Raw genomic sequence first — 133,020 nt, 5'->3', positions numbered from 1 at the left:
CAAGGTATGTTCACATAACTTTGCCTTTTTTATTTGTTTTTCAAAATTTCAGACGTCGATATTTTTATTTAATCCGTCGTTTGTTTAAAACTTAGACGGCGGAATTTTTTTAAGACGTAATAAAATATTTAAACGACGGTTTTTGCACCGTCGTTTAAATGGTTTCAGACGACGCTTTATTCATAAAACCGTCGTCTTTATTGAATTACCACGACAGTTTTTTCACCGTCGTTTAAATACTTTTAAGACGACGTTTTATTACTTAAACCGTCGTCTTTATTGAATTACCACGTCATTTTTTTTATTTCTTTAAACAGGTTATTGAAGTTGGTGCTTATTCAAAAATGGAGGCGCCATCTTCTTTAAAAACCCTTTGTCGTTTTGTGGAAACGACACTCCTGCCTGAGGATAAGACAGTCCAATTTACAATTGATAAGGAGGTGTTTGGTGGTGAGCGCGATACCTTCCTCCTGCCTGAAGATATTACACAATTTGCAGGCATGGAAGAAATTGGAGCTACTGTATTGGCTGTATATATGAGGTTTGTACTTCTAAAATAATAACTCGTTGGTTTATATATTGCGTCGTCTTAACTAACTAACCACGTCGTCTTAACTAACAACCGTCGTGATAAATATATTATAACGTCCTCATCTATTTCAGTACGTCGTGTGAAATATTATAATACGTCGTTTTTTTATACATAACCGTCGTGTTTTGTGTGCTGACTTGTTTATATTATTTTATTTGTTTAGGTACTTACACGATGTTTTGAAAAAAGCCAATATGTGCAGTATGGTTGGCTTTATCGACCCTGCTACAGTTAGTGCCAACTCTGGCACAATAACTGAAAGATCACGACTCGTAGCAGCTCGACTTCAGAAGACAGACGGTGAACAGATTTTCATGATGCCTTACAATCCAGGGTTAGTCTCCTTAGGATTTTGTTTTTATGATTTTCAATAAATGACAGCTTATAAACTAACCACGTCGGTGTTTTATTTTATTTAGTCGTTTGAAACTACTAACCACGTCGGTATTTATTTATCGTCGTGATAAATATATAATGTCGTCGTTAGCTACTTTATTTCGTCGTGTGAAATACTATAATACGTCGTTTTTGTAAATAACCGTCGTTTTTATATTAATTTTGTGCAGCCGTCATTGGATTTTGCTGATTGTAAGAGCAAAGAGAGAAACCGTCTATTTTCTGGATCCTCTGCCAGGAAATCGTGTGGTCGATGAAGAGGCCAAAAACATCGTGAACAGTGCTTTAAAAATATATAATACCCACATAGCCCGAGCAGGACGTAAAAATGTAATTTGGAAAACTCTCTCAGGCACACCAAAGCAACCCAGCAATGTCGAATGCGGGTATTATGTAATGCGCTTCATGAGGGACATCATCATGGATCCTTCCTTGGGGTTTGAGAATAAGGTAAGAAGAAATTACCTTCATACATTTCACGTCGTTTTTTGTATTATCAACGACGGTCGTGTAAAATTAACGTCGTTGAATGGATATACTACGTCGGTTATGAAAAATATCGTCGTCTGTGATTGAATTTCTTTTTATTTATAAACCCTAATAGTCATTGTTTATGCAGTATGCCAAGGGAAACCAGGAAGCTTCATACCCCCAAGAAGCCATTGATGAAGTCCGGAATGAATGGGCAGAGTTTGTTTTCCAAATTATTAAACAGGGCAATTATTGAACACTTGATATTTATGTATAATGTACAAATTTTCTCTATAATATGTAATGTAAAAATTTGTTGAGGTTTTCTTAAATTAAAAAAAAAACAAACATACAAATTGCTTAACCGACGTGTAATACTTTTCCAACGACCTAATAAAGTCACAAACCGTCGTATTTTGTTGTTTCGTGTTTTAAACAATTACGACGTAAAAATATAGTTAGACGACGTTCTTTGAACAATTGAGTCGTTTATGGTTTACAACATCTTCAATTTCTTAAGGGTTCAGGGTATCATCGACGACGTTTATGTAACGACAGCGGTTAAGTCGTTGATATATATATTTTACGTCGTATAGTTAAATAGCCGCCATGGTTTCTCATTTTAACGACGTCATTTTAACGACTTAGTAGTCTATTACAATTTACAACGTCTACAATTTATTAACACCGACGTGGTTTGTTGTTGCGGTAAGAATATTTTATTATTTTTATATCAAAATATTCAAAATAAATTTAAAATAAATCAGAAAATTGAAAAGTCAACTCCTATGAAGTCATTGATATATTTTCTTCCACATAAACCTTGAAAAAATTCATTTTGAATAACAAAAATTTAAAATGACCATCCAAAACAAAATTGTTTTGATGAGTCATAAAATCACTTCTAGTTTAATGGTTTAGGGTTTAGAGTCTAGGGTTTAGAGATTAGTGTTGTTATTTATTGGGGTTTATTTTTAAAGTATAATTTTTGGGTAGTCTATGTTATATGTTAGGCTTTAAAACCATAAAACCTTTTATAAACTTAATTTTTTAAATTGTATAATTTAATTTTATGGGTTTAGTGTATTAATTTTTAACGACGGTGGTTGGGTCGTGGAATACATATTTTACGTCGTACAGTAAAACATACGACATGGTTTACGCTTTAAACGACGTTATTTTAATATGTAAGTCGGTTTATATAATTTACAACGTCTTTAATTTCTTAACACCGACGTGGTTTTTCAGTCGTCGTTATATAAAAAATTCAAAATAAATTTAAAATTAATCCGAAAAATGAACGGCCTTACGTTCTTAATCCGAAAAATGAAGTTTCCGTCGTGGAATATTAAATTTACGTCGGTACTTGTAGAACTTTCGCCTTGGTTTTTCTTTCGACGTTTTATAACGCGCGCGCTCTAAAAATTTTCGCGCGACCTAAATTTTTTTAGATTTGGCTCTTAGTCTTATACTTTGATCCCTGAAACCTAAAATTTCAGATTTCACGCGACATAACATTTCGCTCTCTCACTTCTGCTCTAATTAAAAGTTGCACTCTCCAGGCTCGTCGAATCTGTGAGCTCGTCCAACCTGTAAGTACAAACCCTATCTTCCCCTTGTAAATTCATTGAATGATATTAGGTTGTTTTGTTAAAGGGTTTTAGGTATATGCTTTGTGATCTGTTAATAATGTGCTTATAGGTATGGGTTCATGGATTTTCTGTTTAATGGGTTCATGACAAGATCAAATAAAGGTGTACTTTTGCTGGAAATCAACACAAAAAGACACATCACCAACTTCCAAATGATTTCCAGCAAAAGGACACCTTTATTTGATCTTGTCATTTTCCGCTCTGGAGAAGGTGCAAAGTGCACCAATGCTTATAGGTATGGGTTCATGGATTTTCTGTTTAATGGGTTCATGGATTACATTATCTGTTATGTTGAATTGGGAATGGATTTAATTTTGTCGTATCTTTTAATCACCCTATGTTATGTTGAATTGGGAATGGATTTATTGTTTTCATGCTTGGTTTCATGTATATGTTGGTTTCTTGCTTGGTTTCATATATATGTTGTGTTCTTAATGGGTTTTGTGTTCTTGAAAATAAACTGAGACACGACGAATTTTAAGGCGTACGACGACGATTACACGACGGTGTTTTTAAACTACCGTCGTTGTATTACTTATACACGACGGTTTTTTCATAAACCGTCGTTTGTATTACGTATAATAGACGACGTCTGTTGAAAATCCGTCGTCTATATATGCCAAATACGTCTGTTTTTGATTAAAACCCGTCGTCTCTGTTGTTTATTACTTGCGATTAGATCATTGTATAATCTGCTATAGTGATGGTCATTGCCTGTATTTTCACTTTATTATAGATAATAGGTTATAGTGTCGGAGATGGATAAGTCATGGATGCACTCGGATAGAAGATCGAAGGCATATGAGTTTGGGGTGGAAGCATTTTTGAACTTTGCTGTAGAAAATCTTCTAACTACAACACATATCCGTTGTCCATGTGTTAAATGTGTTAATTTGAAGTTGTTTGGGGTTGGAATTATAAGGGATCACTTATACTTTAATGGAATTGACCAAAGCTATAAGAATTGGACATTTCACGGAGAACCTTGGGAAGCAACTACTAATGCTAGCAGAAATGTTGAAGAAGATGATGGCCATAGTAGGTACAGTTTTGTGTCTGAAGAAATTGATATGGATGATAATGATTTTGGTGATTTTGGTTCGGATCCGTATGAGTTTGCCAATGTGATTGGGGATGGAGATCAACCAGTGTACCCTGGTTGTAGAAAGTACACGAAGTTATCGGCATTAGTGAAGTTGTATAATTTGAAGGCAAAACATGGGATGAGTGATGTCTGTTTTACAGAATTATTGATACTTCAAGGCGATTTGCTTCCAGAAGGAAATACAATACCAACCTCCATGTATGAGGCTAAAAAGACTTTGTGTGCATTGGGGCTGAGTTATGAGAAAATGCACGCATGCCCCAATGATTGCATCTTGTATAGGAAGGAGTATGAGGATTCAACTAATTGTCCTACTTGTGGTATCTCAAGGTGGAAGGAAGGCAAAGATGCAATCTTGAAAGAGGGTGTGCCAGCGAAGGTGGTGTGGTATTTTCCCCCAATTCCAAGGTTTGAAAGGATGTTTCAATCACATGAGACAGCTAAGAGTTTGACTTGGTGGCATGTTGCTAGAAAATCAATTGACGGTCAGATGTCTCATCCGGCGGATTCCCCGTCTTGGAAACTTCTTGATGATAAATGGCCTGAGTTTGGTAATGAGCCGAGAAACTTGAGATTGGCTCTTTCATCTGATGGATTCAATCCCCACAGTTCTCTAAGTAGCAGATATAGTTGTTGGCCGGTTATCTTAGTTACATATAATCTCCCTCCATGGCTGTGCATGAAACGAAAGTTCATGATGTTAACCTTATTGATTTCCGGTCCTAAACAACCCGGAAATGATATAGACGTCTACTTGGAGCCTTTGATTGATGATTTAAAATCCTTGTGGGTTGGGATTAGAGGAGTGTATGATGCACATAATGGAGAATACTTTACACTCAGAGCTGCATTAATGTGGACAATTAATGATTTCCCCGCCTATGGAAACTTATCTGGTTGTGTTGTTAAAGGATATAAAGCTTGTCCAATATGCGGCGATGATACACCTAGTCACAGGTTGAAAAATGGCCACAAAATTTGTTACATTGGGCATAGAAAATGGTTACCAATCAATCATCCATATAGGAGGCAACGTGCAGCTTTTAATGGGAAACCTGAATATGGCATACCTCCAGAGCCATTAACCGGAGAAGAAGTGCTGCATATGGTTGAAAATGGTGACAGAGTTTGTTGGAAGAAGAAATCAATATTCTTTGATCTCGAGTATTGGAAATACCTTCCTGTGAGGCATGCCCTAGATGTTATGCACATTGAGAAGAATGTTTGCGATAGTATCATTGGTACATTGCTGGAGATCCCTGGAAAAAATAAAGATGGGATTGCTGCTCGATTAGATTTATTGAACATGGGGGTCAAAACTGATTTGCAACCCGAGTATGGAGAAAGACGTACTCGTTTGCCTCCTGGGCCTTGGAATTTGTCAAGAGCAGAGAAGAGAGAGGTTTGCAATTCTTTCTATGGTATGAAGGTCCCTGAAGGTTATTCTTCAAATATTAAAAATCTTGTATCTGTACAAGATTCAAGACTTCTTGGCCTTAAATCACATGATTGTCATACCTTAATGCAACAATTGCTCCCTGTGGCAATTCGTTCTGTTTTGGAGAAGCCTGCAAGGTATGCAATAACTCGTTTGTGCTTCTTCTTCAATGCTATATGTGCAAAGACTGTTGATGTTTCCAAGCTAGATAAGTTGGAAGAAGATGTAGTAGTTACTCTGTGTTTGCTTGAGAAGTACTTTCCCCCTTCATTCTTTGATATCATGGTTCATCTAGTAGTACATCTTGTCAGAGAAGTTCGTCTATGTGGGCCAGTATATTTTAGGTGGATGTATCCGTTTGAAAGATATATGAAAGTGCTGAAGGGGTATGTTCAGAATCGTACTCGTCCCGAAGGTTGCATTGCTGAGCGGTATATAGCTGAAGAAGCGGTAGAGTTTTGTACTCAGCATTTATCTGATGTTAGTACAGTTGGAGTGCCTTCAAGCCAAAAGATGGGAGTTTCAAAGCCATTATCAGGTTGCACAGTGAGCGTAGTTGATCAGGACCTGTTGAATCAAGCACATCTATATGTCTTGGAGAATACGGAGGAAGTCCTACCTTATATCGAGTACGTATGAGTTTTATTCTTTAAGTTTCCATTTAAAATTATTTCTTATGTTTATCTTATATATTTGGGACCGTAATGCTTGAATTTTTCGTGTCATGTAGGCAACATATGATCCACATCAAGACTGCTTATCCAAAATTTAGAAAGAGAACAAAGTGGCTGCAGGATAAGCACAATAGCACTTTCATTCAATGGCTACGCTTCAAGGTATATGTTGTTGAATAACGTATTTCTCTTTTAATTTTCTTCTTATTTATATGTTAGGATGAATTAAGATATGATTAATTTGCAGGTTCAAAGTGAAGTTGAGGAAGACAATCATGGCGTATCAGAAAATTTAAGGTGGCTAGCAGCTGGTCCAAACATGTCAGTGCCATTATATAGGAGCTATCTTATTAAAGGTATTAAATTCAATATCAAGGCACAAGATGATGTGCGGACAACTCAAAATAGTGGAGTTTATTTACTTGCACATACCATGCAAGTTGCTAGTGCCAAGGATAAAAACCCAATTCTCTCAAATATGGGTTTCTATGGTGTCATTCAAGAAATTTGGGACCTTGACTACCAAAAGTTTACAATCCCAGTCTTTAGGTGTGATTGGATAGATAGTTCTGGTCTTGTAGTCGACGAACTTGGATTTACCCTTGTAGATTTGAGTAAAATTGGACATAGGAATGACCAATTTGTTTTGGCTTCTCAAGTCAAACAAATATTTTTTGTTGACGACCCGATGCATCGTGGTTGGTCGGTAGTGTTATCAATGCCTAGTAGAGAATATAATGATGTTATTGGTGATGAAGTATTAGGTGATGTGATAATTGAGTGTGAGCCATTTACTAGAGGGATGCCAAATGTTGACACATTTGATGAACTGGTAGGTGAGTTAGGCGGTCAAAATATTCGAGATGGGTGTGAAGATATATGGATTGAATGATGCTTATGTAATTGGCAGTGTATGACATTAATTTTGTAATATATTGTAATGTGATTTCTTCACTTTCTACGTTCAAATAAAACACGACGTTATTGTGAATCAGTTATTCAGCATATTTACCGACGTCTTAAAGCAACGTAACAATGAAGAACCACGACGCTATTGTGAAGCAATTATTCAGGATATCACGTCGGTGAAGGATAAAGAACCGCCATGTAATTCAAAATAACACGACTCCAATCCCATAATACCGACGTCTAAAAAACGAGATATGTAATCTGAACGTTAAAAAATACGACGTCATCATACATTTTCCACGTCGCAAGTTCTTTTATAAACGAAGAGGAACGAAATTAATTCCGACGGAAATTCATTATAACCGCCGTCTAATAACAATTAAACGACGTTATTTGTAATACGGCTCCCATCATAATCTACGCCGTCTATATGTTCTGTAATACGGCTCTCATTTATTTGGAACCGACGTTGTTTAGACGTTCAACGTCGTCTATATTATTAAGTGCGTCGTGAGTAATGAATACATATAAATACAACGTCGACTATATAAATATATACGTCGTAAATAATGACACTGACAACTATTTCCACGTCATCTTTTTTAGATAAAATCGAAGTGGAAAATTTATTTCACGACGGTTTTTTGTAAATAAGAGACGTTGTAGAACTTTAGCAGAATAAACACGTCTGTTTTTATTGTTTTCCGACGTTGTTGTATTTAACAACGTCTAATATTTATGGTCGTTGTTTGTTTCTGAAAATAGGACGTATAAATTTTTTAATACGACTCTCATATATTTGTAACTGACGTTGTTTAGTTTTTCAACGTCTACTATAGAAACACATACGTCGTAAATAATGACACTGACAACTATTTCCACGTCATCTTTTATCAAAAAATCGAAGTGGAAAATTAATTGTACGACGGTTGTGTTTATATGTGCGACGTAGTAGGTATCAATAACGTCGTCTTCTAATGTATTTAAAGACGTCATATTTTTTATTGTCGTGAAAATTATATTTAACGTCGGCGTATTTTTATTGTCGTCGTTGTATGTCTATCTTGCGGCCTTGTTCTCTTAATATGTGTCATATTTTCCCTTTTTAACGACGGTCTTTTTAGAGAATTGGTCGTCTATTATCATCATCGATTGCTTTTTTTAGATCTTTTTGCAGTACAAAGACGTCGTTTTGTATTTTTTGATGACGTTGTATTGTTTAACAACGACGGTTATTTAGCGTCGTGGTTTATGAGGGAAAAGATGACGGTGGATTCCACGACCATTGAAAAACCAAATACACGACGGTGATTTACCGTCGTCTTTTTGCTTTTTTGTAGTAGTGTCAAGAAACCCCTACCTCGATTCCAAAGCATTGCTCCAATTTAAAAAAATACAAGCTAAGCCCTATACCTCATGCAAGAATTTCCTCACTACTCTCTCCCTCTACGTTTTTCTCTCTTTGCATGAACTTTCATGCAAGGTTAAATGCTTTAAAAAACAAAGGAATTGTCCTATTTATAGTAATACTCATGAGGATTCAATTTGTTCTAATTGGTGGGGAGGTGATGAGCACGTGGGAACTTGGTCTCCAAGATTAGGATAGCTATCATCAAATTGCCAACACCTCATGCTAAATAAAGCTTAGTCACCTCAGTAGAATGACACTTGGAGTCTAAAGTGTGTTTGTAAAAAATATCTAAGCCATTCAACTGGGTTAGCAAGAAAACAAAGAGATAAAGTTGTTAAAAGCAATACATATAATTATTTTATAATATTACTACTATTTTTTAAATAACTAATAAGAAAATCTAAAAATATAGCACATACCAAAACAATTATATATATAAGTTATAAACTAAATATGTAACAAAATATTTAATGTCCTGAAATATAATATATATATTAAAAATACCGGGTTTCACAAGAGGCTCCCAAGCAACTCGGGACTTTCATTTCTCGGCCCATCAATGGGCCTCATGACAATTCATTACCGTTCATACCACAACCCACTCAAGCAAGCCCCGAGCATTCGCGTGGCTTGAGCCCACTTAAGCTTGTAGCGTGGCGTGTTGCTTATTTGCTTGACGTGACAAGTGCGCAAGTGTATATGATGAACTCTTGCGTATACAAGTTGAGTTTCTTCCCGAGTTAGGTGTCGTACTGAGCTATAAATATATTTGGGCCAAATCTTTGATTTTTTAGGCCTCAACAGGTACCAACCTTGTCGAGTTTAGTGGTTGGAGATGGCAGCGGTGGTGAGAAAACCGCTCGGACGAACAGTGCCGGGGGGCTGTTTGCACGAGAGAGAGAGAGAGAGATGAAGGAATTTCAGATTTTTAATAAACCCATTTCGAATTATTTACGATTTTGCCACTAAATTTCTTTTGATCGCAACTTCTTCGTTACAACTCCAATTTGAGTCCGCTACGTGTCTACGGACTCATCTCGGCACAATCTACATAATAGTACCACTTATTTCCCCAAAATCCTTTCGGATTATAAAGTGACCAAAATACCTCTACCCCCGAGGGCAAAATTGAAATTTCAAAATTTATTAAATTAATTAAATTATTGAATCCTTTAAATTTGTGTCGGGATGTTACTCATACGCCCTTGGCTCTCTCTACCACTCTGAAGGTCTGAATTTGGGTGGGAGGCAATAATTTGGATGTTGGTATGTGTGTGTCTCTCTCACCTCTTTGAAGGTCCAAAATATTGATGACACACACATCACCAACTTCCAAAATATTGTCTTTCTCATATTGTGGTTTGATTGTGATGAGGAACATAGCTCCCACAGGTAAGATTTCATATCTCTTGGGATCTCATTTGCATTTCTATGCCGATTTCCTTTAGTAAATAAGCCTAAAATTATATCCCAACGACAGTTTTCTATATAAACCGTCGTATTTTTACTCCATACTTGTCATTTTGTTGATCTACCGTCATAGACTACTAAAATTTAGAAAATAAATCTTAAAAAGCAATACAAATTGCAGACAACGGTAGTCACAGAACGACAGTTGTATAAAGGAAATAGAGACGACGGTAATTTTGCAATTAACGACGTGGATTCCTATAATATTATATGACGCTCATTGTGAAGAAACTGACCTGGTTAGGTACAAACAACCAACTCTATATTCTATAATAATCAAGTGATAAATTACATTTACCACGACCGTTTATTTATACAAACCGTCGTGGTGTACTAACTTAATGTCTTAAAATCGTAAAAATACAACGTGGATATTTTTACATTTAGACGTCGTTATCTACGCTACTAGTGTCGTGGTTTGCAATTACTCTATACGATAGTAATGTTATAAATACCGTCGTAGTACATGAGGACGTAAGACGTCAAGAAATTTATTTTTATCGTCATGGTATATGAAATTATACAACGCTAATTACGAAGAGTTTGTCGTGTTTAACTAGCAGTTAACACAGCGGCAGTTTTGGTAAAACGTCTTCTTTATTTTCTACGTCGGTAACTTCATACCTACTGTCGTTGTTTTTGGGGTTAAGAGTTTACATATGGAGAAAACATGTTTAATGAGACGACGTTTTGTAAGTTTGAGGCTTCGTGTTTTAAAAATACCCAAGCGGATCTCGAGCTGTTTAAGTTACTTATCCACGACGGTTTTCTATTACCGTCGTCTTTCTAAACACAATGACAGTATTTATTTATTCCGTCGTTATTTTCTGGTTGTCTTTTTCCATTTTTGTAGTAATGCGACCGCATATGGGTCCAAGTCCAACAACACTTTACAATTAATTGAGAGAATTTTAATAAAACCTAAGGGCCGTTTGATAATGATTTCAATTTTAGTTTTTAATAATTTTTATTTGTTGTGCTAAAGTGTAGAGAAACAAGGGGGAGAATGAAAGTGAGAATAAGAGTGGAGATGAGATTTAGAGGGAAGATGAAATAGTACGATGGGAGGGAGGAGTAACAAAAGTGAAAACAAAAACTAAGAACTTATATATATTTGAAGTTGTTTTCACTTTTAAGTTTTTGTTTTTACTTTTGTTACTCCTCCTCCATCCTCCTCTCTCAATCTCATACTCACTCTCATTTTTCTCTATACACTAGCACAAAAAATGAAAACCAAAAACTAAAAACTAAAAATTAAAATTGAAATGGTTATCAAACGGGCCCTAAGGACTTCAAAGAAATTTAAATGCAGGAAGAAATATATATAAAAAAATTATCAAACTGAGTGACACAGCAGAGAAGTACGGGGACACGGATCTCAAGCGGTCACCCTAAAGTAATAATGCCGTTATTGACAGGACCCGCCCCGGAATTTTCCCAAGACCGAGGCGGACCCCGTCTATGTTCCGACATCACCCCGATGTCGGGCCCACTTACTAGAAACCGAGACTCTCTACCAAAATTTTGGCAGTCTCCCATATGAATTGAACAACCCAACAAAATTCAACCTGCATAAAAATACAGAATAAACCCAACCAGCAGCATGCTTTGAAGCGAATAAACAGTTTACAACAAAATGGCCTCCGGCCTCACAATTCAAACCCTAACAGGGCGATAACAGAGCATGTCTAAGGACTTCAATTTCAACAAAACAGAGTACAAAGGAAATAACAGGAAGAAAGAGTCCTACGATGGCTCAAGGCTCGGAAGCTCACGATCCGGCTCTGCTGCGGAGCTCAGTCAACTACTGGCTGGGCGGCGCAAAACAGAAAATTGTGAGTGGACAAAAATAAATTCAGTTCAGCGTAAACCAACGTAATATAACCCCACCGTTTAGAAAACCATGCAAGAAATCCCATGCATCTCAAAACCGTCATACTCACGTATATATGTATATATATAATATATATAAAAACAAATCAATACCAAATGCCAAATCCAAAATCCATAAAGAACGCTTTACAAACCCACCATCCAAAAACTTATAAATCCCACAACCAAACTCTCGAAAGCGTACCCATTGGCACGACCGGCAAGGAAGTATCCACACCGAGAAACAAGAATGGATGAATAGATATAAATATATAATATAAGAGATATATATATATAGTATAAATATAACCATCACCTAGTTGTACCGAGGAAACAATCCAACCAGGGGATTGTTTGACTAGTCACCCTGGCAGAGTCCTCGTGATGAGTCCTCAATCCACCATGTGACTAGGGAACGAGCCGTCCAACTGGGGGACCAACTCTCAGCCAGAACGTACCGTCGATAACCTCAAAACCCGTACGTCTGTGAACAGTCCTACGCGCGCAGACTACACAATTAAGGGTCTACAGCAACATCCCGTCAAGAATGCCCCGGGTCCCGACAAATCCAAGTATCCCAAGTCTCCGTATCCAAGTTCCACATCAGGGGAGGTACATAGGGTAGTGCTTACCGCACACCAACTGACATTCTATACTCACCACTTTCCACAATCTCATATCAACAACCCAAGTACCTCACACATAGCCAAATATATATAGAAATCCCCAAAATCTATATATTCATACTCAAGATACTCAAATACGTCAAAACCCAAAATATATTTTCAGTGCCTCATAAAAATATCACTTTCAACAATTTCATAAATAATATATTCAAAATACCATTTAAAACATCATGCATAATATTTCCCAAAATCCATATATAAAATATACTTTCAATACCCAACTATACTAAACCCACAATATTTTACCAAAGCGCTTATAAAAACATCAAGCTCAACTCATGAATATAATATATTCAATAAATCATTAAAAACATTATACACAAATGTTTCATCAATAAAACCATGCATAAGATTTGAAAACAAGGTCTACTCACAAGTAGTCCCACGCTGCTTGACCCTGAGAGGGTCCCGCCTGCTGCGTATGCGTAGTCGGAGTACCTAATTCAGAATACGTATACGAGATTAATACGAAGCGTTTGGAACGAGTACTTTGAATTAAATATTCTAATTTCCCAGGTTTCTAGTAAACGTACTAGGAACGAGACGTTCTAAGGTCCAACTACTCAATTTGGACGATGGAACTGCTTCGGGAGACACTCGGTCAACCAGCGGTCAAACTTTCCAATTTGGGTCAACCGGGCCCACGGGACCCACGGGACCCACGACCTCCGTTTTACAATCCGAAAGTTCCTAAAGGTTTCACAAGGTCTAAGATACCCGTCTCGCAAGTTTGGTCCGAAACGGACGGTTAGATCGCTTACGATCGCACGATCGGACGGTTATTATAAAACACAAACTTTAAGTTATTGAATCGGAACATCCGGGGTTCCGATTCACGATCCGCGAATTCCTATACGATCCTAGGGATACCTAGAACAACATATTTTAATTCGGAAAGGATCTAACGGTCGGAACCTATCGAACCCAGATAACGCACAATATGCGAAAATCCGTTCGATAGCCAAACGACATCCGAATTGAGATCCGCGAAATCCTACGCGCTCGTGACAACCTAAGGATCTCTTCGGGTTAATTTACAGCCTCACCAGCCTCGCCCACGCGCCGCCGCACGCGCCGGCAGCGCGTGGGTGTGTAGAGAAATTCCGGCGACGGAAAAACTCCACACCCGAGCTCACCCTTTCGGCTACAGATTCTACTCGACGAGTGGAACACTTTATTCAACTACACCAAAGTCCAATTCGGACGGCAAGTGGCCGGAATCGGCGTCGGAAACTCACGGTTTAACCCGGAACTTCACGGCCTCGATCCGGCGACCACCGTCGATATCGTCATCGTGAAACCTAGGAAATAGCTAGAAGGGAAGGAGAGCTACCTGTTCCAAGTGACAGCGCAGCTCGCGACGGCCGGAAACGTCGCCGGTGACGTCGGCAATTTCGGCCGTTTTTCCCGTCGTTGCCACCGCCGTTCGCCGGGTTTTCGATCGGAGAAAAGGGGTGGGCTGGGTAGAGGAGGAAGAGAGGAAGCTTTTGCAAGAAACGGCGCCTGAAACGGTGGTCGGACGGCGAAGTTCTCGCTGTCTGAAGTTCCGGCGAAAAAATGAAAACGGGGAGGAGGGTTCAGCCGCGGGAGAGAGAGAGAGAGAGAGAGAGAGAGAGAGAGAGAAGTCAGATATTTTAAACTCAGACTTCGAAATATTTACGATTTTGCCACTATCGATGTTTTGCCCGTAACTTCTTCGTTACAACTCCGATTCAAGCCTACCGCATGTCTACGAATTCTTCTCGGTACCACCTACCCAAAAATACCAATCACTGCCCCAAACACTTTCCGGGCAAGAAAGTGACCAATTTACCCCTACCTTAAGGGTAAATTCGTAAATTCAGTTAAATAATTTAAAATAGGAATTAAATTTGGAGTCGGGGTGTTATAGTTATCCACGAGTGATCTGGAATCCACCAGAAAATCTCTAAATTTGATTAATAATAAGAATAAATTGACAAATGGAATGCCATGAGTTGGCCTAAATAAAACAAGAAAGAAACCCTAGATTCCAGAATATTCATGAACTTAGCTAACAAGAAAATAATAAAAATCCTAGCTAAAATCATGTTAGGAAATAATATTCTAATAGATAACTTCTACAAAAAGTGTTCCTCATATAAGCTTACTTGAGGGATCCCTCAACCGAAACTCATAGTATATATATATATATATATATATATATATATATATGGAGGCAAAGAAACGTAGATGAACGAAAAGAGGGAGAGGGGGGCAACAAATGGTAGAGGAATTGCAAACCTTGGGTACAGTCGTTTTCTTTCTTTTTCTTGAAATTGTGTTCAAAAGGGTAAAATTAAAACCCAATGTCTAGCTGGAAAAAAACATTTAAATTTCCTTTTTGAAAGACATGTTGCAATATCTGGGTGGAAACGTACCATTCTATAACACTAAACCTTGATCAATGGTGCAAAGTGAGCTACTTTAGTAAAGGCTTGTTTGGAGTGATTCTGGATATGCCACTAATCACTTTAAGTGGTTTTAAGTGAATTTATGGAGAAACACCTCCCATGTGCTTCTCCCCATAATCACTTAAAATCGCTTAAAATGATTATATAGAAAAGCACCTTTTGACCTATCTAGAATCACTAAAAAATGAGCACTAAATAAGCCTTAAAATGAGATGACTTTAGGCAGAGATCTGAGTTAACAGAAAGGCCTAGAAACAATATCACTTTTTCAATGCCTATTTCCATCAATGACAGGAGCTCCTGGGTTTGATCGGCGAAGGTAAGCTAAATGCGGCAAAAGACCAAACAGAGCCACCCACTTCAAACTACACGACCACGGCTCCTACAACGTCACAATATTGTATCGGTTCCCTTTGGACAATCTGGTTAATTTAGTACATATTGAAATTTATTGACAAACAATTAATTAAGATTAGATTTGTGGTTGTGTTTCAAATTGGTTCTCAAAGACAATGAGCCTTTCAACACTGTTTAATCAAATGGTTTAAAAAAAGTTATATATATAAATACGTTGCATTGCACGCAGGCTCCTCTAATGCCTCACAAATTGTCGAATTTCATCTCTACCTTTTTGCATTCCATAAGGATTGCTCTCGCTGAATCCATTTCGACTTCCTCCTATGCGCATCTTCTTCCGGAACTTTGATGCACTGCTGTTTAAGTTCAAATTCACCTTCGGGGGACAACAAAAGCAAAATGAAGCTGCGACCGCCTGTAGGTATAATAAATGCTGATACAGTTAAAAGGGCAAATCTTCATATTTTGACATCCCAACAACAACAGCAGAGATTAAAAGATAAATAATTTCCTTTCCAATATCAAGGAAAAGTTTGGGTACCTGCAGATCGAGACGGTGAACGTTAAAGATGTCCTTCATAGAGTGTGAATTATATGCTAATAGATAAGATTTATATGCTTCTTTTGCCGCTTGGCGCAGATAGTAGTTGCCCTCAACCATCTTCTCCTGCATCAGTCACGGCAATACATAAGTTTCCTCGGAACCAGTTATTGTGTCGTAATAGGTAACAACTGAAGCCTGAAAAAAGGAAATTACCAATTGAGACTGCACATTTTTCAGCTTATTCTTATTAATTTGTTGCTCTTCAACGGGGACCTTTTCAGCCTGAAAACAGAATAAAATAAAGAATTGAAATGGAGAACAAGCACCGCACGTAGAAACCTCAAGAAAAGCGATTAGCGCTTGCTTTAAATACAGACACCCTTCTGGAAAGAATGGCACTTTTGTTGTGTGTGCGCGTGTGCTGGGGTTTCGTTGCTCCTGTTTATTTTTTCTTCTTGACTACATCATACCGTCAAATAGCGAATAAACTGCATCTCTTCGGGAATGAGGAAAAGAAATGCCTTTCCTTTTCCACCTTCCCCTCGAGCTGTTCGACCGACCCTATGGATATATTCCTGCAAGCAGATATCCCAAAGCGTTTAAGAAAGGGAAAAAGAAACGGAACTCTGGAATGGATATATTCACCATGCTACAAAATGGATAAAGAAGAACTTTTTGTTACAAAAATTAAGTGAAATCTTTTAGTAAAGAAGGAATTAGACACCTTGGGATCATCTGGAGGATCAAACTGCACAATCACGTCCTACAAGCAAAGAAAAAACAAGCATTAGATTTACCACGAGCATTCGCTTATTGTGATTCTGCTAGAACGCGACAAATAAGTGTATTGGCATAACATGATGTTCAAAAAAAGTGTAGGGAAATTGCAAAAAGAAAGAGGAAGCATACCACAGCAGGAATATCTAGGCCACGAGCAGCAACATCAGTACAGAGTAAGATTCCTTTCTCTGCTTTGCAGAAGTCAAAAAACGTTTTGGTCCTCTTCTGTTGCTTTTGCTTTCCATGGATATCAAAGCAATCCACATTAACGTATCTAAGAAGGTCCGAGTGGAATTTGACTGAGTTACAAGAAGAGAAGAAGACCATCACTTTCTTAGACCGAGTCGCCACCAGAAATGAATATAGGAGAATAAATCTCTCCTCACTGGGCACAATAAAATAGCCTTGTTTCAGCCCTTCATTGGTGACCTGTATATATTGCACACAATGTCAGATTTTAGAGATTAGGGCTAAATCAAAACAAGAAGAAAAAACATATATTTAGTTACGAATACAAAGTAGATTTAATTTCAAAATAGACATGATGAACACAAAATAAATGTAAAAGGAGAAATACATCAAACCAGCTGAATTCCTACCTTAGTTCTCCCACCATCCACATCAATCAAGTGATATTCTTTCAACGACAATCTAACAAGATCTTGAACCTACAGGTTTAATGGGAAAAGTATTTTAAGAGCAAGGCAATCATGGGAACACACACAGGCGCTTAGACTCAAGGCATCAAAAGTTAATGAACTATTAACTCTGCGTAGCGTATCAATTTATGCTAAAAATATTTAAAAACAATGTAGAAAGCAAGAGATTGACTATAACAATAAGGATATATATAGAAATAGAAATATGATGCACAAACCTTTGTAGTTTGGGTTGCTGAAAATAAAGCTGTTTGCCTTTTCTGCACATCCATTAGCAACTCAATCAGCCAAAGGACATAACCACGTAAAATCCATTTGAAATTGCAACTAAAACCTAATAAAATTAATGTATCTTGGCAGAATGCCGATTATAATCGTACATAATTAACAAAACTCCAAGATATGTTGCGAGCTGGATGCATCTACTGTTCGCAGCCTAGAGTCTTTGTAACACAACATAGATTATTAACTCAAATACTGTACCTTGGGTAGAAGCTTAATAATCTGTTTCATTTCTTCCTCAAAGTTTGCTTCCATAATCCTGTCAGCTTCATCAATTATGAGGCACTGCAAGTCCAAGAGAACAATTAAGCTAAGGATCATCAAATGATAAATTTCGTCAAACAAAGAATATTCAGAGGATCGTCAAACAAGATAAATTTCGTCTCTAACACAACAATCGAAATTGCAAAAGGACTCCAGTATCTCGGCCAAAGGATCAATAACCACAAAGAATATTCAAATGTCTGAGAAACATTACGTAGAATTTTCTTTCAATAAGAAAATACAAATACTTTTGAAAAACTACAACAATATTGCCAAAGAATAGATGCGAATGACCTTCAAGTTCTTATATATGAATCCCTTGGTATTCTGGAGATGGTCAAGAAGTCGACCAGGGGTTGCAACCAATAGATTTACTCCTTTTACAAGACGTTCTGCTTCACCTCTCCTTGCTGCACCACCGATAACCAACTCAACAGTATGTGAGTGGTACTTCAGAAGGTTCTTTGCCACGGCATAGGTCTGAATTATTTGAAAGGAAAAGTAGTCAGGGTAGAAAGAAGGGGATCAAATGTAAATCTCAGAATACAACATAACAAGTAATAAAGCATAAATTTTTACACAAATATTTCCATTTTCGGCTTCATTCTTTCATAGTCATGTCAGCTTCATCAATTATTTAGAGAATTTCTTTCGTTCTTTTTCGAGAATTTGTATATATATTATTGAGAATTTGTCATATTTAAGCCCAGTAATAATGGGATCATTATTCGATGAGAAGTAGGCTTTAATGTTCAATGAAAAAAATAAAGTGCTCGCGAGTACTTTAGAAGGCAAAAATTAAATCCAATTTGTTTAGGCATCAAAACGATGCGTTCTTGAATCGGAGCGAGATCAATTTGAGAAGAATGACGAGAATATGTCAGTGTTTCACCTGAATTGCAAGTTCCCGTGTTGGACAAATAACAACAACACCCGTTCCATTACGAGGAGTAAACTTTATGTGATATAGCAACTCCACAGCTGGTATAAGAAAAGCAAGAGTCTTCCCGGATCCTGTCCTAGCAGCTCCCAGGACATCTTTTCCGATCAATAGTGATGGGATTGCTCTTGCTTGAATCTGCAGGTGTAAATCTTTTCCGATCAATACTATAAAAGGCCAAAGCCTTATTAATCAACTTATAACCAATCAAGTTCAGCCAGAAAATTTACCTCAGTCATATACTGAAAGTTTAGTTCCTGAATGGCCTTGAAAGTGTTGGCAGACAAATTCAATGAATCAAAAGAGTCTGTGCTCATAATCCCAGATCCTCCACCTCTCTTGACATTCTTCTTCCTCGTATTCTCCTCCTCCACCCCCTCTGCTTCGTCTTCTTTGTTTTCCTCGTTGGCCTCTTCCTTTCCCTTCAATATTTTCGTCTTCTTCTCCTTACTGTTATCATCACCTTCTCCTTTCTCTTCTTCTTCGTTTTGTTGGGCCTGATAAGGGTTTCGAGGCTCTGATTCTTCCGATGGTTTCTTCCCTCTCTTTCTCTTGCGCTTCTTGTTCTTCGTCTCGTCGTCCGTAGATGTGTGACGTATTGGGTCTGTCATGGCGACTAGTTCTCAGAAGAGCTCTCTCTCAGAAACTGTGAGAATGAAGTTTTAGGGTTTGGAGTTTTATGGTACTGGCATGATACAAGACGTCATCTTACCTTTTCTTCAATCTAAATATATAATGTCAAGTGGGCCGTGGCCCACATATCAGATATTAAACTGATAAGGAATTTGGGTGGAGAAACTGCAGAGAAAGAAAGAAGAACGAAAATAGAAAAGAAGAATAACGATTGCAGGAGTTAATTTCACGTTGTTATTCCATTAGGGCTTCTTCTTCTTTTTTTCCTTTTAAATTATTACGTTTGACAAAAAGAAAATAATAATTTAAGGATATTTTAGAAATAACAGTGGGTAAAAAGGTAAGATTGTGTTTTTTAAAATTTACATTGTGGGTGGGCAGATAAGGTGGATGGGGAAATAGGATAGGGTAGTGGAAATAGTAGCGCTCTTTGCGGGTTGCTTGATTAAGTTTCATAATTCTCTGTCTTTTGCTTTATATATATAGATCTATTAGGATATTATTTTCCTAAAATGATTTTACCTAGGATTTTTATTATTTTCTTGTTAGCTCAGTTTATGAATATTCTAGAAACTAGGGGTTCTTTGTTTTTTATTTTAGGCCAACTCATGGCATTGCATTTGTCAGTTTATTCCTATTATTAATCAAATTTAGAGATTTTCTTTATTTTCTGGTGGACTCCAGATCACTCGTGGATTCCGGCATTATTACTTTAGGGTAACCACTGACCACTTGAGATCCTTGTAGCCGTTTCTAGTCCCCCCCAAGGTGAATTTCAACTTAAAACAGCAGTGCATCAAAGTTCCGGAAGAAGATGCACAAACTAGGAGGAAGTGGAAATGGATTTAGCAAGAGCAAACCTTATGGAATGCAGAAAGGTAGAGATGAAATTCGACAATTTGTGAGGCATTATAGAGGAGCCTGCGTGTAGCATGTGTATATACTGCTTATTTTTTTTCTTCTCGTGTAATAGTTTCTTGTTTGTTCATTTACTGCTGAAGTTTTGTAGCCGAAGCACGAAACTGAGACTGTAAAACCAATTTAAAGAAATTTTTATTGATGGCTAAGGCTTAAATGCATGTCTCCTGCCTGGTTACTGCAGAAATTAAAGTTTTTATTTTTTTGGTAGCTTTATTTGAATCCAACTGTTTTATAAGTATACCCAACCTGTATGAAGGACACTCCTTCCTGCAAACTCTCCAAAAGAGTGAGCCAAATGTTGTCCTAAAATTAACGTTAAGTCGACTGTCCAACAGTTTCTCTTCCAGCGGGAAATAAGAAAGAACAAATCCATTTCTCTTAAATCCGATTATCACTTAGATAGCAGCAACCAACATGCCATGATTTGAGCATCACTCCTCCCTCGTGGCCGCTGTGTAACTGTGCCACGAGTTAAACATACAAAATTGGACTTTTTTTTTCATAACTTTGAATAGAAAAACTAACGAGAACCGTAACTTTCACAGAAAGAAAAATTCAACATTTGCTCAATGGACAAATTTGTTTTTTTTGTCAAATACAATAGCAAAAAATAAAATAAAAAATCTTTAGGGCAGGAGACATAGCCGAACCCAATTTCATCTCCATCTCTTCGCCTTTGCTCCAACTGAATCCATTTCGACTTCCTTCTACTTTGCTCTTCTTCTTCCTGAACTTTGATGTAAACACCAGCAGTTCATCTGAGTGTCTGGACCGATTGATTAAGTTGTTGATAGTCCTAGTACGTAAGAATTATAAAAAGAAATTTCCTACGGTAGAAAACCACAACGTTAGCTAGTTTGCAAATGAAAGGCATTCAATGCATGAGAACTATTTGACAATTCTATTACGGCAGCAAGTAAAACCGTGTTTAATGTATTCTATAACAGGAATACACAAACTCATGACAGTAGCAGCAATAGTTCCTAAGTCCATTTTTTTTTAGGACCTTTCCTATTGAAAGGGGCGATAGCATATTAAAGTCACACACACAACACGGATGCTAGAACTCGAACCCAGAACCTTGCCTGAAGAAGTAAATACTCCAAATCACTACACTAATGGTTCCTTTCCTAAGTCCACCATTTAAAGTCATATAAAGTGGATATTATACAAGTCACAATTCTACAAGCACCCCACAGCAGTTCGACATGCAATGCTCTCTGCAGTTTTTTAATGAATATAAAGAAATACCCACGGAAACTTAATAAACAAACGGGCACTTAATGAACGTAAAAATATCGTAAGCAATTGACAAGTAATGTCCTTGCCTCAGTGCTATAACATTACCTGTTCTTTCTCTTTGTTAGAAACTTTGTCCAGTAGGAGGAGACTCTCTGTGTAAGAGTCAACAACGCAATAGTCATATCCCGTAATTTCAGTACTTATATATTCTCTGCTCGCAGGGTCCAGTGAACCTAACTCGTTCGGGCTTCTGCCATCAACATGATTCCTTTCTCCACAGAGGGACAACAGTACTTCCCCACTCTTCCTAAATCCTAATGCCCTGGGCAAACGTCTCTCTGGACCTTGTGGACCGAGACGAATCAATCTGGTCCAAGACTCATATATGCCATAGTCTTTCATCACCCATATATCAAGAAAATAGTTTTCATAGTTTGCACACCTGTGATCCATCACGAACAGGGCAATTGATTTTCTGTCTCCTGAAACGGACAATTGCAATCCCAATGAAGTATGCCATTCAAAACTCTCTGGCATTGGCATCTCACGAAATAACTCACTGCCCAAGTCAAATGCCAATATAAAATAGCAAAGATCATCAACTGTCTTCCGAGGGATGGCAGGCCAGTGAAGAGCACCATTAACAGAAGCCTGGAATGCGGCTCCATCTATTTCACATTCAGGAGTGACAGGACGAGGACTGGTCCATGAGCCATTGGCTAGTGAATAAACCTCAGCTATGGTAGGACTCCCAACTTGATCCACAACGAGTCTCACAACCTTGTAGTCATTGGTGGTAGCATCAAAACCAAACCCAATAGTAGCATCATATCCGCCATTCTTCCTAAAGGTAACACCAGGGCTGGGAAGGGTCACTGACTTTCTAATGCATGGGTTCCATATGATGAAGGTGCTACCATAACGGAAGATATCATCTGCAAGGCATACCAGCCCATCACAAACGCCAACCACACGCAGAAAAGAATTGTGGAGTTTTTTCTTGTGGGAAATTGGAAATTCTATCGGGCAGTAGAGGCCTAAATCTTCGGCATCATAACGCACAGAGTAAACCTCTTCTGTCAGTTCTTTTACTAATGTTTTGTGGAGGACAGTCTTGCATTCCTCACCAGAAACAGTGTGGAGTAGAAGGAGGTCATTAGAGTTGAGTGCTCGGATGAGGTGTTTACGGATGAGGTCTTGGCTTTTGATTATTGGTATCCATGTCTTGCACACGGAGGTGCATCTGATCAAAGATTTAACGGGCAGCCTACTTAGTATATCTCGCAGGACGTCCCTATCTAAAGAGAGTAATCGAGCTACTGCAGGGAAAGCATCCCTTGTCTTGGCCACTTGATTTAGTTTCTCCATCTTGATAGGGTTCTCCTATTAAAGAAGGGGCTTGTGAGAAAAAAAGGGACACAAGGGGAGAACAAAAAATAAAGAGGAGCAGACACGCACGAATAGAGAAGAAGGAACCAACCGCCAGACACAGAAACAGAAAGAAACCAAACAAAAAAGAAAAAAAGAGAAGCCCAAAGCAAGGTAAGAGAATAGTTGCCTTTGAATGCACTCTTTATTCTGGTTAGAGTTTTGCTGTCTCAAAATCTTACAAGTTACAGAGGACGAGAGCCAAATAAGAGGGGCTATTTATACTGGATATGTGACAATTCCCATGGAGTGAAGGAAAGAAAAAGGGGAATGTTGTGTAACCGACTTGGACAAGGGACTTGATACAACTTACCCAAAATCTGCATCTCTCTCCTACACGTTCAAGGAACTCCAATTCGATTCAACCAAAAAAAAAAAAATCCAATTAAATAGGAACATGGGCCCCAGTTGCCCTTGACTTGTATGGAGTCGGCACTAGTTAACTCAATCCATCCCCATCAAATAAAATATTATTAAAGAAAAATAAGAGTCAACTCAATTCGTCTAAATTAAGTAACCAATCTAATTTGTTGAACGATGTGCTGATTAACTTGGCTTATTGGTCTTCTGCACTGAAGGAGAAGGTCGCAAAAGTATTTTATTATAGCCTTATTTTTGCTCCTGATTCGTGGGGGGTCGTGGAAGAATTGGGTTCTAATTTCTTGAAAAGGTTCTACTAGAACAATAAAATGGCGAGATGATATGTAGGAAGTTTCGCTTAATGGCATAAGGGTTATTGTAAACCTGGTCATGTGTACTTTGTTTTTGAACAACCTTAATGATTTTAAGATGGTTTTTTGTTCCATTAATTGTAAGTGGCATTCACTTGAGTCCTAAAACCATCAGAAAGGGTTTATTTAGTGTTTTCTAGTTAGTTTTATGTTCATTATCATTGCTGTTAAAAGCTTGAGACTGATCATATTCGTCATGACACAAATTATAGAAAAGGATCTTACGGGGAAAGTTGAATCATTAGGGTATTTCTATTTTAAAAATAATAATTGGTTCTATTGTTACAAAAGTTTAATTTGCAGGAAGGAGTGTCCTTCATGCATGTTGGGTATACTTAAAAAACAGCTGAATTCAAATAAAGCTAACCAAAATATATATCAAATTTAGCAGACATAGTCTTTGTCAAGTTGGCTAGAGCAGATGTAGACATGAACTTAGTCAAGTTGCCAAATTTACAAGTTTTCAATCTAAATACATCGTCTTTCGCTCTTTACCTTTTACATAAAAGGATTTAAGTTTACTTTGAGTTTTTAAATGTTTCATTGTTTTCGGTTTCTCCCGGGGGATAATTTTAATGATTTGTTACCACTTGCTCTTGGAGAACCTTTTCAACGGGGAATGCAAACACTTCTCCTTCGGTGATCAGTCACCGCCAGTGTAGAAGAGCAAGAACCATATAGTTCTTTAATAGTCCCCCAGCCTCTTTTTTCGCTGCATGCCCAGTTATCAATCAACATTCTCAAAGCTGCTTCAAACTTAGTGAAAATTACGTACTTGGAAAATTAATTTGTGATTTTTGCATTCATGTATATTCATTCTAATTCTGATTTCATAATCTTGTTTTTTATTATTTTTTATTATTTTTTATTGGAGAACTCCAGCTCTTTACAAGTGAAGGGGTTTGATATAGGACAAACTTACGAAGGAAAATAAAGAAAATGAGTTGGTTTGAAATTTGCAAGAGAGCCCGCAAGAAGGAAGAATCGCAGTCAAATATCAATTATGATGTTAAAAGTAGGAAAAAGTCACATACTACAGGAAAAACTACATAATAAAAAGTCACACTACATGAAAAGCTACAGTCATCATCTCAAAAACACCAGAACTTCAAGCATCTCAAACACTTCACTTCAGAAATCTCCTCAACTCGGTCACTTCAGGCATTTCCATGCAAAGACATTGCTGCACTACAATTCTGCAACATATAAGGGAGCAAATGAAAACAAAAGAAAACCGCTATGTTAGTTAATGAATACTATTCGAAAATTCTACTACAGAAGCAAGAAGACCGCGTTTAATATATTCTATAACATGAATACACAAACTCACTACAGTAGCAACAATAGTTCCTAACTCCACTATTTAAAGTCATACCAACAAGTCACGGTTCTACAAGCACTATGCAATGCTTTTGGCAGCCTCTTAGGGCTTGTTTGGGAGTAATTCTAGCCTGTCAAGAATCACCCTTAAACGAGTCCTTAATGAATATAAAGAAGTACACGCGGAAACTTAATAACCAAACAAGCTCTTAATGAACGTAAAAATCTCGCAAGCAATTAACAGCCCAGACAATATGCTCTCATAAAAAGAAAATCAATGTGCGGATCCGGAAATCATCATACACTACCTAAACTAGGCACCATTAAGTCATATGGAGCGTAAAAAGTTGAGATAAATACGTACCTAATAAACGGAGCAACCCACATTTTAGAATGTCAGAAACGACGTTTGCGATTCGACCGTACTCAACATCAGTAACATCCTCAGGCACCAAAAAGATTTTTGGTGGTTGTTCCAGTCCATACCCGTCCGGATACATGTGCAGGTCGTGGAATGACCGCACAATGATTTTATGAGCAGTGAGATACTTGTGCGATTCAACCTCGGCCAACCACTCGTCGATTTCGGTTTTCCAACCACGACGATTGCACACGAATTGACACCTTTGGTGCATCAGTTCGAAATCATCCTTGTTCTTGGCCACTTGAGCCATTTGATAGTGGCCAAGAACGTTAGCGAGCATCCTTCCCCACCGTGTGACACAGTACGTACGACGCCGGTTACGGATGAGGATTCTCGACCACACCGGTTACGGATGAGGATTCTCAACTTGCCCTTGCCACGGTAAGACCACATAAATCCTCGCCATTGAGCAGCAGATTTTATCCACTCCCTAATTCTCTTGTCAATGGTGCATGGGATGAGTACTTCAACTTTCACGTTGCTATGAGGTGGAGTCCTGATGAAGAATACATGTCTGACGGTTGTTGCTGTGTAACGGAGGATACCAGCATTCTTGAAACTCTTAACTTGCTTCTTCATCCTCTCCTTGACAAAGAAAAAAGAAAGGCGGGAACTTTTTAGTTTCTTTCTTTTAAAAGGAATGGCAAGGGCACGCCAGAAAAAAAGAAAGAAAAAAATAGACTGAGCAATAACCTTTTGTTTCTCTTACAAGTTACAGAGCACGAGAGACAAATAAGAGGGGCTATTTATACTGGATGTGACGATCCCCATGGAGTGAAAAAAAAAAAAAAGGAAAGGAATATTGTGTAACTGACTAGGACAAGGGACTTGATACAACTTACCCAAAATCTGCATCTCTCTCCTATACGTTCAAGGAACTCCAAAATTCAATAGAAACATGGCCCCAGTTGACCAAGCCCTTGACTTGTCTGGAGTTAGCACTAGTTAAAATTAGGGGTGGCATTTTAGATCGAAAAACCGCAAAAACTAACCGATAATTTACCGTAATGGAACCGCAATTGCGGAAAATCGAACCGCATTTGCGGTATGAAGAATCGAACCGCATTTGCAGTTGCGGTTACCACAAACCACGACTATATTTTTTTTAATAAAAAAATTTACATTTTGTAGATAGCATTGGTGTTCAAACAACACAACGTGGTCCTTCAAATCCACTCACCACCACCAACACTTGAGTTTGTAACTTTAATTTTTAACATTGGTGCATTGCATTTTCTTTTTAGTTTGTAACTTTAATTAACTTTGACTTGGATTTTTCCTTTGGGTTGTAACTTTAATTCATTTTGTATTGCATTTTCCTTTTGGTTTGTAACTTTAAAGGATTTGAAATTGGAATGCTTGAGAAGTTGATGTTGTGAATGCTTGAGAAGTTGAGGTTGTGAATGATTGAGAAGTTGAGGTTGTGAATTTATATTTTTTGGTTGAAGTATGCTTGAAATCAAAAGGCATCAAAATTCGGCCTAAAATGTGGAAGATTGGATTTTTGTAACACAAAAATCACTATATCGCAAATAGTCGGTCGGTTTGCGGTTTGGGTAAAAATTCACAGTTACCTAACCGCAACCACCCCTAGTTAAAACTAACTCAGTCCACCCCCATAAAATAAATACAAATTTAGTCATATACCTAATCTTAGACATAGTCTTATAAAGAAACACTATACCATTTAAAAACTATAAACACACCCAAAAAAAAACCCAAAAATCGACAACTGTATATTTTTTAATTTTATACATTTATTACACTTTTAACATAAAATTGGAATTCTAGTCTTTCATCTTCATCTTCATCTTCAACCCCAATTTTTCAGTTTTTGTTCTCCATTTCTTGTTTTGAAATCATATTTCTCTTTGGACTTTTTGGATTGTGCGGATGTCTATGCCTCCTCTCCTCTCCATTGATGGCTCTGACACTTTTTCAAGGGTCCAAGCCTTAGCTCGCCAAATCGGATTACCTCGATCTCAATCTTGATCTTGATCTCTCCAAGTTCGTTCTCCTATACTTTCTTCTTCATCTTTTTGTTTTTGCTTGTAGATTTGTGGACGAAGGTATTGAGATTATGGTGGAATTTAACAGTGATATCAAAGGAACCTCGATCTCCATCTCGACAAGTCGTCTGGGCGGAAACGATAGTCAAGGACTCGCCGGTTGTTCCAGAGTACTGCACAACGACAACGACTCGTCGTCTTCAGTTTGACATGTGTGTAGAGATTTTTCTTTTTATGTTTTTAATGCATTGTTTATGCATGTGTCAAACTGTGATTTGCAGGAAGTAGGAATGCCTCCTTACCAGAAAGGAGGGAAGCAGTGCCCAAATATTTATATATAAAAATTAAAATTAAAAAACAAGAGTCAACTCAATTCGACTGCATCTTTTGGTTCTTCCTTTAGCAGGATATAGTTTTGTTCACATTGGCAAATTGGTGGCCCTTTCTCCAATATAAAAAGAAGAGAATATAAAATGAGAATTAGAATGAATACACATGAATGCAAAAATCACAAATTAATTTTCAAATCACTAAATTTGAAGCAGTTTTGAGAAAGTTGATTGATAACAGGCATGCATGATAGCCGTTGCGTATACTTCTAATTCCTAAAAGAGTTGGATTCAAATGAAGCAGGAGATATGCAACTTTAATTTCCGCAGTAACTAGGCAGGAGATATGCATTTAAGCCTTAGCCATCAATAAAAATTGCTTTGGTTTTACAATCTCAATCTCTTGCTTCAGCTACAAGAATTCAGCAGTTAGTGTTCTCTCCACCTTTTTGCATTCCATAAGGATTGCTCTCGCTGAATCCGTTTCAACTTCCTCCCATGCGCATCTTCTTCCGGAGCTTTGATGCACTGCTGCTTAAGTTCAAATTCACCTTGTGGGGACTACAAAAGCAAAATGAAGCTGCGACCGCCTGTAGGTCCAAGTCCAACAACACTTTGCAATTAATTGAGAGAAATTTAATAAAACCTAAGGACTTGAGAGAAATTAAATGCTGGAAGAAATATATCAATTATCGAACTGAGAGATGCTATACACTGAAACACAAGTACCAAGTATTTTTCTAAGTCATTGCATCCCGTGATCCTAAAACACATTCCATGCTGATGTTCTCCCTTTTCTTTTTCGCACCAATTAGAAGAGAAAATGCTGTTCTGTTTCTCATAATATAATTCCTACATCACTTCTCATAGATGAAGATACAATTCAGAAACACATTCAGACATCAAGTTATATTCCGGGATCGGCTCCGCCGTAGCACGATATTGTCTGCTTTGGGCCCCCCTCTCTGCCCTCACGGTTTTGTTTTTGGGAACTCACGAGCAAATTCCCAGTGGGTTATCCATCCTGAGATTGCTCTAGTCCCAACTCCCTTAACTTCGGAGTTTCCATGACTCCAAAGCCAGTGAGCTCCCAAAAAGCCTCGTGCTAGATGGAGGCAAGCATATACATATAAGACACATCAACCCCTCTCCGTTAATCGATGTGGAATGTTACACATCAGGCTTACGCCTTCATTAAAATGCCAAACATTTAGATATCAGGATCGGCCACAATCCAAATTATTACAAATATCTTTTGCTATGTTCCCTACCGAAATATATCATATATTTCCAGACATGTCAGAGAATCGTCATCTCACAGTGAAACTAGGAAGGAAACTACATAACCATGATTTTGGCATACATAACCATGCTACGCTTAAATTTTCATATTTTTACCACAACAGCAAAGATTAAAATATAAATAATTTCCTTTGCAATATCAAGGAAAAGTTGGGTACCCGTAGATCGAGACGGTGAACGTTAAAGATGTCCTTCATAGAGTGTGAATTATATGCTAATAGATAAGATTTATATGCCTCTCTTGCTGATTGGTGCAGATAGTAGTTGCCCTCAACCATCTTCTCCTGCATCAGCACGGCAATACATAAGGTACTTGGAACCAGTTATTGTGTAGTAATAGGTAACAATTGAACAACAAACAGGAAATTACCAGTTTAGACTGCACATTTTTCAGCCTATTCTTCCTAATTTGTTGTTCTGCAACGGGGACTTTTTCTGCCTGAAAACAGAATATAATAAAGAGTTGAAATGGAGAACATGCACCGCACGTAGCAACCTAAACAAAAGCGATTGACACTTGCTTTAAATACAGACACCCTTCAAGAAAGCCTGACACTTGTTGTGTGTGTGTGCGCAAGTGGGGTTTGGTTGTTTCTGTTTTTTTCTTCTTCTTGACTAAATCCTACCGTCAAATAGTGAATAAATTGCATCTCTTCGGGAATGAGGAAAATAAATGCCTTTCCTTTTCCACCTTCCCCTCGAGCTGTTCGACCGACCCTGTGGATATATTCCTGCAAGCAGATATGCCATTGTTGTGAAAGCGTTTAAGAATGGGAAAAAGAAACGGAACTCAGGAATGGATATATTCATCATGGGCTGGAAAACCCAACGCCCATGAGACACCGTATTCAAAATGGTTAAAGAAGAATTAACTTGATACCAAAATTAATTGAAATATGTTAGTAAAGAAGGAAAATTAGACACCTTGGGATCATCTGGAGGATCAAACTGCACAATCACGTCCTACAAGCGAAGAAAAAACAAGCATTAGATTTATCACGAGCGTTTGCTTATTGTGATACTGCTAATGGGGCAAAGAAGCGTATTGGCATAACATGATGTTCAAACTGGATAAACTAACGTCAGGATAGTTATTAATGGATAAAATACTATTGAAAAAACCCTTTCGTTTTCAATTCAATGATACTATGCCTTCAAAAGAACAGATTTCTTACAAGAGGGTAGTAAAACATACAAAATTGGATTATTTTTTTAACAGACTCAGAACAAAAAAACTTATGAGCGTTTCTTCTTTAACAGACTTCCGACCAAAAAAAAAATTGAGAACAATAAATTTCAAAATTGTAGGCAAATCGCAAAAGGAAAAGGCAAATATATTACCACAGCAGGAATATCCAACCCACGCGCAGCAACATCAGTGCAAAGTAAGATTCCTTTCTCTGCTGTGCAGAAGTCAAGGAAAGTAGTTGTCCTCTGCTGCTGCTTTTGCCCTCCATGGATATCAAAGCAATCCACATTAACGCATCTAAGAAGGTCAGAGTAGAATTTGACTGACTTACAAGAAGAGTAGAAGACCACCACTTTCTTCGACTGATTCTTCATCAGAAAAGAATACAGGAGAATGAATCTCTTTTCACTAGGCACAATACAATAGCCATGTTGCAGCCCTGCATTGATGGCCTATAGTGCACACAATCTTGTCAGATTCTAAAGATGACGGCAAAATCATATGTATTTAGATACGAATACAGAGTAAATGATAGATATGAACATAAAACAAATGTAAAAGGAGGAACACATAAAACCAGCTGGACTCCTACCTTAGTTCTCCCATCATCCACATCAATAAAGATAGGTTCTCTCAATGACAAGCTAGCAAGATCTATAACCTGCAGGTTTAACGGGAAAAGAATTATCAGGACAAGGCACGAAATTGACTATTATGAGATATGGTTTTAAAGAACAAACCTCCTTAGGGTTTTGAAGCTCAGATTCTTTTGCACCAGTCGATTCCGATGGTGTCTTTCCTCTCTTTCTCTTGCGTTTCTTCTTCGTCTCGTCCTCGAAAGATGCGTAAGGGATTGCGTCTGTCATAGCAACTGGTTCTAAAGAATTGGCACTTTAGGGTTTCTGGAACGAGACGAGCACTCACACACAAACTGTGAGAATGCGATTCTTTAGGGTTTTTGGAACGAGACGAGCACTCACATACGAACTGTGAGAATGCGAAGGTAGGGTTTGGTCGTTAAGTAAGCGAAGGTAGTGTTTTTTTTTTTCGGTCGTTAAACTTCGGCAAAAATTTACTTTTGGCCACTGTCGTTTGTCAATATTACCACTTTTATGCTCAGAATTTTTTGAAATACTGCCAACTTTTCTCAATTCGCCCCTGAATTTTAAAATGACCACATACCCCCTGAATTTTTGTTTCGTCAACTATGTTACCATTTTGTTAACATGGTGTTCGGCAAGGGTTGAGTTAGGGCTGCTCGAAGGAGGGTAAGGCCATCTACAATCCATTAGGCCAAATCTAAAATATACTAAATTTTTGCCTCATTCCTCTCTCAATCCAGGAAAAGTAAGGGGCTAAAATTTGTGAAAACCCAAAGTTGGTCGGAATACGAGTTCAGCCATTGCCTGGATTGGAATTTTTGTGTGGAGCTCACTTAGCCATGATGCAGCCCATGTGCAAGGAGGAAACAATGGGGCCCGGGCTGCTGGTGTTGCAGCACTTTTTTTTAATATTTCAATAGTAACCAAAATCAACAATCCATATTAAATCCAAGTTATTTTAACTGTAAAAATAAATAATAAATAAAAAAAAGATTCAACGGCTAAAATTTAAATCCAACGGTTAAAATAATATTTTAAATTAATATAAATCATATCAAACCCCAAAACTCACTCCAAACTCTATAAATACCCACCTATTTCTCAAATAAATATATATTTATGAAATTTCAATTCTTTAAGGTCAAATTGTTCAAAAAATTAAATGAATTTATTTAAAAAGATTAAATGTTTTTTTTTTCTCAACAAGGACCTTAAAATCCAGAGGATGCTTTTCTAAGGGAGATGTGAGAATGGCCTATATCCATTGCAGTTTCGACCCCCTTCATCAATCCAGGCATTGGCGGCTTCCATAGGTTCTAGAGTTTCAGCACAAACTGTAACATCCCACATCAACTAACGGAGATGGGGTGATGTGCCTTATCTGTATATGCCCGCCTCCATCTAGCACAAGGCCATTTGGGAGCTCACTGGCTTCGGAGTAATGAGAACTCTGAAGTTAAACGAGTTGGTGCTAGAGCAATCACAGGATGGGTGACCTACTGGGAAGTTGCTTGTGAGTTTCCATAAACAAAACCATGAGGGCAGAAAGGGGGCCCAAAGCTGACAATATCGTGCTACGGCGGAATCAATCCTGGGATGTGACACCAAGACCCAAGAATGCAACTCCCCCTCCCATGGTCCTCTAACCTACAGTGTGTTAGATTTTCTCAATACAATTAGACAGATCAACCGCTTTTGCTTTAATTACTTTTTCAGAGCTACACCAACTCATTTCCCAAAATAAATCCCTAAAAACCAACACTAGAAATAGATACATACATTATACATACAATCTAAAATTCCCTCAATTATTTTTTCTCCACAGCCATTAAAAACTAGAGAAAAGAAAACAAAAATGCAGTCTATGTTAGAGCAACTCCACCCATTTGCCATGGCAAAGGGCAAGGGGGAGCTAGGGCAGTTACTATTCACGTGAATAGTGGCTACCCTTACAAAAAGCAATGTGTGTTCCACCCGTTGTCATGGTAAATGGCAAATACTATTTATTTTTCACTTTTTTTAACTTAAAATTTTAATTTGGATAATATTTTCGGATAAGATTTTTGGGTTCATACGTGTCAATATTTATTATAAATTCATATTTCATAATCGGATAATATTTTTAGTTTCAAAATTCGGATAAATTTCAAAATTCAGATAAATTTCAAATTTCATATGAATTTCAAATTTCAGATAAGATTTTCAGCCTCTAAAATTGCGCCACATGTCATCCCTATCTGCCTAAATTTTTCTATAAAACCAGAGGTTCAGTTCATACCTCTCACAGCAGATCTTCTCTATATTTTCATTTCTCTGATTTTAAAATTCATACTTCATTCTCAATGCCAGACATGAGGAGATCGAGAGGCAAGAGCGAGAAACTAATGAAAGAAGGCGTAGACGAGTTGAAGGCAAAAGGGTGTAAAGAGAACAAAATCAATAAGTTGCCATAGCAGTGGCTTTGCTTGATGAAGAAAACCAAGGTCGCCGCCATGGTTCACAAGTCAGCTGTGGCCCAAATATGGACAGACATAGGCATTCTCGAGGTAAGAATCTTTTCGAAGATTATTTTATCCCAACTTCTTTGTACTCTGATGTTGATTTCCAAAGGCGATATAAAATGCAACCTCATTTGTTCAATAAAGTCATGCATGATGTTTGCAATTATGGTGCATACTTTGTTACAAAGTGTGATGCTGCTGGGATTTTGGGACTTCTTCTGGAGCAAAAGCTTACAGCTGTTATACGAATGTTGGCGTATGATTCATCTGCTGATCAGGTGGATGAGATTGCCTGGATGGGGAAATCCACTACTTGGATTGCTTGGTAAGATTTTGTGACGTAGTCGAAACTCTGTACATCAATGACTACATGCGCAGACCTACGCCCAGGGACCTCCAACGGCTCCTACAAAAAGCCGAAGCTCCATGATTTTCAGGAATGATTGGTAGCATCGACTGTATGCACAAGCAGTGGAAAAATTGCCCAAATGCCTGGCAAGGATTATGAAAATAGGAAAGGGCAAAAAATTATCATCCTTGAAGTCGTTGCTCGATTCGATACATGGGTTTGGCATGCCTTCTTCGGAGTTTCCGGATCTCAAAACGACTTGAACTTGCTGGGTCAATCCCCGGTGTTCAACAATATTTTTCAGAGGTGTAGCCCCGAATATCACCTATGAAATCAACAATATCGTCTACCAGAATGGGTATTATCTAGCAGACGGCATCTACCTGAGGTGGACTACATTTGTGAAATCAATTCCACATCCCCGATCGGAGAAACAAACATTATTTGTTGCCTATCAAGAGGGTTATGGAAAATATGTGGAGAGGATTTTTGGTATCTTCCAAGCCCGGTTAGCTATTATTAGGGGTGCGGTGTGACTGTTTGATGAGAAGGTGCTGAGGAGCATAATGATGACTTGCATCATCCTCCATAACATGATTGTGGAGGATGAGTATGAATATGATTACGATACTGCAGACTTGTACAAACCAGATCGCGTGAACACGGCCTTTACAAGAATTTATGAAAAGCTCATGGGCCACATGGAGGACCATTGGAGCATGAACCGTTGGTTAGGGACGGTCGTGTCATGACCCGTATGATTAATTGATATACGAAGATGCAATCATCCTATATTCATGAGCGATGTCAAGTTGACTTGATGGAGCATTTATGGGCGGTAAAAGGCAATGACGATGAATGAAGTGAAGTCAAGAAGTTTTATTTTTAATTTTGCTTAGGTTATGTTTTATTTTTAGTTATGCTTTGGTTGTGGTTTTTTTTTTAATTTAGGCTTTGATTGTGGTTTTTTTAATTATGTTTTGTTTGATGTATAGAATTTTTTGAATAAAAGGTATTTTATTGAATCCTTTCTTTATTCACTCAAAGAAAACCAATACAAGTAATTAATAATTACTACTAATTAAATAAAATACATGAATTACAACTATTTTTTAAATCAAAACATTAAAATACCATAAAAGAAAAGGCAAGCAAACTAACTTAATGGTTTTGATCGTTTAACCAATCTGTGTTGCTAGGTCCATCATCACGGAAAAGTCTTCTTCTCATAATATCCCTTCGTTCTAACTTCCAAAATTGTTTTGGTTCATGGGACATATGGCTTCTATCCATGGCCATGGTTTTCCGATCTTTCTTGTCAATGTTTTCTTTGCGTACATACTCCATTTCTTTTGCATATTCTGCTTGAATTGCCCTCTCATCTTCTTGGATTTTGATGTCTATTTCAATTCTCATGGCGCTGTGCCATGCAATTTCCTCCAAAATTTTTGATGTATTATTGCTAGAATTACTCTCTCTCTCTTCACCTTCGGCTGCCTTTTGGCCAATAAGCCGCAGCTCGTTTTCAATGGGTGAGTCTTGACTCATCGGAGAATCCATAGGCGAATCCAATGCCAGTAAATCATGGAGTGGCGTCTCGTTCAACAGAACGGTCGCACCCGTTGGAATAAATCAGAATCTCAAACCATTCTTCACCACCTCCCAACATTGGTCATGGTTGAAAGTTTTTTTGCCTTGCCCAATAGCACCAAACCACATTTGTGCTTGCATAATCTTTTTTTTTAAAAAAAATTTAAAAATTATAAATGCAAGAAACATTTATAAAATTTTGAAAATGCAAGAAACATTAAAAAATATAGGAAATGCAAGAAATTTTAGCAAAATATTGGAAATGAAGAAATATTAACAAAATATTGAAAATACAAGAAACATTAAAAAAATTGAAAATGCAAGAAATATTAACAAAATATTGGAAATGCAATAAATATTAACAAAATGTTGTTTATGCAAGAAATATTAACAAAATATTGAAATGCAAGAAACATTTTTTTTAAAAAGCATATTAGGACATTAAAATTAATAAAATGAAAATTACAAATAATTTACCTCATTGCTAAAATTTTCCTTGCTTCTATGGTTGTCCCTCGCTTTTGTCAAGGCATCTCTCCATTTCCCTAACTCTTTATTGAGAATTTTTCACCTACTAGACAATGTCATTTCCGTACGAGTCGACCCTGATCTTTCAAAAAATTCGGCATGAATTTTTTTCCACATATGAGCGAATTTCATCTCATTGTCCGTGACGGGACAATGACTATTTTGGACCCAAGATTCACACAACAAAACAGCTTCCATGGTGCTCCATACCCCTCTGGTTTCGATAGAAGAAGCATAAGATGATAAATAAAAATATAATTTGAAAGTAAATAAAATGTTGAGTAGAAAGTGAATAATAGTATAAGTATAAGAAAATGTATGAGGATTTGGTGTTGAAAGTGAAGAGTATTGGTAGGTATTTATAGAAGAAAAAAAAATTCAGAATTTTTTGGTATTTTTAAAAAAAAATATCAAATTTTTTTCATAATTTTATTGCAAAAAAAAGGGCAGTTCTTGGATTGGAGGAGAAAATCCGATCGAAGCACCCAGACGACGTCAAGTGTCTTTTAGCCGTTGGCGGACAACAGGGCTAACGTCAGTGCACGGAAATTTAAAAGCGCGTGCAACAGTAAAAAAAATTTAAACTGCGTGTTGATGTCATGGCTAACATCAGCTCCCCCCTCGTCCTCGATTTGCCTTCGAGCCAGCTCGGCTTCATGGGACCCATACTTAGCCCAGGCAAAAAAGACCCTCTGAAACGCGCTTTTTGACTTGGGCTCCCCCCTTGCCCTGGAATGGGTCTTAAATCTCCATGGCACCTTTGGCCTTCCTCTGTGTGTTTCAGGGATAACCCATCATCATCTCACCTTCTCTAAGGAGTATATTTTCCTCTCTCTCTCTCTCTCTCTCTCTCTCTCTCTCTCTCTCTCTCTCTCTCTCTCTCTCTCATATGCGTTTTTGGTTTATATTCTTTTTCCTTTTTATGGGTTTTGTTTTAGGATGGCAGATCATGATCGCAAAAGGGAGGCCATGAAAAGGCAGAGATCACAAGCCAGAGCAGAGCTGCATACAAATCAAGAACTGGGTTTTGAGAGAAGCAGCGGAAGCGTGGGAGACAAGAACATGGAAGGTGGGGTTGATGAAGATCTAGCTAGTGTGCTACATGATATGTGTTGCAGTTATTTGGCTTGTACTGCAAAAGTTGCGTAGCTTAATTCGCTTAGCTTAGCTTATTAATTAATCAAGTCTTAAGTGCTACAGTGCCCTCTATAACATTAGTCAATTCTCACTAAATCCCTTTAAAGTTAAAGTGACTCATTTTACCCCATTGACCGATGTTTTATGTCTCACGTTTTATGTCTCACTTTGTCCCTCACCGTCAAGTCTGTTAAAAATTCCATTAAAAATGCTTACGTGGCACCAATGAGACTAAATGCCATGTGTGAAGAAAAAAAAAATCCAAGTGTGAGCTCCAAATCATCCAATCCCACCTCATGAATCTTCTCTCCAATCCACGACTTTACCTCTAGGATCTAACTGTCAGGCAAGTTTTGGTGAGCAACAACAGGCTTCACAAGATTGAAAGTGGTACAGGCTGGCATTGTTGACAAAGAATGAGCAAATCTCTGGAAGTAAACTTACTACCCAGAATCAACAGTGGAAGTATCAGACTCCTCACATTCAGGAATGGTAGCAGTTGGAAAATGGATTTGGTGACAGGTCGGGCTAGCTGGAGTAGAGATAGCATAAAACGGGTAATCGAAAGAGGCCATGGACTGTTTAGCAATGGAGTCCCAGTTTGGAATTGGGTTGGGGTTTCTGGAGGTTGGGGATGAGAGCAGTGGGGCTACAGGGACACTATTGGAAATTCACAGAGGAGAGAGAGACGAAGGAATTGCAGAGCGCAAATAGTGACTGGGATTGGATGAATTATGCTGGGATGGAAACGGCTTGGGCTTGGATAGGAAGACGACAAAGGACTGGCTTGGTAGGATGGGATTGGACTAGGATTTGGAGAAGAGTAAGGGCTGATCATGGTTGATGTACTTGGTGTATCAATTTGGGTTGGCTTCAATCCCTGTACAACAACACCACCATCACATTATTAGAATTCATCAGTAAATTAATTTTTAGGTGGATTTTTCCTTTGATCTGCGCTATGACAATTATGGAAAAATAATTCAAAATTAAAAAAAATTGAAGAATTAGGACAATTAAAGTGAATTGAAGAAGAGAAGGGAAGTGGGACCTTGCGATAGGTGGTGCTGTCGTCTTCGACTGTCAAGCCAACTTGGAGGCAGAGAGCTAAGAGCTTTCAACACCTCATTGTTGTCGCAATGCTTGGGCAAATTGAAGTTGCCCTGACCTCGGAGCCCTACGAATATCTTCGCAGCCATGGCTCTCTCTCCTCCGATTGTTCTCTCTCTCCCTCCACGACTGCTTCCTCAGCGCCACCGTCGCCGCAGATGTGGCTCCATCCGACGTCATTCTCCGATCAATTATCTTCCCTCTCTTTTCTCTCTCAGTATCAGGCGCTGTGCAATTAAGTTTTTTTATAGTATTATTAATTTTTTTAATAATTAAATTAAGTTTTTTAAAAGGCAATGTTTTTTTTTTTTTCACACATGCACATGGCATTTAATTTAACAAAATAGCGGGTTCCATTGGTGTCATGTCCGCATTTTTAACAGACTTGACGATGAGGAGCAAAGTTAAAACACAAAATATTAGTCAAGGGAGCAAAGTGGATCACTTTAACTTTAAGGGAGTTTAGTGAAAATTCACCAATACTTCAAGGAGCACTGTAACAATTAAGCCATTAATCAAATATTTATGTTTTTGGATCTAGCTAGACGTCAAATGTTTGCATTTCACTGTGAAACCATTATCATAGGACAAGCATAAAATCTATTAGTGTTATAAATCCATCTGAATTGGAGAGGAAATTGAGAAAGAGATAAGGGAATAGAAATCTGGTTTCTCATTGAATGTTTTCTTAATCTCATTGTGTATCTTACAAATAGAAGGGTGAGCCCTTATATAGACTAAGCTCCTATCATTGGAGGTGGGCTCCACCTTAATATTTACAACACTCTCCCTTGGAGACCACAAATGATACGGAATATGCCTCGTTAAAAACCTTGCCAGTAAAAACCCAGTGGGACAAAAACTGGTCAAAGGAAAAAAGAGTACATAATCATGTGTAACATAAAATTCTATGTATATTGACGCGCGTGCGACACTGCCTCGTTAAAACCTTGTCAGAAAAAACCCAGTGGGATAAAAACCTGGACGAAGGAAAAAGAGTACAGTGTTTGAAGATCTTTATTGATAGCGCGCTCCCCCTGATGTTTGGCAAAATATCTTTAAGTCATACTGTTGATCAGCTTTCTGAATATCGTAGTTGGCACTGCTTCTGTGAGTCAATCTTGAGCGACACTGCCTCGTTAAAACCTTACCAGGAAAAATCCAGTGGGATAAAAAACCTGGATGAAGGAAAAAGAGTACAGTGTATGAAGGTCTTTATTAAAACCATGCTCCCCCTGATGAATATCTCCCCCTGAAAAATTTAGGACTAGCTTTTGTCCAGTAAGCGACCATAAAATTTTTTCATAGTATACCCTAAACCCTAGAGCGACACTGCCTCGTTAAAACCTTACCAGGAAAAACCCAATGGGATAAAAACCTGGATGAAGGAAAAAGAGTTAGTGTGGAGCTGAGCTCTATCTGGCTAGTATACTTCCGGAAAAACATTTAAGGACCAACGGATAAGACTTTCTTAGTATAAGCAAGAATCTCGTTGGTATAATGCTCGATCGAGACAAATATTTCATGAATTCTGCAGAAGCTTTAATGTGTTGCAATCACATTATAATCAATGTACTCACTGAGGTAATTTATGCACATTAATATTGAGTACAAATTTTGTGCTTCAAGCACATGTCCTTTACGGACTTGCTTTATGCAATGTCAATCCTCTCAACGGATTTTGTTTAAAAGGGATTAAACTTTATGACACATTATATAGCTTTAACCCAGCTATTTATACATCTTTAGGAAATCGCTTCTGGCGATATGCTCCGTGCATTTAATAACCCTTAAAGATAATATGTTGGTCTCCATAATTGTGTAATAAGGGGGGGGGGGCACAATTGAATCTGTAAATATGGAGAAAACCCAACATTCCTTGTTTCTGCTAGAAACAGTGTGTCATACAAAGTAGGTATATTCCCTTTTATTCCGAACATCCAAGTATAAATTTCAGTATTAACATATCTTTTGGGGTTCGCACTGTGGGTTTGTTCATTCACGTTCATTCTCATCTATAATGGAATTACCTCGTTCCATTTTGGCCAATGATATTGTCGACATTTAATAATTGAACGTGGTTCCAATCAACACAGCCCATTGATGATTTGAGTAGCTACTCCAAAATCAAAAATTGTCATTCATCAATTCATAATCTCACAATTCTCATGTGCATGCGCATGCATCAATTATAAGCATTTCTTTGCTTTTGGGTACCCAAGCCACTTCAGGGGGCTTTTATTATGTGAGAATGTGGATTATAACCTCCAATGGAGCGTTATTTTACAATAGGGCGTGGATAATCTCTATTTAGAGAGTTGGAACATTTAGGACCAATATATCTGTCATGCTGCAGGCATGCCACAGATTAATACATACATGTCAATTAATTTCTGGGACTTTAACCCATATTATGGGACTTTAACCCATATAATTTGCTACGCATTAGGCGTGCATAATATCAATATTGACATGTCAAAGGATTGTCCTTTCGGGACTTCAATCCACATCATTTGCTACGCAACAGGCGTGCATCATATTGATCACTGCTATACCCATATTTTGTTCTTATGGGACTTTAATCTGTGCAGTGTATTATCAATATATCCAACTTGCAATCTGTAAAATTTGCGTTAATAATTCATGGATACATACAAGCCATTCTTTTGGAACGGACTTATCTCCCCATTTGGTTACCTTTCAAGATAAAATATCAAATAGGTATATAAGCATAAAATAACACAAGTATTGCTTACATCCTTAGGTGGGAGAAACTTTTCTCAAGTATCATTCAAGCTCGTATCGGCCCAGTAAATATAAAGTATCGCTTGATGATCTTGTTATATCCTGCAAGAGCAAAAATCACAATTCGTTTCTCTGTTAAAAACAAATAACTCTCAGAGTTAGGATCACTGCATGGATTCATTCTTCAGATGTTCATTCTAAAGAAATAAAATCTCTTATGAACAGAGAGTTATAAAAAGAGAAAAAATGCAAAAAGATAGTGATATTGATTGCAAGGTAAGGTAAGCAATCAAGGAAGGAAGCTGGTGGGAGCAAACAACAAGCTCTCATTTCTCCTAGTCTAGAAAGACCTCAGGAGATTGGAGCATAACGTCACCTTCACAGTTCCCTAATGCAGCGGAAACGTGATCAGGGATAGTCTCGCTTCCTGAATGGATGATCAGAGATAGTCTTGCTTCTCGGGCATATTGAGTGCTTACTGATAAGAAAAACAAGTAGATATCGCATCACTAGGTATGGAGTAAACTGGATGTCTTCTGCAAAGAAAATTTCGTTAGTAACACATTTATACACAAATACAATGAATAGGTAGAACCGGTGAATTTTAAGTTAACCATAGGAAAATTGCGAGATTCTCGGGATGCTTTTGAAAAAGTAGCTCCGTGAAATCCGTAAAGCAAGATCGGCTTTGAAAATAATACTTGAAAACGCCGAAAGTGCCGACAGGCATTATTAGAGGCCACGTGAAGTTTTGGACTCTGGGAAAGAAAAAGATAATATGGGGATTCGAGAAGATATTGGGGTCCTGAAAAACAGTAGCCATATTTCCTCCTATAGATATGGCCTTTGCAAAACTTGATTGGAGCAACTGCGTTTCAACTCAAATTTCTTCATTTTCTGAAACTTTAGTTTTCCTAAGACTTTCTTCGAAACCTTCTTAAAAATGGCTTCCTCTTCTTCCTGCCCAAATTATTTCAATTTAAATGATGCTCCCACAACTACCAATGATGCCCAAGTTTGGCGTCCATCCTTTGTATTCCAAAATCGCCATCTCACAGTTAATGATTCTGTGATGATGAGTGATGCTACTGCTGTCATAGTAGCTAGAAATTTCATTACTCCAATGGATGAAATGCTGTTAACAGGGAGGTCTGAGGAAGAGGCTATTGATGACTCAATGGCTTTTAGCATTCAGAGTGCTGCTTCTGTTTCTAACATGGCTGATCGTTTGCGTGCTAGAGCAAACGAGGTTGAGAAGCTGACAACTGAAAATTCGTCTCTTCAAAGAATGCTTCATGAGTCTCAACAGGAGGTTGAGAAACTTAAAGGAGAGAATAATTTCTTGTTGAAACTGGTGAGTTCGTACTCCGTTGATACACTGAGAAGGCTAGACATGCTGCAGGTCTCCAATGAAAGAATTTTGGGAGACCACGAGAAGCTCATGGCCAAGCTTAAGAGGCGCCGTCCTCTTCCTTCAGAGGCTTCCAGAACATAATGTAATTTTATAGATTTTACAGGGCCTGCACCTTCATTGCAGGTGGAAAAAATCTATCTGTTGTATGTTCCTGTAATAATAATTGCGCACATTCTTAAACTTGCACCTGTGGTTTTTACGTCTTTTCAAAATGACGGTTTGGAACCTTGTGCCTTATAGGTTCAAATAACCACATTGTCTCTCCCAAATTGCATGGTAGCCCGGAGCCTTTGGCCTGGGCACAAACTCAGAATTTATTTGCCCTTTTCAAATGGACATGAAATATGAATTGAGTAAAAGCCATGATAATATCGCAATATAGTAGTGAAGAGCATTAACTACTATGTACCCACAACTTCAAGTTCAGGATCTCTCATATATTTGGATCCATGGGCTTCCGGCCCAGATATAACAAAATATGTGGGGAGCCTCAATTCATTATTTGAGGTTTATATTAATATTATTCATTTCGCGGTGTATTCTTAACAACCGGAATTCACAAAATATATTTCTTCCTTGAGGTGTCGATTATAACAAAATCGAACTTTAAATTCATCATCTTCTTATACCAAAGAAATATGTGGCATACCACAATTTACAATAATACCTCAAGGGTTGTCCATTTAATTGTTGGAACTTCAGGTTCTCAACACTGTTAAATTTTGAACTTCAGGCCAAAGCCACATATTCTCATGGTATGGACATTTTTACAATTTTCTGTACACATTTCGGGACTTCAAGCCCTTACATAATTGTCCATATTTTGAGGAACTTCTGGCATCTCATTTAATTGCTCATCCATGAGTTTAAGGAACTGCAGGTTCCCTTTTTTATATAGTGACGGTTTACCCAAAATGGTTCATATTTATGCATACGTCACTTCATATGAATAGTACTATTCATCAAGTCATGAATACGTATCTATTCATCTGCCAGTACAGTTATCATCAATGTGTACGGCACTATGAACCAATACGGTACTGTTATATCATTAAGGAACTCTAGGTCCTTATTTATATGTCAGGGATCAAGGACCCTTAAGTCCGATCACATGTTTACAAATATAGTACCGGAGAGACTGCCAGCTCTCATATTAATATCATCATCAAGGATCTTCAAGTCCTGATGTAATTGTATGATGAGGATCAAGGAACTTCTGGTCCTGATCTGCATACTATAAAAAACTCATCATACAGCACAATTAATCCATAAAATAAATTACGGATAAATAAATTACTGGTATGGACGATAAACCCGCACCATACTTTAAATAAATGTAAATATGCGGTAAAATAAATTCATAAATTAAATTGCTTGCTGTATGGACGTTAATCCCGCACCATACCTTAAATAAAATTAAATGTGCGGTAAAGTAAACGTGCTTGTATGGGCACTAATTCTGCTCCATACATTTAAATAAAAGCAAAGGCGTGGACGATAAACCCGCACCACCCTTTAAATAAATATTGCCGTATTGGTAATAAACCTACACCATACCATAAATAATACTTTAAGTAAAAGTAAATTTGCGATAAAGTAAACGTGCTTGTATGGGCACTAATTCTGCTCCATACATTTAAATAAAAGCAAAGGCGTGGACGATAAACCCGCACCACCCTTTTAAATAAATACTATTGTATGGGTAATAAACCTACACCATACAGTAAATAAAATAAATATGGGGTTAAAACCACCACCGAATAAAATAAGAAAAATGTTAGTTTTAGTAACGGTCTCCCACTGATAATATGTTTAGTATTACCAAGGGTCTATTTTTGTTAAAGGTTAGTAAAAGAAAAGCAGATAAATATAATAGGAAATAATAGGGAAGATAAGGGAGCAGAGATCTTATCGCTTATTCTTTCGCTTATGCCCTTGCTGAGTGATCCTTTTTTTTTTTTTTTTAATTTTGCTTTCTTTCGGTGGGTTTTGTTTGGTGCAGACACAGCGTGCCAACATTCCCTTATTTTCAAACGACAGCATATTCTCTGCTTTTGTGAAGTGATTGGTACAGTCATCCACTACATCATCAAAGCTTTTGACATAGCCTTGCAGAGAGCTCGCTCATTTGGGTCTGTAGCTCCCTTGGAGGTGGAACAGCTGGAATTTCTTTACCAGGGCAAAAACACCAGCAGCAGCACCACGGCCTCTTCTACTACCACAAGGATGAAGACAGACCCATTGAAACCTCAGACTACCCTCAGTCTGGTGGTTATTCTGATGAAGGACGTACAGGCAGCGGCTACGGTGGTGGTGGTGGCTACGGTGAACTCCACTCCGTCGTAGTCATTGGGCTTCTTCGTCTGGCCCGTCGCGGCTCGCCATAGGCTCGCCATCGGACTTTGTCTCCCACTCGCAATTCGACGATATCACCAGGAAGATGACCAAGTGCGTCGAGAAAGGAATTGTTGTGAGATGGTGGAGACGACCCAGTCTTCATCTGAGCAATCCGAGGACCAGCAACAAGCTGGGGACGACCCAGTCTTCATCTGAGCAATCCGAGGACCAGCAACAAGCTGGGGTTCCTTCGGATTCAGATTCCCTTATACATCGGATTGGTCGGGACAACTCGATCAGCTGCCTGATTCGGTGCTCCAGGTCCGCTTATGGACTGATTGCCTGTTTGAACAAGAGCTTCCGCTCATTAGTTAGGACTGGGGAGCTCTATAAACTGAGGAGGCAGAATGATGTGATTGAGCACTGGATTTATTTTTCTTGCCACCTACTTGAATGGGAAGCCTTTGATCCCAATCAACGCCGGTGGATGCACTTGCCGAGAATGAACGTGAAATCAAGGAAATGGGTTTTATGAATTGTCTTCTTGACTGACCGACTCTGTTGTGCCTCTGAGATACAAAACAAAGAAGAAACAGAGAGAAGAAACCAGAAGCAGAGAGAAAAATCAGAGAATTCAGCTGGTATTTTTGAAAGCGAATTCGTGCTGATAACGTGTTATAAATCTATCTGAATTGGAGAGGAAATTGAGAGAGAGAGAGAAGGGAATAGAAATCTGGTTTCTCATTGAATGTTTTCTTAATCTCATTGTGTATCTTACAAATAGAAGGGTGAGCCCTTATATAGACTAAGCTCCTATCATTGGAGGTGGGCTCCACCTTAATATTTACAACAATTAGCTCCTTTTCCGGGATAATTCCAATGTCTATTCTCAAAAACAAAAGCAAATTGCTGCACTATCCTATTATTTCTTCCATTTCAATTTTCAGGCTAACGACTGAATCATTTACCCTCTTTTTTTTTCATATTATAAAATATTTTCCTTCTACGATATGGCAATGGCCTTCTAATAACCATAAGTGTCCACGATATAACAAGTTGCCCGTCTAGCTCAGTTGGTAGAGCGCAAGGCTCTTAACCTTGTGGTCGTGGGTTCGAGCCCCACGGTGGGCGCTAATGTTTCTCTTTTTAACTTTTGGGTATTCAAACTTCATCTTCAATCTTCAAAAGCTTTTCACAGCACTAAAAATTTTTTTTAAAGGAAAATTTACATAAATATTATCTGAACTTTTAGACATGTGTGCTATTATCACATAAATTTTTATTTTTTATTTTTAACCACCTGAACTTTATAAAGTGTTGCAATTTATCATCTATGTATGATGCACAATCCCCTTCATACAATCGTCGCTTATATTGAGGGATCTAAATAGGCAACTTCACACCAAAAGTAGTGAAATTGGGCACAATCAAGGAAATTAAAAAACGGGGGGTAGTGCAGTTTGATACAACGTGCCAACTACCAAGAACTTATTCTTGGCTGCTATGCAAGTGATGAGTTCCAAATTAAATTTGGGGACATGGACAATGTAGACCCGTTGAATGCTACTGATGTAGACGATGGGTTAATGATAAGGCAGCTCTCTCTCTCTCTCTCTCTCTCTCTCTCTCTCTCTCTCTTAATTCAGTTTTTTTATAATTAATTTTAGTTATAGTGAATTGACATAAATACCCTTACACTTAACGGATACTTTAACGGAGTTAGACATAGATGATGAATTGCAACACTTTCAAAATTCAGGTGGTTAAAATAAAAATAAAAAGATAAGATGGTACTTGTGCACATGCCTAAAAATTCAGATGATATTTATGCAAATTTTTCTTTTTTTAAAGTAAATTTTATCACAGAAAGACAATTAACCATTAACGAACACAGCCACAGGCACTGGCGGACCTGTGCAAGCGCAAGGAGGTGCACCTACACCTCCGGTCGTCAGAAATCTCCATTAAAGCTGTTGGAGTTGCACCTCTGCTCTGGCGGCTGTTACACTCCAACTGTTTGAAAAAAAGCTTAAGCAAACTTGCTGGGTTCCTTTCTTTTGCTACGTGCGTATCACAGCTACTATCCTTTCGTTTTTAAAGTTCTGAGCAAAACGACGTCATGTTCTACAAGGCCCAAAAAAAAAAAAAAGGAATAAACATGTGAGCGCGACTGCAATTCCTTCCTACATGCTTTTTAGTATATGATAAATCAATTGGGTCATTGGATGAAAAACAAATTGGGCCTTAAATAAGGATTATCCTTGCATAAATTTGTAAGGCTGCAATATTAATTATCTATAAAGTCTGCAATGTTAATATCGATCAAGTATGTATAAAATTGCATTATTTTAAAAAAAAAGAAACCAAGTTTGTATAAAATATTGTCATTTTTTTCATGATATGAAAGCTCGCGGTGAACAATTGTAACTTAATTGCAATGTTCTATTTTTTTTTCCTATGAATTACAAATGAGATTAGTATTGTTTAAATTCTAAGGGTTTTTTTTTTTGGATAGGAAATTCTAAGGTATTTGGTTGTCTATCTTTTTGGGGGAATTTTTTTTTTTTTTTTTAAGCTTTTAGCGTTTTAAAAATTACCCCTTCGTTGAAAATTTTTTGGGTCCGCCAGTGGCCACAGGGACAGACTACAAGGCATGCAATTAATTCAAAAAGCATCTACAGATCAATAAGGCTGTTCAAAAACACCATGACCAGGTAAGGGTACTAATGGAAAAGTAAGAAAAAATAATAATTTAATTTCAATTATTGTACAAACCAAATATTAAAATTAGAATAAAGTCTATTTCATGGTTACTATTTTCAAGCATTTCCAGGGAATTAAAATCATTTATTCTCATCCTCTAGGAGTGGGGACTCAATTAAGAAAATCATTCCGTGAACCAAATGGATCCTTAACAGTGCGTTTGAATGAGAAAATTTAAAAGTACAAAAGATTTCATAAATGACGGAATTTAAAATGACGGAAATTAATGTTCTAGAATTTGTAAAGTTTTTTGTTTGGGTGACGGATTTAAAATACGGAATTTAACCTTTATGTGTAAAGTTATATTTTTTAAAAACTCAATCTCTTTTAGAATTTTAGAAATAACGACTTTTAGATAGAATTTAAAGTTGGGATTTATGACCTGTTTTTTCCCATGCGGAATTTCTGAATTTCTATATTTTTTTATTTATCCAAACACAAGAATTGGTTCATGTCAATTTAGAAATTCTGAGTTTTGTCAAAATCTCAAGTTTATTTCCCTCATCCAAACGCACCGTAAGGGCATCTACAATTATAGTTAAAATTTAGCTAAAAATATATACTAAAAAAAACTATTTTAGGAGCTCTCTATAAAATTTTAACTTCAATCATACTCTCTAATTTATGAAGTCATAAATGATATATCTATTTTTTAATTGGTCCATCTCTCTCTTCTCAGATTTAGGAGCTCCTAGAAGTCTCCATATTTTAGAAGGTAGACAGGGAGCATGGTTAAAGTTGTATTTTTTCCATTTCTCTCTAAAATTTGTCTAACGAAGTTGCAAACTAAACTCACCGTTACTTTTCAGTTATAAATTTTTTGGCATCATCACCATCTGGGCTTTTAGGCTTAGAAACACACTTACTGGACTTGACTTGACATACAAGTTGGGCTTGGTTTAGACCCAAATGCATGAAGCAAATCTTATTGCCTTGTAATCAGACAGCAAGAAATGAGAGCCCATGTCCTTTCCCTTAACATGTGGCAAGCTTTCACAGTATGCATCTCTCCCATGGTCCTATAACCTAGTGTGTCAGATTTGCTCTCTATAGATAGATCAACCCCTTTTGCTTTAATTACCTTTTCAGAGCTTACACCAACTCATTTCCCAAAATAAATCCCCAAAAACCAACACTAGAAATAGATACATACATACAATCTAAAATTCCCTCAATTATTTTTTCCCCACAGCCATCAAAAACCAGAGAAAATAAAACAAAAAATGCAATCCATGTTAAACCTCCACGGCACCTTTGGCCTTCCTCTGTGTGTTTCAGGGATAACCCATCATCATCTCACCTTCTCTAAGGAGTATATTTTCATCTCTCTCTCTCTCTCTCTCTCTCTCTCTCTCTCTCTCTCTTGAATATGTGTTTTTGGTTTTTATTCTTTTTTCTTTTTGTGGGTGGTTTTGTTTTAGGATGGCAGATCATGATCGCAGAAGGGAGGCCATGAAAAGGCAGAGATCACAAGCCAGAGCAGAGCTGCATGCAAATCAAGAACTGGGTTTTGAGAGAAGCAGTGGAAGCGTGGGAGAAGAGATCAGGGAAGGCGGGTTTGATGAAGATCTAGCTAGTGTGCTACATGATCTGTGTTGCAGTTATTTGGCTTGTACTGCAAAAGCTGCATAGCTTAATTAGCTTCGCTTAGCTTATTAATTAATCAAATATTTATGTTTTTGGACCTACTTCTGCTTAATGTTTAATATTCTCTGTGGGGTTTGTTTTAATTTTTATGTTCATATCTTTTGAGTTTATCTTCGATCTGGTTTCCTCCGTGGCCGGATTGGCTTTTTTTTGCCTTTTTGTAGTTTTGTGATCTTGCTTTGATGTCATTGTTCTTGTTTTGGACTGTTTATCTGCACACATTGTTCAAGTTCAAATTCTTGTTCACAGACAAATGAAAGTTTCTAGGCAATTCATCCTAAAAAGAAAAAGAAAAAGAAAAAGAATCTCTTGAGGAAGAAAAGGAAACAGAATCTTTTGGGGAAGAAAAAGAAGCAGAAGACAGATCATTGAAATTACCTCAGTGCAGAAATTAGTAAAACAAGAAAACCAGCGAGTGGCATTATTATATGAATAATATATAAGCCACGTATTCTCTTCGTTGATGTCCTCTCCTCTCACAAGCCATGAGCTTTTCAACCTTTTATTAGCCACGCATTTTTTCCTTCCTCTTCACCTTCGACGTCCACTTCCATTTTACTTAGCCCCAACCCTAGAACTCATACATGTATAAACCTTTGGTTCGAGTTCAACCCTACATGCTTTTAAAAGGAAGAAAGGAAAATAAAGAAAAATTTATTTTCCATTGATAAGTTTGTTAAACTGAAATTGGTAGGCGATTCAATGTAGTGGTTGGAAGTTCATCCATTCGTCCAATGTGGTTCCTACAATTTTGAAAAGGAAAGTGTGAAAAAGGGCTGGAGCTGTGTTTCAATACTCTTTGATATTGTGTTCCATTGTGAGATATGTGCAGCACTCAAACAAGTGAGTTACCATAGAAGGTGGGCACCCACCCATGACTGCAGCATTAGTCTCTCAGTTTTCCAAGAGACGTAAGAAAATAGGAATGGTAGACGGGAATAGCGTCACTCTTTATTTAAAGGGTAAAACTGTAAGGGACTTGTAACTAAAGTGGTTAAAAGTATTTATCTATGCATTCGAGGTCCTAGGTTCGATTTTTCCTTTCCTAATATCGCTTGTATCCAAAAAAAAAAAGAAGTAAACTAAATAAAAGTGGCGGCGTTACTAGAATAAATGAAAGGGTTGGTCCGAACAAGCAAAATAAGGTGTATAGTGTAGTTAAATTTGGAGAAAGATGAAGTGATAATGTTGTGGTTTTCTTTCCTTTGGGTTTGGGTTGGAACAAACAGGTGGAAGACATGAGCAAAACATCACATTAAAAGCAGTGGGCATAAATGGTACGTATGATGAAACAACTGACACTGTTGATAAATAAATACAAACACCCATCTTTATCAATTTGCACACTTTTTTGGTCACGCCATAGTTGACATATCTCTATCTTTTGCTGTCGAATTAAGGCACCACTGATATGTACTCTTGTCCTGTCTTCGATGTCATGGACTGTAAACCAATTTTTACCATGGGGCAGCAATGATTGTGTCTCCGGCTAGAATTTGAATGGAGATTGTGATGCTGAGATTCACTGTTTAGATCAAGAAAAGAAGAACACAAGATTCACTGTAAGAGCCAATTTGTCACTGGCCCTTCGAGTAGGCTGAGAATTCTGCAGTCGCTGCCCCTAAATTTTTACATTTGAATATGATGTCGGCTTGTTATCGAGAGGTTCTTCATAGCGATGGTCATATTGTTGTATGGTGTTACTAAAGAGTCAAAATATAAATAAAAAGATTCACAATCACGCAAAAACACAAGTTATGAATATGTCAATGGTTTACCCAATGTTGGTTTTGTCCACAGAATTTGTATATATAGAGTGTTTTTACTAATAATCCGTGAGTTTAGCATTTGACGCATATACAGAAGTCATAAGAAAAAAGAAAAAAGAAAAAAAAAACCTTAATTTCTAAATGGAAGAGTGTTCCTTTTTACTGGGGGGACAGAGAGAGAGAGAGAGAGGGCATTGCCTCTGCCCTGCGTTGTTTCTTCAATATGGGACGAAAGAGTCCTTTTGTGGACCTCGCATGCGAAAGTTCCCTCCTTGTATCCATCTGAGATTCACATTTGTGATTCATCTAGTATTACAGAATATTTCAAACTTGCCTCAAAATTTGAATATAAGATTTTTGAAATGCACACAAATAGTAAATACTATGTCATACTCCACGGCAGCAACCAGAATGAAGACAGGTCCTCACAAAATCATAGAAGAAAAACCCATAAGAAGAATAAGATCTCCAATGTTTCTCATTCATGTAGTACTTTACGACCCGTCGGAAAGTACTTGAGTGTGATCGTCATACTACATTGTGGGTCATACTATCATTTTTATAATCAATACATGTGTAACGAGTTTATACTTTAGAATACTGTGTCAACATACAAAATACGTGTTATGACCGAGTGATCATCATACGATTATTTGTTATAATCAATATACGTGTGACGGGTTTATGTTTTAGAATACTGTGTCAACATACAAAATACGTGTTATAATATGAATATATTATAATACTAGAATATGAGAGTCATGCACATTCAAAAATTTCTGATTAACATAGGCTTTGTTGCCTCACGATTAGGGGTAGACACGGTACGGTATTGAGCCTGTACCGCTATCGATATCGGAAATTTAAATTGGTATGGTACGGTATGGGATTATGGTTTGTCAAATTGATATCGTACCGTGCCAAATCGGTATCAGTACGGTATCGGTACCATTTCGGTACCAAAATGATACAACTAAAAAATGAACCAATTTAATATTCAATATATTCATTCACCAAAATAAGTGATGCCTAAGTTACAAATTCAAAAATTCAACATATTCAATATCCATCAACATATTCAATATCAATCAACATATTCAATATCCAAATCAACTAAATCAATATTTATCCATCAACATATTCATCAAATTCAAATGGTTAAAACTCATGCCTTATGACTTACAAACCAAAATAGTTAAAATCCAAATGGTGAAGGAGAATTTTCGAGTCCTATGCAGCTCCATACCCAATAACATAGCTCAGTCAATTTTTATGATGCATACATGGAAATTTATGCTAATACAGTCAATGAAAGAAACCATATACATGAAACAGCTTTTAATTATCAAATGAATCAAAAATTATATTTCAATACTATTCGGTACGGTACGGTATTGACCGGTACCAAAATCTTGATACCACTACCATATTATATTCTATTGGTACGGTACGGTACCGAATATCTCCCCATACCAAATGAAACAATATAAAATCGGTATAGTACGATACGATTATGGTACGATTTCGATATTTCGGTTTAAGATGCCCACCCCTACTCACAATTACAAAAATGAATATAAGAGATGAATGCATATGCATACGTGATTAATCGAGGAGATGTGGGGACAAAATTGCTGCCAAAATGCGATGCGAGGAATAGGGTTTGGGTGGATCCCTATAAGCTATGTAGATTAGGTTATCTACTTTCAAAGTTTCAATTATCAGCATTGTCCCCCACACTTTGCTACCCTTTATTTAAATGTCGGTTCTGGATCAGATTACAACAAGTAAAAATGAGTATTTATGCTCTTCATTTAAGTCTTATTCAAAAACACATATGGTTGCTTAAGATTAACTTTTTTAATGTATTCCGATTTTCTTCCATTTACTAACACATTACTTCGGTTTTCATCTGTTTACTAACACATGAATATTGGAATTAATCGGAATCCAAATTTACCATGCTTTTACTAACCCGACTCCACAAGTCTAATCCTTTTTGTTAGGCAACACAGCACAAGTCCAATTCCACGATAAAACTAAACCAGTGTGAATAAACAAAGAACAAGAATGCCTCCGAAGGCCGAAAAGACAAATAACCCATATCCACCATACGCTGTAGAAAGATATCGCAGGATATGGGCAGGATATAAGATTTGGCATCAACAAACATGTTACATCAAAATTCATATACCACAACAGGACAAAGCACATGAGAGGAAATGTGAAATACCAAAGGGCTATAGAATCATTACGAAAATAAAACATAGTTTTTTTAATTAAAATCCAGAGTAGCAGAACCAACAACAAAAGTATTTAGCCGCCTTGGGTAAAATCCAAAGCACCTAGACTCAACACCGAACCGAAGTACAAGGACTCCGTATGCTGTAACGTCGCCACCGCCTGTCAAGCACCCAATTCTGGGACTGAATGCCTAACAATGATGACCAAAAACTATAACATATAAAACAGTATGACCAACAAACCATAGTAATAGTGACAATAGGTAAGTTTTTACTACTATTATTATATTTATATAAGATTTCCCCTGCGGAAATCTGATGAGCCAGTCCGGTTCACTTCTTCTTAGCAGCGGCCTTAGTGATCTTAGCACCAGTTGGATCCTTCTTCTCAACACTCTTGATGACACCAACAGCAACAGTCTGTCGCATGTCCCTCACAGCAAATCGTCCAAGTGGGGGGTACTCAGAGAAGGTCTCAACAACCATGGGCTTGGTGGGAATCATCTTCACAAATCCAGCATCACCATTCTTCAAGAACTTGGGCTCCTTTTCCAGTTCCTTACCAGATCGCCTGTCAATCTTTGTCAACATCTCAGCAAATTTAACAGCAATGTGGGAGGTGTGACAGTCAAGAACAGGAGCATATCCTTGTCCAATCTGGCCAGGGTGGTTCATGATGATGACCTGAGCGGTAAAGTTTGCTGCTTCCTTTGCAGGATCATCCTTGGAGTTGGAAGCAACATAACCACGCTTGAGATCCTTAACAGCAACATTCTTCACGTTGAATCCAACATTGTCACCTGGAAGGGCCTCTTGGAGAGATTCATGGTGCATCTCCACAGACTTAACTTCAGTAGTCAGCCCAGTGGGGGCAAAAGTCACAAGCATACCAGGCTTCAGGGTACCAGTCTCAACTCGTCCAACAGGGACGGTACCAATACCACCAATCTTGTACACATCCTGAAGTGGAAGTCGAAGGGGCTTGTCTGATGGTCTCTTGGGCTCACTGATCAAGTCAAGGGCCTCAAGAAGGGTGGGTCCCTTGTACCAGTCAAGGTTGGTGGACCTCTCAATCATGTTGTCACCCTCGAACCCAGAAATGGGCACAAAGGGGATCTTTTCTGGGTTGTACCCGACCTTCTTGAGATAGGATGAGACTTCCTTCACAATTTCATCGTACCTTGCCTTTGAGTACTTGGGAGTGGTGGCATCCATCTGTAAACAATAGTTGATGTCATGTGACAAGTTAGAACTGCCTCTGAATAACTACAACAATGGCTGATATCCAATACCAATTGAAATATAAAACATTAGGCTCACCTTGTTACAGCAGCAAATCATCTGCCTAACACCAAGAGTAAAAGCAAGTAAAGCATGCTCTCGGGTCTGACCATCCTTGGAAATGCCGGCTTCAAAACCACCAGTGGTGGAGTCAATAATGAGGATGGCACAGTCAGCCTGGGAGGTGCCAGTAATCATGTTCTTGATAAAGTCACGATGTCCAGGAGCATCAATAACAGTGCAGTAGTACTTGGTGGTCTCAAACTTCCACAAGGCAATATCAATTGTAATACCACGTTCACGCTCAGCCTTGAGCTTGTCCAGCACCCAGGCATACTTGAATGACCTCTTGTTCATCTCAGCAGCTTCCTTCTCAAACCTCTCGATAACACGCTTGTCGATACCACCAAGCTTGTAGATCAAGTGACCAGTGGTAGTCGACTTACCAGAGTCGACATGGCCAATGACCACAATGTTGATGTGGAACTTCTCTTTACCCATTACAGGATTTCAGAAAGATAACTGAAATCACAAACCGATTACCAAAACTCAATCAGCAAATTAGCTTGAATAGACTACAAGATCATCACAACATGGATATTCGTCAACAAACAATAAACACACTGCAGAGCCATGAGCATAACATAAGAACGAAAAAAACAACTAACTTTAAAGACTAATGAAAAAAACAGGGTGATGCATTACTATTACAGAACTCAGTCCCTTAGATGTTCATAAAGATTTGCAATCATGTCTGCAAATCATTACAGGTCTGTAGGATCATCACTGTTTCCAACAAATAACAACTCACAACTATAATCTCAAAAAGAAATCTCTCATTTTTGTAATCACAACAAAATACGTAATGGGAAAATATAGTTGCTCCTGAAATTCCCCAAATCAACATAATTTAAAAAATTTAAGGGATATTTTCAAAAAGCAACACCTATTACTATGGCTTCAAGGGAACGAGTCACATGGAACTGATCAAATCCACAAACCAGATAATGAAGCATAATAACAAAAGGGATTAATATTTTTCAAAAATATAGGGACAGAGTATATAAGAATACCAAACCATCATTCAGATATATGATTGTACTTCATCAAAATATAAACAAATATCAAAACAAAATATTTTCATTTTTCCGAATCCTAATTAAAGAGGCATGAGAACGGATTGAAAAGACCCCTAATCCAAAAACAAAATCAGATGGAAAAAAAAAAATCCCAAACATGATCAGAAAAACGAAACACCTAAAACCCACATGCAGTTTATACGAAAATCCTGATCTAATCACAAACACCAACAAAACCCAGTTCACAAATTCATCAGTTCAACAAACAACAAAAGGAGAATTTTTCAAAAGCTTTCGAGACATGAACATCTAAAAAGAATTAGAGCTAAATCGGAGAAATAGAATCGCAACTGAATTTATTAAATAAATAATAAACGCTGTAACAAAGAGACAAAGATTTGAACCTGAAGAAACGGAGGAGAAGAACTGGAAAAAGATTCAGAGGCCTCTCTCGCCGACTTTGGTGTGATGAGCGAGACAAAGCAGAGGATGAGAAAAGTGAGAGGAGCTTGTGAATTTTTAAATAGAAGCCAATCTGCGTCACTGTGGTTAGGGTTTCATTCGCCGCCCTTAGATCTTGGGGGATTTGATCTAACGGCTGTAGTGTTTACTTGCGAGTTAGGCTGCTGATGTCGTCATCCATGCACGTGTGACGTGTCATAATGCGCTGCGCTGGCATATTATACATTTCGGGTAATTCCATTTCGCTCTTTTTACTGCTAACCACATTCATTGAATATTATAATTTTTTAACTAATTCTTAACGGGAATCAAATATACAATCCGCCCAAAAATGACACTCGCAAATTTATTAAATGCTATAGAGAATAACATCCATCAAATATTGTAATTTATCACACTCGTTTTACTTTTCTTTATTTTCTGCCCAAAAATATCACTTTCAACAATTATAGAAATCTGTTAAAGGTTACGTAGAGAGCTTGTAGCTCAGGCGTTTAAAATATTACTTCTTTTTCTCTTGATATCATTTGTATTATAAACAAAACTATATATATTTGTAGTCTAATAGACTAAGTCAATGACAATTTGGCATCATAATGATTTTATTTTTGTTTTTGTTCTTCTTATCAATAAAATATTATCGAGGAAAAAAGCAACAACACTCTTTGCATTTTTTGTATTGCAGTGATATCTCACTCTCATTACTCTTTTGCACAAGTATAGTGATTTTCATACTCTTATCCTGCCTATTTGTTTTCATTCTCTTATTTTTGTTATTTGATTCTTATTATTTTATGGAGTAATTATTTGATTCTCATTCTAATTACTCAATAAAACACAAGATTATAAAAGGAATAAGTACAAATGAATAAAACGATAGTGTGAAACCGACACGTTACACAACAGTTACACCCACATATATCCAAATTAAAACCTCATTCCTAATTTTAAACCCTTCATTTCTAGACCATACTACATTTTCCCCACAATGCCATTTTAGAGTTTTTTTAATATGGGAAATGTTCAAATTTATTTTAATTCGTTATGCAATTATTTGAAATTTATTATGCAATTATTTGAAATTTATGAATTGGAGATAATTCTCTTTAACTCCATCTGTGTGAGTGAAAGCTTGCAAAACCAATGTGGTTGCAGCTATGTATTTATAATGATTGTATAGATAAGTACAAGTTTGAAAATCATAAACTGTTCCTACAAACCAGGATATATGCTATTAAGCGATAGAGTCATATGCAACACAAAGCTCCTCTTTCAAAAGAACCAGAGGATAAAGAACTGTCATTCAAACAAGATGAATTCAAATTCAAAAACTCAATAGACTTATCCATGTCAAAGGTCTAACAGCCCCCCTCAAGCTGAGTGGTCCTTGGAGAACAGAAAGCTTGAAAACAAGTGTCTTAAACTGAGAAGAATTGAGACCTTTAGTGAACAAATCAGTGACCTGATCTTGGGAGCAATTATAATTAACATTCAACTCACCACTAACCACTTTCTCCCAAACATAGTGGTAGTTGACTTCTAAATGCTTAGTTCGTGAATATAAAAAGGGATTGGAAGCAAAGAGCAATATAAGAAGTATTATCACACCATATGGGAGACGTAGTTAAGAAAATACATAGATCTTGTAACAAGAAGCGCAACCAAGATAACTCAGGAGCAGTATAAGCTAACTGCATGTACTCGACATCTGTACTAGAACGTGAAACAATCTTCTGCTTCTTTGAGCTTGAGGAAATTAAATTAGAACCAAAATAGACACAAAACCACTTGTAGAATGTCTTGTATTAGGATCCCCTACATAGTCAGCATCAGAATAAGCATTTAATTCAAGCTTGCCAGTTCGATACCGAAGCCCATGATCATACGAGACCTTCATATACCACATAATGCGTTTCACTGCATGCGAGTGCACTGTTGTAGTAGGTGAGTGCATGAATTGGCAGACTTGGTTCACAACATAAGACAAGTCCAGCTGAGTAATAGTGAGGTATTGTAAGGCAAATTATCAGAAATCGAATTCATTTTGTCCAAAATGTCAGAAATTGACATATCTCCCTTAATAATACGCAACAACTCATTTCACAAGTGTAAAATCCGATTATGGGAGGTGGACACATAACGACTCTCCAACGATTGCTAAGTTTGGCGAGAAGTGGGGGAAATATCGACAATAGCCAATATTGCCGGACTCAATGAGTTGTTGATCCAACTGAGAATGGTCTGATCTTGTTGCATCCAATTAAGATAAACAGGATTCAGTAGAGAAGTATTTGTTGCTGGGAGATGATTGGGTGGATATGGCACCGAGCCATCAACATAGCCAAAAAGGTCATGACTGCGAAGAATGAGACATATTTGAGCCAACCAAAGTGGATAATTGGTTATGTTGAGCTTGATGGTAACAATAGTGGAAATTGCTGATAGAGCAGCATGGGTGGGTGTGGCATAATTGTTGGTTGGAGGTGATGATGGGTTTGCATCATTGGTGTAAGCAGGAGCAGCACTTGAGTTGTTGATATGTATTCTAAGTGTGGGAGCATTGAGAAGGCACTTCTAGTTTTTGAGAAACTGCCTAAAAGGAATGTGATTACTTGGAATGCCATAATTAGTGGACTTGCTATGCATGGTCGAGTGGAAGATGCTCTAGATTATTTTAAAAAGATGGAACCGGCTGGTGTGGTGCCTAGTGATGTAACATATATTGGTATCTTGAGTGCTTGTAGCCATGCAGGTTTGGTGGAGCAGGGCAGATCATTCTTCAACCGCATGGTTAATGTAATTAGCTTAGAACCTAGAATTGAGCATTATGGGTGTATGGTTGATCTGTTAGGTCGTGCTGGACTGTTAGAAGAAGCTGAAGAGCTTATACTAAACATGCCAATTCAGCCGGATGATGTTACATGGAAGGCATTGCTCGGAGCTTGCAAGAAGCAAGGGAACATCGACATGGGCAAACGAGTGGCAGAGGTTTTGATGGACTTGGCTCCTCATGACAGTGGATCATACGTTGCTCTCTCAAACATGTATGCCTCTTTGGGAAATTGGGAGGCGGTTGCAAAGGTTAGATTGCAGATGAAGGATATGGACATTAGGAAAGACCCGGGAGGCAGTTCGATTGAGCTTGATGGAGTGATTCATGAGTTTGTGGTGGAAGACGAATCGCATCCCCGAGCCAGAGAAATCCATTCAATGTTAGAGGAAATCTCCAACCAGTTGAGCTTAGAAGGCCATAGGCCTGACACCACTCAAGTGTTGCTCAACATGGATGAAGAAGAAAAACAAAGTGTTTTGCATTATCACAGTGAGAAGATTGCAACTGCCTTTGGCTTAATCAGTACAGCCCCTCAAACCCCTCTTCGAATTGTTAAGAACCTGCGCATATGTGAAGATTGTCACTCTTCTCTAAAGTTGATTTCAAAAATTTATGAACGCATGATTATCGTCCGCGACCGCAAGCGCTTCCACCACTTCGAGCAGGGGTTATGCTCTTGCATGGACTACTGGTAATTTGTCAACCAGAAATGCAATTTGCAGTTATTTTTTGCAATTGTCTGTCAAAGAACCCTACATATAATCATTTCAACTGTATTTAGATTCTTCTCCTAAGCGAACCCTTGTTTGTGTTACTTGATGAAATGTACAAATGTGTGATGTGTGACATGAAGTTTTCCTCAGAATGGTGCACGCGTACTCATTGCCATGGACAATTTCCTAGAGTTTATGAGTGAACCTTTAATTTCCACACTTTGTCCAGAGCAAGACACATTTCATTAGCATAACATGAAAGTCAAAATCCCAAAATCTTCAGCCTAGTCGCATGCAAGCATAGACGAAAGGGGTTTTCAGAAAGCAGAATCATTAAACAGAATGATTAAGCAATTCAATTTGGGGAAACAAAAAAACTGAGAGTTTATGGTGATAATCTGGATTTACTTATGAATAGTCAAGGAACTCAATCTGCTGTGAACATTTAAATTTAAATTGGAGGAATGATTTCTGTATCTTTGCTTCATTGCATCATTAGGGTGCAACCGAAAAGAAGCAATCAGTGTGTCTCCACCATGCTGAACAAGTGGTCGACTGGGTAAGATAACAAAATCTCTTTTGATACTTTAAGTTTCATTGGCTGCCCACCACTTAACATACAACTTCCAATAAACTTAATTATCTTAGAAGAATCTAATTAAGAAAGGGATGGATGATAAAACCATGCCAGAAAATGAATGATTAATTTGGCATAAACTGGCGTGAGTTTGAACAGAAATGCCATGAAATTATTTCCTGAAATAAATGCATCATTTGACTAGAGGCTCTGGATACCATATAAGACTTCGAAATGGCATGAAAGCTTGCAAAACCAATATGGTACAGGTTTGAAAATCATAAAGTTGTTCCTACAAACCAAGATAACAGTTATTAAGCGATAATGGCCCATTTAAATTGGAGGCCATCTTGGTTTAATATTTACTCCATAAACATTTATCCACGTCAGACCTTGGTTTCATATTTACTCCATAAATATTTAACTTGAATAATGGCCCATTTAAACCAGGAATGAGTGACAAATAACCTTTTGTGACTAGCATGTGTTAACTTTATTTTTTTATACAAATAATATTATATTTTAATTTAATTTAAATTACGGATAGTGAGATTCAAATTCGGATGCAGAGTGGGAAACACATATACTCTAATCAACTTGGCTAAACCCATAAGGGCTCGTTTGGTACACAGGACTGTCTTGGCATGGACTATGCTTAGGGACTGGCTTGGCTTGGCTTGGCTTGGTCTAAGTTGGATAACACTTATCCTGCGTTTGGTGTATGCTTGGACTAGGACTATAATTTTTTTATTTTTTCAAAAATATCTATATATATGTATATATGTATTTTATAATATATATGTATATACATGTATATAAGTATATTATAATAATATTATATATTTTAAATAATATAAACGTACATACATATATATAAGTGTATATAGGTGTATATATGCATATTATAATATACATGGGTATAATACATATACATATATTTATATATATGTATGTATATTATAATATATAATATATATGGGTATGTTATAATAATAATAATAATAATAATAATATACATATATACGTGTATATATGTATATTATATATGTATGTATATATACATATATTATATATATTATAAAATACATATGTATATATAATATATGTATAATATATGTATATATATTATATATTATATTATAATATATATGTATATAGGTGTATCTATATATTATAATATATACATGGGTATAATACATATACATATACATATGTATATTATAATAGATAATATATATGGGTATGTTATAATAATAATATACATGTATATACGTGTATATATGTATATTATAATATATATATACATATAGTATAAATATATAATATATATGTCTATATACGTGTGTATATGTATATTATAATACATACATGGGTATAATATATACACATATATGTATATATACTTATATACATGTATTATAATAATATATATTACATATATACGTGTATATACGTAATATATATGTATTTATATATTATATATGTATATATGTGTTTATATATATACATGTATATACGTGTATATATGTACATTAATATATAATATAATATATATTACATATATACATGTATACATGTATGCTATTATTATAATATTAATATGTATGTGTATATGAGTATATTATAATAATAATATATGTGTATATATCTATATGTATTTATACTATATTATATATGTATATATGTGTATATATATATACTTGTATATGTGTATATACATGTATATATGTACATTATAGTATATGTGTATGTAATAATAATAATAATAGTAATATATGTTACTAGTATTACAATATAATATATGCATCTCATACATTGGTAAATATAGGACTAGCTAATCCTCCCTTTCTACATGGGATTAGTAGTCCCCTCCTAAGGAGGTGTTTTTGGTGGGCCCGGTATTAGCAATTCCATCTAAGACTAGAATTAAATTCAAATTCGGGTGCAGAGTGGGAAACACATATACTCTAATCAACTTGGCTAAACCCATAAATGTGCATGTGTTAACTCTTTGCACATGGTTAACTATTTTTAATAGAAGTTAACGGATGTTAACAATTTAATTGCCACCACTCATGATTTAAGAGTGACATCTTTTTCAAATTAAAGTTGAGTGCTTAAACATTGATTTACATATTCAAGTTAAGAGAGATTATTTTTAAGAAGAAAAAAAAATTAAGAGAGTTTATTCGTAATTTATCTTATAAATTCCAAATTTAGCAAAAATGCTCACCACAAGATTAAATACAATTTTTTTTATTTTAGCAAATTTAATTCAGGTTAATAAATATTTCCATAATTCAAGTTTGGTCGATGTACATTTTACTTTTCAACATAACTCCAATACATAAAAATTATTCTTTCTTCAATACACAAGAGGGAGCTTTTGCTAATTTTCAAATTTAGAGCTCGAGCTTCCTATCGCTCTTCTTCACGAACGCTCAAGTCGACCAGCCCCCCTTTCATTTTTCTGTTATAGCTCAGGTTCGTATCTCTCTGTTATGGCTTTTGTCATTAAAAAAAACACGCTATGTTCTTTATGTTTGATTCAGCTCTCAGCTTTCTCTATGTGTGGTTCTTTGGTTGAAAGCCCAACCTTTTGTTTGTTATTTGTCCGACTGAAATGAATTGATTTTGACACAATTTTCTCTGGGTTTCTGTATATATCGCCAATGGGTTTAGGTGTTCCTGTCAGTTCTCAGACGATGTTGGAGAAATTTGTTTTCTGGGTTTAGTTTTGAGATTTTGGATTCTGGGTCGGCTTGATTTTGTTCTCATGTTTACTTGGAGGCCATCTTTTATTAGTATCAATAAAATCAAAACGTGTACTTTGATGTATGTGATTTTTGGCTGATTGAATACAATCGCGTATGTGATTATAGAAAGAAAAAAAATAATAAAATGGTGCTTTGAATTTAATTTATGTTTCTTCTTTGTTTCAAAAATTAGGTGCTTTTGTTTTCATGCTTCGTTTTCTGGTCTTGATTGAATTAGTTTCATATGAGTCGTTCCCTTTAACCAATAGGAATAGGTGTTGCCCTTTGGAAATCACTCTGAAATTTTATTTTTCATATTTGATTTGGAAGATCATTGCAGGAGCAACTGTATATCTTTGTTGTTGTTTACTTATTTATTTATTTATGGTTGAGCTTCTGTCCATGCATTGTATTTATCTATCTGCTGATGAAACGGCCATGGTTTGATAATCTGAGAAAGTATGCCCTTTGTTGTGTATAAGTTTAATTATAATAAAACTAATTGTCTGATTGAGCTTTGATAATTTGTATGTTGTGATTTCAGTTTTCTTGGTGAAAGTCCATAATGGATTAGGAGGCTCAACCAAATTAACAAGTTCAGCAGTAAAAAATTGGTGCTTCCCATCTTTTGGTAATCATTCAGTAAAATGATTTCTGTTTGTAGATATGGCTTTAGAAATAGTTACATGAACGGAAACTTCAGTAGGCTCTGTTATGAACATTCGTTTCATCAATACTTGTCTAACCCGCAAAGGATGGCTGTTTCTCCATATAGTTCGAATCCAATTAATAGCACTTTGAGGCCTATACATTATTTGAGTCAAACCCAAATTGACCCAGTTCCCAAAATTGCTTCAAATGGATTTCTGGGTATATATGACCGGTTTTTGTTGTATAACTTTTACTCAACCAAGCCCCCTTCGCGATCTTTTAGAAGGAGAGAAAATAAAAGAGTCAAATCCAGTAAATCAACTCTTGATGAAGTCCAATTTCAAAGGGCCATATCCCAGTTGTTGCCTAGATTCACACCTGAAGAACTTTGCAATGTTATAACTCAGCAAGACGATCCTATTGTGTGTTTAGAGTTGTTCAATTGGGCATCACAACAGCCACGCTTCAAACATGATGTTTCTACTTATCACATTACGTAAAGAAACTTGGGGTAGCTAAATGTATGAAGAAATGGATGATGTTGTCAATCAAGTGCTTGCTATTTCCTACATTGGTTCTGAGGCACTTTACAATTCCATTATCTATTTTTTCACAGAAGCTCGGAAGTTGACTAGAGCTGTCAATATATTTAAACACATGCAGAATAGCAGAAACTTGAATTGCAGGCCTTCAATTAGGACGTATAATATTCTTTTTACGGCCTTTTTGAGTAGGGGATCTAATTCTTACATAAATCACATGTACATGGAGACCATTAGGTGCCTGTTTAGGCAAATGGTGGATGATGGGATTGAACCTGATATTTACTCTTTGAATTCTATGATTAAGGGGTATGTACTTTCCCTTCATGTCAATGATGCACTTAGAATATTCCATCAGATGGGTGTGGTCTATAATTGCTTGCCCAACTCATTTTCGTATGATTATCTCATCCATGGGTTATGTTCCCAAGGCCGAACAAACAATGCTAAGCAGCTGTGCAATGAAATGAAGAGTAAAGGGTTTATCCCAAGTAGTAAATCATACAACTCGCTTGTGAACGCTTTGGCTCTTAATGGAGAGGTTGAGGAGGCAGTGAAGTATTTGTGGGAGATGATTGAGAAGCAAAGATCAGCTGAATTCATTACTTATAGGACAGTGCTTGATGAAATCTGCAGACAAGGAAGGGTGGGAGAGGCAATGAGGTTGTTGAAGGAGTTCCAAGAGAAAGACCTTCTGAATGGGCATACTTACAGGAAGCTTCTATATGTGCTTGAAGATGACTATGGAGATTCGAATGCCCACTCTCAATTCAGGTAGTGTCATTGATCATTTGTAAGTACATCTTTCCGATTACTTTGATGTTATCTTCCACAAATCTACCGGACTGCCAGTATTGTTAGTGCGGGATAGTGCCTAAATTAGAGCCTATATGTGGTTGGCAGCTGGTGTGTGGCAAAATTTTCTGAATAGGTTGTTGATAAGTGGATCTGGTAATTTGGATATGAAGAAGCAATGGTATAAATTTTGAATTCTTTTCTATACCTGTCATATCAGTCACTTGTAGCCTAATTGGCTGTAAGATTTATACAATCTTTGTAACAAGTGTTTGGACGAAGGTTTTTATATACCTGTCATATCAATCACTTGTAGCCTAATTGGCTGTAAGATTTATACAATCTTTGTAACAAGTGTTTGGACGAAGCTTTTTGTATACCTGTCATATCAGTCACTTGTAATAAGTTTTATCTATTGGAACAGGTTGAGTCTCCATCTGTTTGAATTGGGAAGTATGTTATCTTGGAGTGATAGTTATTAGTTTGCAGCTTACTCAATTTGCGTAATTGGATGTGAATAAACTCTGATCCAGTGTTTCCTTCATTCTTGCAGATAAACTGAGTTCTAAAAGTAGCTCTTCTTTTACTGTTGAAGTTAAGCCGTTGCATCACTACATAGAGTTTGACAATCACGAAAAATGTTGCCATTTGGTTGAAAATCAGTTTAGGCAAGAATAACATTTTAGCTCACCTCCAACAGTGCTGTTAAGAAATCAGCACAACCCTCTCTACGAGAGCTTGCTGCCAAATGTATTCACTGGCATCTCTTCCACTGGCACATGCTCTCGTGGCATCCTCCTCCTCGTCCAGGATAAATCCAAGTGATCTGGAAGACTCTTTACTCCAATTGGTCCAAGAGCACCACCATGCCTCCCTCAGAATCCACAATCTCACTGGTTAGTCCCCCAACACTTGTTCTTGGGTTTTTTCCTTTATATTGCAAAAGTTCTTAACTATTGGAATGAATTAGTTACTAATTAATTAATTAAGCGTAATGTAAGTGATTGTGGCAGAGAAGGCACAGAATGAAGCCACTAAAAAGGCAGTGTGTGTGGCAGAGCTTCTGGTGGAAGCAGTGAACGGTGGGGTGAAAGAGTTGGTTATAAAGGAGAAACGAACTGAGCTTGAAATACGGGCATTGACTGCCACCATTTCCTCCTTTATCCAACAGACTGATCGGTGGCTCTCACTCACTTGTTCTATTAACACTGCCATTAAGGTTTGTTTAACTTTAAAAAAATAAAAAAGAACAATTAGCTTTTGAGAAATGTGGACTGGAGTCCCAACAGAATCCAGCTTGTGCATAACTTTCCAAAATAACCACATGTAATTTTCATGCATAGCATGTGTTGTTTTGATTTTCCTTTTCTCTTTTTAGCCAATAGCTGTGCCAAAATTTCTTGTCATAGCTGAGCCAAACTAATCCTTTGTCATGCTTTTTGGTCTTTTTATTCTGATGTTTACAAGAGTGGGATGTGCTTATAGTTTGACTCTTTTGTGGGTTTGTTTGTTGTGTCATAGGAAATCGGAGACTTTGAGAACTGGATGAAGATAATGGAATTTGATTCTAAAAGCATCAATGCAGCTATCCACAATATTCACCAAGCATAATCACACAGGTCGCAGCAAGTTGTTTCAACAGTCACCGTTCTATTTTTTGTTTCTCAGTGAAGTACCTTAATCATGGAGTAACTTAGTACTGCACTACATAGGCCGCCATCTCCCCCGCCCGTTTTAATGCCCAAATGTGTTTTACAGACACTGCACTTTGCCTTCACCAATCTCTACAACCAAGGGAAAAGGAAAAGGAGGGTTTAATAACAAGGCACTACTTGTGTTCGAGTTTTTATCACTGTGCACTTTTCCTCTAACTTGCTAATTTGTTGGACGTTGTCTTGTGGAGTCTCCACGTTTACCTATTGTTTTGAGTGAGTTTCCCTACAAACATGAGAAGGATTTTTTGCCATGTATTTTTAACTGCTTTATCTCATTAACAAGTTACTTGGAATACCATATCGAAAAATCAACTAGGAATTCGATGTAGTTTGATCTTGTCAAAAATTATTGTCTCTGCGTTGAATGGTAGTGCATATAATCCCCAAAAAAAAGAAAGAGAGAAAATTGATCAAAGCATATCATTAAACTTGACAGACTATGGCGTCCACAATCTAGGATTGCGAGTTGCGACTTCTCTTCTCCTCGATACCTGACTGAGAAAATCTACGTCGAAGAATGTCTAGAACCTCTTCCATTTTCACATCTTTAAGGGCCAGCAGAACCATGGCATGATAAAGCACATCAGCCATCTCTGAGGCAGCTCGTGGCTTATCTTCATTGTCCTCTAGTGTTCGGCATAGCTCATCTGCCTCTTCCCTGGAGCAGCAAAGAAAACCATGAACAAAGGTTTACTGGTGAAAATTAGGATAGTTCATTTACTAACAAAGTTCTCTAGTAAGGATAAAATGCATATGAGTTCTCCAGTTCCTTTTGGTACCTTTGATTTCTTGAGAAGTTATCACACAAGGTAAGAGAAACTTATATCATTACAACTCAAATCTGACACAATTTGAACATCATACCTTATTTTTGAACACAACAATTTCTCATCAAGTAGTAGTCGTCGGGTCCATGAGGGCTTTCCACTCTGTGGGACTTCTAATTCTCCTTTTCGCTGGGCAATTGTAGACTCCAATGAGTACAAAGTGGTCAACGCTAATTTATCTTCTTTGTCCTGCCACAAACTATCTGAATCACTTACAATTCACTGTAATTTGACTCATGAATGAATGATAAAAATATGTAAGCTCTTTTAGTTCATTAAATGCTGAAAACCTGTTGATTTTCTAACAAATCAAACACTGGGGTGTAATAGCAAGTCTCTGATCCTGTGTGGCAAGTAGGTCCATCAGGCTTCCCGAGGTAAATTATCTGAGAAATAAATCTGAGTTAAAGTAATTAAATCAAGCACATAAACATGGATTAAAAAATATATTCCAATTAAACTAGCAAGCAACATACAGAGTCTCGATCACAATCAAGGAAGATGTCATGGACATTAATGAAATTATTGGAGGTCTCTCCCTTTGTCCACAACATTGAACGTGAGCGACTGTAGAATGTTGCTTTCCGTGAGGAAACTGTTGTAGCCACTGCTTCCCTGTTCGCAAAGCCTTGCATCAAGATGGCTCCCGTGTCAACATTTTGAGCTATGGCAACCGCCAAACCTCTGTTATCCCATTTTACACTATCTAACACTGTTTCAACCTGAAATAATACTAACAGATATTACAGTCTCATCCATTTGCATATCCAAAATACTATCTTGATAATGGAGAAAAAGGAAAAACACGATGTACAGAATAAATTAAGACAAAACCTACAATATCTGTCACCAATATGAGATATGGCACTACAATATCTGTCACCACGCGCATAACTAATTTTACATGGAGCAGTTATGGCTGATAATCAGAAGACAAAACCTACGGGTTTAACAGAACTAAACAGCTGAATCAAACAAAGGTGGCAAGATAAAGTATATGCTAATATGGAAAAGATAAACCATACAAGTCTTATTGAAAGGTTCATTAAAGAGCAAGAATACAAAATATAATACAAGTGAAATTTAAAAACTTGGCATCTGTGGCAAATCAAACAGATGAAGTGGCATCTGGTTTTCGTCTAGTTGTTATACCTGTGTTTTAGCTTTCTTTTGTGGTCATTTTGACCACTGCTGTATTTTCTTGTTATATGCAATAAAATTTGTTTCTTAAAAATAAAAAAAATAAAAAAAAGAGTTCTTAGAAAATGATGAATTAAAAAATGTTTAAACAGTAGCCAGATGATCATGATGAAGTTCTTAAAAAGACAAGTATAAAAAATCAAGGATTACAAAGTTGAGACTGTTTGATTATCAGATAATCAATATGAAGAGCGAAAATAAATCCTTTTGGAATTATTGATAACACAACACTGGAATGATGAACACCGTTAAGACAAAAAACATTAGAGCAGCAGGAACACCGTTCTCAAGTTTTGTCCTATCTTTTGCCAATAGGTTTTATGGTCCTCCTATGCCCTATTTAATATATATTTAATATATGGTAGACACTTACCAGCGCTCTCCTAAGAATGCTTCGAAAATGTAAGGAAATTTGAGTCTTTTTTAATGCACACTCAGAGAAAGAAGTTTGTAAAAGTAAGTTTAGATTTCTGACAATTGGCTGTTACCTACACACATATGTGACAAAATCTGGCTGAAGAAAAGGAAATTTGAGTCTTTTTGAATGCACACACAGAGAAAGAAGTTTGTAAAAGTAAGTTTTGATTTCTGACAATTGGCTGTTACCTACACACATATTGACAATATCTGGCTGAAGAAAAGGAAAATTATAAGTATTTGTGAATAATATGAACAATAAAGAAAGGGGGTCAGTATGTAGAGTTCACATGTGGCCAAATATAGCACTTATACGTAAACTATTGGGGAACATTGGGTACTTTTCTAGAAGATGAATCATGCGAAAGAACAGGTATTGAAATGAACCAGTGTAACAAAATTTTATTTTATTTGAGAAACAGCTAAAGAACAGGGGTTAGATGTAGTCAGTATTGATTCTATAAATGCTAATGGGTTTATCAAGATAAGATAAAAACAATGAAGAATCCTTCTGTATCACTTATTAGAAATATTTCTATGTAATACTTTTTCTTTGGAAGTAAGGAGCGTACAGTCCAGATGGTATCGAACAACAATGGACAGCTTCAAGATATGCTAATGAGAAAAAACCATCCAGCAATATCATTCTCTCTTTTCTCTGTTTAAGACCTGTAAGTCCGTACCACAACACAACCGTCTGGGTATGATCTGACTGCATAAATAGGTACCTTTGATTGAAGATGAAGGTCCCTGTCCAAGTTGTTGGTGGAGGCATAGACAAGGGAACTGCTCTTTCTCGTGAAATTGTCTCTACCATAACAATAATTGTTAGAAACGGAAGGACGGCAGGGGAAAGAAACTCTCACAGATTGCAGACAGTGTAAATGTGAAATCGCCATTCATGTCAAGCTTCCTGTGACAACATATACAAGATGAAGCCATTTCTTACCAAAAAGGAACTAAAAAGGGAAAGGAAAAAAAAAACAACGCATTCATGAAAAAAAGTCCACAATGACATACCTAGGAATTAAAGAAATAGGTGTGAGGTACTCAAGATTAAAATCTTCAGAGGAAATGAGACAAAGGAAATGATATCTGCAATAATAAGATAGATAATCATGAGAGTAATGACAGTACTATGGGCGTCTCTGTGTTCTCTGTGTGTGTGTGTGTGTGTGTGTGTGTGAGAGAGAGAGAGAGAGAGAGAGAGTACCATAGCAGAGAAATTCTTCCGGCACCCTTTTTCTGATTCTTATGATGTCCTGAATAAAAAGAAAGGTTTATGATAATGCTCTGTAGATAAAAAAGCAGGTTCACCCAATGATCAGACTTGAAAAAGCAGTCCCACCCAAAAAAAGAAAATGAAAAAAGACTTGCAAAGGTAAGAACTAATAAAACAAATAATCACATATTGGCCTAACCTAGCATTGGATATCTCGTCACATAACTAACATATGAAGTGAATATAATTCTACAACAGATTCATGCTGATGAGGCAAATATAGAACATCATAACTTCTCTAGAGAGCTTCTTTTATTTTTATTTTGCAGTGATTTCGTATTGTAATCACCCACTGGCAATGGATGTCACCGTAATCTGGTTCAAGTAACCTCCTTTGAAGAGGGCTTGATTAAACCAGTTCAATCCTGTCTGAAATTTTGAACTTGCATTAGCAATGACCCCGGCAGCAAGATTAGGGGGAAGACCAACTTTATCAAGCACAATGACAAACTCTTCCTAAGCTATTGCTATAACCACATAACTGTCACCGCATTCATGCAGTTCAACTAATCAAGGACTACATGGGCGTTTTGTTGTGAAAACTACACTGCTGTAATGTGAATGATTGCTGCAAAACTAGAACTTGAAAGTGTCCAACAAGTTTGGAATCACACTAAACACATTTTGCAAATTCCCTTCTACTTTCTTTCTTTTTGAATACATGCTTAAATTAATAAAACAGGGAAGACCACTGCACAACAACAAAGGCCTAAACAAATCCGTAAAGAGTAAAGACAAAGACCAGGCCATACAAGGCAAGCAAAATGATCAAACAAGATACTTAAATATACATAACAGTATTTCAAATTCAGAAAGATCGCAAGGCTACACGCCGAATTTCTTTTAGGCTCAACAAATATGTTCTCTTTACAACATCTGCATAAAAGTTCTAATTCTGTTAAATTCCTCAGCTCATATTCAAAGAATGGAAAACAAAATTTGAATTTTTCCTGTGTCATCAAATCATAAGTTGCAAATAGGTAACTTTAGTTTCATAATCAAAATTCAGTACAATAAATACAAGTTCAGTTAAGTTGATCTGCATATGATAGCAGAAGAAAAATAACAAAAGAAAAGTACATGTGAATCCAACTCTACAGATACAACCAAATGTCAGCATAGCTTAAACAGGAACCTTGAATTCAACTAGACTAGAAAATAAACCCAATAACCAACCACATAATATCAAAGTCATCCATTTCACATCGAAAGCTATTCGGATTGTTATCACCATTGAGAGTTTTCAAATTCTAAAGGAATCCCACTTGGGTTTCATTACTGTGTAACCAAATCAATTATCCTTTTCACATTACAAAGCCAATCCAGTTCACATAGTAGATAAAAAAATGGAACAAAACACTGAAAGGGAAAGGGAAAAAGCAGAGCAGAATGCTAAGACATTGACAAAATCAACTCAGATCTGAACATGCTTTTACAAACTGCTCAATTCATAAGTAAGTAAAACTAACCAATCCTAGAAATGCAAACAGCTCAATTCAAGAATCATAACATGCTTGAATTTGCATTGAAATTTTTACGTCTTATGCCATGTGTTGAAATAAAAATACAAAGAGTCAAATTAATTAACACCACCAACGGCAGAACTAAAAAAACCCAACTTAACCAAACGACTCTAAATCCGAAAATCAACAGATCTCCCCACCCCCTTCTCCCTCTAACAGCTTCAGCAAATTCTTAGAGAAGCCACTGAAATTCATATCCAACCCACCAACTTAATCAGATTCTTAGAGGATATAAATGCTAAGTTTTCACCATCAAAACCCACATCAGTGCATTCCAGTATCACATGATTCAAATGTGAACAAGAGATGTGGGTGCGTTTGTGTGCTGATATACCAACTCACCTTCAGACTTAGAGGAAGAGAGGCGTAATGCTGCTGACGTTGCTGTTGCTGCTGCTGCTGCTCGCTGCTGCCGATAAAACAAACGTATGTCTATACTCTATATCGAATGTAGGCAAGTGTGCGTGCTCTCTAACATTACGGGCTCCACGGCAATTCCAAACCCAACCCAAATTTTGGCCCAATCCAAGCACGTCTTTGCATTGTTATATTCAGAAATTGATCAACACACCTAATTTTAATGTCAAATCTACCCTTATTTTAAAGGAAAAAAGACACTTTATAAAAGCAAAATTTATTGCCACAGCTACCCATTGAAACCAAACTCCCTTCAAATTTTTTCACTAAAATGATGATTTCACCTTTTACTAAAATAAAATTAAAGCAAATGACCCTCTAGTGCAGTGGTTTAAAGTTATTGATTCCCTATAAAAGATTTTGGGTTCAAGTCTTATCATTCGTGTAGTGTGCGTGAGTTAGCACATCTCAACAAGAAAAGTTATAATAAAAAATAAAAAATAAAAACTAAAAACTAAAAACTAAAATTTTAAATTTTTTTAAAAAAACATTACTGGGCCTTGAAAATGGTGTGCATTGTGTCCCCTTAGATTGAAGCACCGGTGCACTTTTTAAAGATGATTCTACTTTCCCGCTGTGATGGCCCAGAAAAAAGCCTGTAATTGTTAACTTTTTTGTTATTTATAATCTTTTTTATTTTAAAGAAATGATAGTTAATTTTAAGTGTCCTTTTAGAATTTGTTGAGTGTGTTGCAAGTAAAGGCATAGTATTTTGAAGTGTGGGCCTATATGCAGAGAGCAACCAAAATCTTGAAGATCAACTTTTTTAGAGTATCTCCACTCATAAGAGCAATTCCACTCATTTGTCCTTAGTCAAGGCAAGGGGGAGCTAGGGCAGTCACTATTCACGTGAATAGTGGTTGCCCTTATAAATAGTATTTTGTGTTTCCACCTGTTCCCATGGCAAAGGACAATTACTATTTATTTTTTTTCATAAATTTGTTTACCTCAATAATTAATTTGGATAATATTTTATGATAAGATTTTCGGGTTTCTACATGTCAATACTATTCATATCTCATAATCGGATAAAATTTTCAATTTCAAATTTCATCTAAATTTTAAAAAAAATTGGCTGGTATTTATAGAAAAAAATTCATTAATTTTTGGGTATTTTTTAAAAAATTTCTGAATTTTTTCAGTATTTTATTGCAAAAAATTTGGCTACCGTTGGATTTGAGGAAAAAATCCGATCGGAGAGCCCAGACGACGCCACATGGCAACAGAAAAAAAAATCAAATGAGTGGGCTGATGCCAACCTGGCGTCAGCAATGAAATCAGCCAAGCCCTCGGACTTGAGCTCGGGCTAAACTGGCTTGAGGGTCAGCCCGACTTCGTGGGTCCCACTCCTAACCCAGGCTTGGGCTCCTCGCTGGAACTGGGTTTTTTTTTTTTTCTCGCCCCAGCCTCTGGCTGGGCTTGCTGCTGGAGTTGCTCTAAGGGCTAAGCCTAAGGCAAGGGCTGCACTATTCACGTGAATAGTGGCAACCTTGCCATATGTGGTTCCACCCAAAAAGGCTAGGGCAAGGGCAAGGAAAAAAAAGAAAAAAAAGAAAATGCAATAAAATATAAACTTGTTATGTATTTTATAGGGAAAGTGAATAAAATTGTTATGTATTTATAAGGAAAACATCCATAATTTTTTTGTTTTTTTTTAAATTTTTTTAAATTGAATTTTTTTTCCTTTTTTTTTTTTGCTTGCTGATGTCACCGCTGACGTCAGCTGTAAGAACCCAAACCAAAATATCTAAAAATTAAGATTTCTTTATTCTAACCAAAAGACCATTTTGCCCTCGCATTTTTTAATGGGGAAAAATTTGACTTTTTGATCGAGAAAGAATTTGGAAATTTCGCTTTCTTCGTTGCGTAGAGCACGGCGAAACGAGTCCGTAGACATGGAGTAGACCCGAATCGGAGTTCTAACGAAGAAAATACGATCAAAATATCGCGAAGGGCAAAACGGTAATTTGGAAAAGTCAGATTTTTATCTCTCTCTCTCCCTTTCTCTCTCCTCTCTCTCTCCTTCTCCTGAACGCGAGGCCGTCGCCTCCTCCCCTCTGCAACTCGAGCGTGCCGCCGCCACAGGTCACGGCGACCTTCGCCGTTGGTACCAGTCGACCCGCCTCGCCGCCGCCGTCCTTCCCCTACCTGTCGCCGACCTCAGCTCGCAGGGAACTGGCCGGAAATTGAGAATTTCCGCCGGTTTTCATCCAAACTTCAACTTATTCGTTCTCCTTCGTTTCTCCACCAAATCTTTCGAGTGAGGTATGGTTTTCCACCTATTTTACGTGCTCTAACTGATGGCTGGCTGGGTTTAGATCGATTTCACCTCTAGGTTGCTCGATTTTCGATTTGAAAATTGGTCGAACTTCGGCCGTCGTGATCGGCCATTTCCGGCCACTTTTTGGGGGTAGGTCCAAAAACAAAAGTGACTCCAAATGGGGTGTTTTACCTAGGATAGGAGTTTGGAGTCTTGGTTCCGAGATTTTTCGACGAACCCTAATCGCTTTGGACACCCGGTCTGCCTGCGCGTGTGGCGGCGCCTGGGCGAGGGTGGTGGAATGAATCTGGGCAGTTTTGAGGTCCTCGTGTCGTCACGAGTGCGTAGGATTTCGCGGATCTCGATTCGGAGTCCGTTTGAGCCCCGAACGAATTTTCCATATCGCGCGATCCTTGGGTGCAGTGTCATAAAATCATTGGATCGCGCTAAATTTTGGATATGTCGGTCTACGTGATTTCAGGATCGCGTAGGATTCGACGGATTGCGAATCGGAGTCCCGGATACTCCGAAATTGCGAACCCTGGGGCTAGGGTTTGGATTTTATGCGATAATGCGATTTTGGCTAATCCGACCGTCCGTTTCGGACCAAATTCGTGGAACATGGTTCCCTCTCTATGAGGAACCTACAGGGAAGCCCAAATTGGCCATCGGAGATCATGGACCCCACGGGTCCCGGGTCGGCCGATCTGACAGTTTATCGCTTAGCTGAGCGTCGGACCTTCCAAAACTGGTCCAAGTGTCTGAAAGGGATAATGTGGGCATAGGAGTAACTTGGGATGAAATGCACGTATTTCTAGAAGCCGGGGGCAGGGTATTTAATTTAAATTCTTTTTATCCAGCAGTTTATTAATTTATTATTCTTGGATAATCAGGCACCAGGAGTCTAGCTAACCCACAGGAGGGACCTTCGAAGGGTCCAGCTAGCTCGGACCAGCAGTGAGTGGACTTTTCTTTCTTAAAAGATTTTATAATTATATTTTATATTTGATCTTGAATAAGTGATATAACGTGAATGTTATTGTGAAATATTTTTATTTTTATAAAAATTAGTCGAATAAACAGATTTGAGATTCTTGATATAGAAATTAGTATTTTAGCTCAGACTTACAAGAGTTCAAAGGATATCAGATTTTATCAGAGATAGTTATTTTAGACCACCATGTACCCGCTCTCTATTTGGTGATTACCCAGAGTTGGACCGATGTCGACGGACATCCGGTCCTATTTCAGTTAGTCAGTGCACTTGACTTGCCTCACGAGTTTCGGGGACGCTCGAACCGTGAGTGCCAGGATTTGCGGCTCGGCAGACTTGGTGTCCCGAGACCTGCCAGGATTGCGGCTCGACTGACTTTGTGTCCCCGAGACCTGCCAGGATTGCGGATCAGGCTGACTACGGTCCCCTGTATCCTGCCTGAGTGACTCGAGCTGACTTGGTGTCATCGAGGACCTGCCAGCGGATCAGGCTGATCATAGTCCCCTGATTTCACCAGTTTGCGGCTCGGATAGCCTGTGTGACGCCCGAGACCTGCCAGGGAATTGACGGCTATCACAGGGATACAATTAGGTGGCAGTTAAAAAGGATTCTTTTAAAACTTTTTAGTGCAGTTGTTATTTCACTTATTTCTATCAGTATCTTTGACACTTAACATGTGTTACTCGGTTATATCTTTGTTTAGTATGTGAACATTTATGTAGTTACATTTATCTATGTTTAATTGAATATCTCGAGTTGATTATGATCATATCATAGTTTTTATATCCCTATGTTTTTCAAACGGGGGTTATTATGTTCTCAAATGTTATTACGAACATTATTTTTGTCCACTCACAATTTTAACTTGTTTTTCGCCCCCAGGCCGTAGAAGAACGAAGGAAACCACTCGGGCCATCATCCTAGCTCCCGACCCACCACCAAAGTGTAGGAACTCGTTATAACTTTTTCTTGAATATGTAAATTTATATAGAAAGACTCTGATATCTTGTTGAACATAAGACACTGAAGTTGAGATCTGTTTGTTGAATTAGTCTGGCAGTTGGTATGTTATTTGAGACTGTTTGACATGTGGAAGATTTTGGGTTTGGTCAAAATACAGGGGAGACTCTGCCGAATTTTCGGCAGAAGTCTGAGGAAAATTTTTAAAAGAAATTGGAAAAAGGAAAGGGTAAAAGGTCATTCGTGCCCGACATTCGCCAGGTGTCGGACACGCACAGGATTCGGCTCGGATTCCAAAGCAGAAATTGGGTCGGGTCCTGTCATCAGCGCCCTCAGGTTGAAGCCCAGCCAAGATCTGCCTTTGGGCTTGCCCTGGCTGGTGGGACCCAGGCCTTTCCCCGGCTGCATTTGCTGCCCTGGATAGTGCATTGGGCTCGAGGGGGGCCTTTTGCCCTAGCAGCGCCCCTGCGCTGGAGATGCTCTTAATGTGACGAGTCAGACAATCATTTTAGTTAAAATTTAGATATGATCACAAGTTATAGTTTTATGATTTACATAAGTACATTAGTATTAGTATATCTTTGTAGCTTTGTTTTGAGTTATTTGAAACGACTTGATGGGGTTAAGTGGTGGGTGTATTTTCCTTCTTGATCAAACTAGTTTTCGGCTTAGTACTTTATTTTTCAGTTTTTTTTATTAGGTTTCGCGATTGAAAAAATCAAACTATAAAAATCTTCTATAAAGGTAAGACACATCTTACTTATGGTAGGATGCATGGCTAAATAAAAACATGCCCCATTTTTGACAGAAGGGACTATATGTCACTAGGCATGTTGCATGAGAGCTCACAAATTGACCAAAACATTTTATCCTCTTATCATGAGTTAACCTAAGCCATAATGCTGTGTAAAGACCCAAACCTAAAATTCACATGTAATTAGTAATTTATTATGCGGAAAGACAATTTTGCCCTTTGACTCACTTATGAACTCAACGTTGACTTTTTGACTGAAAAGGAATTTGACAATTCCACATACACCGTTGTGTAGAGCACGACGATACGAGTTCATAGACACGAAGTAAGCTCGAATCGGAGTTGTAACGAAGAAAATACGATTAAAATATCACGAAAGGCAAAATAGTAAATAAGAAAATCAGAATTTTTATAAAAACCTCAGCTTCTCTTTCTCTTTCCCTCTCTCTCTCTCTCCCTCCAGATAGTTCTAGAAAACCAGTCGGGCAGCCACCTTCCAAGCCACCCCAACGCCACCTCACGCCACCCCGACCCTCCGGACCGGACCCAGCAGCACCGGCCAGCTCCCGCCATCAACCCCAGCCCGTCCGCTGCCCCTGCTGCTGTCTGGAGCCGCCGGAAACTGCTGGAAAACGCAGCAGTTTTGGCAGATTTTCCAACCTCAGTTTCTCCCTCATCCGGCCACCAAATCAGTCGTGTGAGGTATCGATTTCTAGCTATTTTTCGTGTTCTAACTGCTGGTTGGCTGGGTTTCGATCAATTTTTGCTGTAGATCACTCGGTTTTCAAATTGAAATTCAGCCGACTTTTGGCCTCCGTGTTCGGCCATTTTCGGCCACTTTTTGGGGTAGGTCCAAGAACAAAAGTGACTCCAAATGGGGTGTTTTACCTAGGATAGGAGTTTGGAGTCCTGGTTCCGAGATTTTTCGACCACCCGAAATCGCTTAAGACACCCAAATCTGCCCGCGCGTGCTGGGGCTCGTGGGCTAGGGTGGTGAAGTAATTTTGTACAGTTTTGTGACTCTCGGGTCGTCACGAGCGCATAGGAATTCGCGGATCTCAATTTGGATACCGTTTGAGCCTTGAACGGATTTTTCATATTGTGCGATTACCGGGTTCAATACTGTTGAGCCGTTGGATCGTAATCAATTTTAGATATGTTACTCTAGATAATTTTAGAAACGTGTAGGATTCGACGGATTGTGAATCGGAGACCCGGATACTCCGAAAACGCGAACCCTAGGGCTAGGGTTTAGAAATTATGCGATTACAGGATTGTGATCAATCCGACCGTCCGATTGACACCAATACCCTCGGGACATGTGTCCTAAATATATTGGACCTTCTAGCGGCATCCGGATCATATTATACCCGTGGGGTTCCGGATTGACTTTTTGGACTTTAGCGCTTTTTGAGTCCCAAGATACCGCTAAACGATCCCACGTGGAAGGAAAGCTGTTATGGGCATAGGGATCACTTTAAATTGGTGCACGTATTTCTAGGAGCCGGGGCAGGGTGTTTAATTTGATTCTTTTTATTCAGCAGTTTATTGATTTATTATTCATGGATAATCAGGCACCAGAGGTCCAGTCGACCTGCAGGAAGGACCTTCGAAGGGTCCAATTAGCTCGGACCATCAGTGAGTGGACTCTTTGTTTTTATAAATGAATTTAATCAGTTCAGTTTCAGTTAAGCAGTTCAGTTTCAGTTATAAGCTGTTTTATGCTGTTAAATATTTTATATTACATGCTGCCGAGTGAAGTTTCCTTTTAAGAATATAGGAACAGATATTCTCGTTAATTATCAGATAAATGGCAGCAGAATTTTAAAGGTTATAGAAAGTTAATTCTTCAACAACTTTTCTTCAGAAACTTTATATTTTCTTAAATCACCTTGTACCCAGTTATTAAATGTTGCCTTCGGTTTATATTTGTTACCTTTGATTTAGTCAGCATGCTTGACAGTTGCCCCACGAGTTCCTTGGTACTCGAACTCGTGTGGAGCGAGTAATGCGGATAAAGGTGGACTACGGTTCCCTGAATCTTGCGAGTTGCGGCTCGGACTGACTTCGTGTCACTGAGACCTGCGAGTATGTGTCACCCATGGTGATGCAAGGAATTGACGGATATAAGGATTTGACGGAAATAGGGGTACACCTAGGTGATAGTTTTCAACTGTTTTCAAATGTATAGTTATATACATTCATTGATTTCAGAAATAAAGAAAATAAGTTAGTTTGTATAACTGTTTCTATAGTGGGGTTAGTATGTTCATATATTATTTTCTACGCTTTGTTTTGGGTCCACTCACCCTTCTTGTTGTTTTGCGCCCCCAGGCAGTAGACGTGCACAGGAATCCAGCACCGGGCCACTTCCCATCTTCCGCGCCTTTCTTTGATGTAGGATTTGTATTTTGTACAAAGATTCACTCTTTTGTAAATTCTTAGCAGTCGCTCTGATGTTTTGCCCTAGACTGAGTTTTGATCTCTTGGAATGTATATATACATATGCTGGCAGTTGGTTGTATATATGTATACTTGTTTGGCAGGTGTGAATGTTTTGGTATTGAGCCAGTTACAAGGGAAACTCTGCCGGTTTTTCGGTAGAAGTCAACCTTGTTGTTTTATCGTGTTTTGTTTGGAAGGGCAAATAGGTCTTTTGTGCCCGACATTTGCCAGGTGTCGGACACGCACAGGGTCTGACTCGGATTTCAAAGCGAAATTTGGATCGGGTCCTGTCATGCTGGACCTAAATACCAATTTTATAGTCTTTATAGGCCTACGTCGACTTTCACAACAAAGGAACCATCATCCATAAATAATAATGAATTCCATAATATGAACTCTCACAAAAAAAAAAGAAAAAAAAGAAAAAAAAAAGTGAAATTCACCGTTTTTTATAATGAGTATTCCGCTTCAATTTTTTTTTGTTTTTTGTTTTTGTTTTTTCATGTGCTGCTTTGGATTCTTGCCCTATAAGCTTTCCAAAAATGATAATTGGAGCAAAATACAATGATCAAATATCCGACCTATTTTTATTGGCATGGACATGATAAGTTAAGAGTATTTTATTTTTGGCTACCACAGATAAAATTTCATTCATTATAAAATGAAGGAAGTTGAGGTTTCACTCCAAAATCAATCGGTAATGGGAGGAATAGCGCAAAATGCGGGACAAAATACTGAACGTGTGACCGTTGGACCCAACACGCCAAGCATTTCTATGATACATGAAGGAAATTGAGATTCCACTATAAAACCACTTTTCAATGTGAAACAAACACCCTCAACATACATTTTGAAAGTTGAATGGCTATTAAATATTTTATTTAAAAATTCCTCAGCAGTATTTTTTTTATTTTTTTTTCCAAAATCGCTGAAAGTTTTATTAATAGCGAATAGTGAGATTTACATCGGCGGCAAAAATTTTAAAAAACCATTCAGTTCCAAACATAATTACCTCATGTCTATTAACGAAACGAGCTACAATGTGGGCTGCGCCCGGTTGCAACACCAGGTGCAAACACAATAGACACCCGACCCGAGTGAGATGAGGCATCAGCTCAGCAGTATTCTCTTCTTCATGATCTTCTTTACCGCCACAATTAAAAAGCAAAAATAAATAAATAAATAAATAAAGAGAATTAAATGAAAGGGTAGGATGGTCATTCATCAGAAAAAGAATATGCTTGTGCAAAAGTGGCGACACCATGTCTAAGGATTAGGGCATCAGCAGCGCCGCAGTGGCAAGTGAGCATTACAACAGTTGGATCAAATCTACCAAGATCCAACGGCGCATAAAGAAACCCTAACCAAACAGATGTAGCAATTGCTCCTCTTTAAATCCCCAAGCCTCTCATTCTCCTCATCCTCTCCTTCATCTCACTCTTCAGACTCAAGTCGGCGGCGAGAGAGATCCCCCATATATTCTTCACTTTGAGTTTCTTGAGGTTTGAATCTCCATCCACCCGTTATTGCTTTAAGCCTTTGTACCCGTTTGAATGTTTGTGGCTTTAGAGTTTGGTTTTGTTATTTGTTTGATTTAAGTTAATTGATGAACTGGGTTTTGTTCAAAAATGGGTTTTAGATCTGATGTTCTTGTAGAAATTGCATGTGGGTTTTAGGTGTTCTGTTGTGATAATCTGTTCTGTTGATGAGTATTATTGTTTGCTGGTCGAAAACAATCTTGTATCTGCTACAGGAAGATCTGATCTGATTGGTGCTTCTTGACATTTGTTTATGGTGTTTCTTTCCAATGTTTGTGTTATATGTTACTAGGCTTCATTATCTGGTTTGTGGATTTTATCAGTTCCATGTGACTCGTTCCCTTGAAGCAAAATTAATAGGTGTTGCTTTCCATAATTTTTTACCTCAAAATTTACGTCTTGTTTCTTTGGGAAACAGTGGAGCAACTAAATTTTCAAATGGTGTAAATTTTGTTCTTTGTTTTTATTTTGTAAATTTTCCAATGGTATAAATTTATTGGTAACTGTGATGAACCTTCAGACCTGTAATGATATGCGGACATGAGCGCAGATCTAAGAACATCTAAGGGACTGAGTTTAATTTTTTTTCTCTTGCTAATTTGCGAAAACTTTTTTCATTATGCATGCTTTGATATTACAATTTACAATGAAGATATTTTTTGGTTACAATTATTTTATGGTGTTACCCAGTTTGTAGTTTATTTAGTTACTAGTAACGGTGATGATCCTACAGACCTGTAATGATTTGCGGGTATGATCGCAAATCTTTAAGAACATCTAAGGGACTGAGTTCTGCAGTAGTAGCACATATCTAATTTTTTTTTTTCGCAAATCTTTACCATCTGTACTTTGTATTTGAATTCTTAGTTGTTGCTTATGTTCAGTCTGTTTGATGTTTGGTCAAAAGTCCATGTTACTATGATCTTGTATTCTATTCAGGCTAATTGCCTGTTGAGTTTTGACACTTTTTGTTTGCAATTTCAGATATCTTGCTGAAATTCCATCATGGGTAAAGAGAAGTTTCACATCAACATTGTGGTCATTGGCCATGTCGACTCCGGGAAATCAACCACCACCGGTCACTTGATCTACAAGCTTGGTGGTATTGACAAGCGTGTTATTGAGAGGTTTGAGAAGGAGGCTGCTGAGATGAACAAGAGGTCATTCAAGTATGCCTGGGTGTTGGACAAGCTCAAGGCTGAGCGGGAACGTGGTATTACTATTGATATTGCCTTGTGGAAGTTTGAGACCACCAAGTACTACTGCACAGTTATTGATGCACCTGGACATCGTGACTTCATCAAGAACATGATTACTGGAACCTCCCAGGCTGATTGTGCTGTCCTCATTATTGATTCCACCACTGGTGGTTTTGAAGCTGGTATTTCCAAGGATGGTCAGACCCGTGAGCATGCTTTGCTTGCGTTTACTCTTGGTGTCAAGCAGATGATTTGCTGCTGTAACAAGGTAAAGCTTATATTTTATATGTCAATGGTATTGTATGTCAGACATTATGGTTTTTGTTATTTATTAGCAGCGCTAACACATGACTCATTATTTAAACTGATATGTACAGATGGATGCCACCACTCCCAAGTACTCAAAGGCAAGGTACGATGAAATTGTGAAGGAAGTCTCATCCTATCTTAAGAAGGTTGGGTACAACCCAGATAAAATTGCCTTTGTCCCCATTTCTGGATTCGAGGGTGATAACATGATTGAGAGGTCCACCAACCTTGACTGGTACAAGGGTCCCACCCTTCTTGAGGCCCTTGACTTGATCAATGAGCCCAAGAGGCCCTCAGACAAGCCCCTCCGACTCCCACTTCAGGATGTGTACAAGATTGGTGGCATTGGTACTGTACCTGTTGGACGTGTTGAGACTGGTGTTGTGAAGCCTGGTATGGTTGTTACTTTTGGTCCCACTGGACTGACAACTGAAGTTAAGTCTGTTGAGATGCACCATGAAGCTCTCCAGGAGGCTCTTCCAGGTGACAATGTTGGATTCAACGTCAAGAATGTTGCTGTCAAGGATCTCAAGCGTGGTTTTGTTGCTTCCAACTCCAAAGATGATCCTGCAAAGGAGGCTGCCAACTTTACCTCTCAGGTCATCATCATGAACCACCCTGGCCAGATTGGAAATGGATATGCTCCAGTTCTCGACTGCCACACCTCCCACATTGCTGTCAAGTTTTCTGAGATCTTGACAAAGATTGATAGGCGATCTGGTAAGGAGATTGAGAAGGAGCCCAAGTTCTTGAAGAATGGAGATGCTGGTATGGTGAAGATGATTCCAACCAAGCCCATGGTTGTTGAGACTTTCTCTGAGTACCCACCACTTGGTCGTTTCGCCGTGAGGGACATGCGACAGACAGTTGCTGTTGGTGTCATCAAGAGTGTTGAGAAGAAGGATCCAACCGGTGCCAAGGTCACCAAGGCTGCAGCAAAGAAGAAGTGAGATGTGTTTTACCGGGCCCCTGAGCTAGGCTAGTTTTGTCCAATGCTGTTTCTTTTCAATTTGTTTGGTGTTATTATGGAAGTTTTGTGGACAGTTTTGAATGTTTACATCGTAGTGCTCTACCAACCCCTTGTAAGGGTTGTGGAGGAGCTGAGCAGTTGGATCATCCTCCGGTTGCTCTGCTAGCTGTGTTGTAGGCTCCTCGTGTTTTCGTTTTATACATTGAGATGAGTTGTGTAGTTGGACAACTTCGTATTAATGTTTGCAACTTCTGTTTTTGTGTTTTAACTTGGATTTTTCTCCAGATTTTTGATCTTGTGAGATTAGTTATGCTCTATTGTTTACTCATCTAAACATTGAGTATTATATTGCCTAGCAGGTTTCTTTGTTTGAAGTAACGGACATACCCTCTGTTCAAGCTTCTGTTTTGATCTGTTGCAAAAGGCTTTTAGGAAAGTTTTAGCTTCCTCCAAATACACTGCTTACAACATAGGGAATCTAAAATGCACGTTCTTTGTACGATCTCAAAATGTATGAAATTGTTTTGGATTAATATTAATTTAGTTGGAAGTAAATTCTGTCATCACGAAATAATTGTTTTGAGCAACATTTACACAGGATGCCGTCTTCTCGCACCAAGTTGGATGAAACCTAACATGCTTTTCCAGTCTCGGCCTCATAATGACAACTAAAAGATTTTTATAGATACCAATGAAAATAAACCTTCAATATAAATATGTTTGGCATATTTAAACATCTTGTAAATCCAAACATAAATTAATTGTGATAACCTTAATTCCACAATAACATAAACTGCTCAATACTTTGGATTAACCTAATGAACATCCAAAGAAAATCTCCTGTGAAAATGACTTGAGTATTTAAATTCGTTTACGAATACAAGCTGCTATTGCCCATATATCAGTTGTAGTTAGTATTCGCCTCACTGGAGTAGTCATCCCAAGTACAAAATTGTAATGCTAGAACCCAACTACTGAAGATGCGCAGCTGTCCATAAAAGCATATACCGGCAGTCCGTCACAATGTGCACTAGTGCTGGTTCAACGCGCAAGTCACATCTGCAGAGGTAACGACATTCAATTGTTACATACAAATTGATCACAAGGATCCCCAGATCCACATTCTCCAAGTCATTCTTTAAACAAAGGAGATATCTCCATTCTTTTTCTTTAATAAGTAAATAAAGGAAATTTCTCAAGATTTCATAATCAACCCTCAGAACGGATTCAGAACCTCTTATGCGGTACAAAGAAAAAAAAGCTCTACAAAGAGATGTTTAGTTTCTACCTGACAATAAATCACAATTCTTTATCACTGTCAAGCTGTGACTTTGTAGCTGCCTTTTCAGCTTCTTCTAAGACAAAAGTCTTAAGTGATTCAACATCCCTCGGCCCTGACCATTTGCACAAGAAACAACTACGTCAGATACTACACCAGATAAAGTCTAATAAGTTTTTGAAACAATTAGCCTTGAGTGCCTGCAGGCTGCACTTGACTCAAGTCTACAAATAATGCACAAGGCAGATGAAACAGTTATTTGGATTGGTAACAGAACAAACCTACTTCAAATCTTAAGGGATGGCTTGAATGGCCAAGCCAAATACACACATGTACACAGACACAGAAACATGCAATAGTGGCCCGAAAGATCAAATTTAAAAAGACCTAAAAAATCATTTCCCTCACCCACAGATTTTTCAATTACCTATATTTGATTGTGGGACCTGAGTAGTTGACTGTAACCTGAGGTATCAACACTGATTATAACAGACAAATACGAAAATAATTTCCCTCGTCAAAGATTTTGCCATTACATATATTTCTTATGGAACCCAAGTAATTGGCTATAATCTGGGGTATCATACATCACACAGAAATTATAGTCATTGTGTTTTTTAACCATGGCTACCAATCTAACAGTTAACAGAACTGATGTCACCATAAACATACTAAATAAGGCGGCCATTATTACACATGTACATACTAACTAAGCCAAGGATCTTTCACCACAACAAATATCATCATTATCACTGCCATACCAAGGCAGCCAATCTTTCACAGGTACACACTAAACACAGCACCCCTTAAACATTCTAGAAATTTCCATCTCACATTCCCTCCTCCACCCTAAAAAAGGAAAAAATAAAATATAGAACCATGCACACATCTCTTTCATCATTGCGGCATACAAAGGTAAATTAACTGCAATAAAGATTACTTTTCCAAGATGATACTGTATTGCCTCTTTCAATATCTGATGCTACCAAATGTTAGGTCTTCTTATTTGTGTTGTGATGAATTTTCAATGTTGTTTATAAACTTAGGACACTGCAACTGTCCAGACTCTAATAATATAAGTTGCCAAGTTGCTGAAAATGGCATGAAACTACAGAATAGCTGATCCGGTGGTCAACTAAGATGCCCAAAATAAATTATAACGCTTTCCCAAATGAATCTGTATCAAAATAAAATGATTGAAATCTATTTACTATTTGGCAAAGCCCTCTTCAATAGGAATTTCATAGAAATTTAAAAGGCACATTTGATCAAATTATAAAGTGATAGTATAACAATAAGGCTAAGTTTTGAGATTCAGATCAAATGTAAGGCATTATTTGGGGGGAAGGGGGGCCGCGCGCATAGATGACAATGGATTAAAACGCAACTGATCTAATAGAAATGAAATTTGAATCCTACCCTGATATTTTGCAACTTCTTCTCCATCATAGAATAGCTTAAACGTAGGATATGAATGAATGTCAACTTTTGAACATACTGGTTTACTTGTGCTGCAATCAACTTCCCCAATCTCTATTTCATCTTCGCCTTCAATTACCTTCCCAAGGTCCTCCCACAACGACCCTAAATTCTTACTGAAAACAAATGTTGTTATTACTAGTAAGAATATCAATCTTAATAATCTCATAATCATAGACTTAGCACAGCTGGGAAAACTTACCAATGTTTACACCATGGTACACAAAATTTCACAAACCATGCAGTATCTTTCTCCTTCACCTAAGAAAACACATATGGACATAAACAATCAGCAAGGCCATAAATCATAATTAGCTAGCTTGAGATTACTTCCTACTAACTCAACGTTTTGTCCCCCCCCTGGAATCCTACATTTCTTATCAAACCCAACTCATAACATTTTTCATTACCAGTTTGATTTCGGTGTATAAAATCGTCATTCATGCAGAGCATCCATACTAAAATTAAAACAAAATTCACTCAAAGAGCAAAACTAATTTAGGCATTAGGATTAATAAGACCACCAGGGATTGGTGAGCTGGGTTAGGGTTAGGAACCCCAGCAACATGTGTTTGTGTGTAGGAAATGAAAAATGTGATCTGCATCAAGTCCTACCCAATCTGCCAGGAATTGGGCACAGAATTGAAACACATCTGGAACAATAAAAGCACAGCAATAACTCATAAGCTTATTTCATATATTGAATCTGGGATTTGGAATGTAAAAAAATGAAGAATTTGAAAAGGGTTTTGGAGTTGTTACCTTATCGGAGAAGGTGTCAGCGGTTAGGGTTATAACCTCGGCTCCGGTATGAATTGTTAGACTTAGAAGAAGAAAGAGAAGAGCTGACATTAAAATTAGAGAAGCAGAGTGGGTTTTCATCGCTGCTGCGAAAATTACAAATTTCCGGGAAATTAGATTGAAGGGTAAGAACGAAGGCACTCCAAATACCTAGAGACGGGTGCTAGTTCTCAAAGCGAGAAAAAACAAGGCAAAAAGGCCACCAAAAATAAAAACAAGCACATGCCACATTGACAATAACGATGAAGGAGGTGATGATAAAAAGTTATGTGATTACCAAATTAACCTTAATTTTTTTAAAAAATAATATATAATCTAAATTAGACTAAATTAATTTAATTTAAAGGAGGGAGATTTAAATTTGGGAGTAAAGGAACAAACTCATTGATTGGCCAACTAGCATAACCTACATGTGCACTGGGACAGTCGATTCCCGATGTGAGTCTTAATTTAACTGGACCGTTGCACGAATTGTGGGGCCGATTCATGTGACGGATGCTTGCATTTTTTCCTTTGTCGTGCACACACCAACTTCAGAGCTGTTCGTGGGTAGGGGTGAGCATAAAAACTGAACCGAGTCAAACCAAACAGAAAAAGGAGGAATTTTGACCAAAGAAAGGGTCAATGAGTCGTGGGTGCGGAGCCGTGATTAATCTAAATATAGACTTATCTAATTTTTTTTGAAAAAAAAAAGGTAGTAAGATCAATTTAAGAAAACTGAATAAATAAATAAAAATAGCATGCTAACCAACGTCCTTTAAGCTGAATTTGCTTCCATCCCTTTTGAACATCTCATTCAAGTCTCATTGTTATGGCTTTCTCTACATTTGAGAAAGTAACGCACCATTGAAATTGCAAATACTAGACGCAGCAGAAGCTTACTTTTTTCCCTTTTAACAAAGCCCTCAGTTAAGCCATCAAAGTGCCTCAACTCTGGCATTTTCTTGTTCTAAACAGATTCTATCCAAGAAACCAAATTTAATAGAGTATGTAAAGAGGGAAAGTTATTATGTGGGATAGGCTTCAGATGTCTGCACCAATGGTTCATATATCGTTGCTTTTGATGTGAGTTTTTGTTAGATTGAAAGTGATTTGCTTACTTCTTCTTGTTGGACTTCGTCCTTGGTTAGGGGTTCCAAACACTGCCATAGCTAAATACGTATGTCAATATAATTGGAAATTCATAGATTCATCACAAAGCACCAAGTAGAAACGTAAAGTAGTAGATTTCTTATTCACAAGCAACTCATTCACAAACCCAGGAACAGATACAGAACCAGAAATTCAACTACCAAAAAAAAAAAAAACTAAACACATAAACAAAAGCTCCTAAAATAGCTCTGATATAAAAAAAACCAACACCACCAAACTCTTGTTCACCTCCACCATGACCCTTAATCAAAACCCATAACCATGTCAGTTCCAAAACTCTTGATCACTTCTGGCACCCTCTCAAATGTCCCCCTGTCATCCCCCTTTGGTTGCTTCCTCTCATCTTCCTCCCTTGGCTGCTTCTTCTCATCTTCCTCCCTTGGTTGCTGCCTGTCCTCTTTGTATGGCGGTGCTGCTTGTGCCGAAGGCAATATCACCGCCTCGCGCTGAGCATCAATAAACTTTCTCAACCGATCCTCACTCACACCGAAAGCAGCTGCAAGCTCAGGTCCTCTGATTGTCTGAAGAACAGAGCTAGCACCAGCCAAAAACTGAGGCCTGTTCTTCCTTGCCGAGGTTGTGAATCCAAAGAACTCAAGCGGCCCGCTTCTTGATGCAATTTGACAGAATGGGAAGTACCTCGGCACCCAAAACACATCACCGTCTTGTACATTGGTGTTCATTGCCGATGTCCCATTTGGGAACACAATCTGTATTGTCCCAGAGCCTCTCAACACAATGCCGTACTCTGTTGCTGTCGGGTTCACATGCGGCGCCATCATAGCCCCTGCGGTGAGGTTGACAAGGTAGACACCTACGCCGGAGTCCTTCAATGGCGCATAATCCGATTCGTCAAGCTCCATGCTCCATCCGTAGTTGTTTCGGAAGTCGGGTTTTCGATCGTAGAGGTTGTAAGAGTCTGGTGCTTTTCCTTTTCCCTTGTCATAGTCCTCTGCCCTCTTCTTGTTGTCATCTGAACCGGCTCCAAACACCGAGTTCAAGAGCTTCCTCCATGACCATGTTTGTGTTTGGTCTTGATGATGATCAGGTTCTTGTTGGAAATCAACCATTTTCTTCATTTCTTGGAGCCTGTCTTGCTCTTTCAGCTGGAGGAATTTTGCCCAGAGGTTTGGTGAATGAGAATCACTCAAATACACAATTGGACCCTTTTGCTGACTTGTTAACACCTCCATTAGTTCTGATGATGATACCTGCAAATATTGTGCCATGAAGTTTTGTAGGCATTCTGATTCTAAGAGGGCCACATTTCTGATCATATTTAAAACACATGATGATGTTTAATCATAAATCACTTAATTAACACTTAATTAAGTACAATTAAGTTTGGATGCTTACATTGAAGGCATTTGTAAGTATGTCATGGTCAAATCCAGCAAGTACAGATTGTGGATTGCTTCCTCCACCAATGAAGAAAGACTGCATTATTTACCCCAAAAAAAAAAAAAAATTCAAAAATCAAAATAGGGTTATAGAGATTTAGAATTTTAAGTGCTATAAACCTCATTAATTCAGAAAATTTTATGATGATTAAGAAATGAAATTTATTTTGCCTGCACAGAACCAAGCCCCAAGCTCTCAGATGTGTCAAGGCTGCAGATGATATGAAGCCTCTGTCCTTCCCCTGTATTCACCAAGTAAAATGGAGAACCAGCTGGAATTCTATAAACATCCCCAGACTTCAATCTCCTCTCCCCCAGTTCATCTCTGTAAATCAAACCCACCTTTGCTTCCCCTGCAACAAATTATAATTATTCAGCTCATAATCTCATGAAGAATCTGCCACTTTGCATACTTGCAGGCATTGAATTCAATTCAATTTTAATCCAAGAAAGAAGTAAAACCAAATTAAGAAGAAACCAACAGAGCAAAGCAAAATTAAGCAAATAAAATATTACCTCTGCGGACAAAGAGGACGAGGTTTGAGTCAAGATACTGAGGGATGAAGAGGGACTTGGGCTCCATTGTAATAAACCCAATATGCATTGGCTTATCAACAACTCTCCCTCCCACCCTCATCACAACACTCATCTCCCCTGCTTCAGTTTTCACCACTTGCCTTGACTGTGGCAGCAAATACCAATCTTCTTTTTCTGATTCTGGTTTCTCATACTCTGGCCTCCTCATGTCACCACTTCCTGGCCTCCCTTCTCTCTCTTCCTTCTTTCTCCTCCAATCTTCATCTGGGTCTCCAGTGTACCCCACAGCCACTGAAACTCCATACCACATCACAAGCAGAAGAACCCCAAAGCCCAGAACTCTGTTTCCCATTTTTTCTTTTTTTTTTTGCTTTTGCTCTCTGATGATCTGATCAGTTGTTTTTGCTAGCTAGTTTCCACTGTATGAAGCTTCTGGGTGAAGTGGTGGGGGAATTTATGAAGAGGAGAGGGAGAGAGTTGAGGGAGACACGTGTCCTCCATGCAGAGTTTGGGGGGTTTGCTGGCGGGTTTTGGTTTAGACACAGTTGGGATTTGAAGAGAAATATTCGAACACTTTGTAAGACAGGGACAGATTCATCGGCATGAATATCTCAAACCAAACCAAACCTACCCTTCTACTCGTTCTCTTCAGAAATAATCAGACTTTTGTTTGTTTCTAGTTTTTAAACTCGCAGTAATTTTCTGGTGTTTACTATGTCTAAAGACCACATGTCTGAACAGAGCTCTTTCCATTAGCCTTTGTTTTTTTTTTTTTGGTTTTTTTATTGTCACAAGCTGTTACATGAACAAATGTATATCATCAACAGATCATTCAGCCTTGAGCCTTATGCTATGTTATTGATCTATCAATGTAATCAATGCTGAAGAAACTTCAAACCCTTGTTTTCTGATTTGTTGCTAGAAGCTAAATGATGATTTTTTAGGCATTAATGGTAAGGAACAAAGTTTCGTGAGCCTGGCATATCATTATTTTTACTTCAATTTTACAGTTTTGGAGGGATGACCACGCTTCAGCACCACAGCAGCATCTTTTGCCTACTTCGTTTGTCTATACCCTTAGATGCTCTTGCATTACATTACGAACCATATTTATGTATCTCTCGTCGTCACATGAACATGATGATTTCTCTCAACAAGCAACTTTGGGAAATATTACATACAGCGGTTAGCACGTTGATATGGTCTTAATATCTTGTCGCGGAGGCGTAGCGTACAGAGATCTCCATTCGGACAATTGAAAAAAAAGCAACCATCATAACTTGCCCTATAAGCGTGGCGCTCCTAACGGTCACTTTTCCACAGACTCGCCCAAAATGACCGAGTCACCATCCGAGTCACTCTCTGACTCGCCCTTCAACCGCAACATCGACGACAACAAGAACGATATCGTGCCCGAAATCCCAATTGAGATTGTGAGCGAGGAAGAGATGGCTCTGCTCGAAGCTGCTTTGGTCTCCGCCCGCGCTTCCTTCTCTGCAATCCCTGCAATTCGCTGCTCAACATTTTCGTTCCGCAGCAACGTCAGGTCTATTAAGTCGATCTCTGCTTTATCCAAGAGGAGGTTATCGGGTTGCTCCGAACCAGATATTGAGGATTCGGGTGGTTTGAAGAGTGCCCAGAAGAAGACTCGGATGGCTGACTCGTTTTTGCACAGGTTTAGGAAGAAGGGCTTGTCTGTAACTGATATTACTGCCACGGTATAGAATTTCTTGGCTTCCAGACTCTTTTTTCGAAGTTTTTGCAAATGGGTTTGGATTTGTGTTTGTAAATTTTGAGGCTTTATTGCTGTCTGATTGTGGATCATATGGGATTTTAGGAAATGCGTTTGGATGGTTACGCTGAATGTTTGAGAAGATTGGTTTTTGAATTATATATTGCAATGACAAAGATTTATGTGCAATAGAATGATTTAAATTTGTTAGTTTTCTTAGTGCCACATCAATGTGTATGTTGGAAATCTAATAGCAAAATTTGATCAGAAGGACATCTTATTATTCCCAATTTGAAATCTTGTATTGGTTGGGTAAATGTGTGAGCCGGACTCCCATTGAGCATCTGTATCTCCCTGGTGTGAGTGTGGGAATGCTTTCATTTTCCATGTATTGTGGTGTTTTCCATATATAGTATAGCCAATGCAGCATAATTTAGCAGTAACTGTGGATAAACAACCTCAATAATTTGAACACTGCTATTATTTTGCGAGAGGTTATGACTACTTTTTTTTTGGTCATCCAATTAAGGATTTCAAAAGATATTTGTCTTAGATCTATTCTATTTCATGTTAACAACAGGAATGGTGTGAAAAACAAATGGAGTTTGTTTTACTCGTTGGCAAGCGAAAAGTCAGCAAGGCTATGAAAAAAGGCAGTGCTCGCCATGCAAAACTTGAGGAAGAGGTACGCATTAGAGACTGACTTTTCTACTTTTGTAGTATTTCTGGTTTTGTACTGCATGAATGTTACCTGTTTAAATTTTTTTGCCAAAGTACAAAGCACTCTTCCATACCTTTCTGTTGTTGTAGGGAAATTTATTTGGCTTTTGGAAGTTCTTATTCTTACCTCCATGTTTTCTATGCACTCTTACGATCTGATTATATTTTTGTACAGGTTGTAAAAAAAGTTAAAGTTCGTATCGAATCAATAGAAGATAGATGGGCTCTGAAGCTTCTGAATTTTATAACTGGAGTAAATCAATTATTATCTGAAGGATTGACGCGTGAGCTGCCACTGTAAGTTAAACCATCTCTTGTCTCTGATTCCATCTTTGATTCCTGATACACTATTTAGGTTTCTTTTAACGTCCAGATCGACAATCAATGGGTTATTATAAAGGTTTTACCCATGCGAGGTCAAAGGTTTATCTTTCTGTTTATAAATTTATCTTTGTTGTGAACTTGTGAAAATTAATTTATCTTTAGCATTTGTGTTAATTTGATATTATTGGGTCATCATATCAGGATGGCCCATTCTTGTTGTAGGGGATATAGTAGTTCTCTCAAATATAAGGAATGACACGGATCAAGCTTGCAGCTCTGATCCTTGCTTAGCAGTTTTCTTATGGGTTAAAGGTTAATATGAGCACTGGATTGTAAAGATTGTAGTGCCTTTAAGTTAGTGTAAATCTTGTCATGTAGCATGATGGCAATGATCCATAATATGTACACATGATAGATAGAGAAAAGATTTAGAATTGTATCGTCTTACCTATAGTAAGTTGAGACTTACTCCTTTGAAATATGCTTCATGCTTCTCTCAAATTGATAACATTTATATATTGGTATGTCGGAGTGGCAGGTATGTTCTTGTACTTTAGACTTTCAGTTAAATCTCTCTCTCTCTCTCTCTCTCTCTCTCTCTCTCTAAGAAATTGGAGAGTTGATCTTTCTAACCTCCTTTCTGTCAGTGATTCGCTATACTTTCTTATCACATCAGAATAGGTTTTGCAGAAGGGGTATGGATGGTGGGAGTGGTTGATGAGATTCGAATGCCTGTAACAGAAACCATCAGAAACCCATTATTAGTTGACACAAAGACTCGTGTGAAAGATACACTTCCTGCTGAACCACAACGAAGAAATGGAAGGTATGCTCTTTTGTTGGTTTATGTTTCATTGCCATTGATGAGAAATGCTCCAAAAATGAAGTCACTCTGAACATTTGTTTTGGCAGGCTTCAATTAATGTGCTACAAGTATATGTGGGACGATTTAGTTGCTGATAAATTCCCATCCAACAAGTTTTTTGATTTCTTTTCCTTAAATCCTCATCATATCTTATCTGATGAAATCAGAGAGATGACTGCTAACTCAGGGTTCCCTGCAGAGGTAAAGATTCTCTCCACTTGAATTATTAGATACATACTTCTTAAACCGATCACTTAATAGAAAGATGCTTCCTCGGCAAAGAGCAGCATCTTTTTAGTAAGGGTCTTCACTTGTTATTGATGGTTTGTCCAGTAACCAAATGACATGGATCAGTTCATAAAAATAAAATGGTAGCTAACATAGAGTTTTCAGATAATTACCACTTCAAACGCATGTTTCTATAGCTTTTGTAAAAATTTCTCTTGGTTGTGCAGACCCTTGATGATGTAGTGAGATACTATAGAAACACATGTGGCATGCTCTCCCCTGCTCATGACCAGCTGTTATTGAGGTGAGAAACTAAAATTTATGCCAGAGGTTTCCATGTTTGTTTTCATGTTTAGTTTCTTATAAATAATATTATTGAAGTCCCAATTCCTGTGGATGAATATGTTTACCACAAAAGATTCATGTGGTGCATACTAGTTGAGCACACATTAGAAATGAAAGGTAGCCAGTCCATTTGATTATCCTAATCATCTGGTCTCTAGCTTTGTCCATCTTAAGTTGTTGTAATCCAGTGGACACCGGTTTTTATTTAATTTTAATTTTAATTTTAAATAATGATTTGCAAGAGGTTACATCCAAATCTTATCTCACACCCCTTTTATGTACTTTATGTTAACTTAGCATCAAGTTTCAAAAAGTGAGGAGCAAGCTGAACTTGAACGATAGACATTAGTTGTGATGCATGAGTTTACCGATTTTTTGTTCATGTGGACATACTTGGTGACAACATCTTTTGGAAAGACACTGATACGACTGTTTTTGGTCAGATATGAGTTTCAGAAAGATCATTCATTACTTGGTGAAGATGAGTTTGCATATGACTCTGATTGGGTCAAGAATCAAATTCAGGGTTGTCTTGAGTTCTGGCTAGGAGAGCGAGAAGCCAGTTACACTCCTGAGGAAGAGCGATGGAAATGCGGGTTCTGTCAATATTCTTCTGTCTGCCCTGCTAAAAATGGTAACCATAATGATCCACCAAGTTAGAGAAAAATACTGGCATTGGCGGTGTTTCAATCAGCATCCGCAATAAGGGTACAAAGAAGCACAAGTTTTTAGAGTTGCTTCTTTTGTAATTGCTGTGTTGTATTTGTCCTTTGGATGTGCCATGAATGTATCGTTCAAGTTGTATTGTGACCGTTATTTGATTCAATTGTTGTAAATTATTTTTTGGACGGAGTTGTCAAATTCAATTGTTTGATTAGTAAAGTTTATGAATAAAAGTCTCTGTCAAAATTATGTGCAATACATTTTAGAGTTTCTGCAAAGACGTGCATATAATTACTTAAAACTAGTAGAGAGAGCTCCAAGTCAACACATCTTCATACATGATTCATGAACCCTTCAAGTGAAAACTCTAATTTGTCAGCAGTTCTTTGAATTATCATCAACAGCCAGAAAATGTAGAAATGATTTAAAGGTTAAACGAAACTTTCTTTTATTCTTTTTATCTTGGTATATGAAGTTTGGTGCTAATAATGAAAAGAAAAAGAAAAAGAAAAATAGAGCAGAGTCAGAAGACTCCGAAGTCCTAACACATAAACTAGAGTAATTTTTTTTAGCGTGATACTCACAGCGCCACATTGTATTATCAATCTATTGATGTTGTAAGACATAAATTTATTTATTAATACTATACCTTAGATTCATCCATTCATGTTTTAACACATCAATTAGTAACGTCAATGGGGTCATAAAATATGTTTGGCCTAAAACTGGTGGTATCAGATTCAAAACCTCAAAACACCAGTGTGTGAGAAATCCCGTCCCCTTCCTACTTTTGATCCAAAAAAAATAATACATCAATTATTAACACCACGTAATTGTATGTATGACTATGAGTAATGGACTTTAAAACTGGTGGGGATAAGTCAAAGTAGCAAATAGCCCGCCGAAACTACAAAACCATATGCTTGTTTGCGCGCTCTCTCCCTCTCTCCTTCGTTGTGCTCCAAAAAACCAAGACCCGAGCTAAGAGATGCAAAGTACTAGTATGCTGAACAAGATCAGGTAAGCTTCAGCGATGAATGTGTGACTTTTGATATCCATGCATTTGTGTGCTTGTGTTTGAAATTCTAGCTTGTCCCATTTAATACTTTGGTTTGGCTTTATCAATATAGCAAATCATTATCTGCCATGAACCTTCTGTGCTATGTTTTACACCTTCATGTGAATCATATCTGTATCTATTTGGGTTCTGGCTGGTGGGTCCTTGCAAACATTTGGATCACTGCTCTGCTCACTACACTAGGCTTATCTATGTTTTGTCTAAATTGATGCCTATTGGATGCTCGCCAACTGTTTGCAATAATTCCTCGTACAAGTGACTTATGAATAATGCTAACACAAAAAAAAATATATGATGGTTTCCACTTCACCAAGCAGTTTATGTGAAAACAAAATTTTGTCACACCAATTGTTGGTATAGTGTAATTTGATATTCATATATGTTTTATCTTAAAGTCACAGGTGTAAGTAGATATGTCAAAACTTGGATTTTTTATGGAGAGGAAAACAACATTGTGGTAAAAGAAATCAACAGAATTTGTTTGGCTGGTAATCTGAGGGACAACGTTAGAGGACCCTTTACAACTATGCTCACCCGGAATTTACTCTCAGTCAATGTACCTTGTTTGAGAGGTTTTTCATCAGCGGCGGCTAGTTTTCTTAGAACTGGGGATAAATTGAAGCTATCTAGAATATTCACAAGTGAAGATGTTTTAGAGTACTCCAAAGTGAGTCATGACTCTAATCCTCTGCATTTCGATTCTGAGTCCGCTCGAAATGCCGGATTTGAAGATCGACTGGTTCATGGGATGCTTGTTGCTGCCCTGTTTCCCAAGATCATATCTTCTCACTTTGTAAGTCTGATGCTTTATGTTTTTACTTTTGGCTTGTTTTTTGGTTATTCAGAATGTTACAGTACTTTTTATAATCTCATTAATGGGAGAAGAGAAAGAAAACAAATTAATTAAATCAAGCTTACTTTTCATAATCACAAACAAAGAAACAAAAAATTTGAGGAAGCCTTATAATAAGAACCAAATTGGGTGAGTATGAATTTCTGTTGTAGAAGTATGTAAGGTTGGAATTGAGTCAGAAATATATATGATCCAAGAGCCACATACAGTTACTTGATAATGAAAAAATTTAGCTATCACATTGTTGAAAAACATCCTATCCTGGACTCTTTAGTGCGAAACCTTTCCTACATTTATGTTCAGATTTCTTTTTTTTTTTTGGGTCGCAACCGTTGAGATCCAAATGTCTAATTTCTTGACATTGTTATGGTATTTTCAGCCTGGGGCTATATATGTTTCCCAAAGCTTGCATTTCAGGTTGCCCGTCTATATTGGCGAAGAGATTGTTGGCGAGGTAGAAGCAACTAATATAAGAGAACAGAAGAACAGATGCCTGTAAGCTAAATTATTATTTGACAAAGCAATTGTTCTGCAGTGCATGACTCAAATTATATAGAGACTAACTTATCTGGGTGTTTGCTTGCATGTGTGGTTCAGAGTGAAATTCAAGACAGCATGCTTCAAGAATGGTGCTATCGTCATTGACGGTGAGGCAATGGCCATCTTACCTGCACCAGCTGTGGAACAAGCGAATACTTCGGCATGACAGACATCCGGTTCGGGTTGAGCTACTGCCGTATTGATTGAAAGTTCAAAAGCAATTCAGTGTGGCTGAAATTCTCCGTATGGTTTAGTCGAACTTCTCCATCCCTTTATTTAATAAAAATTTATCTCAAGGAAATTAGATTGTAAACTCTAGATGGATAGCGTTTACTTTTTTTCTCTTCTTTTTTTGGGCGGATGATTTCAAGATTTCTTCAATCAGCTCCGTTCAGATTATGGGTTCCCAATATTACATCCATGGAATTCGATTGTAAAAGCTGAATTAATATACAATTACATGTAAATGTGCCTGAGGAAATACTAGCATCACTCGTGTGTCACTAATTTCTGGCCTTTGATGTATAAATGGCCCAAAATTAGAATATCGTTATGCATAGATGGATGGCAAAAAAATCACCCGTGTGCGAGCAACTGAATATAGAGATGTCCTCATATCTCCAATCTACTCGAACCCACAGCTGAGGGGGCTTCCCTGCCAGTCGTGCCGTTACTGATCGAACCCCTAAAACTTTCACAAATTCTTGATTCAATCACCAATTAGCAGTCCATACTTTCCCCAACTTCGAAGTGTTTATTCTAATATTTCATCATACAGTTTGAGCTTAAATTTTGCTAAAACAAGAATATACTTATTTTGGTTAACCAAACAGAAATAAACTTGTTTTGCACGAATAAGCAATAATGGCTAGTGTGTTGGGGTGAGCACTGGGTACCACCCACGATCACCCATCACCATCACCACCACCATCATGGGTACCGAATTCCCATCCTGACAGAGAGAGAGAGAGAGATAGAGAGTGAGAGAGCGAGACCTTTATTTCAATTTTTTTTTCTTTCCAAAATCTATTTCAAAACTTCAATTGCCTATATACACAAAACTTCTCAATAGAATCAACTCGTCAAAATTTTCCTTCTCCTCCTGACATACAAAATTTTCTCCTTCATTTGAGCAGTGAAGCTATCTCTTCATAGAACACTGGCATCATCAAAGGAAATTGTACGAGGTCAATCTGACCTGACCTGGTCTGGTCCATCACGCGTCTAAAATGAATACAAACCTCAGAAAAATTCCAGCGTGCCATCAATGGTGGCAGGTGGGTCAATTGCAATACAGGTAGCCTTTCCCTCTGAATGCAACTGGGGTAACTTATTGGCCTCCTTTGCTGCAACCCCTTCTGCAGTCCATAAGGTAACATGTGGCCACTCATTCTTCGATACTACTCTTTCTCCTTCAACAGAGCCAAGGCTGGCTTCAAGTGCAGCCATTTTATCCGAGAAGAACAGCTTAGTTAGATCCACAGGGACCGTTTTGTGGAGGAAGGTGCCATAACTAGCCACGGCAGTAACTCCGTGACTTCTCTTATGTGCAAGGGTAACATGAGCCTTATTAAGATTCTCCAAATGCTTTTCTTTAAGGAAAGCTCCAGCTTCACTATTTTTCGCAGCCAACTGCATGAACAGAATACATGCATGAAGAAAACAATTCAAGAATGAAATACACACGATTCAGTAGTATAAATTTCAGAATCCAAAAAAAGAAAACAATGCTCTTCTGGAGTGAGAAGGATTTTTGCGCTCCAAATCTGACTTGATCAGAAATAAGCAATGCATATAATCTGATGTTACCCTTCATTTTAATTAACCAGAAGTATAGTGCAGGTGCAGATGCAGATGAATATTTGTCTATCATTTCATTCTTCGCCAAACTTAAGGCACTGCCAATTCTTTTTTTGTATACAAGCAGCAGGAAATCAGGCATACATGGCAGTCAAGTGAAAAGATCCGGCCCACAAACACGAGGCTGCACCAGCCTCGGTGGCAGACTAAAACCAGACTATGATAGCCATCCATTATAAATCTTAATAAGCACTGTATTCACTAGATATTAGAAAATCGATATTCCCTCAGAGCTAAAGCAGAGCCGCAGAATCGAAGGTTCCTCTTGGCCTGGGCGAGTACAAAAAATTTACAGTGTCACCCAATCCCAAATTGCAATAAACACAGCAAAACATGCCTAGCCCAGAAATCTGTTAGCCGCAGAATCAAAGATATGCTTCTCAAGGACTTTTAACAGTGACTAGGAACAAAACTTCGTAGTTAATTGGCTAATTTAAAAATCATAGAGGTTGGAATTAGTAGTTGTTTGTCCAAAAAAGGATTTTATTTCATCAGAAGTCAGATGAAACAAAATAAGCAACTTAGATTCTAGTTCATATTATAAAGAAGAGATGAGAAGGCAAATATTCACTTATATTATCTGGTGGATTTTAATTAAGTTCTACATGATATTGCCAGTAAAGGGACTTGTAAGAATAGATGAGAAAGCAAACATTGACTTACATTATCAAGCAGATCACTGATTTCCATAACAGGCAAGCTAACGGCAGCAAAAACAATGGCCCCAAACTTCTTCTTCCCAGTATCTGGAGTTTTGTACTCACCTTGTGCAATTTTTCTCAGCTGTTCTGATACGTCCTTAACAGCAGACTCAAAGGGAACCTGAGGACATTAAGATTGTACGGAGAGTTCATTTAAATATCTGAAAAATTTATGGTTCACCAAGCAAATTCCAGTGACTGTCACTATAATAGAACAGGAAAATGCGGAATCAGCAGCTCAGAAGGTAAAAAGGGAAAAAAAACAAAAAACGATGCCGACCTGAACAGAATTAAGATACTCTGCATTGCCAAATAAAATATCCCGCAACTGTTTCTCCCATTTAGCCCACTCCTTTGCATAGGTTCCCTTTGTCGACTCCAATCTGAGTACAGGTTTACAAGCAAGCAGGTAAGGCAACCACACGAAAGCAGCAGCAACAGTGGTTAATCAATGACTAGCCAAATTATAAGAGCTATGCTACTGTTGAAAAGGGTTTAAAATGGTACTGTTTAAGAAGACAGCTAAAAGCTCTGTTTTGTTGAAATGTCAATTAAGTGGGAAAGTAAGATGAAAAAAAAAAAGAGAATCTCCGTTGTGCTAAAATCTAATTTCATTGGTAAGTCTCAACAAAAAGATTAACATTCTATTCTTTACAATTAAAAGGGGAAAGAGGAGTTTCATTATAGAGGATCTATTACAATCATGAAATTTCAAAGCCAACAAGGAATTGAAAGAACAAGCCTTGGTTCACACCAACATGATCTAAAGCATGCATACAGTTGCATTACCTTCCATGTTTGGCAGTGTGAAGCTTGTATAGATTTATTCCCTCCTCCAGAATAGACTTCACAGGATCGGGCAATGGATTCCTGGGTACGCAAAATAAAACCTCCATAACATCAGCGTAATTGCATTGCAAGAGGGCACATATAAGATTTATATTTTACACAAACAAACCATAACAATAGTGTAACTGCATGGCAACTGAGGACAGATATAAGCCTTAAATACAAACGAAAATATACCTCATCGTATGCTTTGTGGAATCAATCCTACAAACCAATTGCATTATCTTTTCTTTTATCCATAACAGTTTTGAAACAGTCGCATTAAGCAGTGAGAGCACAATCTTTTAATTCAAAATTTTGGTAAATAAAAGTTAGTGATATATATATATATATATATATATATTAAAGATTTTTCATTATTAATTACTCAACAGAACTGAGAATTCCCCTTAATTTTTAACACGACCACTATCCACCCACCCATGAATTAAGGAACGAAAAGAGTGCTCCTAGCAAAAAACCCCCCCTTAACTGGTGAATGATTTGATGAATCATGAACAGTTTTCCCCTGATATTTATCATTATGAAATAATACGAGGTGCATTTTCAAAATAGAAATGAGCCAACATGAGAGGTACCAAGCCTTTTGTTTTTCTTTGAAAAAGAAAAAGAAAAACTACCTATCAGATTTCAGCAATGGCATCTTGACAAGTGAGCCAAAACGCTCTACTAATTCGCCGTCAAACTCCCGGCGACTCTGAAAATTTAGACAATAAAAATTCATAAAAACGAAACAAATTTAGGTGCATCAATGTAGCATGAAATAGAAAATTTAAATACACAAATCCTGTCATGCCTTGCCCTCATAAAGGTGATAGAACATTAGCAGCACATAGCCAGCATTTGGAGATTCCTTGTCAAGGTTTCCCTTCAGAAATAACAAGTATTAGGAACATGGTAATAAGTGGAGGTGTCTGATGATATTTTTGAACAAAAGGAAAATGTACAAATAAAATACACACCGGATGATTAGCACGTTGAAGCACCCGAAACATGAAAACCGCTAATGCATCAAGCGAAAACGGATTTGAATCAGTTCCTGCACATTTAAAGACCACAATGTAAAATCATACAATGCCCTGAACATCATTTCCTACACAAATCAAGGAACATTCTATTCATTATTTGACGACAATAGTGATCCGAAAGTGAACTGGAACCCAACAAATAACAGAATCAGGGGCAACAGAACCTTCAGAATCAGGAACAACTGGAACTGCAGAGGCCCTGGTGCTGTGGCACATGTCTTCTATCTGGAAAAGAAAAAAAAAAAAAAAAAGACGAGGAAAATAATGGTGTAAATCTGACATGTACAAAACAGTAAAGTTTGGTTTGAGAAACTTATAAATAGAAAACATAAAAATTCCTGACATTTTGTTTTAATTTACCCCAAAAAAATTGTTCATATGTAGAGAATTTTCCTAATGCGTCCTCTCAATTGAGTTCTTGGCCTTAAATTCACAAGGACACTTTGCCACGAAACTGTTGCCATCAATCTTGTTGGTCAAGATGTTCTTTCAGTTCCTTTAGGGTACCATTTTAGTTTCTGGATCACTGAACCATTTAGGGCTCTAAAAGCAGTCCACTTTTACCAATTAGTCCTTTAGAAAGTAACTAGCATTGGGAAATAAAGTCTTTGGTTAGGACCTTTGGCAACAAAGCAGCCTCCACATGGGCTAGATGGAACACAATTTCTGGATACTCACGAATGGATTGTAGAACAATCCTTGAAGTGAATCATGGCAAAGTGAATGCCAATAGAAGATTACCTGTCTCCATACTTCTTCATTTGGTGCATTCTTGTCTGCAAGCATTATTGAATATGGTTTTCTCCTGCGCTCATCAGCAACCTTCTGCCAATATCTTCCTGCTTATAAACAATAAACAAATAACCTTACTGTTAACTAGTCAAATAATCTTTTAGCATACTAATTCACAAATCATTCTGACAATAAGATACCAACGGATTTATTCTGAAAAGAAAGAATTATCTAAATAAAGGCAAGGATAATATACTGAGAAAATGGGTGGGCAATCCAGAGATCTTTCCAAGTACTCTGCAAGGTTTCCCATCCCCAATGTGGGACAATACTCTCAACACATGTAATAAAAATATGGATCATGCAATTGAGAAGAAAGCCTCAAATTCTAAGATATTTTGAAATTTTCATGAAGCCCAATCATATTCTATATGTCAATAATTTGCATAAATCCATAAGTTTTGCTATTACAATGTACAACTCTTAGAAGAAGTTTCGAATTATAGCAGTAATTGGAAGCGAACTTTCAGGCTAGAACTGTGGTAATATATCACTGACATTATTGCCAGACTTTCATTCTAGCAATCTTCCAAAAAATTTCAACTAGTAGCACGAATGATTCATACATAGAGACAGACAAACACCATGATCAAGGATAACTTTGACCTGAAGCATGATGACCTGATCAGATTCATACATACAAACATACCAACACTGTCAGCATGATGATGAAGGATATCTATGATATGAATGCATAATGACATGATGAAGAAACTGCTAGAATCCACCAACTTCAAAAATGCTAATTTCAAGTGCTAAGCAAGCAGTAATTAACCTACAACATTTATTCGAGAATACAATTACCTTTGATAAGGTCACCCATCAGGCTTTGAATTGGCCGATCGTCTCCCATTCCTTCTGGGGCATTTAGTAGTTCCTTGCATAGTGCTGACTTAGCAGAACCAGGTAGTCCTGAAAATGCCAATCCAAGAAAGGAATATCAAGACATGCATAGACCAAATACCCCATCAAAAGATATTCGAATTCATAAGGGCACACTGCGAAAGAAACATAGCTGAAATGGTGGGTGCAATGTAAAACCATGGGAGACATTGGCTTCCCAAGAAATGAAAAAGTTCCATGATGTATAAGTAGAGAAATATCTATTCAATGTTGTGTATTGTATTCATGAGAACTTCTCAATGTTGTAATTAAAAACCACAACTCAGTTAATTTGGCAACATTTTTACCAGGAAAGAAGACAATCAGACCCTCAGCCTTTGGAATGGTGTCCCTGGCTGAGGCACGGGGGCTTGATGGTGCAACCTCCAGGTCCCTCTCAAGATCACCTTCTTCGTTTCTTCCTCCCTCAACAATGGCCAAGAAATCTTCAGTCCTTACTAAGTTTCCAGCAGATCCTATGAGAGCCTGATTTTGTGGACTGCGTTTTGCATACTGTTCAAGAAAAGGCTCAGCCTCACTGAGGTACACTGATGACGACAGCTGTTTGTTTCCACATTTCCTTCGTATATACACAGCCCTGAACATGAAGCGGCAAAATTCTAGCAACTGAGCAGAACAAAATCACAAAGTCATAAGCACCAAGAAAAGAACAGAGTAATGTTATATAAAATCACCATTCATCAAGCATCTTGCTGAGTTCCCTCTGCTTTGCTGCTGAAGTTCCCCATACTTTCATTTGCCTATAATGACAATGGCAATGGAAAAATAGTTCATAAAACAAGATTCCGTCGAACTAGCATGGAAATATTGCATTTTTTAGCAATAAGGTAAGCACTACGGGGTCTCTTTCATTGCAATAAATAACCACTATACTAGTTTACAACATCAGTTTTCTCATATACCCGTTAGATTTAAAAAAATGTAGCTCCAATTATGTAACATCTTTTTGCGACCAAACAAGATCTTACGTAACATCTTTTTCGACCAAAAAAAAAAGATCTTACGTAACATCTTTAAGCCATGCTGTGAACCATCATGTTCATGAATTGGCAGGTACTAGATTTTGTCCTTCAATAACTTTGAAGACTTAATATAAATAAACAACGGTGACTAGTGGCTAAGTTTATAGAGAAATTACAACAGTAGAAGTCCTATCAGGAAGGAAAAAATTGGGTTCGGAGTGGAACATGAAGATTTTAGTCCATAGGTCTAGAAAGAGTGGTCTTTTTTTGGGTAAGTAGAAGGAGAGATCATAGTTGGTCATGCTGTCTGCAATAAATTACCAAAAATATTATGTTCTGAGGAAAGACCACATAGAAAAAGGGCAGATCTGTATTGCTTCTGGACAAGAAGCTCCAAGGAGCTGTTGCTAATCAATAAATTTTTTGGTCAAAATATCAGAACTGACGACAGGTTTTTGGAGTTTACTCATCCTCACAGGGTCATGAGCATTTGTCCTGGCCATCGAAAAATGTGAATCTGGCAGGTTAGTTTCCACTTTCTGGGATATTCAATTTGATTAAGTCGTAGTATATAAGTTCCAAAGACTATACTTGCATTTGTCCCCAATACATGTCCAGTTGATCATTTTCCACAGACATGACAGTATACAGTACCCCAATCCCCAGATGCCTCATTTCAAGTTTCAGACACAACATGTAAGATAAGCTCAGAAACTCACCTCAAGTAATAGGCTTTATAAGCAGCTGGACCTTCTTTAAAAAGAATTGACAAACCATTACGAATCAAAAAGGTTCGCAGCTGCAGTGAAAGATAAGCACAATCAACGTTTAATTCTTTGAACCCTCATAAGAAGATTCCAACATTGAATGGTACATAATGGGCCAACTTTCTAATTTTATACTTTATATCCACCCATGTTTACATTTTTAATCCCACTTTGAAGACAAAACGGGTAATAGCCAACCATTTAACATATTAAAATATAGCTGCTCTACTAGTATTTTCCTTCAATTTAATAGTCACTTCCTATAAAGAAACTATTTGCCCTTCGCTCATTCATTCACCATACTGAATTTCCATAAGAATTCATTATTGTCTGTAGTATATTGTAGCTGAAATATATTCTACTTTAACCTTGCTAATCCAGAAGATATAATCTTTAACTTGCTACTATTATAATGCACCACTTTCATAGCCATTTTCAAAAAATAGAAAGGTACATTTATCAGCCATAAATGTTTCACAAGTATTCTTCTAAGCAAGAATAATATTTGACATGTAAAAGAGAACAACCAACATACTAATTTTGCTTCCTTAATAGATTTTTATGAGCAAATACCTTCCTTTTATGATATGAATGCATACCTTATATGTAAGAAATTTCAATTTTATCATTAAGTTTGCATCTTCATCAGCCAATCCATATTTTCCGGGCATATCACTGCTAACATCTTCCACAATGCTACTTTTGTCTTTTGCTATCTCAGCAGCTCTCTCCTTGCTTGCCTTGAATAAATTAATGTCAACAAAAAAACCTACATAAATATGAAGTGCATCAGTTACATAAATAAACAACTTAATGAAGTAAAAACAATATAAGGCAAACATATTCTTCCGGTTTGAAGATATTAAGGCATGACATGTGTGCATTATTCATTAGAGAGACACATGCATTGTAGAAAGGCTCATAGAATGTTATATGGGCTTATAGTTCCAGTGGTAAAATACTTAAAACCAAACCTGCGATGAGAGTTTGATTCCCACCCTCCCTCAAACCAGGCCTGATGCCTCATTTGTACCAAAGAGAAGGTTAATACAATGATTGAAAGGCTAACCAAAATGAGATTCATCGTCCCCATGCCCAACGGGCATACTTTACATGACCATTATTGAGGATATAACCAAAAATGTGCATTTCCCAGAACAGAAATAACAATTAACTGGTAATAAGCATGATGTTTTAAATTTCATTCAGCAAAGGGTTTTTTTTTTTTTACCTCGATATAAAGGCCACAATCCTGGCTTTGACCTGAAATACACCAAACCTTTTACTTTAATGAATTCACGACATGTAAAACAAAATAATAATAATAAACTCAAAATAAGATAACAGAGATTAGAGAGTGAATTTGATGTTTGAACAATACCTCATCTCTTTCTGGTAACGTCGAAATGCGGAATCACTATGGACATGGACGACCATTTTATAGAAAAGGTTGTCACTTGATATGGAATCAATTTTGTGGTAGTTATAGTAACATTTAAAGGCAGCAGGATAACGTTTCTCTTTCATCAAACGAATCATTTCCTGATTCAACAAATAAAATATTAGTCCGAACCAAATCTAACACTTTGAATAAAAAAAGGCCCAAAAACACGACAGAACCATTGAACTTCCAGATGCAATTCATAATTTGAATGAGTCAAGGAGAAAATTATTTGCAAAAGAACGATACACAGTGAGAACGTCTACACAGTGGAAACATGAATGAAGCCAATATGTACTAAACCATTACAAAAACATGTAGACCAATCGACGCATGCATTTAAGATGGATTGGATTTCAGAAGTTATATTTCATGGAAGGTAAAGTTTTACGAATATAGTTTGAAATGAAAACTAGACTGACCTGCAATTTGGTGGTAGAAAAATCAGCAGCATGAGATTGTAAAAGTTTTGATAGCACCAATTTATTATCTGCATTTCTGGAATGGGCATCACCAGCTCCAGTTCCAAGCCAGTCTGAATGGTCAGGGCAAAAAGAGGAGCCAACACCCTCAAGAATCGCTTTTATTTGCTGCATGAGGATTTTCAGAAAGATTAAAAATAAAAATAAAAAGTATTGGATCTGCCTTCCACTTTTGTTGATAAAGTCCGAGCACAAGAAATCTCATATTCGAAGAATTAACCATTACCTGCTTTTCACTCGACCTATTTGCAGCACAAAGCTCCCTTACACTAGGTCCCAAATCAAGACCAACTGAAACATAAATCAAACACGGTAAGATTTTAAATAATAAAAAGAAAGATTCAAAATTGACTAGCATGCTCATATGTCAATAAAATTATCTTCAAGAGGAGGGTAATGGGAAGAACTTCAGCTTTAAATGGATTTTCAAGTCCAGGCAAGCATGAATATATGTCATCAGTTCAAAACTAAAGTTTTTTTTGCATTATCAAATGAAAAGAAATATTTGTCCATGACTCTACTAGATTAGTGAAAACAGTTTGACATGCAAGCACAATTACACAGCCATAGAAAAAGGAAAGGATCTCAACTATTTTATTTTAAGAGATCCATCAGTGGATATCTTGATCAATTTCTTTCTCTTAGTTCCAATATATCCATTCTTTCTCAACTTTTCTCATATCAGTTTTCTTTTACAAGTCCCAAAAATACTTTCAATGTCACACAAGCAGATCAAAATTTTGAAATATGTTATCTTAGATGTTTATAACCAACAGTAAATTGTTGCCTGTGTTTATGACTCTCTTTATTCCTCATTCTTCTAAAAAGGCAATTTTTGAATAAATACAAGGAACTGTTGCTGTGTTTTTTTTTCGTTTTTGTTTTTTAACTTATTCAGTTCAAGAGATAAATACAAGAAGGGACTAGGCAGAACTTGATATCAAATAGTTTGATTTATGCTTACATTATAACTACAACATTCTAAAACACAACTTAGATATGCTTACCCAAAACAATCTCAACCACAATTTTTAAAGCAGTAGATAATGAAGAATGCATCAATGGGTGAGATAAACATTAGGTCTTCTCTCCCCTGAATCAAACCCGAAGTGTTGACTCTACCATGATAGGTTGAACCTATAAATTGCAAATTTAGTTTTTGTAACCGATGCTTTAGTCCAAATCTAATGAACAGATACCCATACGTAATTTTAAGCAGTATTAATAAGCCACAAGGGAGCTTCTAAGAGGGTGCCTTCTTGAAGAAAAGAGCGGACCACATCTGGAGACAATCCTACCATGTGCTCCAATGATAAGGACTGTTTACTTTTTATTTCCTTATTCAAGGATATCCTTGCAAAAATATCAGCCAAATTGAAAACAACTTAGACATTTAATTGTGATGAAATAAATAGATGAACATAATGTTATAAACACTGAAATAATTATGGTGATAATCCAACAGTTAAAAGACTTGGATTTGGCTGATATTGGTGGGGTGAGACATTTTATGGAGTTGCAGTGTGTGCTGTAATTGGAGGAAAATAAAAGGATTTTTGAAGAATATAGTGGGAAAGGATGGAGGTATTGTGGGATAAATTCCGGCTTTGGATATCACTGCGGGCCTTATTTTATTCAGAGTTTTGGGCCATACCTTTTTTTATTTTCTATTTTTGCAGATTGAGGGCTGTTCTTCTCTCAATTTCAGTGTTGAGTATATGAGTATAACACATCAATACTGTATGGCCGTCAGAAATTAGTGACTGTTTATACCTTTTTGTTACTGTAAGTGGATAGCTTGCCCACTGTGAATGTACCTTTTAATGTGGTTCAATAAAACTTTGGTTATATAGTCAACCTATCATTTTACCTTCTAATAGCAGACGAAATTTCATGTAGGCACAAGAAATGGAAAGGGAGACAAGAGTTGAATAAATTTCAAGAGTGAACATTGTGGCTGAATCAAAATAAGACCAGACACAAAAGAACCAACAAAAAAAAATCCACGTTGATGTGATCTATAATCCAAAAAAAAGAAAAGACGAAAGAATGAAACATCATACCTCCATCCATTGGTGGAGGAGGGAAATCGTTCAGGACTTTCTCCATGTGTTTTGAGCTCTCCTGGCTTACAATACGAGCAACAATACCCTCTAAGATTTCACCCTGTTCCTTTACATGATCTTTTGAACCTGCATACAGAATTACAATTGAGTTGGAAACCTCACAAATACCTCTTGAAACCAGTGTCCAACTAAGGATAACACGAAAATATAAACGCCAAAGAAAAAGGCAGATCTGATTAATTGAACACCTTTGTGATGCACAACCATCCATTGAGCAAACCATGAAAAAATGTGCCACATTCTTTTTTGAGTTTATTTTAATTTTAGCAACAGTATCTATGTTCCCAATAATTTTTTTAAAAGCCTCTTTGCCAAGTGACCTGCAATAAGCTTGAAAGGCTAAGAATACATGGATATATGTGTTTCAAAGGTGTAAGTGTAGGATTCCAAAGGGCCAAACGTAGATGGTCTTTCAAGAAGCTGATCGATCAACAGTCCTTTTACCATGTATTGGTACAAATTTCAGACTCGGCTTTTCTTAGGTCATTTGAATTCAATGAACTCCTATGAGTTACAATTTTCTATCCCTTCCCTCCATGTTCCACATCATTTGTGGCGTAGGTTATTGGATTGATCATGTCCAAAAAATAAGTACTGTGATGTATTATAATATAGACACAATGTTTTTGGTTCTATCACTTCGTGTCTTTATCCTACAAAGGTTGTTTAACAGGCAACATTTCTGAAAGTTAAGGTGACAAGCATCACTAGTAGCGAATATCAAAATTAAAGCAAATGCACTGAAGAGTTTACCAGGTATAGATATATCTGCGATTTCATTAAGAGCTATGCATACAGGTGTTGCAGTTCCTTCTTCGCAGAGAGCATCAAAGGCAGCAAAAAATGATGTCACTGCTTTCCTTTAGTTACAAACAAAGGAAAAGATTAAACAGGACCCAATCAATTTTGATATTATGATCTTATCATTCATGTATAATGAAAATGGAAATAGTTGGTCGTCACCTTGTTGAGAACAGCCATACATGATTTGTCGGTAGACGCCATTTTCTACAGAAAGCAATTATCTCAGGGGTTGCGTAGAACTTTGGCTTCCCATTGCCCAAATCTGTGACTGCTGTCACTACAACTGTTTAATAAATAAAAAACACATAAGCAGAAGTTCTTTCTAAGAATGTTGCATTGCAAGAACTAAGGAAAAAAAAGAAGATATGCAACAAGAGATGCTTTATGGAAATGAAAGACAAAAAGATACAGTAGTGGGCTGCAAAAGGGAAATTGCAATAACCCATTATAAAAATAAATAATAAAAAAAACCAGCATCTAAGTGTCAAATACCAAGTATAAGTAAAGTTGTCTACAAAGAAAAAAAGTGATAACAATGACAATGATGAAGATGATGATAAAGGACAATTTATACTGAGTGAAAATCTCAAATAAAATTAAGAAAAATTATCTCCTCTAGCCCCAAAATAAAGGTACATCTGTAAACCAGTTCAAATTATACAATGCAGTGGCAGAGCCAGGGGAGGGCAACTCTATGCTGACTTTACAGAGTACTTTAACAAAACCAAAGGAAAATGAATTAATTAAATGACTCAATACCGAAATCTTCCTTAGGGCGCTGTCCGTGGTCTCCTAGAACAGCAGTTACGAGTTCCATTGATATGCACACACGGTTCCTCTGAAAGAGTGACCAACAAAAAAGTTAGATTCCAGAAGGCAGGGGAAGGGAGCAAGAAGAGTTATTTAAGAATTTGAGAATAAAATTTGTTTAGGAACTATCAAAAGCAGCCTTAGATTTGACTAAACAAAGCACATAGAGGAAGAATTTGATAGCTTTTAATGGAGTTCAGTTTTCTTTATGATCAGGTTTCTCATGTGAACAGCACCTCAAGAAAATCATTGAACTCTGCTTGCATTTTTGCTGCTTCACGTCCCCATGCCTCCTGAAACATCCGTCCAAGAACAAATACACCTACAGCAGTATATCTGTAGTAGAAATAGAATATTCAGCAAACCATGATGAACCTATATAAATGAGTACAGAGCAAGCAAGAAATACATATATAATGGATATAACCAGCACATTAAATTTCAAGAACATGTTTCCATCAATCAGAAATGTTCTCCCAAAGTGGTTCCAGAACTTGCCCGGTAATCAGATTAATTGAAGTATACCTCCAATTTGAGGACATTAAGCAATAGAACAATTATATTTAAGAAATTCATGTCCCTTTTGCTGTGCACTGCACATATCATTCCCACTTCTTCAAGATATGTTAGAAAATCAGCTACTAATAACAAGCAACAAGGATGGGCTACACAAGTGTACCACTCATAACCCCAAGATGTTTAACATGCATGGCCATTCATTGATCTTTTCTTTCATTGATTGGATTGAGCAATTAAAATAAAATAAAAAGGACGGAAGAAATGGTCGTCTCGTGCGTACATATTCCCAAAGCTGTTTTTGGCATATGCCCCACCCTTATTACCAGCGTACATAAAAAGAGACCCAGAGTGTTTAAGTGAAACCTGCAAAAAGGATCATTCTTCAGATTAAAAAAAAAGAAAAGGAAAATGGCATCAAAATTAGGATGAATCAACTAGAAAACTGTAAATTTAAGCAAGCATAAGCAACTGGAGGCTCCCCAACACTTCGGAGAGAACAAGAATTATTGTTAACATGAAAGCCAACAGATGAAATTTCCATGCAAAAAGAAAGAAATGCAATTTTTGCAAGTAAAACAAAGAATTCATAAAAACCCCTTACCTCCAAGGTAGCCAAGCCATTAGATACCATCTCTATCATCCTTGTCCTTATCTGAACAAAGACAGATTAACCAGACAAGCATTCAGGTATGATCCAAGAAAAAATAGATAGTCTAATCATTATGTAAAGGCAAGTAGCAATCGAATCACATCATTCTATAAAAAGATGACCAGATTGCTGTTTGTTTCTCTTGGCTATATGAGATGATCCAATGAACACGACATCATTGTTCGAGATAGCCTTAAGCATGGTTATTCCCATACAAGAGACGCAAATTGGATGGAAAGTTTGAAATTGGAAAAGCATGAAGACAAAAATGTACCTCCTGATCTGACTTCTCATTTTCAAATTTGGGATAGAAAGTAGCGCGCACTTGCACCTGAGCATATGTGGAGTTGTCCACAGTAAAATTTTCCAACAGGTCACCCTTGAATAACTTACTTAAACCAACACTGGTTTTTTTATCTGCTGCTTGTCCAGCTCCATTGCCCGGGATTCCAACTGTACTTTTATCAACAGGTGCTTCAACTTCTATTGTCTTAGCTCCACTGACTGTCGAATATGATTTAGGAATCCAGATTCCTTTCTGACCTTGGGCTGGACCCTGATTTACGGACTGGACCTTCCCAAACTGTATGGGTTTAACTGAAGCATTGGTCTGCCCACTGCTTCCACTGAGACTCAATCCACCAACTCTGTTTGTGGCAACTTCCATAGCAGCCGCTGATGAATCCCCTGTGGAGGTTGGTTGGCTGTCAGTCTTTTGTTTTTCTGTCCACTTTTGTTCTCTAAGCCCGCCCCTTCTCTGGAAAGCAGACCAAACATCTCAATCATACCATTAACTCTAGGAAAGCTGAACTAAAGTAAACAAAATTACAGTATCCTCTCTCTTAATCACATTGCAGTAAGCCTGTAAGGCTCTTGGCTTCATCAGGAGCCATGTGAATTTAACTTCTAAATTGCAACCAGACCACATTAAGATATGCACACATCACCCATGTGCACCACACAAAGACATGCATGCATACATATGTAATTTCTATACTACTAGGCTATACAAGACTACCTCATATTGACATAGGGAAACTAACCTAGTTTTCACTGAAACTAACATCATATTAAGAAGTAACCATACAGTGCCTAAATACCACATGGAATTACAAAGCTAAATTCAGCCATAATTAGCAAATGATCATCATCTACAAAAACAACACCGTTCAAAATTAAAACTAAATTGAAATCACAAACAGAAATTAATTGATTTCCAACCAAACTTTGGGACAATAAACCACTGAGACGACGATCAACAAGCGAAACCATCACCAATCAATTAAAATCACATTGCTCCGCATTATATAAACAAATAACGAGCTTCGAAAACACAGAAAATGATCGCTGGTAGAATAAAAAAACAGCGTAAAATTGGAAGAAAAAAATTGGTACCTGGTTGTAAGGCATGGTTGAATGCGAGGGAGAAATGGAAGAGGAGAAAGAGAGCGAGAGAAAACGAGGTTTGGCTGTGTATGCGTACGAAGGAGAGGAGGACCTGAGGAAGAGGAAGGTTCCGGAAACGAGGGCTGGAGACGAAGACGAGAAGGCAGGAGGGAGAGCGAGAGCATGGATGATTTTCTGTGACGCCCACATTCAATTGCTACTGTCGACGTGCAACCCTCTACGCTTGTATTTTTATATGAGAGAGAGAGAGAATGTGGGTGAGTCACCAAGGGGAAGAGACACACGGCGGGCTCTGGAGGTTTTTTTTTTTTTTTTTTTTTTTGGTCAACAGTTTCTGGAGGTTGCTGCACTGGGTTTTGTGTGTTATAAACCTTGGAAGTAGGAACAAGCGGCGACCGGGTTCAGGGGAGAGAGAGGTGCTCTATAGTCCAATTTTCCTGTTTTCCTTTTCCCTGTACCTCCCTCTTACTTATCTACTTTCTTGACACTTGTCCCTTCTATGTTAACCATTTTAATAAAATTAATCTAAAAACAAAAACCAATTATAAAAAAAATAAAAACCAAAACCAATTATAAAAAATAAAATAAAAACAAAAACCAATTATAAAAAATAAAATAAAAACTAAAACCAATTATAAAAAAATAAAATAAAAACAAAAACCAAGAGCCACCACTGCCCCACCCAAACTGGTGGTCAGCTAACTCACTCATCCAACTTGGTCAGCCACCTCACCTCGCTGGAGGAGAGTGGTTGTCGCCGAAGAGGTTCATGCTTCCACAGACATTTGAGACATTTGAGTTTACGCCTATGAATTCTCGAACTTAGAAATCCAATCAAAGCAAAGCTCAAACCTTTATCCAGATATCCATGGTTGCCTTGAAGATATCTTCGTGCATAGTAATGGCGGTCGCTAATACGACTTTCATGCCCGCTCTCGGATCACACCTACGCCGACTCTTCCTTCTGTTTTAATCCATATTTTCATATATTTTTTCTGCTTCCGCTACGCCAAGAAACCAGAGCTCTAAGGCTAGTTCCACCGCAAGGGGCAAAGGCAAGCAAAAGGGAGCCCCATGTCCAAAAAAAAAACATCCAGCGTGCAAGATCCAGCCCGGGCAAAGAGTGGGACCCACCAGCCCGAGTAAGCCCACGAGTAAGAATTGCTTGGGCTATTGCCCGAAGGCTGCTGACGTCAACGGCTGAAATCAAATTTTTTTTTATTATTGGTGCGTGGAATGGAAAAAAAAATTTGAATTTCTTGAGCTAACGTCAACGCTGACCCACAGCTGCCAAAAACCAATGGCTACAAGCCATGTGGCTTCTCCTAGAGCCTTCAATGAAAAAATCTTATCCAATCCAACGGCTGTCCATTTTTTGGCTATGAAAAATTGTAAAAATTGTAAAAAAATTCTGAATTTTTTTTTCTTCAAATACCTACCTATATTATTTACTTTCCACACCAAATATTCATACAAATTCATCTCCTTCCAATATTTTTCACTTTCCACACCAAAATTTCTACTATAAAATTTTATTTGTGTAAAAATCCAAATGGCCTCTTCCATCGAAGTCGGAAGGTCGTGCACAAACATTCGAAGCAGTCAAAATCTTGACAATGAGGTAAAATAAAAATAAAAATGGCCATTTCATTCAATTTAATGTTTATACTAGCCTCTTGGCACACGCTCACACATGTGCCAATTGGTTTTTTTTTTCCTTTTTTATTTTATTTTTTGAATAAAGAAAAGATAATATGGGTAGTTATGTTCCATAAAAGTAGGAGTTATTATTTGATTTTGTTTTTAATTTTATTTTTTTAATATGAAAAAAGTGAATTTACCATATTATCCTAATTTAATTAATAATTTTAATTCTTAATGTTTGAATTAACCAAGGACATTTTATGGTATTTTGAATGTTTCATCATTCTCTGCCTTTTGCTTTATATATACTAGCCTCTCTGCACGCGCTTCTGCGCCTGCGAGAGGTTTTTTTAAAAAAAATTTAAATTTATTTTAGAATTAAAAAAGATAATGGATAGTTGTGTTCCATAAAAATATGATCCATTATCTGAATTTTCTTTTAATTTTAATTTTTTTAATATGAAAAATTATGAATTTTCCATATTATCCTCATTTAATTAATAATTTTAATTCTTAATGTTTGCATTAACCAACTGGTATTTTGAATGTTTCACCATTCTCTGCCTTTTGCTTTATATATATAGATATACTAGCCTCTTAGCACGTGCTCACACATGTGCCAATTGGTTTTCTTTTTATTTATTTATTTTATTTTTAGAATTAAGAAAAGATAACATGGGTAAATGTTCCATAAAAGTAGAATCTATTATTTGATTTTATTTTTAATTTTAATTTTTTAATATGAAAAAATGTAAATTTACCATATTATCATCATTTAATTAATAATTTCAATTCTTAATAATTTCATTAACCAATGACATTTTCTGACATTTTGAATGTTTCACCATTCTCTGCCTTTTGCTTTATATATATAGATATATATATATATTATTTCTTGCATTTCCAATTTCATTTTTTTAATAGATTATTCAAGGCAAAACAAAAAAGGGGAAAACCATTACACATGGCTTCTCAAGTGAACAATACCAGCAAACGTTTCCAGTGGTGCATTCCGTGTCAGAAATAATGGCACTATTACATTCTCCGAAGGAAAATACTCCCCCACGTCGTGATCCGGTGGAACCGCCTCCGCCAATAATTGAGTCGTCCTTGTACTTGATTATGTTGGACTTTGAGGACCGGGAGTATTTCAATTGTATGATGAGTGAGTAGGTATTTCAATTGTATAATGAGTGAGGTGTAAATTTTATCATAAATATAGACAGGTGGCAACTTAAAATCTTATTTGAAAATTTAATCTGAAAATCTTATCCGAAAATTTTATCTAAAATTTGAAATGAGAATTTTATAATAAATAGTGACACATAGCAACCAAAAATCTTATGAAAATTAATGATTTAAGTATAAAAAATAGAAAATAAATTAAAGTTAATAGTAATTGCCCTTGCCCTTGCCCTTGCCCTTGCCCTTACCCTTTGGGGTGGAAACAAAAAAGGTAAGGGCTGCCACTATTCACATGAATAGTGACAAACCTTGCCTTGCCTTTACCTTGTCCTTGCCCTTTGGGGTGGAAGTGCTCTAATGCAAAATTGAAGCTTGAAGGTGAAGAGCCCAGAGGGTTGCGTTGGATCCTAAGGCTTTAGAATGAGTTGATCGACGGTTTAGGGTTGAGGGTGAGGCGTACTTGGCCAAAATAACTCTACTAATTAATTAATTAATTAGTTAGGGTTAAGTTTGCCTAGGTGGCACTTATGTGTTCGTTCTTTGCTGACATGGACAAAATTTTTACCCCATATGGCCAAATAACATAAAAATATATAATGAATTTAAAAGAAACAAAAATAAAAAATACATAAAATTTAAAACGAAATTTCAAAACGATCTAGATGTAGAGAAACTCGACTTGACTAAATGCACGGTCTTCAAACGTAAAGGCTCACAAATTGTCAAGCCCATTATGACCAAAATAACCCAAATATGATTAGTTGGGTCACATAAGAGAAGTTATTTCTTTGCGTGAAGTTCAATCACCAAACTCAATCAATAATTGAAAATCAGAATGATTGGATTTCTTTGTATATTATTGTTCTGGACAACACTTACTCCAAAGGTCATACTCCACCTGGGAACCCCTATAACAGCTCAAAACTTTTTTTGTTTTATTTTGTTTTGAGATAAACAGCTCAAAACTTTAAACAAGAGAACTAACATGATGTTTAACTTTTCTTTCTTCTTTTTTTTTTTTTTTCCCTTTCTTTGTTTTTTTCCACGCTACGAGTAACGTAGCGACCTATGGTATATACATTGTACCTCTGACGTAAACTTAGAATAAATCATGTCTCGGCCTGTGCCGGAACAGAATCACCAAGTGCTACTTCTTTCTGTTCTTCAGTATTACCTTCAAGAGTACTTTGATCCACTTCTATTGTAATGTCCAGTGCCCCTTGGGGTGTTCCAAAGAGTGTAGTGAATATCTGTCGATGGCATTCATCACAGAAGTAGATATAGGTGAAATGGCCCTCATATGGGAGCTTATGTACTGCAACTCCTGGTAAAATCCGGTGCACGAAATCAGTCATTGACGGTGGGACCACCTTATCATCCATCCCCTGTCAAACATTGGAGGAAAATGGTCTTAATTACTATCTGATTTCACAGAAAATTGATACCTCAGATAAGCAATAATAAGGGCCTCTGTGTAATTTGACTGAAGCCATTTACTGCTTTGAGATTCATTGTGGTTACAAGGAAACTATCTCCAGCAATCTGTCTAAGAGTATGTTAGCAGAAATCTGTTCTTGACAAACTTAGCGAAAGTTGTCTTGTAGTGTAACGTTTTAAATTAGCATGAGGGGAAGAAACTCAATCAGAATAATCCCTGTCAAATGGCTGATTTGGTTTTTCTACAATTCTACTCAACATTTAACCTGGTCTTCTTGCAAAATATTGCTAGTATCTTAGCAGTAAATAATTGATTAGCTGAAACAAAAATGTTACAATGGAGATGCTTCTGACCTGCCATATGTGTATTGGGCCAAGGAAGCCAATGTATTCCTCCTGAGCTGCGCTGAGCACAAACTTAAGCCAATTGAGCACGCCTTTCCCCTGTTGTTTCTTCTGCAATTTGAGGTCTGCAAGGCTGAAACCCCAGTTCGACACTTGCAAAACAGCTTCCTCCACGAACGGTTTCACATTTCCCTGCCTAATTGATTCTTCCAAATCCCTTTGCCAGAACTCTTCATAGATTGGGTCCTCAATTAAAGCTTTGTCCTGGAGAATCTCAGCAACAACAAAAACATTCAATGAGAATTCATACAGGTAAGGTTAAATAATAGTCTCGTTGTGATCATTCAATGATTCCTAAAGTAAAACACAGAGAAACGAGAGCCAAACTATGGAATTAGAATGACATGCAAACCAAGCTTCTAACAAATTATCTATGCATTATATTCCAGATCTACCAGGAGAAGATGTTTTAAAAAAAATTGGATGAACAACTGTAGATGAACTTTGGTACATTTTTAGAATACTGCACTGCGACGTGTCAGAGATCAACCTTGATATTATTTCTTCATTGTTACAATTTAAGAACTCCAAGATCAGATTACGTGTCCATATACGTAGTTACATATAAGAGGAACTTATGAGTTGGTGTAATAATTTAAAATCTAGTTGCCAAATTTCCAAATGTTCCCATCTGTAAACAGAATGATGATAATGTCCTCACCCTCCTTCCCAGTGACAATGACAGCCATTTATCAATTTGGCCATGCTTTCCAGATAAGAAGCTTCTGTGATAGAAGTACGAAAGAAATCTAGGAAACCTCCTAGCTAAAAAGTACAAAAATTTTCTGCTTCGCGCCCACTTCTCCCAGGTTCTACGTCTCTCTTCCCTAGTCATGATTGAATCATATGGATTAACCATTGGAGCAAACATGGCAGCACCTGCAAGTTAGACCGCTATGGATCATGAAAAAATGCTTTTGGACAAAATACAGCAGAGATCCTAATTTCCTCCAAAATATTTTATTCATTACAGTACATGAGAGGCATCAAAATTTTGTTACCAGATAAAATTCTAAATGATCATAAAATCTTGTAGAACACACCTATAAGTTTAATCAACATAAAATATCAGTTTAATCAAAGATTTATCATCCATATAGGAATTGGCTTCTTGCCAGATCAGGCTATTAGATGTTAATGTTGGTTACAAAAACCTAGCAACATCTCACCCAGGTAAACGTAGAAATCTTCAAGCTATTACTTCTTGCATGAAAATCATAAATTTCAGGCTACATTGCAAAAAACTCAAGGTCATTACCATAATAAATAGTACTTGAGATGAGACTACCAGCACAGATATTCCTTCGAAGCGATGACACTCGAAGAATCAAAGTACAGTGTGCCCATATTTTTACCTCTTCTTTGCTAATTTTTTTGTGCAAACATTTGCAATACTTGGAAAAAAGTGTTGTCATAGAAACATTCTATAGAAGAGAGACATTGATACCTGCAAGTCTATCAGGAATGTATCTGAGTGCTGCCCAGGCATGCATGCTTCCGCTCGAGTATCCCACAACCCAAAACTTGTCATTAATACCAACAGCATCAGCTAAGAGCAACATATCCATTGCAGAAGATTCGAGATTTCTGTTGGGATGAGGATCACTTTCTCCAAAACCAGGAAGATCATATGACAATAAGCGAATGCCAAACTCTTCCAATAGAGAAGCCTTAAGTCCAGGTATTCCTAATTTTCAAAAGAATGATACGAACAAAACTAAGAAAGTGCATTGTGCATTAAACAAAAAGGGTAGTGAAGCAGATAAACATCTAAAATATAGGACCTGCAAGCCGGGATGATAGGAAAGAATGTGGAGCAATGATTGAAAATCTAGCTCTGTCTGCTGGAACACCTTGCTCCTTGTATGCTATGTATCTTCCATCTGGAAGCATTATGCGAGCAGCACTGGGAGGATGAATGTATATCTTCTTTATCTCAGGCGTGGGAGTGGAAACAGTACTTTCGCTATTCACATACAATGCTGGAAATTTGTAAACCCATGTCAGCAAGATGCATACTTATTTTAAAGACCCAATTATACTTGGGAAATAAAACACAACAATAAACAAAAAAGATCTCATGAATAATCTGACTAACAGGAGCACGAATTCTACATGTAAGAATGGTGAAAATGAAATTTCAAGTTTCAAATGTTAAAATTAAAATATTTGTACTAAAGTTAATTGCGGTGTATGATAAATTTTGACCACTGTGAGACCAGATATGTTGTATGAAGCTTTTTCCAGAACACTTCCAAGATTTCCAAAATATTATGTTCGGTTGTCAAGAAATGAATTAGATCATGTAGTTTTCAAGGATCCATTTGTAAGCTAAAACAAGTCCAGAAAACTGAATAAATAAAAATCGTGAACAGTGAAATTTAAAGTCCTATTTCCTTCATTTTCTCATCAACCAAACACAAGAAAACGTTTCGAAAAACATAACAAAAACTTGAGTCACACCTCTTCTGCTGAAACATTTTAATGTCCCAAAAATTTTCATATTTACCAAAATTTCAAAACGCATAACAAGCATAACCTATAAATAAATAAATAAATAAACTATTAGTCCTGAAGTTTCTCAGCAACCAAACAGAGCATAAATTATAAACAACCGCAAAAGCTCGTTTCTTTCCGCCCACATTTTCTCACCAACCAAACACAACACATCAAACCACACACACTCTCACGCACCTGCAAAAGCAAGAAACGAGACGAACACAATCACAGACCAAGCATGAAGCGGCTCCTTATCCTCAGGCAAATACTCGTTGATGAACCTCAATTTCCCGCGAAGCCGCGTTACTATCTTCCCCAAGTACGAGTCCCTGACCTTCCCGAAGCTTCTGACCAATACAGAGTCGCGATTCCCTAGGCTCTGCCGCACTATATCCCTGCACCCTTTCCCGAACTCCACGGCCATCTCCGCCGCCGCTTTTGAAAACTCCCGCACAAGCCCTCCCACCGTCTCCGGCGGCACCGGCTGGCTCGCATTGGCGCCCACAACCCCCGGAACAACGCCGTACGCTGCTCTCTCCGTGTTGCTGTTGGCGTTTAGAAGATCGTCGGGTCGCCATGGCCTGGGCCGACCCGCAGAGAACTCGGGTCCAGAATCCGGCCCCGACATAAAGACAGCAATTGTGGCGAACAAAGAAAACGGAAAATTAAGAGTTGAAAAGAGCGTGGAGTGATTTTTATTACATTGAAGAAGAAAAATTTAAGAAAAAGGAAATGTGGGAGAAAATGAGGTCTGGACTAAAAGGTTGACAAAGAAAGAGTGTAAAAAGTTGAGTGAGAAAAAGAGAGAGGTGCCTTTTTGGTTCGTTGCAGTTGCAGTGGAATTTTCATTTTTTATTTTGGCAATAAGGATTTTTTAAAAGAGGATATTTACACAAATATTCAGTAGGGTGTCTGGGGCTTCGATTCCGCATTGACAGAGTTGGAAGAACTCTATCAACTAAACTATATTCCACTCGCAATGAAATTTCCTTTTTAACATAGTTGGAAGAACTCAATCAATTAAACTATACTCCACTTACAATAAAATTTTCTTTTTAAATACAGAAAAGAGAAATACAAATACAAAACCTCCTCTATAGAAATATAAGCACTATTATTAATAAAGAGATTAATCGAAATTATGACCTCGAGTCAAAAGATAAATGCTCAAGCCCTTTAACTAGAAGCTTCTTGCTAGGTAAATGTTGTTATAACCACTACAAAACTTGAAGAAGAAAAAAATATTTATTCTCCATCTTTTTTTTTTTTTTTGGTTTATTTTAATTTTTTATTACTTGTTTTTGGATCGCGTGGGATCTGGTGTCGTGGGCAGTGGAGTATGGGAATTTGTGGTGGGACAGGGGACTGGGTGTGGAGGATGAGATCGACGGTGGAGATTAACCCACGTCGAGATGACAGTACGTCAACGGTAGAAGTGGCGGTTGTTGCGCAGTAACGACCTTCGTTCTCTCTCTCTCGTTCTTCTTTTAGTGCCAGCGCCCGCCACGTCATTGAAAAGATTAAAAAAGGATATAAACTTTTTGTTTTTTCGTATTTTTTTCTTCTTTGTTTCTGGTGAGTTTATTCCGTGACTTGTGCCTAATAATTAACCTTTTTTCTTCTTTGTTTTTTTGTTTTATGGAATGTTATGTGCTAATGAATAATTGAAAATAGAGGAGGGGTACCAAAAAGTAAGACGACGACATTTTGGTGCACACAGGCTGAGACACCACAGATTAATTAGATAATGTTCCAACAAAAGATTAGAGTTTAGATAAGATAATAACCGTTAGGGGTGGGCACGGTTCGGTTTGGATCGGTTTTTGCCTCAAATTAGAACCGATCCGGTACTATTCATCCGATTTGGTTCGGTTCGGTTTTAATAAAAAAAATTTCAAAAACTGTCCGGTTCGGTTTGAACCGGTTTCGGTCCGGTTTCGGTTCCGGTTCGGTTTTGAACCGGATTATAAAAATTATTTTTTAAAATTATTTTTTAATACAATTCTCAACTGAAATATTATTTTTTTTACTTGAAAATTAACAAATTATTCAATTTCATATAAAAAATAAATATTAAAGTGAGAAAAGAGAGATATTTTGACATTGAACTTGGATAAATATTAAGTTTTTTTAGTGAAATTAAAAATATAGCATTAAATATAAATATATATTGAAATTATATATTTTTTTTAGTTTCACCGGTTCGGTTCGGCCCGGTTCGGTTTTTGAAGACATGAAACCGGATCCGGAACCGGTCCAAACCGGTCCGGTTCGGTTTTTGACCGGTTTTTGACTTTTTGGTCAACTCGATTTTTTTCCGATTTGGTTCGGTGCGGTTCGGTTCGGATTTCCGGTTCGCCGGTTTGAGTGCCCACCCCTAATAACCGTATGTCACATTGTTTGATTAAAAATACCTATATTTTTTAAAAGAACTTGTAACTTATGTGGTTAATCTGTCATCTCTTCTCTCGCTCGCTCGAAGTGCTTTGTTCAAATTTGAATTTTAATATCGCTTGTATTAACGGAAAAAAAGTCACATTATTTGTAATAACAATTATATAGTGCCTATTATTTATCATCATAATATGGTTTACTGTTCCTTTATTAGGGTATAAATGCTAAGTTTACTCTTCTTCAATAATATGGTACATGGAGCCAGCCACCTCATTCTTTTATATTTTTGCAAAGTGATAAAAGACTCTAGTCCATACATAGGTGTAAATTTTGACATGGTGTTTGAAAAACAGCTACCATTTTTGTTTTATTTTACGATGAATGACGTGAAGGAATTGAATTTAGAACATTTTCCATTGTCAGAAAAGAAAAGAAAAAAATAAGCACCATTAAGAATTTATTCCATCCTCTCCATTTTTTGAATAGAAAAAAAAAAAATTTTAACCATACCAGCAGTCACCCATGAGCATCTAAATCTAACAATCAGAGGATAAGATAGAGAATGAAAATGTCAACTCTAACCCTTGGTTTCTTCCTACCAACTACTTGTTTTTAGAGGTTCCTCCTAATTATAAGTCCTTAACAAAAGGTAATTGTATTTGGAAGCCTGCAGTACTTAGATTTAAACATTGAGGTTCCTATCAACGAGCTCTAGTCTAGTAAAAAATAATCTTGACTTGCAGATTAGTAGTCTTAAGTTCGAAACTTGAAGACAATAATGTGTGTGTGAGACCCCTCACTAGAAAGTCAACAATTGTGTGCAACACTTGATGCAATAGGGACAAAAAAGAAATGTTAATTCTATGTCCCAAAACCACGTAGATGGTTGGTATTTACAAATTACGACTGTGAGCAAGATTTGCCATACTCTTAGAATCGTAGGGGCTTGAAGAGAATGAAAATATCACAAGTGTTAGTAGCACATGACACGATTACAAGACTTGTGACCGATTTCAATAGGGCCCACAGAGTATGGTGGTGTAGTGGTCCCACTGATTTTGGTGGTGGTTTGGTGGTCCTCACTCCTACTATATTTATAATTGAACACCTACAGCCATAGGCCAATTCAGCTCATATGTTATGCATTATTAGAATGCATAGCTTGGTTGGTTGCTCTGTCTATTTAAATGTATTTTACTTCATTTGAGCCACATGGATACGGAAATTAGGGCACACCAATCAACCGAAAACCGGCCAACTCGGCTTTAACCCGACTGGCCAAAACTAGTAAGATTAGTTCAATTCACAATTTCATAAATTTTAACTCGTCAGTTCACCAAATTGGACCGATCAAACAAAAAATATGAAATAATACAGGTGTTGATGCGCTAAGGGGATTCAAACCCTTGACTTCCAATACCCAATTATACCACTTTACCACTAGCGGAAGTGGCACTCTTGCCTAAATCATGTACAATGATGGTATATTATCTTGTTAGAAGAATAAAAAATGTTATAAAAATGTGAGTGTTATAATATTTTTTATTCTTGTCCTCGTTGGGGGATTATGTAACAACTCGGTCCTTAAATAATATTTAATTATTAGTTTATTAGAGCGGAAAACAATTTTGCCCTTAGAATGGTTTATGAGAGAAAAGTTGACTTTTCGCTCGAGAAGGAATTTGAGGATTTCAATTGTACCGTTGCATAGAGCACGTCGAGATGAGTCCGTAGACACGTAGTAGGCTCAAATCGGAGTTGTAACGAAGAAGATATGGTCTACAGAAGTCCAGTGGCATAATCATAAATTTTTCAAAGTTCAGATTTCTTAAACCCAGATTTTTCTTCTCCTTTGCGAATATCATGAACAACCATTTTCAAACTCAGTTTTCTCCTCTGTCCAGCCACCAAATCGAGTGCCACAACTTGCAAACTCTTCATCTCTCTCTCCTCTTTCCATACATAGCCATATCTAGCCATGATTCTAAGCGATTAAACCAGAAAATTGATCGAAAACAGATTCCAAAGTGGAATTTGGGTCGGGTCTTGTCAGACTATTCCCCATTCCCCGCCCGAATCCTCGATATTTTTTTTACTAAAATATATATATATATATATCATACATTTTAACATTAATTTTCATATTAATTTCTCATTCAACACATCCAAATTAACTATAAAGTTCAACTCAACTATTCAAAATCACTTAAATATGAAATTCCAAAGAAGATTAGCAAGAATTAGGAGAGGGAGGTTAACTTAAGAGTTAAATATAAATATTATAATTATATATATTTATTTATTTAAATATAAACATATATATTTTCGGGTCGGGTTTAGGGATAGGGACGCCAATACCAATCCCTCTCCATACCCATCGGGGATTTTTCAAGTTCGAGGATTTCCGTACCCGATACCCATTTGGCCTTAAAATCTCCCCCTGTTAGGAACAGGGACCCGCCCCCAAGGGAATTTTTGCCATCCCTACACTCGTAAGGCATGTTAGTTCCTGTACTCTCTATTTTTGCAATTAGATACCCTGGTCTTTTTAATTTGTTGCAATGTAATTCCATCATTAGGGTTTCCATCAGATATCCTTTTAATTGCCTACGTGAAATTTATGAGTCCCACATTTTTATTTTTTGGTTTTCGTTTAAGTGTAATAAGATATTCATAGAATATTTAAAAATCAATTAAAAATAAACAAAAAACAAAAAACAAAAAAAAAAACCCTTCAACCCCAAGCCACCCCTTTCCCCGACCCCAATCCTTTGCCCCAAACCACTACTTAGATTCATCCCAACTCAGAGCCTTGACACCACCACTGCCTCCACCATTGTCCAAATTCATCCCCAAAAATCAAGCACCTTAACACAAACTCCACCACAAAAATCAAGCTCAACCATAACATACCCACAAACACAATCAACAAAACACACAAGCCATTTCCATAATTCGCTCTGTTCCTCTTCCCAGAAGCCAAAGTTGGTATCTTTTCCTCATCTCCCAAGAACATAGACATGAGCGAAACCCTATCTCCCAAAGCGTGCTGGATTCAAAAGACGTCGTATTTGTGAGCCATGAGAAGGTGAACTTCCCACATGGGTTTCTCGGTGCTTAGCCTAGAGTTGGTGGAAAGTGATAACAAAGTTCAATGAAGACGTAGGAAGAAACTTTGAGAAGAAGCTTGCAATTTCTTTTATTAATTTTCTCTCATTTTTCAATCTGCTTTACAATGAACAGTATCTAATATTTATATGACAGAAGCACTTAGCTTCTCAGCTACGACTTAACAAACATGTGAACCCACGTGAACTTCTAACTAACTAAACAATTCAGCATGCCATGTCAGCATTATATACATGTCTTTTGCCAATCATCCCCCCTCAATCGCAGTGGTGGCTGGACCAACACTAAGATTGTGACAGTGTTTCAAAAACAATGGACTATGCAGGCCCTTTGTGAAAATGTCGGCAACTTGGTCTTCAGTATTGACATATCGAACCACCAAATCATGACGCTGAACCCGTTCTCTGATAAAGTGAAAATCAAGTTCTAAATGCTTTATGCGAGAGTGCAAAACTGGATTACTACTTAAGGCCAATGCTGATAAATTGTCACTATGTAAGACTGGAGCTTCAGGAATAACAATATGTAAGTCTTGAAGAAAATATCTGATCCAAGAGATATCAGCAGCATAGTTGGCAAGAGCTCGATACTCTACCTCTGTAGAACTACGAGAGACAGAAGATTGCTTACGAGAGGACCAAGAGATAGGATTCTGTCCAAGAAATACAACATACCCTGTAGTAGAGCGACGAGTATTGGGATCCCCAGCCCAATCTACGTCACTATAGCCAACCAAAACAGAAGAACCATATGTAAATGTCAAACCATAAGATAAAGTGCCTTGCACATATCTCAGTATATGCTTAACTAAAGTCATATGAATATCAGTGGGAGCAGTCATAAACTGGCATACGGTGTTCACAGCATATGCCAGATCTGGGCGTGTGAATGTGAGGTATTGAAGAGCTCCAACCAAGCTGCGAAACATTGTAGGATCAGGAAGTAATGTACCATCAGTTGTCAGAACATGACAATGAGGTTTACAAGGTGTAATTGATGGTTTACATGTTTCCATGCCAGCTCTCTTAAGTAAATCACGAGCATATTTAGCTTGGTTGACAAACAAATCACCATTGGACTGATAAGAAACCTCCAAGCCCAAGAAATAAGTAAGCTGGCCAATATCTTTCATATCAAACACTTGTCCCAAATCATCAATCACATATTGCACTAGGGTAGAACTTGACCCAGTGATGATAATGTCATCCACATACAGCAAAAGAATAACCACATTAGGACCATCATGCTTCACAAAGAGACTAGGATCGGAGTGTGAAGAAACAAAGCCCAAAGCTGGAAGATATCCAGTGAACTTGGCATTCCAAGCACATGGTGCCTGTTTAAGACCGTAAAGAGACTTTCGTAGCCGACATACATAATCTGGATAATGATCATCAATGAATCCCAAAGGCTGTTTCATGTACACTTCCTCCTGTAGGTCACCATGAAGAAAGGCGTTTTTAACGTCCAATTGGCGCAAACACCATTTATGAGTTGCAGCCAAACTTAAAATCAATCGAACTGTGGTATGACGAACTACATGACTAAAGGTTTCGTCAAAATCTATACCTTGTTTTTGACTAAAACCTTGTGCAACTAAACGAGCTCTATATCGAGCAATACGTCCATCAGCATGTCTTTTAATTTTGTAAATCCAACGACAACCAACAATATTCTTATCAGAGGGTGGAGGAACTAAATCCCATGTACCTTGAGTTTGTAATGCTTGAATTTCCTCTGTCATAGCCTGCTGCCACTCAGACTTTGTACTAGCTTCACGAAAAGTATGAGGCTCATCAAGAGCAGTAATTGTAGATAAACAAGTGGAAAAACATTGAAAATCACCAAAATCTTTCTTCTTGCTAATACCACTTTTAAGACGAGTTTGCATAGAATGACCATGCTGTGGAATGGAAATATGAGAAGAAGAACTAGAGGCATCTGTGACAGAGAGAGGAAGCAAAACCTGTAATTGAGCAGGATCCAAAATAGGTTGCATAGTCTGAGCAGAACCTAAGACCTCTTGAGCCTCAGATGTAGATACTGAAGAAGATGAATTCTCATTTGAACATGGGAGAGGAGAGTGATCAGACTCTATGGGAGTAACATATCTATAAGGCAATGAAACTGCTATAGCTGAAGGAGACAAGTGTGTCATGACAGAAGAAGATTGGGTTGAGGATACTGAATAATTCTTCATTGGAAACTGAGTTTCATCATAAATCACATGTCTTGAAATAACCACTTTATGAGTGTCAGGATGAAAACAAATAACACCCTTATAACCAAGAGAGTATCCAAGGAACACATGCTCTGCTGATCGTGGCTCTAACTTGTGAGAATTATAGGGTCGAAGAAGTGGATATACTGCAGATCCAAAAACTTTTAATGATTGAAGCTCAGGATTATGACCAAACAATTTGAAGTATGAAGATGTCATTTGAAGAAGCTGACAAGGCATATGATTTATGAGAAAGGCAGCATGAGCTGCAGCATAGTACCAAAACTTGTCATTCAAGGCAGCAGTAGCAAGTAATGTAATTGTGGTTTCAATAATATGCCTATTCTTCCTCTCAGCAATCCCATTTTGCTGAGGGGTATAAGGACATGAAATCTGATGGAGAATTCCCTTAAAAGCCAAGAAATCTTTAAATGCTTTACTATTATACTCCCCACCACCATCAGATTGAAAATATTGCACAGAAGCTTGAAAGTGCTTAGTAATATACGCATGAAATTTCACAAATGTAGGAAAAACCTCAGATTTATTGATTAATGGAAAAATCCAGAGGAATCGAGTACAGTCATCGATGATTGACACATAATATCTATATCCACCAAATGCTACAGAGGAGGAAGGACCCCATACATCAGAGTGTAATCGCTGAAAAGGTAATGAAAAATGAGACTGGGAACTAGCAAAAGGAAGTCGGTGCATTTTACCACTCAAACAAAAACTACATACACTCTGAGAGGAATCTGAAACACTAGAAATTTGAGACTGTTTCAACATCTGAGTAAGAACTTCGTTGGACACATGACCAAATCTTTGATGCCAAAGAACTGAAGATACTGGTTTCCCAAGTAAAGCTGTTGGAGTAGAGGCAATCCCTTCAACTACAATTGGTGAAGACTTGGTATTAGACCTTATTGACAAATCACCCAGAGCTTGAGGAATTGGATACAGACCCTTGTTACTGCGACCCTTGTACAGCAGAACCTTCGTTGCTTTGTCCTGCACATAGATATATGAGTCATCAAAAATCACCCAGCATTTATTATCCTTACACAACTGGTAAATGGATAACAAGCTGGCAGCCAACTGAGGCACATGATAAACTTGATTAAGGCGAAGAGAACCAGAAATACTAGGAATGGAAGCACTGCCAACATGAGCAATGCACAGACCTTCGCCATTCCCAACAGTTATTTTCTCATCAGCGGTATAAGGAGCAACTTGAGCCAACTAAGTCACATTATTGGTCATATGATGAGATGCACCACTGTCGGCGATCCAAAACTCATCAGCAAAAAATGAAGGAGAGGTTTGAGCTGTCATTGCATGGAGCTGAGCAGGAGGTGCAATGCCTTGATAGGAAAAGTTAGCTCTATGGTAGCAATTCAAGGCTGTGTGACCTTTCTTTCCACAAATCTGGCATTCCACAACAGGATTAGGCACAGAAGAATTGTCAGGAACTCGATAGAAGCAGTTTGGAGCAGTATGGCCTCGTTTGTTGCAAATTTGGCACTCAGGAATTACTTGAGACCTTTGAACAGAGGAACCAAAAGAAGGACGGTTTGCCAAGTAGTCATTAACTGCAGTCTCATAGTCAAAATGGGATGCAGTGGTGATGGGGTTGGTGACGATGATGACGTGGCGGTCGAGGTTGAAGTGTAGGGTTTTGTGGGAGTGCTCGAAGCCATGCGAGTTGCAGACCATGAGGCTTGTCAGCTGCCACTAAAGCCATGATAGAGAAAGAGAGAGAGATAAATATGAGGGATTTGGGGTCAGGGAAGGAGTGGCTTGGGGCTAATGGGGTTTTTATTTATTTATAATTGATTTTTAAATATTCTATGAATATTTTATTACAATTAAATAAAAATAAATAAAAATTGTGGGATCCATAAATGCCACGTAGGCAACTAATGGGAGATCTGACGAAAACCTTAACATCATAAATACATTGCAACAAATTGAAAAGACCGAGGTATCTAATTTCAAAAATCGAGAGGACATGGACTAACATGCCTTACGAGTACAACCACAGGGTACTAAACTGTCATTCCCTACAATATAACCCTAAAACATCTTTTTTATTTTTCAGTCGCCGACAACCTCCATTTTTTTCTCATTCTTCTTCGTTTTCCTCTTCTTCTCTTGTTTTTCTTTGTTTTCTTATTTCTCCTTCTTTTTCTTTCTTCTTCTTCTCTCATTCTGCAACTATTTTTCTCTTTTTAATTTCTTGTAGAAACCAAGTCGAAACGTAACGGATAATAGGTGCACCAAACCACGACAAAACAAAGGGCTGAGGCTTGACTTCGGCATTAGAAAACACCAAACTAGAGTGCTGGATTCGGTACACAATTCTGACATCTCAATCTGGTTCGGCTCGGGCGCCCAACTCTATAACCACTCATAAAATTCCCTAACATGTGAGACACAATCTAATAGAATTTTGAGGTACATAACTTTCCTTTGTTGAGCTCTTATGTGTGTGGGATTGCTATTGCTTGCTAGATTTTTTAGAGTAAGAATATATAAAGCATTTTTCTAGATAACTTTCATCTCCTAAGCTAAAAAACTCCAGTCTTTTTTCTTAGTGAATGAGAAATGAAAAAGCAGCTGAAAAGTTTCAAGAATGGTATCTTCCATTATTGATCTCATGATCAGGTGCAGAGGAGGCAGCTTTGACTAGAGATGCATGATAGGGACGCTTCGCAGTTGGTTGTACTAGTGATGGGGAATTGGGTTTTTCGGAAGGCAGCATACAACTTTCCTTAAAAGAAGAGAAAGTTGAGGAAAACGAGGAAGGGTTAGTCTTCAATTTGCTATGCTTTTGCTGCGTAGTCGTACCATGACCAATCATCACATTCACAAACGTCATCGTTTTCAATGGTTTGCATGACTGGTATGAGAGAATGCTCTCAACCCATGCTTTGGTGGTACAGGAGAAACACATGTTGAATTTGAATGAGATAGAAGAAAGTAAGCAAGCGAAGTATAAACTAAGAAATATAGAAACCCTAACCCTAACGGCGTATAGAGAGTGAATGCAAGCGAAGTGACGTAAGTTAATGAGAAATAGAAACCAAAATGAATCCTTGAGAGAGAGAGAGAGAGAGAGAGAGAGAGAGAGAGAGAATCCTTAGTTGATTAGGAAACCTAAATGAATTATAACTATTTGCGTAAACTCTAACCTGCTATAAACCCAAGCAAACAAGCAACTAGAAAAAACTTCCAACCGTTAAAACCCCATTTCAATTTCGGAATCGAAGTCGAAGGAGGAGCATCATTGGGGATACTTCTGAGTCAACTGTACTTGCGGTGGTTGAATTGTGTATTTCGGAAGGCAGCATACAACTTTGAGAAAGTTGAGGAAGAAAAGGAAGGATTAGTCTTGTTGTAACGAGCGTTGAAAGACTCTTTCCTTGGTTTACACAGCCCATAACCCATTGTAACATACATCATCGTTTACATAGCCCATAACCCATTGTAACGAGCGTTCAAAGAAAATGAAAACAACCCCTACCATCGCACTGACACCATCATCTAACTGCCCTCCCTCTCTGTCTTTCCATTACTCGATGTTCATTCAAATGTCTCAGTAAGTTAATATTTCAATTTGATAATGATTAAAGCCTCTTTGTTTAAATATAGACCCATTTGCAATGATTAGAGATCTTGCAGGTGCTTCCATGGGTTAACGAAAAGTTGCAGTTTTAGGGAGAGAAACGAAGGGCCGACGGAGTGACCAAATTCGTAATAATATCTTCATGTCTAACACATACAACGTGATTGAAACACTTGCTAATATGGGTTTGATGCTTGCAGGATTGGGCAAATTGCTATGCACATGATTAACAAATTGAAATGGGATTTGGGTCTTCTTCATGGTGTTGTTTGTTGAAGAAAGGAGCTTGGCACAATTGGGGGGAAGAGCAATGATGGGATGTGATCTGATTGCAAAAATACAAAAAACAGAGGAATGAAATAAGAGGATAAGGGCGGCAGCCATGGGAGGCAGAAGGGCGGGACGGCAGTAAGATTGAGGGCCAGTGATTGTTGCTGGAACATTTTCTCTTTTATTTCCTTTAATATTTTTAATTTAAAGGGTAAAATTGGAGTTTCAAATACAGCTGGAACAAAAAGTTCAATTTCTTATAAAAATAATGCACATGACAAATTTTGAATGGAAGTATCACCAGCTGATGTGGTGATACCGTACTATTCTATAATTTCTCCAAATATAGAGACTAATGTAGAAGAAGAGAGTAAACTGAAAAAAAGAGTGAAGTGAGGAGGAGCTCCAAATTG

At 37.4% G+C, this 133,020-nt stretch overlaps 16 protein-coding genes, 4 long non-coding RNA genes, 1 other non-coding gene and 1 pseudogene across 28 annotated transcripts; 11 read left to right on the top strand and 11 right to left on the bottom strand.

Moving 5' to 3' along the window:
* Window positions 11,757–14,282, bottom strand: LOC109949507. Its single transcript, XR_002271969.1, has 3 exons — window positions 14,010–14,282; window positions 13,051–13,114; window positions 11,757–11,929 (listed from the first exon to the last, which is right to left on the bottom strand). It is a non-coding gene; the product is annotated as an uncharacterized LOC109949507 (long non-coding RNA).
* LOC18774572 (DEAD-box ATP-dependent RNA helicase 27) lies at window positions 15,701–19,475 on the bottom strand. Its single transcript, XM_007207117.2, has 12 exons — window positions 19,165–19,475; window positions 18,887–19,072; window positions 18,289–18,474; window positions 17,932–18,015; window positions 17,667–17,708; window positions 17,389–17,457; window positions 16,919–17,218; window positions 16,734–16,772; window positions 16,480–16,584; window positions 16,223–16,291; window positions 16,007–16,132; window positions 15,701–15,880 (listed from the first exon to the last, which is right to left on the bottom strand). The coding sequence occupies exons 1-12, from the start codon at window positions 19,249–19,251 to the stop codon at window positions 15,701–15,703; spliced, it is 1,473 nt and encodes a 490-aa protein (XP_007207179.2). The 5' UTR covers window positions 19,252–19,475.
* Window positions 21,824–23,098, bottom strand: LOC18775038 (F-box/kelch-repeat protein At3g23880). Its single transcript, XM_007207621.2, has one exon. The coding sequence runs from the start codon at window positions 23,096–23,098 to the stop codon at window positions 21,824–21,826; it is 1,275 nt and encodes a 424-aa protein (XP_007207683.2).
* Window positions 28,457–31,328, bottom strand: LOC18773478 (DEAD-box ATP-dependent RNA helicase 51). Its single transcript, XM_007208094.1, has 8 exons — window positions 31,203–31,328; window positions 31,055–31,123; window positions 30,615–30,914; window positions 30,198–30,236; window positions 29,900–30,004; window positions 29,644–29,712; window positions 29,432–29,557; window positions 28,457–28,561 (listed from the first exon to the last, which is right to left on the bottom strand). The coding sequence occupies exons 1-8, from the start codon at window positions 31,326–31,328 to the stop codon at window positions 28,457–28,459; spliced, it is 939 nt and encodes a 312-aa protein (XP_007208156.1).
* LOC18773899 lies at window positions 36,485–37,456 on the top strand. The gene is made up of 2 exons (XR_002271970.1): window positions 36,485–36,850; window positions 36,971–37,456. It is a non-coding gene; the product is annotated as an uncharacterized LOC18773899 (long non-coding RNA).
* LOC109949506 lies at window positions 36,958–38,555 on the bottom strand (annotated as a pseudogene).
* TRNAK-CUU lies at window positions 45,834–45,906 on the top strand. The gene has a single exon. It is a non-coding gene; the product is annotated as a tRNA-Lys (tRNA).
* Window positions 48,526–49,300, top strand: LOC18774348. The gene is made up of 2 exons (XM_007206621.2): window positions 48,526–48,850; window positions 48,960–49,300. The coding sequence occupies exons 1-2, from the start codon at window positions 48,762–48,764 to the stop codon at window positions 49,168–49,170; spliced, it is 300 nt and encodes a 99-aa protein (XP_007206683.1). The 5' UTR covers window positions 48,526–48,761; the 3' UTR covers window positions 49,171–49,300.
* LOC18772495 (elongation factor 1-alpha) lies at window positions 53,180–56,086 on the bottom strand. Its single transcript, XM_007207395.2, has 3 exons — window positions 55,962–56,086; window positions 54,518–55,000; window positions 53,180–54,412 (listed from the first exon to the last, which is right to left on the bottom strand). The coding sequence occupies exons 2-3, from the start codon at window positions 54,977–54,979 to the stop codon at window positions 53,531–53,533; spliced, it is 1,344 nt and encodes a 447-aa protein (XP_007207457.1). The 5' UTR covers window positions 54,980–55,000; window positions 55,962–56,086; the 3' UTR covers window positions 53,180–53,530.
* LOC18773415 (pentatricopeptide repeat-containing protein At5g48910) lies at window positions 58,372–59,663 on the top strand. The gene is made up of 2 exons (XM_020565642.1): window positions 58,372–58,438; window positions 58,550–59,663. The coding sequence occupies exons 1-2, from the start codon at window positions 58,372–58,374 to the stop codon at window positions 59,545–59,547; spliced, it is 1,065 nt and encodes a 354-aa protein (XP_020421231.1). The 3' UTR covers window positions 59,548–59,663.
* Window positions 62,478–66,909, top strand: LOC18772624 (biogenesis of lysosome-related organelles complex 1 subunit 1). 5 transcript variants are annotated; one of them, XM_020565276.1, is made up of 5 exons: window positions 62,478–62,626; window positions 63,443–63,529; window positions 65,440–65,782; window positions 65,888–66,105; window positions 66,408–66,909. In XM_020565276.1, exons 3-5 carry the CDS (start codon window positions 65,635–65,637, stop codon window positions 66,495–66,497), a joined length of 456 nt encoding a protein of 151 aa, XP_020420865.1. In that variant the 5' UTR covers window positions 62,478–62,626; window positions 63,443–63,529; window positions 65,440–65,634; the 3' UTR covers window positions 66,498–66,909. The 5 variants fall into 5 exon arrangements, with proteins under 5 accessions (XP_020420865.1, XP_020420866.1, XP_020420867.1 ...); XM_020565278.1 differs by having other exon boundaries at window positions 62,480–62,626; window positions 65,900–66,105; XM_020565277.1 differs by lacking the exon at window positions 63,443–63,529.
* On the top strand, window positions 63,803–65,322 carry LOC18773022 (pentatricopeptide repeat-containing protein At2g27800, mitochondrial). Its single transcript, XM_020565274.1, has one exon. It carries the CDS (start codon window positions 64,069–64,071, stop codon window positions 64,867–64,869), a length of 801 nt encoding a protein of 266 aa, XP_020420863.1. The 5' UTR covers window positions 63,803–64,068; the 3' UTR covers window positions 64,870–65,322.
* Window positions 66,904–72,373, bottom strand: LOC18772194 (histidine biosynthesis bifunctional protein hisIE, chloroplastic). Of its 2 annotated transcripts, XM_007205608.2 has the most exons (8): window positions 72,193–72,373; window positions 70,259–70,307; window positions 70,066–70,140; window positions 69,774–69,958; window positions 67,905–68,150; window positions 67,719–67,814; window positions 67,466–67,617; window positions 66,904–67,259 (listed from the first exon to the last, which is right to left on the bottom strand). In XM_007205608.2, exons 4-8 carry the CDS (start codon window positions 69,942–69,944, stop codon window positions 67,055–67,057), a joined length of 870 nt encoding a protein of 289 aa, XP_007205670.1. In that variant the 5' UTR covers window positions 69,945–69,958; window positions 70,066–70,140; window positions 70,259–70,307; window positions 72,193–72,373; the 3' UTR covers window positions 66,904–67,054. The 2 variants fall into 2 exon arrangements, with proteins under 2 accessions (XP_007205670.1, XP_020420862.1); XM_020565273.1 differs by lacking the exons at window positions 69,774–69,958; window positions 70,066–70,140; window positions 70,259–70,307; window positions 72,193–72,373 and adding an exon at window positions 69,618–69,749 and having other exon boundaries at window positions 66,909–67,259.
* LOC109949893 lies at window positions 74,253–76,608 on the top strand. Its single transcript, XR_002272216.1, has 3 exons — window positions 74,253–74,532; window positions 75,421–75,484; window positions 76,404–76,608. It is a non-coding gene; the product is annotated as an uncharacterized LOC109949893 (long non-coding RNA).
* Window positions 77,622–79,610, top strand: LOC109949947. The gene is made up of 3 exons (XR_002272278.1): window positions 77,622–77,937; window positions 78,810–78,873; window positions 79,570–79,610. It is a non-coding gene; the product is annotated as an uncharacterized LOC109949947 (long non-coding RNA).
* LOC18773012 (elongation factor 1-alpha) lies at window positions 81,030–83,982 on the top strand. Of its 2 annotated transcripts, XM_007205137.2 has the most exons (3): window positions 81,030–81,182; window positions 82,203–82,685; window positions 82,795–83,982. In XM_007205137.2, exons 2-3 carry the CDS (start codon window positions 82,224–82,226, stop codon window positions 83,674–83,676), a joined length of 1,344 nt encoding a protein of 447 aa, XP_007205199.1. In that variant the 5' UTR covers window positions 81,030–81,182; window positions 82,203–82,223; the 3' UTR covers window positions 83,677–83,982. The 2 variants fall into 2 exon arrangements, with proteins under 2 accessions (XP_007205199.1, XP_020421970.1); XM_020566381.1 differs by lacking the exon at window positions 81,030–81,182 and having other exon boundaries at window positions 82,197–82,685.
* Window positions 84,359–87,476, bottom strand: LOC18775517 (protein disulfide isomerase-like 5-1). The gene is made up of 5 exons (XM_007206025.2): window positions 87,217–87,476; window positions 86,657–86,715; window positions 86,395–86,570; window positions 84,985–85,090; window positions 84,359–84,755 (listed from the first exon to the last, which is right to left on the bottom strand). The coding sequence occupies exons 1-4, from the start codon at window positions 87,334–87,336 to the stop codon at window positions 84,996–84,998; spliced, it is 450 nt and encodes a 149-aa protein (XP_007206087.1). The 5' UTR covers window positions 87,337–87,476; the 3' UTR covers window positions 84,359–84,755; window positions 84,985–84,995.
* LOC18772514 (vicilin-like seed storage protein At2g28490) lies at window positions 88,279–91,233 on the bottom strand. The gene is made up of 4 exons (XM_007208578.2): window positions 90,324–91,233; window positions 89,979–90,160; window positions 89,764–89,844; window positions 88,279–89,618 (listed from the first exon to the last, which is right to left on the bottom strand). Exons 1-4 carry the CDS (start codon window positions 90,694–90,696, stop codon window positions 88,650–88,652), a joined length of 1,605 nt encoding a protein of 534 aa, XP_007208640.1. The 5' UTR covers window positions 90,697–91,233; the 3' UTR covers window positions 88,279–88,649.
* On the top strand, window positions 91,383–95,479 carry LOC18773974 (exonuclease V, chloroplastic). The gene is made up of 7 exons (XM_020567516.1): window positions 91,383–92,062; window positions 92,657–92,761; window positions 92,972–93,093; window positions 93,797–93,946; window positions 94,033–94,186; window positions 94,441–94,517; window positions 95,002–95,479. Exons 1-7 carry the CDS (start codon window positions 91,679–91,681, stop codon window positions 95,216–95,218), a joined length of 1,209 nt encoding a protein of 402 aa, XP_020423105.1. The 5' UTR covers window positions 91,383–91,678; the 3' UTR covers window positions 95,219–95,479.
* LOC18775266 ((R)-specific enoyl-CoA hydratase) lies at window positions 95,731–98,258 on the top strand. 2 transcript variants are annotated; one of them, XM_007206998.2, is made up of 4 exons: window positions 95,731–96,241; window positions 96,701–97,092; window positions 97,532–97,647; window positions 97,750–98,258. In XM_007206998.2, exons 2-4 carry the CDS (start codon window positions 96,826–96,828, stop codon window positions 97,856–97,858), a joined length of 492 nt encoding a protein of 163 aa, XP_007207060.1. In that variant the 5' UTR covers window positions 95,731–96,241; window positions 96,701–96,825; the 3' UTR covers window positions 97,859–98,258. The 2 variants fall into 2 exon arrangements, with proteins under 2 accessions (XP_007207060.1, XP_020421772.1); XM_020566183.1 differs by having other exon boundaries at window positions 96,695–97,092.
* Window positions 98,487–114,376, bottom strand: LOC18774336. The gene is made up of 27 exons (XM_020566182.1): window positions 113,781–114,376; window positions 112,660–113,142; window positions 112,338–112,388; window positions 112,017–112,099; window positions 111,454–111,553; window positions 111,167–111,245; window positions 110,567–110,690; window positions 110,357–110,463; window positions 109,541–109,669; window positions 107,704–107,768; window positions 107,418–107,585; window positions 106,936–107,096; window positions 106,786–106,817; window positions 106,154–106,323; window positions 105,507–105,586; window positions 104,500–104,565; window positions 104,113–104,402; window positions 103,727–103,834; window positions 102,872–102,969; window positions 102,295–102,355; window positions 102,065–102,141; window positions 101,899–101,970; window positions 101,723–101,799; window positions 101,043–101,123; window positions 100,534–100,636; window positions 100,216–100,374; window positions 98,487–99,324 (listed from the first exon to the last, which is right to left on the bottom strand). Exons 1-27 carry the CDS (start codon window positions 113,979–113,981, stop codon window positions 98,935–98,937), a joined length of 3,615 nt encoding a protein of 1,204 aa, XP_020421771.1. The 5' UTR covers window positions 113,982–114,376; the 3' UTR covers window positions 98,487–98,934.
* On the bottom strand, window positions 117,427–121,880 carry LOC18775555. Its single transcript, XM_007207383.2, has 6 exons — window positions 121,158–121,880; window positions 120,248–120,445; window positions 119,911–120,150; window positions 119,125–119,342; window positions 118,413–118,667; window positions 117,427–118,006 (listed from the first exon to the last, which is right to left on the bottom strand). The coding sequence occupies exons 1-6, from the start codon at window positions 121,588–121,590 to the stop codon at window positions 117,731–117,733; spliced, it is 1,620 nt and encodes a 539-aa protein (XP_007207445.2). The 5' UTR covers window positions 121,591–121,880; the 3' UTR covers window positions 117,427–117,730.

This window comes from Prunus persica, chromosome G6 (genome assembly GCF_000346465.2).
Source record: "Prunus persica cultivar Lovell chromosome G6, Prunus_persica_NCBIv2, whole genome shotgun sequence".
Lineage (NCBI taxonomy): Eukaryota > Viridiplantae > Streptophyta > Magnoliopsida > Rosales > Rosaceae > Prunus > Prunus persica.
The sequence above is the reverse complement of the archived record's forward strand: the minus strand, read 5'-3'. Positions and strand labels throughout refer to the sequence as shown.

Excerpts from the sequence above, each read along its gene's own strand:
- LOC18775038 (XM_007207621.2), bottom strand. The coding sequence starts at position 23,098 with ATGGAGAAACTAAATCAAGTGGCCAAGACAAGGGATGCTTTCCCTGCA.
- LOC18775517 (XM_007206025.2), bottom strand. The coding sequence starts at position 87,336 with ATGAAAACCCACTCTGCTTCTCTAATTTTAATGTCAGCTCTTCTCTTT. Across the intron at positions 86,716-87,216 it reads CTGACACCTTCTCCGATAAG|GTGAAGGAGAAAGATACTGC; the intron begins GTAACAACTCCA and ends GTGTTTTCTTAG. Across the intron at positions 86,571-86,656 it reads GTACCATGGTGTAAACATTG|TAAGAATTTAGGGTCGTTGT; the intron begins GTAAGTTTTCCC and ends ATTTGTTTTCAG.
- LOC18775555 (XM_007207383.2), bottom strand. The coding sequence starts at position 121,590 with ATGTCGGGGCCGGATTCTGGACCCGAGTTCTCTGCGGGTCGGCCCAGG. Across the intron at positions 120,446-121,157 it reads CTCGTTTCTTGCTTTTGCAG|CATTGTATGTGAATAGCGAA; the intron begins GTGCGTGAGAGT and ends ACAAATTTCCAG. Across the intron at positions 120,151-120,247 it reads CCTATCATCCCGGCTTGCAG|GAATACCTGGACTTAAGGCT; the intron begins GTCCTATATTTT and ends TTTGAAAATTAG.
- LOC18774572 (XM_007207117.2), bottom strand. The coding sequence starts at position 19,251 with ATGAGCACAGACTCTTTTGATTCATTGAATTTGTCTGCCAACACTTTC. Across the intron at positions 18,475-18,886 it reads CACGGGAACTTGCAATTCAG|ACCTATGCCGTGGCAAAGAA; the intron begins GTGAAACACTGA and ends CAAATAATTCAG. Across the intron at positions 16,773-16,918 it reads GCCTAGATATTCCTGCTGTG|GACGTGATTGTGCAGTTTGA; the intron begins GTATGCTTCCTC and ends CTTTGCTTGTAG.
- LOC18773022 (XM_020565274.1), top strand. The coding sequence starts at position 64,069 with ATGTATGAAGAAATGGATGATGTTGTCAATCAAGTGCTTGCTATTTCC.
- LOC18773415 (XM_020565642.1), top strand. The coding sequence starts at position 58,372 with ATGACTGCGAAGAATGAGACATATTTGAGCCAACCAAAGTGGATAATT. Across the intron at positions 58,439-58,549 it reads TGGTTATGTTGAGCTTGATG|TTGTTGATATGTATTCTAAG; the intron begins GTAACAATAGTG and ends GCAGCACTTGAG.
- LOC18774348 (XM_007206621.2), top strand. The coding sequence starts at position 48,762 with ATGCAATCCATGTTAAACCTCCACGGCACCTTTGGCCTTCCTCTGTGT. Across the intron at positions 48,851-48,959 it reads CATCTCACCTTCTCTAAGGA|GATGGCAGATCATGATCGCA; the intron begins GTATATTTTCAT and ends GTTTTGTTTTAG.
- LOC18773974 (XM_020567516.1), top strand. The coding sequence starts at position 91,679 with ATGACCGAGTCACCATCCGAGTCACTCTCTGACTCGCCCTTCAACCGC. Across the intron at positions 93,094-93,796 it reads TTGACGCGTGAGCTGCCACT|AATAGGTTTTGCAGAAGGGG; the intron begins GTAAGTTAAACC and ends TTATCACATCAG. Across the intron at positions 93,947-94,032 it reads CCACAACGAAGAAATGGAAG|GCTTCAATTAATGTGCTACA; the intron begins GTATGCTCTTTT and ends TTGTTTTGGCAG.
- LOC18774336 (XM_020566182.1), bottom strand. The coding sequence starts at position 113,981 with ATGTGGGCGTCACAGAAAATCATCCATGCTCTCGCTCTCCCTCCTGCC. Across the intron at positions 113,143-113,780 it reads CAACCATGCCTTACAACCAG|AGAAGGGGCGGGCTTAGAGA; the intron begins GTACCAATTTTT and ends TCTGCTTTCCAG. Across the intron at positions 110,464-110,566 it reads GTATGGCTGTTCTCAACAAG|GAAAGCAGTGACATCATTTT; the intron begins GTGACGACCAAC and ends TTGTAACTAAAG.
- LOC18773478 (XM_007208094.1), bottom strand. The coding sequence starts at position 31,328 with ATGACAGACGCAATCCCTTACGCATCTTTCGAGGACGAGACGAAGAAG. Across the intron at positions 30,237-30,614 it reads GGTTGGATATTCCTGCTGTG|GACGTGATTGTGCAGTTTGA; the intron begins GTAATATATTTG and ends CTTCGCTTGTAG. Across the intron at positions 29,713-29,899 it reads AATTTATTCACTATTTGACG|GCAGAAAAAGTCCCCGTTGC; the intron begins GTAGGATTTAGT and ends TTCTGTTTTCAG.
- LOC18772624 (XM_020565277.1), top strand. The coding sequence starts at position 65,635 with ATGTATTCACTGGCATCTCTTCCACTGGCACATGCTCTCGTGGCATCC. Across the intron at positions 65,783-65,887 it reads CAGAATCCACAATCTCACTG|TGATTGTGGCAGAGAAGGCA; the intron begins GTTAGTCCCCCA and ends GCGTAATGTAAG. Across the intron at positions 66,106-66,407 it reads CTATTAACACTGCCATTAAG|GAAATCGGAGACTTTGAGAA; the intron begins GTTTGTTTAACT and ends GTTGTGTCATAG.
- LOC18773012 (XM_007205137.2), top strand. The coding sequence starts at position 82,224 with ATGGGTAAAGAGAAGTTTCACATCAACATTGTGGTCATTGGCCATGTC. Across the intron at positions 82,686-82,794 it reads TGATTTGCTGCTGTAACAAG|ATGGATGCCACCACTCCCAA; the intron begins GTAAAGCTTATA and ends TGATATGTACAG.
- LOC18772194 (XM_007205608.2), bottom strand. The coding sequence starts at position 69,944 with ATGGCGATTTCACATTTACACTGTCTGCAATCTGTGAGAGTTTCTTTC. Across the intron at positions 67,815-67,904 it reads TTGATTGTGATCGAGACTCT|ATAATTTACCTCGGGAAGCC; the intron begins GTATGTTGCTTG and ends TTTATTTCTCAG. Across the intron at positions 67,260-67,465 it reads TTGTTGTGTTCAAAAATAAG|GGAAGAGGCAGATGAGCTAT; the intron begins GTATGATGTTCA and ends TTGCTGCTCCAG.
- LOC18772495 (XM_007207395.2), bottom strand. The coding sequence starts at position 54,979 with ATGGGTAAAGAGAAGTTCCACATCAACATTGTGGTCATTGGCCATGTC. Across the intron at positions 54,413-54,517 it reads TGATTTGCTGCTGTAACAAG|ATGGATGCCACCACTCCCAA; the intron begins GTGAGCCTAATG and ends TATTGTTTACAG.
- LOC18772514 (XM_007208578.2), bottom strand. The coding sequence starts at position 90,696 with ATGGGAAACAGAGTTCTGGGCTTTGGGGTTCTTCTGCTTGTGATGTGG. Across the intron at positions 90,161-90,323 it reads CGTCCTCTTTGTCCGCAGAG|GGGAAGCAAAGGTGGGTTTG; the intron begins GTAATATTTTAT and ends AATTTGTTGCAG. Across the intron at positions 89,845-89,978 it reads TGGGGCTTGGTTCTGTGCAG|TCTTTCTTCATTGGTGGAGG; the intron begins GCAAAATAAATT and ends TAAATAATGCAG.
- LOC18775266 (XM_007206998.2), top strand. The coding sequence starts at position 96,826 with ATGCTCACCCGGAATTTACTCTCAGTCAATGTACCTTGTTTGAGAGGT. Across the intron at positions 97,093-97,531 it reads AGATCATATCTTCTCACTTT|CCTGGGGCTATATATGTTTC; the intron begins GTAAGTCTGATG and ends TGGTATTTTCAG. Across the intron at positions 97,648-97,749 it reads GAACAGAAGAACAGATGCCT|AGTGAAATTCAAGACAGCAT; the intron begins GTAAGCTAAATT and ends TGTGTGGTTCAG.